The following is a 113,626-nucleotide window of genomic DNA, read 5'->3' on the forward strand; positions in this document are numbered from 1 at the left end:
GCTGCACAGAGCTCTGCAGATTTGGAAATCCGTCTCTCTGAAGAGAACACACCAAAAAAACTTCTCCCATTTGACCATCCACGTGTCACCTGGCAGGAGGAGGTCACACAGTCCCACAGAAGCAGGCATTGTGCAAGGGTGTGTGAGTGTTGTACAGGTGGTGTGCTATGGCCACACAGAGTATTTGCTTTTACTCCAGTCAAGAAGCAGCAGCAAGATCACAACTGCTCAGAGTAATGGTTTGGTTGTTGAAGGATTATCCTCAGTTTAAAGAAAGCAGATAATTCCTGGCTTTGCTTTTGTATTTTCCATAGACATGAAGAATTGCTGTAAAGTACCCAAGGTATCAGAACTGGAAAATGCACTAGGTTGAAGGTATCTCTGTGAAGAAATGGCAATGGAACCAATATATTACCCATGCAAGTATCAAGTCTAGTTAGTTATCTTTAAAACCCACATTTACAAAAGCTGCACCCATTCTCTAGTCTGTAAAAACAGAAAGGGTCTCCAGGATAACAGGTTCTGTCTATTTTAGATAACGCTTTTTCAGACTAGATTGTGGCTGCATCCTCATAGGATATCCCCTGATCTCTCCCAATCTAACCTCTCCAGAAGAATTCTGACACCCAGTAGTGAAAAACATGCTTCCAGATTGGTTGAACTCAGTCGTCCAGAGGCCACACTCTGGTAAACGCCTTGAAGAAAAAGAAAAATGCTTCTGCAGACCAGAGAGACTACAGGCAGAGAATAGAGATCACAAATTCAGGGGCATCAGTGGGGATGCAAGAGGTAATTCTGTGCTTCTGCCTCATTCCACTGCAAATTCTTTTCATCAACTAAATTCAGAGTGAAAGGGTAGCAGGCAGATGATGAGAGAGAAGTCAGGGTGGAAAGCAGATGAACCACAGAGAAACAATGTCATGCTGTTTCCAAGCCTGAGTTTCCTTTATTGTGCAGATAAACTGTCTACTTTCCCCGCCTGTATGACTGTGAAGGGATGGAAAATATTGAATGCATCACTGTAATTAGAGAGCACATGATGGAGTTATCTTCACCATGACTGATCTGTGGAGACACACAAAGTAGACCTTCAACACAGACTGGCTATTCTACTTAGAGAAGGCATACAAGCAGGGAAACACATACTCAATTCCTTCCTTTCATGCCAGAAAGGCTCAGCAGAAGTCTTATCAACATAACACAACAAGATGCAAACCAAATCAACTGCATTAATCTATTCATTTCCTTCCCCACTCTCAGGATTCAAATTTTTTTTTATTTAGGAAAAGTAATTGTAATTAATGGTAGCAGACACTTAGATACCCCAAGGCTCTAAACACAGTTACACCATCAGCCATTTGGAGAATTAAGGCATGCAAATATATAAAGTATGAACTCCCAAAATCCCTGCAAGAATCTCTGATTGCAAGCAACCAGATGCACAGCATCTAAATAATTTGTATAAATCCTCAGTCACTGTGTGAACAAATCCAGCTATCTGAGTTTCATCCATGTGCTCTCCTTGGCTATAGAGCAGCAGTGTTTCTGTATTCAGGATGCCTGAATTATAAAGAAGAATTAATCAGCCTTGAAACAAAGTCTGTTTCTTTCATCAGTTTCTCATTAATGGCTATAGATAAAACAAATGAAGAGCAGCTTTTATCCTCATGCTGTGTTGGTCCTCCTCTGGTGAAAGCAACATTAAAAGTTTACTTTGATAAGCCAACTGAACAGGGTACTGGGAGCTAGATCCAGAGATCTTCCAGCTGGATTAGAAGGACCAAGCACTACCAAAGCAGACCAGAACACCATCAACCTAACATAGATAATACACATCCACATGTTGTTTCAGCAGTTACGCTGGCTTCAGATGTCTCTAAACAGACATTTGGTAATAATCTGGGAAAGTGGAAGCTCTTTTAAATAGGCTTTATGTTAAGTCACTTGACTGATGTCTCAAATTTTCAATTTAGTGGAGGTAGCAGAGGTTGTCCTTTGCTGCACCATTCTGACCACAGAGGCATCACTAAATAGATGTCACATTCTTTAACATCTTTCCATCTCATGTTTAGGCAGGTTTTCACTTTCATCTGAAAAGAGTCTGTATGAAACCTGATGCACCAAGAAAACCAGGTGATGCCCATCCCCTCAATCTAGGAAAAATCTGTGTGACTGAAATGCTGTCAATTAACACATTTAGCAAGTCTACCATCTAAAGATCAAGACAAGTCTTCAAGACATGGATTTTTTTTTCTAAGACAGGCCAAATTCTGACTCCTGCATGACTCATTTTGCCGCTTTCCAGTAGATCTGATTAGACCACAATATGCAGCATCATTGTAACACACCAAACTCTAGTCCTTAAATCCAGATGGTTTTAACATCTTTGTTAAGCTTTTATCATTCAGGCTGATGCCTTTGCAGAACCTCCCAGCCTCCTTTGATATTCAGCTTCCTCTGAGAATCAACAGCATCCTGCAGCCTACCAGGTCCAGAGAGCAGCATGGATTAATCATTCTCTGCATTGTGAGAAACGTCATTCAGAGGAACCCAAGACAATGCCTTGAATGTGAGATTTTAAAGTATCAACACCTGTGACACACCTTGTCGTAATTTCATTATTACAAACCTGTCATCTGCAGGCATAAACAGTGGCATTCTGGCCATCTACAGAAGTGACTACTAAATAGGAGCTTTTATGAGTAGCTGTGTGACAGTTTACTCAAACTCTCTGCTTTTAGCTTCTTCTTATAACTTTCTCATAACCCTAAGTGTTATGTAATAACACTCTTGATCATGCATTTTTCCCTGAGAATTTCAGTACATTGCATCTTTGTGCTGTAATCAAAGTGTTGTCCACCACAGGTAAAGCAAAATGTTGTCTGTGAGGAGGATTTATTATTTCATCGTTTTTGAACAGCAGAAGCAGGGCTATTTTAGGAAGGGAAGAAAAAAAAACAAAAAAACCTAAAACAAAGCAAAACCACAACACCCAAAAGCCCAGCCAACCAGAGTTACAGGCTGTACCACTGGCCAAGACAGTTTCTCAGATTTCAAGAAAGTCCCTTCTCATCCTATGGTTCTTATTTTTCAGATGCTGCCCTGGTTGTTCAAACCAACCCCACAGAGAGCCCACCTGCCAAGTACTAAGCACTCAACCCTTCCTAAAAACCTGATACCTTTCCTGGTACACTGGACTACAGAAACAATCAAAAAGTATCACTTGTCAAAACGCTGCACTCCACAGCCCTACACATCCACAAAGTCCAGTACATTTCCTGTTTTCTTTGATGTGGCACCATTTGCTTCCACACTTGTACTATCTCTGTTTACAACTCACAGTGACTCTTGTTAGATTGCATTACTCTTTCTACAAGACAAAATTTGACAGATTAAAATGATTTGTATCTCATTTCTGTCTCCTTGAGGGATGGTATGCTTGCCAGTTCACCACAACAGTGTTAATAATTCATCTCACAGTATAATCCTGTACTGTTAAGGTTAGAAAGCAAGAGAAAGACTTGTGTTTTCCAGAACTGATCTCTATGAACAGAACATATATAGCTGTGCCAAACCTTCTCCACAGCCACCTTTTACCTTTTAAAACAGCCACACTTCACATTTGCTTGCCAAATTGAAAAAGAAGGTATGGGATGACAGGGGAAAAAAAGCCTACAAAAATCTTTTAGTGAATCAGTAAACCCACAACACATTTTTAGGACATCTGAAATCCTATGTCAGGACTTCTAAAGGCAAAATTATTTAAGCCATTATTGGAGGGGAGAAAAAAAATAGAAGGGAAAAACCCCCACTAACTTAGAGTGAACTATTTGTCTATCCCTGAACATTCATAGTACAAGGGTACTGACTATTTTGGCATGCTATCTCCCAAGAGGAAAAGCAATGGGAGGAAAATTGATTTGCTCTGTCATGCACGATGAAGCAACTGCTCATCTCAGGCAGTCACATTTTATTATGCTCTATCACAGTGTAACGCAGCATTTTCAGCATGAAGAAAACCTTTGTGCTCTACTTTAAAGAGACCGGAGATTCAATCTTCAGCAGTCATATGTTTAAATGTTCAATTTACACCAGAAAAGGACAACATGGAAGGCAATTAAAGCATTTTTGAAATCAAAAAGCATCTCCTCTCTGATGTAAGGCAGATTAAAGTAATGTTTCAGGGTCAGAGTATGATGTCTAACACTGTCTGCATCTGAAGGCAAAGGAAAGATAATGCAGTCCTCAGAGGGAATTCTCTTCTGTGATTATGTACAAGAACAAGACCTGGGATAACAATGCTCCACAAAAGCATCTTAGTAGCAAACCCACTTCAGGATGCACCACTCCCTTTAAAGTCCATTAGAATCAGGTGCCTAAAGCTTCCTCCCTCTCTCCCCATGTTATTCATTCTCTGGTAGAGTGTCTGTTGTTTATTCTTTTTACACTGACCTCAATGCTTTACCATAGGCAGCAGACATGCATCATAGGCCCTCTCCTGGGCAATGCAAAGCTCAGTAAGGGTGTAATTCAGTGTATAATGTCAGCCATTGCAAAGCAGAGCAGGGGCAACACCAGGTATCACTTCTGCATGAGGATCAGGGAATTGCCTCATGCCTTCCTAATGTGCAATACCCACCAATACAGGAAAGTACCAGTATCAGACACACAGGATGAAGTCCACCAAGACCTTAAAGGTGACTGAACCTTAAGTTACAATTTTCTCTCATAAGTTTATGGAGGATGCAGACAATCAAGTTTACACTATGAAGCACCATAGAATAATACTGATTTCTAGTTTTGGTTAACTTAATTTTCCAAGCAATTTGCCAGTTGAAAGAACAGCAGCATTATTCCATGAACAGATACCTAAGAGACAGAATTTCTTTGCACTGCTTTTAGAATTTACCTATTCAAGGCAAAATTTGTACAAAAAGGAGGGAAAAAAAGACAGTTTCTCAGATACAGTGGAGGTTCAACTCTAAAAAATTAGTATAATGGCAATAATATGATGCTAGAGAAATTTCTTTTTTTTTCCCCTCTCCAAATAGGACCTTAAAAATTCTTCTTAAGAAATAATCTTATTGAAAGTTTCCTAGCTTAGTCACCTGGAAAAGAGAAGTGGTTCCCAATTTGCAAGGTCTCTGTTTCTTGCATCTCTCATCTTGCTTGCAAATGGGAGGGCTAGAGGGGTCCAGCCTAACACCTACCTCTCTGCAAGCTATGATTGTCTCAATACTAATTAAGGAGATGCAAATGTATTGCCAAATGCATTTACTGTTGATTTAGTCTGTGGCTTCCCTGCTCCTTCCAGGACATATTCCCATCCAGTCCAATGGGAGCTGACACATTTCCCAAAACTACAGGGGCAGGGCTCAAGCTCCAGCGCCTAAAGCTTTTGCAGCCACTGAAAAGCCATACAAAGATAATTTCCACAAGCTGCAGAGTCACCTCACAGCTGCAGCCGAGTGCCAGAGCAGATACATTCACCTCTATCACAGCCACGCACATGCCCTGCTTCCACAAACCTCTGACCAGCAGAGCAGCATTTCCCTTCATTTTAGGCAAAGTGAACAACACAAAGGCATGCCATTTTTAAAAATACCTCTTTCCTTCAGCAAAGCCTGGGGAAAATACTTAGGTTCTCGCTTGCACAAATACACAGTGCGTGCAGCTCTAGCAGTGGCATAAGTGGCCCCAGGAGAGCACAGAAAAGCAGGAAAATATGCAGAAGCCCCCTCAAACCCAACCATTAGGAAAGGTTTGCTGACACAGGCACATGCAACTCTACACGCTCAGCTCAACGACAGACCTCCTGCAGAACTCTGAATATGCCACAGGCACATGTGTGTGAAAAGGCCCAGAGTTTGCCAACTGCTGGGAAGAGCTCTGGGGGATGAAGACAGACAGGAGAGGATGGTGAGCTGGCACTGGTCCCTGACACACTCGGGGGGTTGAGAAGAAAGCACTTATTCCCCTGCAATATGGGGTACCCTCAAAAATTTAAGCCTTGAAATGACTGGCAATGCTACCCCATTGCAGGACCTGGTTATCTGCAAAGGAAAACACGAGCCAAGAGCTGCCCTGGGGAACAGCAGAGCCCTGCTGAGGTGAGCTGGGGTGAGCCACCACTGCAGCAGCCTGGCAGGGGGAGCTGGGGCCCAACTACACCCAGAAGCAGCTCCAGGCCATTGGATCCATCCATCCATCCATTCTGTAAGTCCAGACAAGTAAGGAGTCCTAAGAATATAGAGAGATTATAGCCCAAAGCACAGCTGACTGGGCCCTGCTGCTGATGCCAAGTGCTAAGGCAAGGAGTACTCTGCCATCCTTTACCTATTTTCACATTTTGGGACTATCACCAGGTCTCTACTCTGACTAAATTCTCTCTCTTCAAGCTCTCAGTATCCTAAAGTGAAGCAACCCACCTGGAGTTAACAAATCCTTTGACCGGCTTAGAGACAGTCTTGGCTGTTACATCTCCCCATTCCAGAATATTTCCATGACATGATTCAGTTATTTCTGTTCCTAACCATGAAAATAAATATGGAGCTGAACTCATTAAAATCTCCCAGAGCCTTTGATGTAATTTTAAAATATATATTACCTCACTTTTGTTCTTACAGTTCTCCTGGGCTGAAGTGACACAGTTTTCCAACTGCTCTGTCACACAGGTTGGCGTGAGTCAGCTTCTCCCTCTGCACAGGCAATCTTTTTTTCATCTTGTAATTCTCAACACAGTCTTCTCTACTTAATGGTCACTATGTCCTCTATTGGGGAATAAGAGCTGCCAGTGCTTTACCCAGTATGTGGCTGTGCAGGAGTTAAACCACTGCTGCTGAACTGCTCTTTGCCAGCTTCTTACAGCGCCCCTCTTCTGGTCACCTTCTCACACCCCCTGTAACTCTCTCAAGTATCACAGTCACTCCCTTCCCTTAGAGGGGAAACCTGGGACCAGAGCAAAGTAAGATTAATCATGCTATTGCCCATTCAAAGGCAACTCTTTAGGGACTAACACTCTCCACTCACTTTGGCTGGAGTCAAATAGACACCACTGCCCCTGGACATCTTTATTCAGTCACCTTTTGCATTCCACTTTGAATGCTCCAAAACACAATGTGGCAATAATTCCGCAGCTGTTTCTTAAAAAAACAAGCAAACAAAATCCAAACCAAACCAACAAACAAAACCCACAAAACAAAAACCCAAACAACCAAACAAAAAAATTCTGCCAAAATAAAACAATTAAAAACACCACTGGGATTTACCTACTCTGAAAATGCAGTTCTCACTTGTCTCTTGCAAAATAACTACGTTAAAAATATGATCTTTTTTAAAAGGACATCCTAGAGAGTATACCTAGATCATCCCATATCCCAATTGGACTTTAAGGTGAAAATACACCCAAGGATAACACCCAAAATACAGGTTATGGATATCAAAGACTAATAAAGGGAAAAAATAGCTTTAGGGAAACAACACTGAGGGCGGGGGGGAAGGGAAGCAAAACACACAATAAGAAACAGATTTTCAGGCTAGTCAGCAAAGTCATCCATTGCAGTGCTACCCAGAAAGTGTGAGGTTGGGGGCGGGAGAGGAAGCACATTTAGAGAACTAGTTTGTTTGACAGGTTGAAAACATTAAAATGCATGTTTTCAACTGCAAGGACGCAAGCGAGAAACGCTATGCATGTTCACTTCACTGGATGTCACATCTTCCCCGTCAGTTTAGCGGTTGTTACCAAAGGACATCACATCCCTTAATTCCATTCTGTGGCATGGCAGTGGTCTGTTCTCTAGCTAAGCTGCAGCACCGAGACTCTGCAGTTACAAGGCATTACCTCAATTTTCTCTTCCACAAGGAAAGCAATCAATATTTAATGATGAAAATTCCTGGCTCCCATTCCTATAGCTCTGTACAGTTAGTCTTTGCAGCAGTTCACATACTGATGCTGTTTCTCATCCCCTGCCCACATGAAGGGCAGCTAAGTGTTATCTAGTCCACATTTTTCAAAGATTTTGGGATTAGTTACTTGCACTCCCATTCTGTAATAGGAAGCCATAAAACCTCCATATTGCCCAGACAGAAAACAACTCTAACCCTGAGGAACAGTTAACAACACCCTCCTTTTGGAGGTTCTGAGAACAAATACTCAGCAAAATCTTGTGTTTAGGTAGAAGAGTTGCACAGATGAGAGTCCTCCAAGCAAAATCCCAACTCTGCCATAAGCATTACAGGACATGAAGTGGGAAGCCAATGTCCTGGGAACGACTACAGAAAGGGGTCACAAGCACAATCCCCAATAGCCACAAGACCACATCCTCCACACATGAGCATTTTCCATTCTGACCTGAACAGCTTCTTGCTCTACTGATTGACTGTCACAGCTAAAGTACCTGTGGGTGAGGAGAGAAGAAGAGCCAACTACACACGTATGTGGAAGAGTGATCCTTTAGCCAACAGATCCTTACATATCTGTTAAATATCCCTGAGCCTTGTTCATGCTACCAAGGTCACAGCAGTGTAGCACTGTACCTGCCATACTCTAAGCACAGTCAAGGATGTTTTCATCCTCAACTATCCCTAGACTAATACTTTCCTATTATTGTTTTAAGGCATTGCTTCAGTTTAAGTCACCTGCGGGTTCTGTACACGTCAGACATACCTAGGGCTCCCAAGGGAACATGCACTTTGTATCAGTAAGATCAACTCTTTTGGCTGGCTAAGCTCAATCCAGATCCCTAAATGGAGGAAACTGAAACATTAGGTCTTTGCCCATCTAACTGCATTTATACCAGCACAGACAACTATCACCCCTGACTAACTTCCCATCCCGACATGAAACATTAGCAAGTGTCTAACCTCAACCAAGCTTAAAAGGTCACCAGCTATTTTCCTCAGCATTTAAAAGGATCTCAAATTTTTCAAAGAATATTGCTACGTCTTCTCCATACAGACCAGTATTGCAGCAAATTTAGCCCTGACACAAGATTTCAGGAGCTTTTTTGTTGTTATTGCTCTTGCTTTTAAACAAAGGGTTCTCCAAGCAGAGATCATGCAACCTGAAGAAAACTATCAGCCAACACAGGGTCTTTTCAAACTCAAAGCACTGTTTGCTCTCACTTCTCAATTAAGACCTTTGGCTAAATTTCCAGGCCATAACAAAGGGTATTAGAATCGTGACAGAGTGTTTTCCTCACTTTTATTAATTAAAAAATTATGGAAAAGCAATTTGTGCAAACGGTATGAATTAAACACAGCAATGCTTACAGTTCTCAGCATTTTCAGCCAGCTCAAAAAGGTTCAGCAGGCTTTCCGTGGAGCCATGCTACCAAAGCTTCCTCAGCATTTAGCTTCCTTTCCTGCCATGCCCTCCACCTTACCCCTCTGCCGCTTTTCTGCTCAGAAAAATACTCACAAAAATAACCAATGAAACCTCTGCATGTTGCAAGCTGGGACATGAAGTCGTGGAGAGGAATCTGGTCATGTCAGGCATCTGTTTTCAGAAAAGGAACTGTACTCTTACATTTTTATGCAAGACCAAACCGTCTGTCTTCTATCACTGCCCACCACCCCAAATGCTCCTACAAAGCAGGTCAAGCAGGACTGTACATAAAACTGTAACCAAGAAGTTTTCCTCAGCAGCACCACGGCGAAAGTGTTGCAAACAAGTCACATTTTGCAAGCCTGGGCTCCCTGCTCTTGATAAGGAGGTAAACACCTACAGACCAATGGAAATGGGCCACAGAAGCTAAAGTGTGAAGTTAAGCAGAGTTAGGCTGAACCCTAGGATTGGAGGGCAAGAGCTCATTAACAACGGGAACAACTTCGGAACAACTCATTACTTCCTACCTGCCTTATTCCAAATCTCCCACACCCAAGGAACTGATTAACTCTCATTTGGAAAGGCAAAAATCCCCGCAAGGCAGCAAATGTGCTGGGGGAGGCACAAGCGAAGGTAAAAGAAAAAAAAGGAAAAAAAAAAAACGGATGGTTGGAGCCTAGTGGCCTACATGCAGCTGAGATGAAGGTAGACCTTTTAATTTTCCTTCCACGGATTTTAACAGCAGCAAGAGCCAGGGCTTACTCAATTCGGATTCCTAAAAATAGCACTTGCCTGAGTAACCACACAGGACCACATGGGGCTCTATTTTCCTTAACTAGCTTTTGATCTAATGGAATTCTTCAGTTAAGTAAAAGAAGAAACGGGGTCTTTGTGGTGAAAGCACATGACCAGGAGTTAGGAGAACTGGCTTCTCCTCCACACTGCTATGGATTTGTTGTTTAGTCTTTCGTGCAAAACAATGTAGCTTTTAAAATACGCTTCTACCTCAGACCAAAACCTGTGACTGCATTTAAAAGCTGAAACATCCGTGCCAGCTGGCATCCTTCCAGCATGCCAGCCAGCCATGCAGCCAGAGCTCAGTGCTCTGTCCATGAGCCAGACAAGGATCCAAACAATCAGCCTGGTGCACTCCACACCTCATAGCTACACTGGCTGCAACAGAGCTGATGTTAAGAAAAGTTCTGGTACTTCTCTGTGCACTGGATTTATCTTTCTGCACTGAATTGTAGTACTGTCCTTTGCACTTCTCTTGCCCTGTATTGGAATTGAAAATAAACCTTCTTAGAGATGCAAGCGCAGTTCATTAAGCACTCGTAAGGTGTTTGTTTAACACCCAAAGATGCTCAGATACCACAGCAAACCCACGCAGTTGAAGCACCCAACGCAAGGAGGCAGAGCAGCAGCTCAGCGAGGCTGGGAAGCGTGAGAGCAGAGCGGAAGCGACACATGCTGGTATTTCAAACAGTCAACAAGCAGCAAGTAACCTGGTAAGACCTCTGAGACCTTGACCAGGATAGACAAGCTCTGCCCTGCCAGAACCGGCTGCTTTCCTAAGTTTGCAGGACCCTACCTGCTTCCCACACCCAGGAGAGGGTTGCAAATGACTCCGGATTGAGATGCTTCCTCCCACTCTGTAACCTGCCAGCAGAGATTAACTCTCTCCTCAAATGCTTCCTTCCACCCTCTCCAGCCACTGCATGAGCTGCTACAGCTGAGGGGTCAGGAGATGGGATTCCCCACCAGAGCAGGCTTAGGCAGAAGTCACTGGACAGCAAAAGACAAGCTGACTGTAACAGCAAATTAACCCCTTCTCTGGCTGACGGGAAAGTGAGCCAAGCCTAGCACGAAAGGAGGAGACATTTCAGCAGCCACACTGCACAGAAAGGACATAACACACCTGACAACACATTTAAACAATGCGAAACATCCTTCCCGATGCCTGCAGCAAGTCAGCCCCTATCCTAAAGATCTAACACACTTGGGCCCAGAAACGCTTGCCAAGTTGTCAACATGGCCTTTGATATCAGAAAGCTTTGAAACCCCTGCCTTAAAGGCCAACACTTGCTTCTCCACCCTTATTTGAAATGCAAGATGCCTGAAAGCTATAGAACTATTTAACACTGAACATGCAGGAGTCTACACTGCAGAGCGGACACGTTTGCTGGGAACTGCAGTTGGAAAACTAACAAGTCCCCTACTGCTACAATAACCGTAGCTGCGTAACGGAAGACATGCCAGGGATCGCAGGAAGCTCAAGCCTTCCAGCGCTTTCTGCAATCTCCATGGAGAGATCAGGCCAAGGAGCACCTTGTTTAAACCCATGCTAAATGCCAGGATAGCAAGGGATGTGGGACAGGGCACAAAAATTGCCACCTTTTTCCTTAAAAAAAACCCAAACAAACAACCAAACAAAAACCTAACAAACAAGTTTAAATCAAGTTTTGAACCAAATTGAGGCCTTAAGAGTGTTTGTTTTCATTTGGGAGAGGGGGAAGTCAGTAAAATGTTATTTCCCCACACGTCAACAGAAAATGCGTGCATCCCACCCTGCAACTCAAACATTACAGCTTCATGCTTTTTTACCTAGATGTAATCCATTCTCTATTTTACTTCTATTTCTTTTCCAGGGGGTAATATTGATGTAGTTGTGATTTTCTAAAGTCAGAGGACATCCTCTTTGACCCCATGCTTTCTGAGTTTTCCCCCCTTGACTTCACAGCTGAACGCACAGTATCCACAACCATTCTTCCGACCCAGAAGGACTCCACAGCACGTGAGATGCTAAGACCACATCATGTGCCACAATCCATTCACTCCGACCATCATGGAACCCCAAGGGCCCAGCACTCAAATTTATAGCCACTCTGATCTCGTGATTTCACTCCATACACAGCAGAACCATCCACCGACTCCTTAAAGCGCCCTTCTCCACAGACACATACAGAACAGGGCAGCACATGTTTCAGTAGGAGTCTGGTCTTCACACTTTGGAACAGTAATTTAGGAGCTGTAAGACAAGCACTAAAGCTGGTTTGATCCAGCCTTTTACAAGCTTTACATTTCACACTGATGTTATCAGCCAGTAAATCATACACATTGCAAGCAAAAGAATTTTTATGTTTTTCCTATATGCGTTCCTCACAACTGAGTGTTCCGGATACATTAATGGTTTTCTGTCAGTCATCTTTCCAATTAAGATCCGCTCCTTCCTTCCTTCCTAGTTTGCCAGTATGTTACACAAAATTAGTTGCTGACATGTTCCAACAGGGACAAGAGGAATGATCAGTAGAGATTAAAGCATGCCATGCATCAGCCAACTTCTCAAACAAAACATCTTGAAAGGAGAGGTTTAGAGGGATGGCAGGTCTCTTGTGATGGTTGGCCCCAAGATCATCACCATTCCTGTCAGTTGTCAAAAGTGCTTTATGGCTTCATTTAAAAGACTGGCAATTGATCCCCAAACCTACACAAAAGAAGAGCCCACAAATGCTATATTTACATTTTATTAATTCAAATCAAAGCAAGACTAATTACTTCTTACAGGGTCATCTTAAATGTCTACTAAATATCACTACAGGAGCTCTATTCTAGGTTACACAGGGGCAGGATCATCAATAAAACTAACATGAAGACAAAGTTGATCGTGCCCTTATGGATCACTTCCATTAACACGAACATCTGAGCTGTTTTGCAGTCCCTAGGCATTTGTCAAGGCCTCCAAACAAAGAGCTTTTCTGGTCATAAACATCTTGGTATAGAGTGTGCTATTTTAAGAGACCAGCACCTATCACACGACTGCAGATGAACAGTAAACAAACCATCTGCTCAATCCACAGTCTAGCTGGTGGTAAGTTTTGTTTTTAAATAAAGATGCTACTGACTGTACATCAGCAAGAAGTCAAGTCGCAAGGCATTAACTAGTGTGCTCTCATCCCATTTTCCCACCAGCAAAAGGATTCTCAGATCCAAGTTTTATTGCTCAATAGCCACAGCTTCTGCCAAAAATCACAAGGGAGCCAGGGGGAGGGGATGGCAAATATGAAATGGGACAACAGCTGTCAAGGTAATTTGATAGCAGCGATGGCTTCTTGAACCAGTGGACACTCTTGAGAATGTGAGCCAAGGCCTCCAGGCATCCACAGAAAAGCCAAGTAAGATAAAGAGCTCGGTGAGAGAGCTGATACAGATGTCTGAGACAGAGGAAAGAACAAAGAAAGCCAAGGCCATCTAACTTCTAAGAACTTCAGTTTTCCAAACAAAAAAAAAAAAAAAAATTCAGAGCAAGTGTCCAAATGAACCCTCCCAGCCATGAAGACAAATCATCTTTTGTTTGAAAAATGTTTGCAAGTTTTCCCAGTACTCTTTCCAAAAACATCTCAATACTACAACATCCAAACAGAAAAGAGGAGTGAAGAATGAGCTGACAGATTAAAACATCAAGTCAGTAACCTTCTATAGATTCATATCTATCTCAACTTCCACTACTGAGCAGTCACCTGCATTATGAGGCTCACATAAATTAAACTTAACAAGTCAATTCCTAATAGACCAGTGTCCACAGTCAGAAGCTTTCTTGTATCCATAACACAGAAAATATCCAAAGGAAAGACTTATCACTGGAAACCCTGAAAACTTCCATACTTCTGGTTAAGTTGCTCCACTAAATGAACCATCCCTTCAGCAACGAGTCATGTCCTTTGGCGGAACAGTAAGAAGAAAACTCCTTTGCTTGTGTCTATGTGGCACCTGTTTTAATAATATAAAAGGGATTACTGAGACATGCCAAAAACACAAGCAAGGACAAATTGCAAGTCGGGAGCATGTTAGCTGTGACAGGAGCAGCAGAGGGAGGTCAAATACTTTAATGATTATTTCCATCAGCAGGTTTTAGTCTTTTTTAGGATAGTTTTCATCTTTTTATTTTATGCTTTAAACTTCTCCCATGCACTGAACAAGCAGAGTTCTTTCACTTTCCCTCTCTTTCCATGGCTTCTGGATTCTGCTCAACCACCCCCATTACCCAGGCTTGTCTCAGCAACCTCACAGGAGTTTGTAACAGGAGGAAGGAAAAAGAGAAGCAAACAGAAATGCTCATAGCTTTGTTTGGCATTATTGTCACCTGCTACAGATGTGTGATGCACTTCTAAGAAACATGATCACTGCCAAAAATGCATTTAGGGGTACATGGTGCAGATTAACTGTTTCTTCAAGCTGAAGTCAGCATTTTGACAGACACCAATGCAGTCAGTCATTTATGTTAAAAACAGCTTATTCTGATGGGGAAAGTAAGAAACACACGACAACTGGCTTTCAGAATTTAGTATCAAAATTAAAATCAGACCTAGTTAATGTTCAATTTTCTCTAATAAGATCTTCAAACATCATACTCAAGCAGAGCAATCACTGGCTTATTCAATTGTGGCTGCAGATTTCTCCACAAGCATTGCAGCTCCCTTAACTGGCCCTGGAGGGACAGTCTACTATTATTTTTGTAAGCACTTAATAAAATCCCCTCATCCAACACAGGAGTTTTTGCCTTAATTGCTGGTCCTGCAGAGCAGACATGAGACATGGGAAGAGGAGGGTGGCTTCTGCAGGCCTCCTGACCTCACAGTACAGATAAAGAGAATCCACAGAATGACTGCCTTGAAGCCAAACAGGTTTAACGGCCCTTCACCATCTCTGAGGCAAAAGGCAATTTGCTTGGTATGTCACAGATAAAACTGTGCCTGTGTTGAGGCCAGGGTAATGAGACATCTACCCCATGCCACTTCAAAAGATTACAACTCAAAGGTTGCAACACTCCCGTCTCATTGCAGCCTGCAAAGGCTGCCCTGCCTAGTCCTACCATCACTCCCTTTGGCTCCTTGTTCCAACACAAAGGGATTAAAAATTAAGGAAAACCAGTTTTATCTAAAAGTAGAAATCTACTTCTATCCCTTATGGTAGCAACTTTTCCAATGAGACTTCTGAATTGACACTTTACTGGAGAATACCATTCATTCACCTTTTCGTTCAGTCAGTCAGGGGAAGAAGAATGAACTAGTCCCTTGTCCACCCCTTCCCTGCACAAGCTTAACCCCTGGGAGAGGGATGAGAAAACACATCATGCCTTCGCTGTCCCAGTCACATCCATTTTCTGAATGGGACAAGCAGGAAAATTCTCAGCTTCTCCATCCTGTTTCTATCTCCTATGTCAAAGAAAACAATAAAGAGCCAGGATGGAGCTGTACAGGTCATTATGACCACAACAGCACAACTCTTCATGTTAGCGGAAGTTGTGCCCTGGATTAAGAGTCAGTGCCAAAATTCTGCAGTAACAGACACTTTAATCAGACATCAGTGAATAACAGAAGCATCAAGAGACATAGTGATAATGATATCTTCAGGACACAAATCCTGTGACAATTCTGTGTGTCACAGATGCAAGTCCAGCCTAGAACCTGATGTGCACAGGCATCAAAGCAGTGGCAGAACCCAGTCTCTGCCAATACACTCAAAAAAAACCGCAGGACAGACTGAGTGGCATACAGAGGAGGTTGCCTGCACCACCCTAGAGCAGAGCTGGACTATCACGAGGACAAACCTTGCAAACCCCCTTAACTGCTGATAAATAGCTCAGGTGGGCTGAGCTTTCCCCATATCACATCACCCCACATGGAATAAGGGGACGAGCCCAACTAAGCCATTCTTCTCATCTGAAATGAATGGGATTCACCGATAGTGAGAACAGACTTGATTTGTGTCGCTACATTCCTCTTAGCCAGCTTGCCCAAGGCTCCTTGGAATGGACTGCAATGAAGAACACTGAAGTGTTACCCTCTGGTGTAATGACCTGTCCATGATGCAAGAGCAACTTTCCAATGGCACCAGGAAAAAGAGCTCGGGACCTTCTGGTTCAAGAGGGAGCCAAGGTATTTAATTATACTTTGGTTACCAGCTTGTCACTGACAAGAAAAAAGAACAGCTACTTGCATATCCCTCGAGATTGGGAATTTAAGCACTAACAGCTATGCCACTTACAGACTGACTTACTAGATTTTCAGCCCAGAAAAACAGAAAAATATTTAGTACATAATTACTCCTAAAATGAACATTACCTTAAAACCAACTGAAAACAAATGCTAACCAGCACAGGATAAAAGGGCAAATGGCATATCTGGCACCATAAGGAAAAAACAACAGATTAAAACCCTCTGTGTCAGCAGGAGGTTAGAAAGCACCCAACTATGAACTTTACAGCAGCAATTTTAGTAGCCATAAAGCTTCACAGAACAGAGCATTAACCATGTGCCATTCACCTCAACTGTGTCTCCACACACTTGTCTAATGGAATGGCCTCATCTTATCTGTTCCAATGTCTCCTAGACTTTCTCTGGTTTTCCCCACCTTCTGCCAACAAACAGTGCCAGGAGAACTACACATTGATCTGAAAAAGGAGAGTGAAAATGCTAAATAAAGACAAGAAACTCAGGGCAAGAGAAACAAAATCTGAGTCACTGGAAAGATTGTCAGTTTAAAGAACGTTGCAATAAACATGCAAGGAAGCTGTTAGATGAACATTAAACCAAATTCCTATTACAGAACCTAAACTACAGTAGAAAAGCTGAAATATACCAGTTCCCACAAAACCATTCAGTTGATACCAGGAAAGGGACAAACACAAGTCCACATTATAGAGCAAAGTAATTGAAGCACAAGGAGAAGGAATCACAGTCAACTGCAACACTGGACAGCTCTAGGAAATCCAAAAGATAAAACCCAACACTTTATCCTTGCCCAGCTCTCAACTCACATGAAGCAGTTATGCCCTGGATTTCCTTGGGTCATTTTTCCATAAAAAAATAACAGGAACAGAAAAATTAAGTCTCCTATATGCTTTAAACTCAGTTTTATAAGATTAAAAAGAAAATCTATTCCTATCTGCAAGGATATTTTCATCTAGTCATATCTTCATGGTTTTTTTATGTCCCAATTGTCCTCAAAGCCACAGAAAACACAGAGAGATGAGAATTCTTTTTGTTAGAATTATTCACAAGCATTACCACAGCAAGAGTTCTTGCTCCCAGAAACGGCATAACCCCTCTAACTATGGGAGTACATGTTTAATCACAGTACACACTCATTCCTTGTCACAACTACTAACTGCAGCTCTGGACAGGATGGTTAAGATAACCTAATTTGCTGAAAGAAGTTTAAAGCACTTCATTCCCTCCTAAACATTCACTCTAAAAACTGGCAGGACAGTGCTGTTCTAATGTTTTTCAAAGGAAATAGATGTAGACCCAGGCACCACCCAAATCCCTAAACCTCCCAGCATCCTCATGGTAGCTCTTTGCCCAGCATCCTCCTTTAAAGCTTTCAAGCACTGCTCAAGGCACTCAGCTCTTTCTTCTGATCAGGAGGTAGATGTAAGCAGAAAGCAGGGTACCTGGAACCAACCTCCAATACTTCCAAGCATGTTTTCATCGAGGGATTAATTGGATAGTGGGAACAACAGCAAACTACAGAGCATCATCAATATAAACTGGGGAGGTAAGAGATATTTTCTTAATTTCTCTACCCTATGTTTGGATTAAAATAGTCCATATAGTTCCAGCATGGCTCCATGTCTATCTGAATAAAAGAGTGCACTGATTTCTCTGCAAAGCCAAATAGTTTAAACGAAAAACCATCAGGGAGACAGCTAGACAACTTCCCCTTTTCTGAATATTTTCCTTGGAACTTTTTGGTTGGAGCCTGTGCATTGCATAGGGTTGAGAGGGCTATTACTCTTGGAAGCTATACTCTCAAATTCTTTCCTTTACTGGAAGATGTGAGGTTGATGATTTGCAAAGAAGAAATGCATTAAAGCCTCTTACCACTGGACCATGTTCAAACAGCAGGCAAGCAGCAAGTTTAAACACAGTTTTCAGGCCAGTAATCAGAAATGAAAATGACCCCGACACTCAAATGTATGCGTGTCTTCACTCCACCCCACACGCTTCCGCGGTGTCTCTCTCTTAATAAAATAAAGCTTGTTCAAAGATTACAGCAAAAACTGGAAAATTCAAAACAGCTGCTCTGGAAAGAAAAAAAAAAAAAAAACAAAAACAAAACAAACCAAAACACTAACAGAATAGAGCCATTGACATCACAGTTCTCCTGGAAGACCTCTCATCCTATGCACAGCAAGCGTGCCCATGCAGAGAGAAGAGATTGGGATTCCCGTCTGTGGTGCATCACGCAGTACAGGGAAACCTTCATCCCTTCCCTTAACCCCAGAGGCATTGAAGAAAGCAGGAAAAAAAAAAAAGCTACTCTATTTGCTTGCATGTTGGCTCTACAACTGCACTCAGAGGTTCAACCCTATGATTGGCATCAAGCAACAGATTGCTGTAGTTCTTGGAGACTGCATAGAGTAGGTAATTAAGTTTTTTCACTGCCCCAGCTGCCTTCCTCAAGCTCTAACCTCAGGGGATTCCCACGCTGGGAGCTTCACCCCCCACCAAGACTGCCTACAGGGTGAACTGTGCAACTTCTCCATTTCCAGGATCTCCTTGGGAGCCTTCAGATAACACAAGCTGAATTAAACCAGTAAGATGCTAAATTAAACTAGTAAGCTACTGGTAAAGAGTTTCACATTAGTGGTTGTAAATCCCCTCTGGGGCTTTCTCAAATGAACAGAAGGACCTACAAAACTGTCAGTTCTTCTTACGATGGAGAGGCTGGCTTCATCATATGGAAAGGGAATAGAGCATTAAGCATGCTGTGATCTCTGCAATGGTCACAGGAAAACACAAAAACACTACTACAGAAGGAAAAAAAATGGCTTTCCTTTACATACAATACTAGTAAGTCTCCCAGTTTTCTTGCACTGATTCTGAAGTACACTGTACAGTGTATTTATTATGAGAGAAACAGAGAGTGATTTTGATTTCTCTGGGAGATATCCCATGCACATAGCACAAGCAATTCTTCAACACGAAGAAAAAAAAAAATACTCCCGTGAACAGTGTGAAGTTCTTGAAATTTGTGGTTTTGAAATTAGTGTTTTCAAGTCTAACCATTCCAAAAGGCTACAGGCAAGAATACAAAAAACTACTCCCCATGAGGGTAAGGAACCAGCACACAACAAGACCAGATTGCTCCCATACCTCTACAACCATGTAATTCACAGTAAGCTGCTCACAGACTCACTGCCCCAGCTTCCAGTGAGGCATCCCTTGTTCCTCTCTTCTGCTGGAGGAAGAGGAAGACCTAGGCAGCAAGTCTTTAGGTATCTTGAGAGATGCTTCTTCCCTCACTCCCCACACAGTGTCAAGACAGTAAAGTAAAAGCTGAAAGTCAAAAAGCTTTATCTGTACACACACCTCAGTTATACAGCAAGGGGGAAAAAATTCACACAGCAAAACATATCATCTAATTTATCCATCTTGAACCAGAAACTTTGTGATGTCCCTTGGAGTTCAAGTTAAGAGTTACTGAATAACTCTAATTCATAATTTCAGCCTACATTAAACAGTACAAAATTTAACTGAAGCCTCTTTACTAGATGCCCCATAATATCAACTGAAGGTCCATGTCTGCACTTGTTGTGTACGGGAATTGTAACTGTGAGAGCTGTGCTTGCTTCCAATGGAAAGATGTCCCAGGCAAGATAGGAAGAACTAAGCTTGTAACTTGCCAGAAACCCACAGACACACCTACTTTCAATGCCAGATTGTAAATTTTTATCAAGAACAAGTTCACACCGGCAGATTTTCTTCCTTTTGGTAGGAATCTAGAAATAGCTGACAAGCAATTCACAAGCTGTAAAACCAGGCAACTGATCGTCCTTGTCCTCACATAACTGCTGCATGGAAAGAGGTCCTACAGGCTCACTTTCAGCCAAGGGCTGCCCTTTGAACACCACAGTGCAAAGGGTAGGCAGGACAGTCTTCTGAAATCCAGAGGTGGAGTCCTGGAAGGAAACTAGAAATGGTAAGATCCTTCTTAAAATTGTTTGCTGGCAGCAGAGTATCCAAATAAGGCAGAATCAGCACTTTTGTTCCCTAATTTCCCCCAACAAATTATGAAAATAAAGCCTTGTCCACCTCCATGAAGAACAACTGTCACAAACGGTTCTATCATATCAGTATAAGAGATTATATCACTATAAAAAAGAACTATTAAAAAACCCCAACTTTTATTCACACTTGCTATGGGAAAGAACCTCAAAGAAGCAGGAGCCTGGTCGTGATGGCACAGTTCACCCTGCAGAGAGCAATGTTACAACACCAGCCTCATCTGAAGAGCAGACCCTTTTAGGGCTGACAGCAAGGGAATGGTGCAATCCCAACAGAAAGCACTACAGAAAACATAACTCTACAGACCTTTTGCACTAAAAGTATGTGCTCATCTCATCTTCCGGCCCCTGCACCTTTGGCTGGAGCAAAGCTCTTGTTTGGTTAATTAATAACTGCAGCAGAGTTGTGTTAACTTGTAAAGTGTTACAGCCTCCACAATTGTGAGGTTTCAGCTCCCAGATTGACAGGCATCACACTGTCCTCCTAAGTATTCCTTGATGAAAAGGGCTGTTGCACCATAAACACTGAAATTATTATACCAAGCAATTTTCAAGCAAAATGTTTCAATATAAAGAGACAGAATTAAGTCTCAACCACACAAGCTTTCTTAGCTTTGAGGTTTCTGTTTAATCTGAGGCTTGGATATTTTAAGACAAGTTGTTTACAAGACAAGTTACTTTTCTAGTATTCTTTCACTAGTCCTCTCAAGAAGATATTATCACCAGTAGGTGAAGAGCAAGTCTGACTCATATCTTTAAATCACAAAAATAACCACAAACAGCCATGTAAGAAACCCAATTTCCAACATGCCAGCCAACCCAGACAATGAAACACCTCTGGCATTACAGGTTGTGTACTACAGCAACAGAGTCCTCAAAGGTAGACAGCCCATATGGTGTCCCATAGGTGCATGGAAGTGTGGAAAATCCTGAAAGTTAATTTTCTCTTCAGTGAAAACTGTCTGCCTACCAAAGCTCTAGAAGACATCCTGGTAATTTTAACAGGAAACACAAGAACATAGGCTCAAAGGTCCCCAAGGGCCCCTACTTTAAACTCTCCTAAGTGTAAAGCTACTACAGACAAAGCCACAAATAGGGAAGAGAGCCCTTTTGAGTAAAGGAGGACAAAAAAGAAAGAGTTAATAGAGACAATTTTTAAGGAATCAAAGCCTCTTTGTTATTGGGAAGCAGGGATGGAAAGATAAGCTGAACTGACCACTATGTTGAGCACATCTGGTACATGCAACTCCAGTGGCAAGTCAAAGGAATATTCAGTTCCTCTCCAAGCATGATGGATCTCACTGCCATCTCTTCTTCTGATATTGCAACTTTGTGTTTCAAAGTTGGAGTGTCAAACAGGGACTTGATTCTTCAAAATCCACTTTGTGAAATACACTGTATGGCTGCATGTCCTGGAATCATAACATTAGCAGGTTTTTTGGTTGGGGTTTGGTTTTGGTTTCTTTAAGAAACTATAGGAAATCCTTCTGTAGACTTCAGGTCCTCTGCCTCAACTCAACAATAAGTGTTGCAGAATGAGAACTGCATTACTCCACAGCTATTTAAAACACCAAAGGAACACATCACCTGTTCCAGGTCATCCATTTCTCTCCCCTACAGCTACCTCTTTTGAAGACCACTTACACTGAGATGACTAGGTCATCTCTTCCCCTCTTAGCTCTTTAATCAGCTTTACTTTTCATGTCCTTCTCATAGATGCTTTGTATACCACCATACTTAGCCCTAATTTATCCCCAGCATAGCTTCTTCTACCAGCAACTATTGGGCCATGCTGCTTTCTTGGCAAAGGGAGAAGGTGGATTCCACCAGAAGGTGGTTAATGACAGATTTATTGTTCTCACTTATATGATTATACACCGGTGAAAAGTGAAAAAAATCTCACCACTTGATAGTCCTGAAATGACTCAGTGACCTTGGCAGGAACCAGGATGGATCAACCACCTGATCCGGACTGTTAACCGTGTGCTGTGGGCTCTAGCTCATTAGCACCAAGTATTTACACTCCTCTTTGAAGTAGTAGGCTGTATTTCAGCACCTCATCAAATCAACAAGAACGCCAGGTCACACTCATCAGGGTATGGTTCAGGGCACTGGAGTACCCTGTGTTGTTACAAGCTCCATTAGTGAAATCGGAAGGGACTCAATACTAGAAGTGCAATTGGTCTACCTAGACTGGCAACTGTACCACAGCTCTGTAGAGCCATATAAGCTAATGAAAAAGTGAGTTCTTGTTAAGTGTTACTGAAAAAAAGCACAGCTGGATGGTGTATAGACTCATTCAACACACTGCTTGGCCACTGCTTTCATTCTCTGCTACTTGATGGTGACCAGCAGCTGTAAGACTGACTTACCACTCTTACTGTAAAGCACCCATTCCTAAGTGTTTAGAAGAGGTGAAGTAGTGAAACTTCGAATTCTCCAGGTCTTCATTCCTGTGCACTAGAATGTCTGCCAGCCAAGTGAGCAAGACAAAATCTGACACCAATCAAAACCAGGAGTAGATCTCGTCAGTCTAGTGGCACTGATGCTGCAAGTTAAGTGGCTTAGTAACCCCCACAATACTCCCACTCACTGTAATGATTCCTTCAATAAAAAAGGGAGGGGTCTCAAGCTCACAACATGTATGAAGTGTGAGGTGGCTCATTCCCTCCTTTCCTAAATTACCAGCTAGAGTGATACTACAGCCTGACAAAACAAAACCTACCTTTGGATGACTTCATACAGAAGTGACAATCAGAAATGTGCCTTTAGATCCACCTCTCTCTGCCACCAGCACTACACAGCTACTGACAGGAGATACCCACTATTGGTGTTTGTCTATGTGCAAGAGCTGACAAAGGTACAGCGTTGATTACATAACGTTCACAGAGAGAAATAAGCATCTAGGGCTATCTAATAAAGACAGTATCTTTAGTTCCATAACTTCCTGAATCCCAATCTGATGAGATCAGTAAGCTTCCGTGGGGGACAAAATGAATTGGCTCTTTTCTAATACTTTCTCTAAGCAGCCACAGGCATTGTCAGACTCAAACTGCTGCTGAGGATTCGCTGTCATTGTCCTTACACCCTCAGAGGCAACTGAAGTTCACTGAGAAAGTGTTCTGCTCCTCAGAACCTCATGTTGGCCGAGAAAAAATTTTTAAAAAAAGTTCAGGATTTTGGAAGAATACTGCAACAGTTAAACTACCTGATCATTTTCCTGTGCTACTGACTTTGCTCAGAAGTTGACATTCTGCCTCTTAAATCTATTCTACTCCAAAACTGGCTGTTGGCTGCACAGCCTGACCTGAAGTTTACGTTGGTGCCTATTATAGATAACCTTTACAGACACAGAGAAAGCAGATAGGAGCATGGGTCACTTGTGGGGGAATTCACCCCCATCAGCTTCAGTGTAGGCAAGCATTTGCTAACTTAGCATACAAGGGAGGAAAAAGCAACTTCTTATGCTTGTTGACAAGAGTTGCAAACAATCAGTTGAAAAGCAACCAACGAATTGTATCCACCACAGGGGTCAGGCGCAAACCTCTACTGCCCAAGACATTTAATTCACTTACTCCTCACCCTGCCAGCCACCCAAACCACACATTTCTATTCCTAGAAGCAGAGCCTCCAGCTGGGCTCCCCACCCAGGTGAGGGTGAAGGAGCGCTGCCGCTCTCCAAGTGGCATCTCTTCTCCAGGTTCCCAAAAGAGGTTCACAGCAGGGAGCCCAGGAAGAACTGGAGCTGCTCCCTGAAGCATTCCCCGTGGTGCCTCTCCCTCAGCATACCAGCAGGAGGGCTGCCTGCAGTAACCCACATCCGCTCCTCTCCGGTGGAACGAGCACGCATCCCCCAGGAGCTCTGCAAGGCCAGCAAAGCTCTTGGCAGCGCAGTACCTGCGGGTGCTGCGCTGTCACACAGCCAAGAAACAGTTTGTCACGAGGCAACCCCCAACCCCCACATGCAATTTTTGTTCAGGGAATAAATCTGCAGGCATAGCATGCTAAGACTTCTGTTTCTTGGTGGCAAATTCCTTCCCACCTACCACTCCCCCACTCTCTTCTCACAGAAAAAGGTTCCACACTGGACCTCCTCAACACCCTCCCCTTCATATAAATTTACCCAAAAGGATCATAGGAGGTGCCTTTTATTAGCCAAGCAGCATGGAAAATGACATTGTTTTCCAAGAAGAAGTTTTATGTGCCTTTCATAAGCCAGAAAGGATTTATGTAGTTTCATCCAGTTTCTCGTAATGCTGCAGTAACAGGATTACATGGGAAAAAAAAGGCCCAGGAGACAGACAACCTCTGAGATAAACTAGAAAGTGAGCATTCAGATCTATTAAATAAAAGGTATTCAGGGAAGATTGGACTCAGATTCAGCAGGATGAGAAGTCATAAATATTGAAAGGAACCAGGAAAGAAGCCACCTACAAACCTGGATTAAAGCTGCACCAGAAAGATAAGTGACCTAATAACAAACCCCCCCCCTCAGACCAAGTGACCTAATAACAGAAAAAAAAACCTCAGACCAACAATAGTAATGCAGAACTTTGGATCCCTGGGATATCAATTACTTACTGTCCTACCTGCTTCCAAAAAGAGGCTCTATATGCTCAAAAGAGGAGTAAGTAGGTCTAGGTATTCTTCTCTGCACTCTCAAATGTAAGAAGTTTACGTTTCAGGCTGCTGGAGCTTGGTTTTCTTTGGAGGGAGAAGAGCAACTAGAAAAGAAATGGACATTTTTCTCCTGTGTCCACACTAAATATAGCCACCCAACACGCACATTAGTAAAAGCAGACAATACAAGACCAACAGAACCCAAAGAGAATTTCACCAAGCTAAATCTGATAATGTTTTTAGGAAAGAAAAATCTTTCAAGGTCCAGTTGGCAATGATTTTAGTAAGAAATATAGGAATTCTCTCAAGGCTGCCATGTGATTCAGAAAACAAGAGCTCAGAACTGCTGCACACAGTTATTGTGATTTCCTTGCAACAGGTTCTTAAGCTCTGATCTGCAGAATAAAATAACAGTGGAGACAGATATAAATAAGATCAAAACATATGACTCAAAGTCCCCAGATAAAGAGGACTCCAATTGAGAAACTGCCGTCCTCCAAAGCCACCCAGGCCACCAGGAACACAGATGTACAAAGGCTTGCAGAAAGTGGGCCAATCTCGAAATATTAGTATTACAGCTTTAGGTTTTTCAAGCTGAATTTCTGTAGCTCCAGCAGGCAGGAAGACAGAAATAGAATGCTTTGGATTGAGGATCACACCTGCAGATATCTGCCTGTGAAAAACACCAAGAGCAAGTGCCAGAGAGCATTTGAGCAGAGACCTAGGAAAACTGTCAAAAAGGAATAGAAAAAAAACAAAACAACTGCACACACTTGTAAATAAGAAAAAAAGAGATCACTGGAGACAATTTTCTAGCTTCTTTCCAAAGATGACTTTGTGGCTCTTTCGCTCCCTGCTACAGATTAGGAGCCAGGACACAAATCAATCCTGGAACAAGTAACTCTTTGCTTCCCTTTACAGCCATGTCCAACATCAGATTAACTGGGAGTAAACTTCTTTCAAATGAGATACCTCTGCACTGAGCAAAGTCAGGCAGGTAACTTCTTAAGCCAGTGTAAAGAGCACCTTACACTTCCTTGCACTAAATTTGAATGATTGAATTCAAGTAAGTTAAGCACTTGGTCTACTCAACTTGCAGGCAAGTGGATTTGACAGCACTGATAGAGATTTAATGTCTGTTATTAGAATAGAAAGTTGCACCTATTTCCAAAGCTGTTTATTTATTTGCAAGTAACCCATGCATTTTAGAAGAGAAGCTTGTTTGTAGACTGCTTCAGAAATCATGTTTATTCACACTTAGAGATTAGAGCAGCAAGGGAGTGAGAAAGTGCTGCAGCTCTCAAAATTAAGTTTCTGGCTTGGCAGCATAGAAGTGAAACAGATACCTATTTTGCAATTGTGGTCAAAGAACTTTAATAACAGGCCCACCACAAATCCTCCAGCTGTTCAGCCTATGCACCAAAACAAGTACAGAACTACCCATCTCCTCTTCCACACCAGCATAACAATATATGTCCTGCCATGCTCGGCTTTTAATCTTCTCCTTGTAAACCTCCATTCCGTATTTAGGTTAAAAATGTTTTGCTTCTGCCCAAAAAAGTGAGTTTCAAAATCCCCACCTAGCCAGCTAACTACAAAACTTCTTAAAAAAAAAAAAAAAAAGTCATCCTCTTCCCTTAAACCAATTCAACTAAACAGCACTATCACAAGAGCTGCCCAAAAAAGACATACACGTAAGTTTTGAAGCAGGCCAGCTGCGGTGGGAGGTCAATGTGGTGGGAAGGGAATGACTGAAAACTGTAACCTTATTTAATTTCAACACCCTACCGGAGAGTAACGTGCAATTTGATTCTCACCCTTAATTTGTACATTCTCATGGGAATTTGGCAAGGTTGCTCTGAAGAAGAAAGTTGGAAGAGCTCTTGCAAAAGACACTGTGCTATGCCAGATCAAGAGAACTATCAGTTATTTACATTCATTTCAAAGGACACAAAGGAAGCCATTTATTTCCACTATCTCTGTACTTCTTAAAGAGAAACCGGTTAGGACAGAGCTGGTCCTAACACAGGGCTTGCCCATACAGACCAACCGGCATAGCGATTCTGGAGTAAACACTCAAGTATGCTCAAACTAACCCAACTTAATTCACAACTACAGAGACTATTCCAGGGCTCAGCAATATCAGGAGGGAACACACACATTAGAAAGTCACCCTAAACTTGTGCTACTGGGATGTTTCCGAGTGCAGGCAAGAAAAGCTCTCTGCCTACACGGGAAATTGATCTCTGGTCTGCACCTCCCAAGCCACCCAGAATTTTTAAGAAGCCTATTTTAAGCACCAGTTTCAGGAACTGTAAGGAAGCATATTTGGCTTAGCCACACTTGCAGGATTTAAATGCACACCTAATTCTCCCAGCTGGTAAATAAAAGGACTGCTAGGCTAACACATAGCAGTGCACTCCACCCCTTTCAAACAGGGGAAACAAACTGATCAACGTAACATTTGTTTCTTCAGACACACTGATGCAAATAGAACTAGAAAAAAACACAAGTCTCACTACGGGTTAAGAATCCCATCGTGCTATCTGGAGTCTGAACAGCGGGAGCTGGGGGGGAAGAACCACCCTTTGCCTGCACATGCAGCAAAATCCATCCTAACCAGCCAGCAGTTAAGTGACATCACTGAGTTTCCCATGTCCCAGCTGCAGATCCTGCAGTGCAGAAACCACAGCTGAGGGAGGCTCAACCTCACCTCTTCTTCAACAGCTCCAAAACCAAGTAAGATTTCCCCATCGCTACACAGAGGCTGAAAGACAAGGATAACCACTGCTGCACCGGGCAATAAAAAGCAAGAGTATGTTCACTTTCTACCCATGAAGATGAAATAAAGATGAGGCAACCCCCCAAATCCCACAAATTGAGTTAAGCAGGAAAAAGAGATAAATACCCTGGTATCATAGTTTAGAGTGTGGACAAAAACAGTACCCGAAATTTAAGTGGTAATTTAAACTTATTATCTAGAAAGATCACCAAGCTAACTTTTGCAGTTGATAAAAGCTGAACTCAAATATTCCTCCTTAGATCTCCCCTCTCAGGCAAATCATCCCCCAGGGACTGAGCTGCTCCTGGTACTTTGAGCAGATCTCCCCAGGTGTGAACAGTCCAGCGGCACTCCAAATGTCCTCCAGTTCTCCAGCACAAGACTCCACACATCCAAACTTGAAATTTCATTTAACCACTACTTTGAAAGCTCTTTCCTTCACAGACCATACACCATTATTATTTCGCTTGCAAAGAGGAACAGATTTAAAAAGGAAAACAAAAAACCCTTTCCCTTTGTCATAAACAAGAGCTTCTACAAGAATTAAGATACATTTGTCAAACCAAAACCTCCCACAATTAAGATAAGGCCAGAAAGCCTCAGTCCCGTTCCGGTGTAATTAATAAACAAGCTACACCAAAGAGGCAGAAAGGGTCACATCTCTGCTGAGCCTGTGGTTCCGAGGCAGAGGGAAACCTGGGAAAAAAAGCACTGTATCTCTGAAGTGCAGCACCAACAATGCTTTGGAATAAATTTTAAGACCCTGAAACAACTTCTGAGTTACAAGATCAAAGCGTCAATCAAAATAACTGGAACACAAGCAGAGAGGCGAGGTCGGCCGGCTGAGCCTATGAATGGCGCTAAAACGCCTTGTTTATCTCAGCACGTGTGCGCGCACTGAGCCTGGGAGACACCCGAGCAGCCCACCCGCTCCTCCCCGTCAGACCAGCTGAAAAAGCACAGAGAAGACACAGCCAAGTAACGAGAGCGGATTCCCGGCAGCGGTTCTCACTGTAACGGACAGAGGAGTGGAGAAAGCAAGAAAGAAAACAACCTTGCTTGGCACCGTGCCCACACACACATCCCAGTGCAGTGGGGGAAAAGCGGCCGGGGGCACATACCAGCCGTGTATCAGCTTCCTGGCCCAGGGGACCAGCAGATCTGGCAGATGCCAAAATACCGGCCACTCGCTGTCCTGAATGCACCTTCCCACACCCCTCCACGAGCAGGAACCCCTAGAGGCCCCTTTGCAGAGCTCCCTCGCTGCAAAAAGGTAGATGCTGACAGCCACCAAGCAGCAACTCCCCCACGGCGTCCCCGCCACAGGCATGAGCCCACCTTTCTTGAACTCCTCCAGCATGGCATCGAGCTTGGTGTCATTGAACACAAAGTGCAGAGGATGGTTGTAGAAGCGGGTGATGGTCTTGAGTGGCGTGCAGTCATCGGGGTCCACAAAAGCCAGGTCCTTAACAAAGAGCAAGTCCACGATGTTGGAGCGGTCACCCTCAAAAACGGGGATGCGGGTGTAACCGCTCTCCATGATCTCAGACATGGTGTTGAAGTCGAGCACAGCCTCGGCAGCGATCATAAAGCAGTCTCGGAGGGGGGTCATCACATCCTCCACAGTCTTAGTGCGCAGTTCCAGGGCTCCTTGGATAATGTTGAGCTCCTCCTTGACTAGATCGTTATAAGGGTCGGTGACCCGCAGCATCTCCAGCAACTTCTCACGGTTATAGACCGTGCCGATCTCCTGGCCCAGGACACAGTCCAGCAACTTGCTGACGGGGTAGGAGGCCGGGAAGGTCATCATCATGAAAAACTTGGTGAGGAAGATGGTGTTGGCGCCCACGGCCAGGCCGTGCCGAGAACAAATTGCCTGCGGCACGATCTCGCCGAAGATGACGATACCGATGGTGGAGACCACCACGGCCACCAGCCCAGAGCCGGCAATGTCGTCCAGCAGGATGGTAAGCGTGGTATTGACCAGGACATTGCCGAGCAGGAGGGAGCACAGCAGGTAGTTGCCCTGACGCCGCACAGGCTCGATGCGCTTGGCATAGTTCTTTTCTTTGTCCGTGCCACAATTCTGCACGATGCGTAGCTCCATAGGGTCCAGAGCCATCAGGCCCAGGTTGAGACCACTGAACATGCCCGAGAGGCACAGGAGGAGGGAGATGAAGATGACCTGCAGCCAGAAGGGCAGCAGGAACTTCTTCTCCTCACCCACGATCATCTTGGTGTCCTCGCCGTCGTGGTAGATCCAGGTGGTCTCGCCCCAGGGCGGGGGTCCCGCCGGCCCCTCGGCGCCAGCCAGCCCCCCGGGAGCGCCGGGCCCCAGGGCGGCGGCGGCGGGGGCCGAGACGGAGGTGCACAGGTAGTAGGACTTGCTCTTCTCCGTCTTGCGCAGGGGCTTGATCTCGATCTCGATGATGCCCGAGGTGCGGCGGTTGAGCACGATGTGCGGCAGGATGATGATGTCCGAGGTGCGGATGCCGCAGCGCTGCGGGGCTCCGCCGCCGCTCGCCGCCACGCCGCCGGCCCCGCCGGCGCCGCGCCCCGCCGGCCCCGCCGCCGTCCGCCCGCCCCGCCGCCGCTCGTGCTCCGTGAAGGCGATGCGCGACCACGTCTCGTTGTTGATGTTCTGCCCGTAGACCCGCAGCTTCACCCGCGTCCGCTCGCTCACCCGCAGCGCGCCCCCCTCCATGAAGGAGACGTCGTCCGTGTCCTCCAGCCGCAGGCCGATGATCACCGTCTCCTCCGCCGCCGGCGGGGGCACGACGGCGGCGGGCGGCGCGGCGGCGGCGGCGACCGGGGGCCGCCGGCCCAGGCAGCCGCCGAGCAGCAGCAGCAGCAGCAGCACCCGCGCCCCCCGGCCGCCCCCCGCCATGTTCCCACCGGGCAGCGCGGCCATCTTTAGTCAGGGCTCGGCGCCGCCGCGGCCCCGCATCGCCGCGCGGTGCCTGCGGCGTGCCCCGGTTCTCCCGGCGGCGGCGGTGGCGGCGGGCAAGGCGGCGGCGGGCAAGGCGCGGGCTCTGCTGCCCGCGGGACCCGACGGGCGGCGACTGCCGGGCCGGGCCGACCAGCGCCGCCTCTACCCGCGCCCGCCCCGCCCCGGCCCGCCCGCCGCGCGGGGGCGGGGCCTCGCCAGCACGGCCGCCAATCAGCGCCCGCCGCCCCGCCAATCACCGCCCGGCCCCGCCCCCAACGCGCACCGCCCCCTCCCCGGCCCCGGGGGCGCGTGACTCCCGTGTGTACGCCGCGCGCGCGGGGGCGGGGTCGGGCGCGCGGCAGCGGCCAATGGCGGCGGGGCCCGGGGCAGGAGGGGGCGGGGCCCCGCGAGGGGCGCGACCAATGGGGGCGCGGTGCGGCCGGCGCGCGGGGCGCTCGGCGGGAGCGGCCCTGGGAGCGCCAGCGCGGGGGGACGGGGTGAGAACGGGCCACAGGGACCTGCTCCCGCCTCTCTCCCGGCTCCCACCGCTCCCACCGCTCCCCCGCCCGGCTCGCCGCGGCCGCCGCTGCCCACGGACCCGCAGCGCCGCTCGTTCCTCTCGGAGGCCCGGAGCGCCGCCTCCCGTGCCTGCGCCGCGCCGGTCGGCGGTCTCGCAGCGCCCCCTGGCGGACCCGCCTCGCCCCGCAGAGCGGCCCGACCGGGCTCATCCCGGGATCTGCTGGCGCCGGGATCGGCTCTCCTCGACGTGCCCCTTTCCAGTTCGATTCGGTACCGTGCGACGGTCAGAGATCGAGCCGTCTCGCTGTGCCCCGCCGGGCTCCCCGCCTCGGCATCTCCTCGGCTGTGTCGCGCCTGAGAGCGAAATTAACCACTGTGTATTAAATTTAAGCCGCGCTCCTCCCTCACTTCACCTCTGCTCAGCCACCCCGTGCCGAGGTTCGGAGCGAGCGGGGCCGAGGTTTGGAGTTCCCACCGAGGATGTTCGAAGCCCCTCCAGTTGCCGCCCTCCACTCAGTGCATGGATTCACGGAGCGCTGGCAGATCCGATTCAGGAAAATACTTGTAAATTAGTGTGCTCTCGTGTCCCACCACCCTGAGAGCCTGGCTGTTCCCGAGGCCTCGGCTGCTGTGCAGTGATCTCAGATGGGACAAGAGACACCCTATGCCTGGCCATCATCGCTCCATGCCCCTCAGTTATGAGGGATACGGAATGCAGGACACAGTTCAGCATCCCTGAGACACAGCCAGAGTGGAACACTGGGAGCTGTCGGTGGTGGCTGTGACCCTTTAGAAGAGGTAAAACAGCCTCCCCTTCATTTAAGTGCTTGGAAAATGGAAGAGTAAAGAATTGCGCAGGACAACCCAAAACGGCAGGGAGCACAGCAGAGGGGTCTGGGAGCTGTAGCCACAAAAGTTTCCTGGTCACAAATCTCATTCAGCTCATCCTGAGGGAGTTCTGCACCCCCCGAGAGGTGACGGGTGTCCCTGAGCCACAGTGACTTCCTGCTAAACAGACTGAACACGAACTCATGAATCCCTTCCCTTTCACCCCAACTTTGGGCTGCTGCCCTCACAACACTTTCCCTGCCTGCCACGGGGAGGACAACAATGCTGCAGATCTCACACTGGGAGAACAGGATTTGGGGCACCTCTACCATCACCAAAACACCCAGACCAGGGTGTTGGACAGATTGTTTTGGGGTTCCTCATGTGGGATGAGGCTGCAGGACCTCCTCTTTTCATGGCTTGAGGGCTAAAATCGCCAAGGCTGCACAGGCACAAGCAAAGCCAAGCAGACAGGACATCCCCACATCCACAGTCTGGTGAAGATCTCTAATGCTCCAGATCAAAGTCAAGTCCTCTTACCTGCTTCCTCCCAGACATGCTGAGAATTTGGAAAAACAAAAAAAAATAGTGCTGTGCAAATGCAGTGGCATTTAAGCTGTGGCCTTTTTCTGTATGCACAAAGAGGGGGGACTTCACTGGGGGTGCATCTCTTCCCAGGCAAGTTGAAAGGACTCAGCAGGGATTTATGTCTTTTTAATGAAGGACTTTGCAGGTAGGACCCCCACCCCATCTGCTCTTCCATTACCACTGGGAAGGCTGTCTTTGATAGCAGGAGCTAATTGCTGCAAACCTCCAGGGATGAGCTGTTTGGGGATTTTGAGGAAGCCTTTGTAAGTAATAGAGGAAGAGAGCTATACAGGGGGGCATTAAACAGCCTCTTGATGGTATTTTCAGCAGGTCCCATCACTGAGGTCACTCCACACAGTTTCAGAGCTCCTCTTGCCTACTAATCACAGCCACCCCCAAGGCTGCTCTGCAAGGGACCCCTACCTCAAACCAGCTAATACATACCCTGATGATCCAGATAACACCAAAGATTCTTTTTTTAAACTATGGCATTGCTCTAAACCCAACAACTTATGAGTTTTTGTACACCCAATAGGTCAGGCTCATAGTCTAGTCCAAAGCCAAAGGGACAGGCTGGCAAGAAGACTTTCCAGGAAACCATATTCAAGGGCATCACTTATATATTTAATCTCTAAAATATTACTTAATTGCTGCCCTAGCCAGGCCAAGCATTCTAGGCTGATACACCTGTTTCTGGACTTCCCATCACTGTGTGACAGTCAGGTACTACCTGTTCACTCATGCTTTTCATTCTAGGTGTGCTGGAAATGCCTCCTGAACACCTGGACCCTCCTCATCCACTGCTACTGCTACTGCAGAGCATCCTTGGCACCGGGCCACATTTATTTGTTAACCCAAATTTTATCGTTTGCTTTCTGTCTTCCCCAATGCCACACCAAGATGACATTTAAGTAGCATAGAGAGGAAATTTGGCCCCTCCTGGAAAATCAGTGTGAGGGTGGTTGGAAATGGTCCCTCATTTCAAAGCACAGCTGCTCACCCAAGGGCTCTTCAGCCCCCAGCCTTTCCCAAACAGCAGCCCATCACCTCCCACCGCAGCCTCAAAGCCCTCTCTCTTTGCCCCCTACGAGATGGGGCCAGACGCGATTCTGCTTTTCCAGAAGCGCCGCATTTCCCTGCGAAACTCCGCAGATGCAATGCCTGCAGGGGACTCGAGGCTTTCCCACTAGATGGAGTCTGGGGGAAAACAGAAACCTCAGCGGTGCTGCACAGGGAAGGAGAGAGCAATTCCCATCTCCTGGAATGAGCTGCAAAGCATGGGGAGCTGTGCCTGGGACACCCCCGCCCTGAATGCAAACAAGGGGGACATCCCTCTGCACCCTGTGTGCCACGTTGAGTTCTTCACGGAAAAGCAGGGCTGGCCAAGCTCCCAGGAGCTGACCAATCCTTCTTGTCCACCACCCTGGGGAGATGCTCACCCCACGGGCAGCTGGCATGGACTCTGCCTGGAGGATGCTTGCATATGGAGGGTTAGCACGGGGAGATCAAAAGAAGGAAAAGAGCAACTGGGCTGCTTATTGCTGTGCCTTTCACTTCTCAGAAGCATTTAGATCTCAGCTGCGGGCCCCCCAGGACCAAAAACTGGAGCCAGGCTGACACAGGAGGGTAATGCTGCAGGGTCAGGTCCCCTCAGGCTCAGCACACGGCTGTTCAGCACACCAGCACACGGCTGCTGCCAAGCACACATGCAACCTTTCATCTCACGTACAGGGACCCACAACCCCTTTCCCACAGAGACTGTCCCTGCCTGTGTGCCCAAGCCATGTAACCACTGCCAGCCCCACAGCCCCACAGGACAGCTGTCTGTCCTTACTGCACCCAGGCACAACCTGCCCCACCAGCCCTGACATGGAAGCACAGCACCCCACAGGTCCTGTGGGCCCAGCCACGAGCACACAGCCTCTGAGCTCAGACATTTATTTGCTCTCTGGTGGAAGACACCGCTGGGGCCGTGTTCTCCTGCCTCGCTGGCATCTGCTGGTGTGTGGGCACTCAGCAGCACCCTGGGGAACCATAGGTGCCACGAGGACAGCAGGCAGGACCTGGGGCTGCCAACTGCTCCAGCAGCTGGAAGGGATTGCAGATCCTCTCCTGGAGGGCAGAGAAAAACCCAGGGCAGGATCAGGCCAGAGAGAAGCAAAAGGTAACCTGAGAGTGACATTTCCCCCTGGCTCAAAACCTGCCAGCACAGACCCCCCTGAGCTCCTGGCTCACTCTAGCTGCTTTTCTCTGCTACAAGAAGGAAGCCAAGAGCTTCTCTGGGACTTTGGTTCTACTTTTATCTGAGAAATGCCTCCTGCTTGGACGGAGACCCAAGAGCATCTGCCCTCTCCAAGTACAAGGCTGAGTTTCAGGGATACGCAGCTGCAGGGCGTTATCTCCCTTGCCTGTCCTGGCCCATCTACAGGCTGGAGAGACCACCAAGGAGAAGAGAGAGGTTTCCAGCAGATAGAGTGCTTTGTGATGCAAGGTCAGGGTTGGCAGACAGGGACAATCTGCTCTCCCATCAGCAGCTGGGAGAACAATGGGCAGGAAGGAGCTGCAGGGATGGGCCATCACCTCCTAGGGCAGGCCCTACACAGCCATTCCGCTCAGGGGAAGGATGTCTCCCCTTGGGAGACCTCAGAAAAGTCCGGCTGTCAGCCTCACCAGTCCCTACGGACATGCTGGGGGGGAGCAAGGGGTTCTCACACCTGGTGGTTAGAGCAGACCCCCCTTTGGAAGGCTCTGACGTGGGCTGGGGTACAGTTTGTCCACACTTAGCACCAGGCACCAACCTTAATGCCCCATGGGCTCCTGCCTGGCCCAGAAGGACTCACGTGTCTTGGTATCATGCCATAGCCCCTCAGATACCCCAGGGCAACTCTGACGGCATGGAACACCCACGTCCCCATCCCTGAACCCAGCCAACGGAGCCGCCTGCTACCAACCTTCACCCCCTTGCAGCAGTTGCCCTGTGGTGCTGTGGCACTGGCCCCGGCTCGGATCAGGAACTCCTCTGCAAACCTGGAGCTTCGCAAGATCGCAGCCATCTCAGCATCCACGTCCACCACCTCTCCTTCCTGAGGACAGAGGAACAGTCACAGGGCTGGGGTCCTACATATGTGTCCCAAGGGACTCCAACCACCCATGCTGATGATGGGGGGAGCAAAAGCAGGGGCAGATCTTGGTGCAGAACTGTAGAGAAACACCTATAGTAACCAAGCAGCACACTTCAAACCCTCTTAGGAAGCCACCATGGATGTCCTGCTTCTACTTTTACTGCAATACAGTGCATGGATCTGTATCCCTTTCCTACCTGTTTGCACTCCTCTGGGTTTATACAGCCCCTCTGCTCCCACTCATCACCCCTTTTACCAAAGCTTGCCCCCCAAATCACAGAGGACACTCCTGAGTAGCACTGCTTCATCCGCTTTAACTCATCCCTACAGACCAGGACTGCTTGCAGGACTCCCTGCACCTTGAAAGTGAAGTTGGCATCAAACACCAGCTCTCGCTCGTGCCCCACGATCCCGCCGTTGTAGATGACCTGTGCTGGCCCAGCCCGGCTGCCACCTGGCACCTTGAACAGGCGGAAAGTCGCAGAAACAAAGCGGCAGTCTCCTGCAAGGGGGAGTTTGGTGGGCTGGGCACCGAACTCCCAGGTTGGGATCCAGCAGGGCCTGGGATCCCAGCACAATTCCCCACAGCCCCCCAGAGCTGACACTCCCTGGTTGGACCCTCACCAATGATGCCCTCCAGCTCCTTGTTTCCAATGGTGATGGGGCTGGCAGTGACCAGGCACGGGGGGCTGAACCCCACCTCCTCAGCGATGCTGTACAGGTCTCTCCAGTACAGGGCTCCCGCCAGGCACTCCCCTGGCACGAGACCACAAACAAAGGTTGGATGGAGGCAAAGGTCCAGCCCCCATCCCATTCCCCCATCCCGGAGCCCTACACACCCCACAGCACCCTGTGCTTCCGGACGGTCTCGCTCAGGCGCTGGCTGGCATAGACATCGCTGAAGTACATCTCTCCCCCGGGCTGGAAGGCAATGAGGAGTGAAGGGAGACTCCCAAGAAGGAAAGGGACAAAAAAGGCAGGGGAAATTGGGAACTCCCTAATGCTACCCTGCTTGGGACCCTCTGCAGAGGTACGCTCCCGTGGCCCCATCCCACGTCTCCACCTTGCTGCATCCCATTGGCTGCTTCCCAGTGGCACCCCAACAGCGGGGCCACCCCAAGCCTGCTCTGCTGCCCTGGGCACAGGCCCAGCATCACCTTCAGCACGCGGAAGGCCTCCTGCAGCACAGCCCTCTTGTCAGGGGCAAGGTTGATCACGCAGTTCGAGCTGGAAAGGAGGAGACAGAGGCGTATTTGCACCCTTTTGCCCACTTAGCACCACCAGCTGCACCACATCCACCAGCTGCTGCGTGTCCCATCGCTTCACACGGGGTTTGGAAACACTGATTTGACCATGAAAAGGGCAGTGTGCATATTCCCAGACTCTAGCCCAGGATCTGCCTTGGGATTTCCCTTTTGCTAACACGTGCTTCTGAAGCAGGTAACCCAGTGGGATGTGGAGCCAGACCCCAACCCACAGCCCCGGGGAGCAGCAGGACTGGGGGGTGACAGTGCCCTGCATGTTACCTACATAACAATATCGTAGCTCTCATCAGCCAGCCCAGCATCACCCAGCCTCTCCATGTAGCCATGGAGGAACTCCACATTCGGCTTTTGGTAGCCAAACTTATCCATGTGGTAGGCAATGTGCTTCTTTGCCACCTCAACCTGGCAGGAGGACAGGAAAAATGGTGGGGGGCTGCTGAGAGGATGAGGGAGAGCCCCAGCTCTGCACTGTACCTGGCCCTCGGTCATATCTATGCCAGTGACGTGGCCCTGCTCCCCGACCAGCTGGCTCAGCAGGTAGCAGTCTCTGCCGCTGCCGCTGCCCAGGTCCAGGATCCGGCATGACGACAGGCACTCCGGGATCACCAGCCCACAGCCGTAGTACCTGGGCAGATGCTGAGCTGAGCTGGGCAGAGATGCCCCCACAGCATGGCTGTCCAGGGGGCTGCAGCCCATGGGGACACAGCAGCAGGGAGAGATCCCAGGGTTTACCTGGCCACCACCTCCTCGTGGACATGCTCCAAAGCATCTCTCACCACCTTGGGAAGGGGCCTGGCTGAGGTGACACACGCGTTGGTTTTGAGGTCTTCTGACTTCTGCAGCTCTTTGCCATAGTAATCCTGAGATGGGAAGGACAGGGACCAGTAAACTATGGCAAGCTGTGCCTGGGAACTTCCCATGCTCCAAAATATGGGGGCCATGCCTGTGCTCAGCCTGTAAATTCCCTGATGTCCTCCTGCACTGGCATTCTCATTTCCACTCAGCTAAAAATTAGACTAACATCACGTATTCCCTTGCCCCCATCCCCCCTAGCTCCCCTTGCTCACATGCACAGATGTGTTTGTGCAGGAGAGAATTTAATTCCCATTCGCAATAACTTTGCAGGCTGCAGTCACCACTTCTCTGGCTGAGGAGGGTGTGGGGAACAAGGGCAGGGAAATACCAGGTTGCTCAGCGCCCCCATCCCTGTGGGCAACAGGAGAAAATAAGCTGACTGCACCTGGGCAGTTTCCCTCTGGGCCCCAAACAAACTTTATCCTCTGATGGCAGCAGGGACCCCCAGCACAGCCCAGGCTCACATCCCCTGTCCAGCCACCCCAGCCCTGCCACCAGCTCCTGTAGCGCCTCTCACCTGCACCTCCTGGTGGATCTGCTCTCTGCAGGGAGTTGCCACTGCAAGGGGAATGTAGGGCTGGTGCCTGACACAGAGATGGGCACCACACCAGGCCCTCCTCAAGGCTCTGAACCCCCCCCTCTTCTCCCAGATACCGGAGCACTTTTTGCTCTCCCCCAGCAGAACCTAGAGACACCCCAAAACTTGAAGTATAGTAGGATAGTCCTGGGGGCATCTAATAACATTCCCCCTCTCCACCCAGAAACACCATCCCAGTTGCCCTGGAGGGACTACCCTCCAAAACAACCCTGTAGGGGTTGTCAGAGGTGTAAACCCCCTCTCCCTGCTTTGCAGAGCCCTCTGGCCCGAGGGTGCCCCCAGGGCAGTCCCAGCACCCGCAGCAGAGGCCCCTTGCTGCCGTACTGTCTCCAGCTGCAGCGCCTGGGATGGACTCTGCCCAGCCTGGGCCATGCTCCGCCCCGACATCCCATGACACCCCGGGCCTGGCTTCCATCCCACACCAGCTCCTGCCTCGCCCAGACCCCAGGCACCTGGCACTGCAGGGACACAGGCACGGCGAGGGGAGCTGGCCCCAGTCCCTCGGTGGGCACGACCCCATCATTCAGTTTGTGCCTGCATCCACACCCCCAAAACTCACCCTGCTGCCTGACCCCCAACAGCTCTGCACCTCCAAGGTGCAGCCCTGTCCCTGCTTGCCCCAAATGCAGGGAGACTCAAGTTTAATGCCACAGGGCTGCTCCAGCCTCTGCAGAGGACAGGACCTTGGACGGGATGAGCCATCTGCAACAAGGACACACTGCCTCTGTGAAGACTCCTGAGCTGAAGCCCAATGGGGGACACTGGGGTGCAGAGACCCACCATCCCAAACAGTCTCCCTGCCACACAGGAACCGCCACCGCTAGCATCCAACACAGACTCCACTGCGATTTGGTGGTGTTCAGGACAGCTTTTATTCCCAGCAAGAATATTGCAGCTTCTCCAGCAGCTCAGGGAAAACCCTCAATTCCATTGCAAAGCTGGGGATCAGGACCCCACCCAAGGCAAAAATACCTACCACGGCCGCTGGACTAACAGTGACACCTTCGTGGGGATGCAGGAGCTGTGGTGCCATCATGTAAAGCCCAAACAGGCAGGCCCTGGCAGGAATGGTGAAATCCAGCCCAGGAGAAGGCTCTGCAGCACAGGAGCCAAACCCCAGCAGTGCTCCAACAGGAATGTGACAGGCCAATGCCCACGCTCAGCTTGACTGCTCCTATCAGCTGGTGAAAAGCACACTCAGGGAAACAAGTGCTTCCCGTGCACTCCAAGTGCTCCAGATAAGTGACATATCAAAAACAAGACACTGTGTTTATAGCCTGGGCCTGGTGTCACTCCCCAGGATGTGAACAGTCCTCAACAGAGCGGTGCAGAACTGGGCACACCAGCTCACGATGCTCTCCTGCCTACTTCCCAGCCGGGCCTTTGGATACCTTCCCAACCAGATACAAACACACATCACAGCCAAGGCTGCTTCATCGATAGCTGGAGCAGCAGCCCAGGGAAAGGAATGCAGTTGAAGGCTGAATGCAGCACAGATGGGCTGGCAAGGGGCTGATGTTCCAAACTCTGGCAGAGTGGAAAATAAGATAACCTCCGAGCAGGATGCTGGCCAAACAACATCCAGCTAGACCACTGGCAGAGGTGTGTGCCCAGATTCCTGGTTTCGAAGTTCTGGGCTGGGACTGGCACCTCAGCCAACAGTGACGCACCTCTTACCCACCCAGGCACTTGCAGCTCCCACTGATTACCGTGCCCTAAATAAACTGCACTCTGTGCCACCTCTGTGGCTAAATAAAGACCAGTGGCAAGCTGCAGGTACCCGCATTTAAACCCCACAGCTCAATACTACGCATTTCTTTCCAAGGTTGCTGGTGTGAGCAGAGCACCTCACCCTACATGGGAAGTAAGCGGACACAGGAATTGCTGGGGGAGCAAAGCTGCAGGAGAGTTAGTTTCAGCTGGGCACAGCTGAGCATTCCAGAGCAGAGCTATGGATGGAGGCACGTGAAAGGAGACCACATGCCCAGAAACACAGACTCTACATATCCCAGCTGACATCCAGCATGATTCAGACATAGTTCTGAACCCCAAGAGCTGGATGGTAAGAGGATGCTTTGCTTCCCTCAGTGCCAGTTGAGACATCCTCGTGCCTTCAGCTCCCCTTCACTTCAGCAAGTGATTCAGCTGGTCCTGAAGGTTGGATGACCGTTCAACACTGGGGACCAAGAGGAGATTCAGAGTGAGATCTGCTCCCCAGACTGTGCTGTGCTACCTGTGCCCAAGGGACCAGAGTGGCTCAAGAGCTGACACTACAGCAAAGAGAAACCCTGGGGCTCCCCAACCCACCTCCATGCCCCACAAGGCAAGCCTCACTTTGTGTACCCTGCTCTACACAGCTCTGCTCCACACCATCCCCATCTCCTGTCACAATCAACCTCACAGTTTATTCACGTCAATGAATAAACTGATGATATAAATCATATCTCTTCACTCAAATTCCCATCTCTTCACAACACTGAAATGCTATCCCGCTGGGCCAGCACCTGCTTCAAAGGCAGCTGCAAACACCTTTCCACTCTACTTTCTGCCATCCTACTCCATCACTTTCCCCTTTCCACACCCACACGTGTCCCCCAGAGTGGTACTCACTTCTTCTGAATTGCTTCTTGCCTAGATGAGAAAAGGAAAGACAAAAAGAACATTACAAAAACAAAATCTCAGTCCTGGTGTTATGTCAAAGAAAAGGTACTTGAACAACAGCTCAGGAGACACACAGAAATACCCTGTTTCTGGATTAAGTCCTGAGGGACAGCAGTGGCACTGGCTTCTTCCCCTTAGCCCCAAATGTGTCACACACGCTCATGGGAGACAGGGTGTATGGCAAACAGGAGGCAAAAATCAGCTCCCACTCTAAAACAGCCTGAGCTGTACCAGTGGAGCTGAAGAGGGCTGGAAAATTCCAGCTCTGGGGTCTGCTCAGCTTTGAAGAACTGGAAAAGAGGGATCGGTCTGAGTGGGCTTCATGCAAAGTCTTTAAGGAGAACAGAAAAGGACTGAGGGATCCACTCAGCCCCCAAGAGAGAACATGGTGTTCCCTACTTACTGGTACTGTAGATGAGTGGTTATTATGGCCATTTTTCTTAAACTCTGTGGAGAACAAAACAAAGAATGAATGCCTGCAGAATCACAGTGTAAGCTGTCCCAGTACCCTGGTGAGTCACATCCACCACTGTATCACTGTCCTGCCCACAAAATAACCCCGCCACTGTCCCTCAGCAGTGGCACATTCTCCTCTTATTTCCCAATGACAGGCACACATACAAGTGTTTTGTTTCAGCCCACAGTCCCTCCAGCTTCCCATGAGAGAGGTCACAGCTTGAGAGCTGTCTGGGCTGCAGGGCACTGGGGGGTCAGTGGCACACCTGGGTTTGAGGAAGCACTAAACTATTTTGGCCACCAGCCCTGCTCTTAATGCATGTATTTCACTTCAGGGCTCCGGAAGCACATCTGCAAACTCTTCTTACCACCCTCCCCTGCTCCTGCCCCTGGAATCACTGTTGCTCGAGCAGAATAACACAGCTTACATCTTCTGAGTGCAGGATGGCATCTTCTTGCATCACCATATTTCTCGCAGCTTGACCCAGGAGCTAAAAGACAAACGGACAGACCAGGCTGTGAGGCAGCAGCTCTACATTTCCCCAGGCCCCTGCGACGGCTCGCGGGTGACACTCGGGGTGACACCCCGGGGAGCACCGCCGTGCCCTGGGCACAACATCCATCGGGAGAGTATGAGACGCCGCTCCCGCCTGACATCCGAGAGACGGCGGGAGGCAGGGGCAGCCTCCCGCCTTCCAGCGCTGCCGAAGGCACCGAGAGCCCCTCGGCGCTGCCCAGCCGTGCCCGCATCCCGGTCCCTGCCCGACACGGGGATGTGTCCCCGCCGTGGACTACAGCTCCCAGTGTGCCCCGCGCCGCCGTTCCCGGTGCCCCGCTCCGCACCGGCGGGGCTCGCCCGGGCCCTGTAACCGGCTGTCCGCCGGCACCCGCCGCTCACCTCGGCGCTTCGGGAGCCCTTCAGCACCTGCTTGGTGAGGGCGATCACATCAGTGCCACAGCTCGTCACCTTCTCGGTCAGGAGCCCCTTCACCGAGTGCCCGAAACGCGCCTGGGCGTCCGCCGCGCCCCCCGCCGCCATCTTGCCCCGCCCCGACCGCCCCGGAGCCGCTACGGCGAGCGCCGGGAGCCAGAAGGCTCGCGAAGGCGAAGGCCCCGCGGTGGGTGGAGGCGGTGCTGGGAGGGGCTCCTGTTCCCAAGGGACTCCCGACAGGGCACCTCAGTCTCGGACATCACCGCGGGCACGGGCACCCCGAGGCTGCCCAGGGCTGCCCAGCACTGACCAGCACGGACTAGCACTGACCAACGCTGACCAGAGTTTCTCAGAACTGACCAGTGCTTCCCCTGTACTGCCCAGGGCTGACCAGTGCTCAGCAGCACTGGTGGAGGCTGCCCAGCACTGTCAAGTGCTGCCCGTTGCTCCCCATCACTGACCAGGGCTGACAGCCAGGGATGCTCAGAGCTCCTCAGCATTCCCAGCCCTGACCAGTGTTGTCCAGGGCTTCTCAGCACTCCCACTACTTGCCCAGCGCTGCCCAGCCCTCCACCCCCGTGCTGCCCATTGTCTCCCGGGCACATCGAGGCGCTCCCAGGGTGGCGACAGACCCCAGTGCCCCGCCAGCACCCACAAGCTGTGCCCATGGCATCCAGGACAGACCTCGAGGGCTCGGCTGTCCCCTCACCCCCCACAGGGCCCTGGGGATGGAACCCCAAGGACAGACACAACCCTGGGCATCCCCTGGCCCCCAGCCCGCTGGATGCAGCTCCCCCATGGCCACCCAGCGCGGCCGTGGCCCCGCTGCCCTCGCCCCCCGCCATGTGCCCACAGCTGCAGAGCTGGCCACGGGCCCAGGCCCGGCTCCCCCCTCCCCGTCCCCCCGATAAGGAGCCGGGCCCGCCTCAGGGTCAAGGCGCAGCCCCCGCCGGCGCTATAAGGGCCCCCCGCGCTGCCGCAGCCCCTCAGCCGGCCCCGCCATGGCGCTGCTGGGCGCCCTGCTGCTGGCCCTGGCCCTGCTCTGCACATGGGGGCTGGCGCGACGGCGGGACCCCTCGGGAGCAGGGACGGGGACAGGGACGGGGCTGGGGCGGCCGCGGAGCCTGCCGGCGCTGCCGATCGTGGGGAGCCTGCTGCAGCTGGCCGGGCACCCCCAGCTCCACCTGCGGCTCTGGCGCCTGCAGGGACACTACGGCAGCCTCTACGCCCTCTGGATGGGCTCCCACTACGTGGTGGTGGTGAACAGCTACCGGCACGCCAGGGAGGTGCTGCTGAAGAAGGGAAAAGACTTCGCCGGACGGCCCCGCACCGTGAGTCGGCGGCAGGTTTTGGGGGGACCCTTCCCACGGTGGTGTGGGATGAGGCGGGGGCTGCTACCAAGAAAGGCACCAGCACCCAGCAGGATCCATCTCCTTTCCCCATCCTGCCCTCAGCAAGCCAGTGGCGGGGCAGCCCCTCAATGCCCCGTTCCCCAGAGCAAACCCTGGGCATCCTCCATCCCGAGGGTGCCTGTTTTTTCCCGCAGCTGGCTACATCTCGGGACATGGGGACATGGGTTCAGGTATCATCAGGTTCCCCACACCTCCTAAGTTCCCTGGTCACCCTAGAGCCCCAGACCCTGGCACCTGATCCCAAACGCCCCTATCAGTCCTTGGCAGGGAGGACAGAAAAACTCATGGCCCCGGCTTTCATCTGCCTGTGCTAACCCCCAGCCCCTCAGACCATCCCTGGGATGAGGTTGAGATGATCATCCATCCCCACAAGTGTCACCCTCGCAGAGCTGCCCTGCAGCAGGGTGACCCTGGGACTGCCTGTCCCCCAGGTGACCACAGACCTGCTGTCCCGGGGGGGCAAGGACATCGCCTTTGCCAGCTACGGGCCCCTCTGGAAGTTCCAGCGCAAGCTGGTGCACACTGCTCTCTCCATGTTCGGGGAGGGCTCGCTCGCCCTCGAGAGGATCAGTAAGTGCCTCCCACCAGTCCCCAGATTCCCTCCCAGCTCTGGCTCCCTCCTGCACTTAATCCAGGCTGGACTTCTCCTTCCTCTGATTCCCTGGGAACCAAGGGGAGACTCTAGCTCAACTCAAGCCCCCTGGCATCCCCTTGCCGAGCAGGCACTCACTCGGTCCCTCTCCTTCCTTCCCGCTGCTTTACCAGCACCTCTCTCCATGAATTTTTTGCCCCCCAGCTTTAGTTCCCCTCACTCACAGATGGGGAAACTGAGGCATACTATTCCCTGCTCCACCTAGGAATAGCATCGAGCCACACGTAGAGATTTCCCTGCATGTCTCCATCCTCCTTCCTCCTCCCAGCACCCAGCATTGTCCCTCCTGCCCATCCCAGGCCCTTCAGGCTCAGCTCTGGCAGGGGGGTGCCCCGCAGGAAGCACACCCTGAATAAGCAGCCCCCAGCTGCCCCCTTCACCCCTTGGCTTCACCATCACCCCCTCAGCACCCCCTCGCCTGCCTCTCCCCCTCCCCAGTCTGCCGGGAGGCTGCATCCCTGTGCGAGACGCTCAGCGCTGCGCAGGATACGGCCCTGGACATGGCCCCTGAGCTCACACGGGCTGTCACCAACGTGGTGTGCTCCCTCTGCTTCAACTCCTCATACCGGCGCGGGGACCCCGAGTTCGAGGCCATGCTGGAGTACAGCCAGGGTATCGTGGACACCGTGGCCAAGGAGAGCTTGGTGGACATCTTCCCCTGGCTCCAGGTGAGCAGGGACACGGGGACTGCCTGTTCCTCTCACCTTGGACAAGAGGAAGGAGCGGGGATGTGTCCTGTAGGAGCCCCCCAGAGTTAGGAGGATCCCTGCCCTGGTGTCCCAGTATCCTGGTTGGCATAGAGAGACTGCCTGGGGACCTGCAGGGGCTGGGCTGGGCTGAGTTTGAGCCCCTTGCTGTAATGTGTCTTCTCTCCCCTAGATCTTCCCCAACAAGGACCTGGCCCTGCTGAAAAAATGCCTCCAGGTCCGAGACCAGCTGCTCCAGCAGAAATTCACTGAACACAAGGTGCCAGTGGGGCCAGGACAGGGAGATGCTTAGGAACTGCAGGGTGCTGGAGCTGGGATATGCCCAAGACAGCCTGGCTCACACATGTCCCCTGGCAGGAAGCCTTTTCTGGAGACACTGTGAAGGACCTCATGGATGCCCTGCTGCAAGTGAGGCTCAGTGCTGAGAACAGCAGCTCCCCAGTGCCAGGGCTGGAGCTGACAGACGACCACCTCCTCATGACAGTGGGGGACATCTTTGGGGCTGGCGTGGAGACCACCACTACTGTTCTCAAATGGGCTGTGCTCTACCTGCTCCACTACCCTGAGGTAAGGTCTGCACCCCATGGCAGGGGGCCTGGGCTCCCTCCAGCACCAGTGACATCGTGGGGGGCTTTGGGGGAGGGCAGGTGCCAAAAGAGATGTCAGGACCTGCAAATAGGCAGGATCAGGCTGTGGCCATTTTACTTCTGCGCTGCACAACCTGACAGGACATGGTGGTGATGCTCAGGTATACCCCACTGTGCACAGGGCAACCCCTCCCTGGGCTCCCACCCCAGTACTTGCTCTCCTTCCCAGGTCCAGAGGAAGATTCAGGAGGAAATGGACCAGAAGATTGGCCTGGTTCGACACCCCCACCTCAGCGACCGCCCACTGCTGCCCTACCTGGAGGCCACCATCAGTGAAGTGCTGCGCATCCGGCCCGTGTCTCCCCTGCTCATCCCACATGTGTCCCTTGCTGACACCAGGTGAGACCCCCCTGGGGAGCAGCCAGGTCATGGGCAAGTGACTGTGGGGAGGGAGCAACTGTCTCACTCTATGTTTGCCTTCCAGCATCGGGGAATTCTCCATCCCCAAAGGTGCCAGGGTCATCATCAACCTCTGGTCTGTGCACCACGATGAAAAGGAGTGGGACAAGCCCGAGGAGTTCAATCCTGGTGGGTTGGGGGTATCCCCATCCTCCCCAGAATCAGGGGATGGCGGGGTGGGTGCAGCAGGAGAGGCTGTGCCCTGGGGGAGGCTTGGTGGTAGAAGGTCAGATCCTGCTCCCACCCATCAGGGGCATTTGCACCATCTCTGCTTCTGCAGCTCATGGCAGGGACACACATGTGATGAACTCAGGCAGGTCTCAGGAAGAAGGGATCGATCCCTGCTGATGGCAAATGCCCCTTCCCCTTGCAGGCCGCTTCCTGGATGAGCAGGGCCAGCACATCCACTCTCCCTCACCCAGCTACCTCCCCTTTGGGGCTGGGATCCGTGTCTGCCTGGGAAAAGTCCTGGCCAAGATGGAGCTCTTCCTTTTCCTGGCCTGGGTGCTACAGAGGTTCACACTCGAGTGCCCTGAGGACCAGCCCCTGCCCTCTCTGGAGGGCAAGTTTGGTGTCGTGCTGCAGGTGCAGAAGTTTCAGGTGAAGGCCCGCCTGCGGGACGCCTGGCGAGTGGCCTCGTGATGGGGATGAGCCCCGGATCCCAGGTAGTGGTGGGGTGGGCTGGGATGGGCACACAGAGGCCATACCCTGCCTGCTCCATAGATGTGGGGTTGTCCGAATAAAGATGTTCCCAACACAGCATGGCTCCAGCTATTTCTGGGCAGGAGATGGAGAGCAGGGGAGGTGTGGGATGTATGGTGGCCCCACAATTTGCTGTGAGCACTGGGCTGAGCTGGGAGGCCATGGTGCCTCTTTGGGGCTGCTACCATAAACAGCCCCTTTGCCCCCCAGGACTGTGGGGTGGGGGCCTGTGCAGAGACAACCACGAGCCATGGAAACAAGCCACTCCCACAGCTAACCTGGGGAGAAGGGCCCACCCCAGCCAGGAAAGGGGGAAAGTGACCAGTGGGTAGCTTGGCAGTCAGGGATGCCCAGGCTGTGCCCAGTGGCTGTGACCCTGGGGTGGGTTACCTTGGCTGGTCCCTGTCCTGGGAGCCGGGAGAATGAACGCAGTGAGGTGGGAGCTCAGCCTGCCATGGGGCAGGGAAGAGCTCCCCCAGCCCTGCCTTTCTCTGCCCCATCCCAGGACAGTGTGTCCCAACCATCCCCGGTGTGGGGTCCCATTGCTCAGGGACATGGAGGAACAACCAGAGGTGCCTGTACCCCACAGGCTGAGCTCAACTGCAGGCCCCCAGACCCAGTGTGTGGGCACCACGGAGCCAGGGGCTGCCAAAATTCCCTTTGCAGCAGTGCGACATCTCCCACCTGCAAGGTGTCCAGAGCACTCGCTGTCTGGCTGGATTTTGGCCATCACTCCAGCAGCAGCACAACATTCCCGTAACACAAGGGGACGCATTTGCTCTGCTTTCACCAAAAACCACTGTGCCACGGAGGGCAGCGTGTAATTAGGTTTCTGGTTCCCTGTTACTTGACCTCTTAATATTTAACTAAATAGCTATACAGTTACGGCTCAGGGCCCTCGAGGGAAAGCAGCGGGGGTGGAGGGGAAAACCCCACAGAGACCCAGCACAGTGTGACACCCCCAGCCCCGCAAACTCCCGTATTTTCCCCCTTTTCTATTTCCCTCGGCCCCTCTCTTTCTAGCAGGCAGGAAAACTGACCTAAAACCTCGCCCATCACTAAACTTTCTACTCAGTGTGCCTATGTGTAGGTGTTCTTTCCAACCCCAGCACTTGGCTTTCATGCAGCCCCATCTGATGCCAAATGGGTCCTGTGGCATGAGGATGATGAAGAGAACGTGTTTTCAGCCTGGCATAGCACTGGGGGCATCCCGCCTCCTCCTAGTCATTCTCCCTGGGGACTCAGGGTGGTAAGGAGGAGCTAGAGGAAGAACTGCCATGCACACACCTGCCCCAGTGGCAATCCTCAGGGTGATTTGTGCAGATAACCCACCAGGCAGAGGAAATACAGCAGGAGCCCAGCCCCATTGCTGCTGCAAAGAGTCTCTGCTGAGCCCACGCTCCTTCCCGCTCCCGTGGCTGTTTCCATCACAGCAGGGGTGTCACTGGCTTTCCAATCCCTCCACCTCTGCTAGCACAGACTGAAGCTGGGTGGGTGAAGAGGGATTGGACTCAGAACAGGATAAACATGATGCTCTGGGCTTTCCTGGGGACTGGCACCTCCATGCCAGCCTGGACCTTCCCCTGCCTCAGATCCCGTCCCCGGCAGCACATGTTGGCAGGGAGGCTCCCCTCCAATCTCCTGCAGTCATCAGTAACTGCAGCAACCTGATGCCTCCAGAAGCATCAGCAGGACCTCCAACACCTTTGCGCCCCTTTGCCAAGGCATTTGAGTTTGCTCTTGGTAAGGGAAGGGATTTTCTCCTTGCCAAGAATCAACCCAGGGCCAACACCACTGTTTGCCAAGGCGCTCTCTCGCACATTTGCACTCAAACAAGCGCTCAAGGCCAGCAGGTGCCTTGGGGCAGAAATGGGGACCTCTGAACCAGGGATGTTTCTAGACTGGAGAACGCCTCCAGCTGCAGCCACTTGCACTCCACCTGTGTTTCCCCCTTTGCCAGGGCTGGCACATGCTGCAAACTCATCACCCCAAGCCCGGTCCCGCTTCAGGGCATCTTGCCCCCTGCCCAGCTAGTCTTCTCTCAGCTGGGAGAAGATGCTGCCACAGGGGGTTCAGTGCCCAGCACCAGCTGCCCGGCACCTTGTGAGCTGAGAAACTGCCACTGGAATGGCTGCTCACTGCTCTGGGAATGGGCAGAGACACTGCTGATTCACATGGTTGGTATTTATGTCCTGAGAGCTGCTCTAGGGCCCTGCTGCTGTGCCCAAACCTCCAATCCCACCAGAAAACTTCACCTGGGTTGCTGGCACTAGGGCAGTGCTGGATTTGTCCCGCGGTGGGCCCCAACATCCTCCCACTCCCAAGGCCCCTATAGAAGCTGGGGTCCCCTGAGACTCAAGACACACAAATCCACCACCTTGGACAAGGCTTTGTTCAGACCTGGCACTGGGCAGCTCAGTGACCCAAAAGCTGGGGGGGATGAGGCAGCCATGCCCACGGGAGAGCTGGGAAGAACCTCAGCATCCGCCACCAGGTCTCAGCTGACTGAGCACGGGCAGCCACTGGGAGCGCTGAGGCTTTTGCTGCTGAAGTAATCCTGCTGCTGTAACAGCTTGGGTTCTGTTGGGTCCCTGCCCTCCCTGGGGGGCCGCTAGGGGTCTTTGCATGGGTGGAACCAGGACAGGAGGGAGAGGTGCTGAAGGGTTTGGAAGGGTCAGGAACTAGCAGCTCCATCTCCCTGATGCAAAGGAGTCTTGCAAGGGAGGAATTGGTGATGGTGGAAAGGATGAAGCTTTTTCATTCATGGCTGTTCCCACACTGTTCCCTGGGTACACCAGGAAGCAGATGTGCAGCTTGCTAAGGCAGGGGTCAGACGGCACTGGGCAGAGCAAGCCTGAGCCTTTCCATCACACAAACTCATTTTGGGGGTGCAGCCACTCCCACAGCACTCGGCTGACCCGGCTGTGCTACTGCACCCAGCTCAGCAGCCCTTCAAGTTTGAGAGCCTTCACATAGCACCAGGCACTGGATGACCCTGGACTGTGACAGAGCGACGGCCAGTGCAGGAGGAGCAGGAGACGCTCGGAATACCTGCAGGCTCTGCGGCAGGCATGGTGCCAGGAGAGCTGAGTAAGCACAGACCTCAGGACACAGCTGTTCATCGGACGAAAACAAATCGAGAAACAGCCCGGCAGCCTGTGACCCCCCCCGGCACAGAGACTGCAGCGCTTGCACCGCCGTCGCGACAGCCCCGGTGCAGGCACCCGTCCCATCTGATAAAAACAGATCCTTGTGCTGCAAGGATGGGGGAAACCAGCTCTGACAAAGAGCTGTGGGATGCTGCAGGGCTTGCCTGAGCCAGAGAGCTGCGGATCTGCCTCCCCTCCTGACCTGGTCCAGGCTTTTCCTATATAAACAAAGGAAGCAAAAAGAAAAGAGAGGGTAAAAGCCTCCCTGGGATGTGTTGCACGGGAGGGTGAGCGAGCGCTGGGAGGCAGCAGCCGTTGGGGAGAACCAGTCATCTGAGACAGCAAAGGGAGTTTATTCACTGGTGCTGGACCCTGCTCCCCGTCAAACTCTGCCAGGAACGAGTCACAGTGGGACAAAACCAGCTGGGGCATGCAGAGAACAAGAAGATTTGGCTGTGGGAGCCCGGGCTGCATGGGGTAGGAAGGGAGCACGGCCCAGGCTCACTGCTGATGCGTGTCCCCAGGTGGTGAGGGGTGCTTGGGGAGCCCGAAGCTCCCATTGCCCGGTGGAACAGACTCATGCTGTCAGTGGAACCGCTGATTTTGCTTCTCCCCAGGCTTCCTGCCCCAGAAAGCTTTCGATGACTGTGTAATGCAGAGGCTTAACTGCACCTCGGCTTTTCTTAGCCTCAAGTTAGTCAGGTAAAGCTCTGAGAGCAGGCTGCCAGCAAGCACCAAGACACAACTACCTTCTCCTCTATTTTCAGCCAACACCCATCCACAGGGTTGTACAAACATGCAACGATATGCATCAGGAAAATCACACCAGTGTTCTCAGAGGAGGTTGCATCAGAGCTGAAGAGTCCCTTGGGAACATTGAGGCAATAGTGCAGTATCCACGGGTCCCAGGAGCCTTTGTTGTGCCCAGGGGACACTCCTGCTGAGCCACCACCCTGTGCTCTTCCCTTGTCCCCAGGTAACACCCCCAAGCCCGCCAGGACACCTGCCAGGTCCTTGCCCTCAGAAACAATTTTGGTGGCCGAGAACATGCAGATCCACACTGCCAGGGACTCCAGCAAAAACAGACTTCAAGGAGTATCAGCAACACCACTTAAAGCATGTTGTAAAGCAAAACATCAAGCAGTGGATTGATACTAATTTGCTGTCAAACCTGCTGCACTGTTGCAACTCAGTTTTGAAACTCCATATTCACATCTCCCATAAAACCCTTACCCCCTTTTATAGCTGGGAACGGGTGGGGTTACAGATGCACACCTGCCCATGTCCTCACAGCTCCAGCATTTTTACACCCACAGTGTACATTTGGAGAAGAGCTCTGTTTGCGCCGTGCAGGCTTTCTACATAAGGATCAAGTGCCTTTCTAAAGCTCCAAAGGTGGTTTGGGAGTCCTCTGACTGCCTGAAGAGGATGTATCTGAGGAGCTCACTTGCCTGTTGTCCTGCCCCTCATCACTCCTCCCCATACCAGCTGCCCAGGTTGTAGGTCTAAAAGCCTAAAGCACTGAGAGCCACTGACAGTCCTGCTCCTCCTCAGGCACTTGTGACCTGAAGACACATGGTTTGTGCCCCATTTGTTTCTTTATGGTCTTTAAAAGCCTGAAAAACCTCCAGGAGTCATAAAACAGGCACATCACTGCTTCTTCCTGGTTTTTGAAAACTAAGAACATCATCTGAGCTTACTGGTACTCACCTCTATGTCCAGAGAAGCAGTAGCGTGTTCCCCTGCCCTTAGCAGGATGTGAGGAAAGCAAACATGGAGATTTTTGTCTTAGGCCAACAAAAATGTTGGCAAAGGGTCTCCCATTGGCACAGGGCTGTCTTCAGGATTTACAGCGGTAAACACCACTCACTACGGACTAATGTGCTTTTTTAGCTTCCTCCGTGGTGTGAGAAACAAAGCCAGAGGCAAATAGGTACCAAATTCCTGGGGGTGGCACTGGGGGTCTTTAATTCTCTTCTCAAAAGATACACATGGTCAGTGCATAGAGCTGGAAGTGCCCAGCCCCCAGGCACCTGGCTTCGGGGCACGCACAGCCTCTCTGTTACCACTCATGCTCCAGAAATGAGGTCCCTGAATCCAAATCTAAGTCCTTCATTCTTAAGAGCACCCTAAGACACAAACTGAAGAGCTGTTCTGATGGAAGAGAAAGGCTGTGATGGGCAAAGGAGCGAGATTCTCCCAAACCTTGTAAGGGAAGAGCATTACCCTCAAAGGTGCAGGTACAGTGCTGGAATAAGCACCACGTCCCTTGCTCTGTAGCCAGCACAGCACCACATACCTCCACTTAGAACAACAAAACAAAACCACAAACTAAAGACAAATCTTGTTCTTAGCTCACAAAATGATACACATACACACGGGCAAGTTATCAGAAAAGGCATTATATTTTGGTTTCCACCTTATTTAAAACTGATTTTGGTTTTCAATCAATCAAATCTGAGTATGTCCGAGTTCGGTTTTCAATGGTTTTCCTCCCCATAACAGTAATGATCTGGACGACCACAATTACAAAAGGGACGGGGAGAAATCCCGAGAACAAGACACATAGTCTGAACTGTGCTCTCTTCCACATGAGCACTCTTGGGAATGTTAGTTTCAGCTCTTCCTTTTTTTTTTTTTTTTCCTTTTTTTCCCTTCAGGTTGTTACTATCAAAATCTCTACTGTTTATTAAAGCAAAGCTACAGTAAATTTTCTTGCAGTCTTACAGCAGGTTTTCATATTACCAGTAGGACTCGCATGCATGGATTGCAGTCACACACACACGCTCACAGACATTATACAGTAGCCAGTTGCCACCATAATTAAAAAAAAAAAAAAAAAAAGGAAAGAAAGAGAAAGAAAACAAACATTCATTTCTTTAAGTGGTCATTATTAGAATCGCACCAAACTTTTGGATTACAAAAAAAAAAAAAAAATACTGCACAGGTCTTCCACATGAACATGGTAAGTCATCCCTTCGCAATGGACGGAGCTCTCGTCTCCATTTGTTCAACATGCATCGCTGAAGCTTGAAGGCACTCTGGCCAAGGAGAGCCCTGTTCTTTTTTTGTCATCTTAACTCAAGTGTGCTGCTGTCGGGTGCAAAAAAAGGAAAAAAATAAAGCCAAGCCCTTTTGCAGCACACCGGGAAAAGGTCATTCGGAGACCACAGTACTTGGAAGGCAGCCCAGCTGCCTGGATTCTAACTGCTAACTGTGCTCTTGGAGGCATTGAAGGAACACACTTGTATTTAAAAATTACATATAAAGGCAAATTTCTGCAAACCCTTTTTCTTCCAACTGCTTACGGTAGACTAACACTCCTTCTAGAAGAAACTGGTCCTTCAGTCACCAGCTTCAAGTGGGAAATTTCCTACCTGCTGTCTTAAACACTGAAGCACTCGAGATTATAGTGCTGATGTGTTCGGGCATTCATCAGCTTCAGGAAAACTTTATATTGGAAGGGGGAAAAAAAAAAAAAAAAAAAGGAAAAAAGATGAAAAGAAATCCCCAATGCCTCAAGAGCACTATTTCAAACCAGAACTCTTGGGCTACTGACTGCCGGCACTGTCAGAAGCTGCTCGCTTCTGGGAAGACACCTGGAGGTTGAAGCCTTATGGTGATTTGGTATCCTCCCAGGGTGAGATCTGCTGAGTTTTACTGATTGCGAGATAAAGCAGTGTTTCAGAAAACTAAAACCAACAAACACATAATAACCATCACCAAAATCACCATTGGAAAAATTCCATTTGTTAGAAGGTCTCATTGAGAAACATCAGTCCCTGCTCCAAGGAGCAGGACAGGTATGATTAACAAAACCCAGAGTAACCCGTCCCCCGCAAGCCGGGCCTTCGAGGACTAGTCCCCACATTATACTGGAGGGGGAGAAATGAAAATAAACTAAAAAAGAAGGTTGTATCACCTTTTCCTCCTGTTAAAGTTTTAATCCTCTTATTCCACTTTTACTTCTTTGTATTTTTTTTTTCCCCCGATTCTCCCTTCCGCTTCGCCGCCTTAGCTGGGGGAGTTATTGGTACAAGAGTTTGGAGAGTCCTGCTCATTTATTGTGTTCAAGAGTACACACACCGGCTGCCGGGGCAGGTGGTGGTGGCTGTGTTCGCGGTGCTGCTCCTCGGCGGCACTGAAAAGCCCTTCCTCCTCGTCCCCGTGGGGACGGCCACTGCAGCTGTCGCAGAAGTCCAAGGGCCCGTCCAAAGCATCATCGATGAGCCCGTCAAACTCCTTGAGGTCATCGTCATGATGACCCCGGTTGCATACGCAGACTTCTATGCCCGAGTCGCCGGTGAAACGGCGCTGCCTGCCCGGCGTCTTGTCCTTGGCGTCAGGAATGGCGCTGCTCTGCTCTAAGCTTTCAGAGCTGTAACCTTTCAGCAGTTCCTCCTTGCACTCCGTATCCTTATCGGGACCGGCCCTCTCCATGAGCTCGGCTCCCGTGCTGGTACCGCTGGGCTCCACGCTTTGCATTTTGGCAACTGCTCGCTCGACCAGCAGGGTGGTGGAGGGCTCGGGGTCCCCGAGGCCGGGGGTCCCGGTGCTGTCAGTACTGCTGTTATTGCTGATGGGGGCTGCAGAGCTGCTCTGTGCTGGCTGCAGGCTCCTTGGCGTGTCTGGGATTGTGCTACTGCTGCCTGCTGGGATGCACTGCTGATGTAAGGCACTGTATGGTGGTGGTGGGGTCGGCGGGCGGTTCACCACTTCCTCATAGGGAGGTAGTAAATAGTTTGGCAAAAACCCTAGAAGCGGGAGGCAAGGAGGAGAAGTTATTTCAGGACTAGCTTATCTCAGGAAACAAGTCACTAATACAAGTTGGTATGGCATTTGTCACCTACCAGCACCTTCCCACTGAAAGCTCAACAGGCTCTACAAGGGGTGCCAAAACCTGTCCCAAGTGAGGCATGTCATGTTTTAGAGAAGCAGTAAATGAGGCACAGGACGGGCACCATTACCGGAAGAGAGGGACACAGTTGGGAACAGCAGCCTGATCTCCTGGCTCTCAAGCCTATACTTACAGCTACCAGGCAAACCTTCCTGGACCACGTACCCAATACAGACCCATAAACTGCACGGGGGGATGGCCTGTGTTGGCTTGAGGGAACAACTACACAGCCTTTTCCAACACTGGCTTCTCAGCCGAGTTTCCATTTTCAAGAGCAAAGATTTCATCTCACAAAGCCTTGCACAAATATGAAGAGACATGAGCGGTTACAAGGAACTTGGGATCCTGGCTTTTGGTTGCTGTTTTAGTGCTGGATTCAATTCTTCTGATGCAGTCAGAATAAATTGGCAGTACTGGCAAAGGAGTTTGATTTATTGTACTTACAGCTCCTCAAATACAAGAAATATTTTGTTTACTTCTTAAGAGGGAACAAAATAAGTCTATACAGACAGAATGGACCTAAATACTGGAAACATTTAAGGACAGAACTGTAATTTTCCATGTGCAATTGCATATCCCTGGGGCTGGAGAGGAAAAGGCTGCTGGGGATGATTTCCGAGGTGGCTGCCAGAGTTTAACGGAAAAAGCAAGTTCATACATACATGCAATTCAACAGTCTATTACACGTATCTCCAGCCAGAAGGCCAAGACTTGCTGTTCTAGCACAGCGTATCAGGGCACAAGGAGAGCACAAAGTGATTCTACTTTCCCTGTGCTGTGGGCAACAGCTCCTTCATGCAGAGCCCTAGGGCTGCTCACCAGCAGTGTGGTCCGGGGACCACAGCACAGGGTGGGAGCCAGCACGGTCCCTGCTGAGGCTTCCGGTCACCACCTCCACCCAGTCTGTGTGACCAAATTTCATGAGGCCACTTTCCACATCTCAGTCCCACCAGCAGCAAGTGCAGGCTGGAAAGGAGAAACCTTTGCAGAGAAACACCCAGGGAATCATTGCACTCCCAGGGCCAGGTGTGAAGGTGCTGTAGCTGGTGTGGTTCAACTCCAGAGTCAAGGGGCTTCAAATACATCCAGCATCTTGGAATATACCACCTCCTGCCTGCAAGCCATGGTTAGCAGCATGGTTAAGTGCCCACTGTCTCCTGCTGAGTCCAACTGCTTCTCCCCTCCTTCCACCCAAGACAGGAAACTCGCTGCCACCCTGCTCCCCATGATCTCCAGGGAAAACAGTGTGGGATACATACGGAAATAAAACGGCAGGGCCGAGTAGTTATGGGCTTCCCGGTAGGCGATGAGGTTGATCTCGTGTTGCCGCTGCTGGGCCTGGAGACGGTGCTTGGTGCGTCGGTGATGGCAAACACAACAGCAGCTGAGGATGATGATGATGGTCCACACCAGCCAAAACCCTGCAGCGGGGGAGAGCGAGTGTTAGCCATAGTGCGAGAGCCACATCCAAACCCAGGAAACCCCAAGAAGCCAATGGAGGAGACCATCACAGAGCCTGGATCTGAACCCCACACTGCCCTAAAGGTAGAAATATGCGTTTTGCCAGGAGGCTTCGACATAGACCTCCCTGCCTGTGTGGGACATGCCTGTTTGGGAAGCCTTGCCAGAACTGGGTAACTGAACATACTTTGGTAAAATATGGATCATATTCAATAGGTACAACTCTGTACAAGAACTAAGCTCCCCACTCCATCGCTCCTACCCCTTGGATACCATTTCTTCTAGCCAAAAATATGAGCAGAGCTGTGAATAGCATTGAACTGGCCTCCCACAGCCATTTTGGTTTGAAAATAACAATCAAGACACAAAAGACACTCTGCAGATTGACCACAAAAGAAGAGAAAAACCCTAAGCACTATGTTTTGCTTTTGTTTGCACTGCTCTTTAATTTCCAGTCCAAATCCTTCATTGTTATGTTTAACAAAAACATACTCTTTTTGCATAAATGTCTCAAAATATTTTTAAAACTTATTTTTGTATTCAATGTCTTAAATTATCCAAAATTAAATTAAACTAGCCCCCCACTAAGAATCCTCAAGAAACCTAACTCGTGCTCCTTTTGTGGTCACGGTTGGTTTCTGTGCACTGTCGTACTGTACGTACATTGCTCCTTAAAAGGGAATTTTAAAACAACACTTCCTGATTTTTCCCCTCTCCCTCCAACATGTGGAATAACATTCCCTTTCCACAAATTCCCCTTCACTCTTACATGCACTAGAAAACATTTCCAAGACACACTGCAAAGAGCTACAGTATTCAGTCCAGATTAGGCTTTTATGTCCTGCAGCTGCAGCCTACAGCTCTACCTGCCTTCAGAGGTTCTGTAATCTCCATCTTCTCTAAACTCAGTTTTCGCAGCTAAGGATATCGGGTGAGCTCCCCCTTAGAAACATACAGGCTTGGCAGCCACTGCTCAGTGGAGATCAGACTTTTTCTTTCCCTAAGACCTCCACCACTCTTCACTACTCAAACTGTCAAAATGAAGATTCCTAGCGCAAAAGCCTGTTTTCACGATGGTCAGTCCTACGGGATCAAACTGCTTTTCTCTCACCACTAAAAACCTCTAGTCCTGCCTTTACAATACCTGGATGTTTTCAGCATCCCCTGCTGAGTTCCCAATGTTTTCTCCGCTAAGAGCTGGGTGGGGAAAGGTGAACAGTTTAGGAATTTGAAGAATGAGTGGAGTATTGCTTTGGCTCAGGACAAAGTGCATTCGATCCCTATCACCCATCTCAGAGACCTGCACTTACTGTTTGTAAGTGAACTGGATATGCCATATCGTGCCTCTGAGCATTTTGAGCGGGGACTTTCACCTCCCTGTGTCGTAATCCAAATTCCTCATGTATTTTGGCACTGCAAACTGATATCTTTCTCTTGCCTTGCGCAATCTATTTCCCTAATCAACTGGAAACTGCCTTACACACAAACTTATCAAAACCTGCTATCAAATGAAGGTGTTACATGCTCCATTTTATTTTTTTTTTGGCTTGGCTGGAAATGAAGGTTCCTGGGTAGTTTCTCTAGCCAGCCTGCTGAGCTGTACCATGAAGGGCAGAGAAAAGACTGTGATCTTCACTCCAGAGAAGCAAAGGATGAAGAATTCAAGATGCCTTCTGCACTTCTCAGACCAAGCTGAGGAAGTGTCCACTGCCCTCCCAATACTCTCCTGCTTCTGTAAAAAAACCTTTTTATATAAACTAAAAGGATTGGTCTAATCCACCCTCCCCTCCTGACTCAGGCATTTGCCACTACCCAAACCTTGCTACACAAACCCACGACTTCAACTGTCTCAAACTTTGAAGATTCTCACCAATACACTTTATTTCTTACTAAGAAAAGGTCCCTTGGCTCTTGCTTGCTGAGGAAGCAAGAATACACTCATCAAAACCAGGTCACAGCATGCCACCATGCACTGAGGCAGGCCTGCAGTTCATCTTCTAAGTACTCCTTATTTTCGAAGAGCAGTCCGTGATCATGAGTTCAAAAACAATGGAAAATTACACCCAGCTATCCAGGGATTTTTGCTACAGTTATGAAAACAGATGCTTTTTAACACATTTGATCACGTTCTTTCCCAAGATTCTCTAGATGGTAGCAAGCAGCATTTAGTTAGTTAAGATGTCCTGGAGAACTGCCACTGTTAAGCAATCTCAGCTGTAGCAGCCAAATATTTCTGCAGGGAATCGGAATAACTGCTCCCACCCAAGCCTGCATCCAGAAGATTAAAAAAGTATTTCTTTAGAAAACTTCTCTACCCTTTCCAAAAAAAAGCCCCAAAGTGCTTTGCAGATAAACCAATGCACAAGCTCAGAGTAGGGGTCAAAGTAAGCTCAGCCATTCCTGGGAAGAGGTGCGGCAACTCTGTTAACAACAGGCAGTAACAATGTACAACAGCTTAGATAATAAATTAATGTTGGATCCTACTGAAACTGCAGGTGGCATTTTAAGTAAACAGTCCATAATTTAGTGGACTGCAATCTGGCCACAGTGCCAGGAACAACACCTCCATTCCCATGCAAAGGGTCTGTGCACACTCTCAAACACCAGTGGATGAGATCTGCTGTTTTTCATGAGAACTTTCAGAAAAAGAACCCACTAATACCACATTATTGCCTGGTTTCCTTAACCACTGACACTTCCTAGAGCTTCGAGGAATTACTCAACGCCTGACTCAGCATGAGCCCGAGGACTTGCCTGGCTGATCGCAGCGGATCAGCAGCATGTGCCCACCACAGCCATTTGCTGGCCTGGCTTCTGGAGTCCCCTTTAATGTCTTTGTTCCCACCTTGTGCCCCAACAGCACATCTGTACTGCAGACTGGAAGGCCCCCCAGTGCATCAGAAGCAATAGACTGGACACTGTGGGTGCTGAGGCACACAACAGGCTTCTTGGTTATTGCTTGGGCAGGAGTCCCAGCGCTGAGAGTCCAGGGCCTCCATAAAAGGCTCTAGAACACCCCCTTGCCACAAGTTTGGGCACAGCTGCAATTCTGGCTGCAGAACAGAAAAACTGTAAAAGCCTAGCAAAAATATAGTATGGTCATTTATCTGGAATAAAGCTACGTGTGCAAGGCCAAGTGCAATTGTAAATATTATGTCTAAGAGTATGGAGTGAACAGTGAGGACATCCATGGCTGAGCTATGCATTTGTACACCTGGTGAGGCTTGGCTTCAAACCAGGAGCAGGGAGCTGAGCCAAGCAGACCACTGGCCCGTGCAGGCAGCGGCTCGCTCATTTGGCAGGAGGGGAATTTCAAATTCACCCAAAGACAACACTACACAAGCAGGAAACACGAAGGCCAAGCGCAGCTGCAGTACACGCTAACACCTCCTTCCTTCATGGCAAAAGCAGGTACCAGCTCTGCCTCGTGCTAGAAATGGGAGAAATGCACAGAGGCAACTGAAGTTTGGCATTGAAAATACTCTAAAAGCCAAGTAAAACGGAGCTTCCAGTTGTCTTCAGTATCTGCAAAAGTATTCCCTGCTTCCAAAAGCCTTCCTGCTGCAGGCACTGGAAAAGCAGAAAAGGGCGGGAGACACTGGGCATCCTGAGCCAAGTCTGCCATTAAACGTCTGAGTTGAGAATATTTCCCACAGCCAATCTGGCCGTAATCACTGGGAACAAAAGCTCGTGGTAACCTGAGAACAACATGGCACATAGAGAGCAAACAGGGTCTTTGGATAAACAGCTCCTAATGGACAGCTGGGGCAGAAGGAAGGTACCAGTCTGCAGTGAAACTGGCACCAGGGAACCATCCAACTTAAAATTTCACGCTCGCTCTTGGTTCATGGAAGAGTCAGAAGTTGGAACACTCTCCAGCCCAAAAAAGGCCGAGTCCTGAGAAACGCTGCTATATTCTTTGTCAAATTCACTGGTGATGCCAATGGATGGATAATGATGCAACCAAAGGTGAAAGAGAGCCAAGGAGCTGATTTTTGCCAAGAGATTTCCCTGCCAGAGCATCAAACCTTCCATAAAAATAAAAAAAAGAAGTACCAATTGCTTACTTAGCATCACACAGGCTTAGAGCTATAAGCTTGACACGAGTGGTCAAGCTCAGGGAGTCAGAAAGGGAGCTGCAGAAACACCTGGGAACAGAATTAGCTCCCACAAAAGCCATCTCTCGCAAACTGAGGCAATACTGAAGAAAGAGAAGGATGCTACATTTACAGTATCCTTGGGAAAGGGAGCCCCATCACGTGGTCATGCACCAGAGATGTTTTCTACCAGCTGTGAAAGAACATGCCAGGCCTAAGGCTTGAAGAAAAACCTTTCTACGACACAAATCATAGTTTTGCTCAAAAGTAATTAAGAACAAAGCAATATAAGAATTAAAAATCAGGGCATTCGTTCCTTGTGAAAAGGGAGGGAGCAATGTTTGGTCTGATGCTGTACTGTATTTGATGCCTGGGATGCTGCCATCAGCATTGCTGTTGAGAGAAGCTCCTTTTATCCTGTGCAAAATGGAAAATGTTTTCTGGAGCATTCCAAGGGTAGGAACAGAGAAATCTGCCCTCAAGTTCATGGTAAACTTGGGCGAATGCCATGGCTCTGTTGGCAGGAAGTCCCCTAAAAGCAAGCCAAAACATACTGTAAAGTGCCTTTGTGTCTGCCCGACAAGCATCTGGGTAATAGCTTTGGTTCCATGAGAGCTGGTTCTGAACAGACGGAGAACGGGGACAATTTCATTGACTAAGAAGTTCCAAATGGGGGCCTCACAGTCAGCCATGGCTGGAAAAAATTATCTTTCTCAGGGCCAACGCTGTCATCAAAAGTAGAAGAGAGATTTACTTGGTACGACAACCTGGATGCACTGGGGTTTATCGTGTCTTTTGGCAGAGAGACCCCACTGTCTCTTGCCACTGCAGACATGAGTGTGTATGAGTAAATGCTGCTGCTCAGGAAATCCAGATGGAGGATCTAGGCCATAGGCCTATGAACATTTTAAGAATTAAAAAAGAAGCTGCTGAATAACATGGTCCTCTCCTGCCTGTCTCATCCATACCTCCTGCTGCTTCCTCCACCTCTTCCTGTGCCGGCACAAAGTTGTGCGTAACTGTGGTTTGAACGGGTTTGAGGGAAGCAGAGCAGGTTGAAACTCATTTGCCAAACATAACAGCAGCAAGAGAAAGACTGACTTTCAGTGACAGCTTTATGTCAGTTTAAGTAACTGGAACTGCAGTCCCAGCTTGACCACACTGCAGGAAAAAGTTACTGAATATTTGCAGAGTACAATGGGAAAAGAAAAAAGCTGAAGACATCTCCAGCTCCTGCTTGCTTGCTCCCAGACTGGTAATACGGACAAAAGGAGATGGATGTTCACTGCAGTTGGTTTCTGGTTTTCAGAATAGTGTCCACTGTACCCAGGCACACCTACTGCCACGAGAAAAGGTGGAAAAAGACAGGTTTCAGAAAAGTCCTTTGCTTATCTTGTAATGAGAGTGAACTTGACATACAGGACAGTGGGTGAAACAGCACCAGCCTTTCCATGCTGTTTAACACAGCCCAGGTGGAAGTGGCCACACGGGGCAAAAGTCAGCATCTGCACGGCCAGGCTGTGCCAGACAGTTTGCCTTCTGCTTTGGATCTGGGAATTTTACTGAGCCAGACCAGAACACACTTAAGGTGATTTAACTGTCTGGATTAGGATACAAGAAGTCCCAGGAAATCAGGAAATAACTCCCTCAGTGACCCTATTTATCATGAGTTTCTGTACAGCCGAGACATCTGTTGTTTGCCCCATATTGTCAGTGAGGCTTTGTCCTGAGGGGGCTATCACTGAAGCACAGCTGAAGAGTAACAATGGCCAAAGGGGAAGTTTGATACACCTAGGAAAGAGAGAGCAAGTACAGCCACGTAGGAGGCCAGGTCAAAGGCAAGGAAGACCACAAATCCCTCTCTGAAAAAGGATGTGGTTATACTGAGGGATAAAACAACATGGGGTAAGGAAGAAAACGTGGGACTGATGCAGTGTTTGACTGAGGGTTTTGGAGACCGCAGCAAAGTCTTGGAAATAAACTCTTATTCTAAAGCTGACCTGGAATACGTATGTGGTACAGCAGTTTTTTTAGTTTTAGCAACTAACCAGATCCTTGCCAAAATTTTCTGGCAGCATGCTTTTTGGGGAAAAGAGCTGTCTAGCGATTCCAAGGGGAAACGTGCCGAGATGAGCAAAATGTTCAAAATCAGCAAAAACATTGACTGTGCTGCTTGCAAACTGAATGGTTTTTTCCAGTACAACTCTTCCACTAGGACCTAAACAGTCAGAATTTTTTTTCTTTTCTTTCTTTTAGAAACAGAGGGCCTCAGAATCAATGCTCAAACAGATGAAAGGAAGCAAAGTAGGCACATGCAGCATCTGAATATTCACTCATCACCAGTGCTGGTTTGTTATGCAGCGCCTGAATGCCTCAAGACCCTCTGACTCTGAAATCCTACAACTTTTTGCGTCCAGTGACCGGTTGCCTGTTTCCACGCTCCTCAATTCCTGAAACATAGTGTACTATTTTTCCAACCACACCATGAAAATTACTTTCTACAGCTTTGCTTGCTGTGTTCAGAGCCTCTGGAATCATTTAATTTCAAGCTGGTCCTCAAAATAGGCAAGGAGAGAGACAAGGATGGACATCAGGAGATCTGGATTTCGTTTTCAGTCCACATTATACACCTAAACTTCGGAAAATCCAGAACATCTGAGCCTTACGTCTTAACCTGCAAAATGCGGGAACGGCATTCCTCGATAACCTTCTCTCCTGTATTTTGAAAAGTGGTATTTTGGAACATTTAAGCAATAAGACACCTGCCAGGCCTGGACAAAGGCCAATACCGGAAAACTCCAGCAAATCACAATCAGACCATACAGACCTGAATAAAAACTGCTAGTAAACAAAACCCACTGGTTGCTGCCATTCTCCCAAGACCACAACCTCACCCGTGGGGACTGTGAGCTCTCTGGGGAGCCCAAAGAAATTCTTAGACTAAAACACTGACCCAGCTCATCCACCACCCAAACAAACACCTTTCCCTAAATGAGGAAATGTAAAAGTAAAACCACTTCTTCCATTTTACTTTTTATGATAATGTTCCAAAAAAGTTAAATATATAATGCACCTTTTTCCCCAATATTACCAGCTACCAAGCTTGAGCTAAGAATTAATTAGACCTTTACATGTAATGGCCAGTCTCTTCGCGAATGAAGAACCGGGGAAGGTCTTTCCACCTTCCAGCCTGCGCATTGGATTTTTTAGGTGAGACACAGTGTGCGCGGAACTGAAGACCTTTACATAGCTATTAGACCTATATATAAAAATCTGAATATAGTTTTATTATTGGCAACATGGGTCTTTTTTTTTTTTTTTTTTTTTTTTAATAAGAGATGGGTGGGGAATCTGAACCGGGCTGTTATCTAATTTTAAACACAGGCTGTCCACCTGCTTGGCATATCATATTCTCCATTCCTCCACTCCACCCCTTAACAAAATAATACCTTGATTTTACATCCTATTCCACTACCCTCAACGAGTGGTTTATAATTACTGCAATCTTACTTGCTGGCTAGAAATGTTGACATCAGCCATTTTCAAAGAAAAACTTCCCTCAAATTCCTAAACAGGGAAAAAACGTCCTTTTTACAGGAAACATTTCAAGTGGCCACAAAACAGGATCATGTTTCATAAGCCATGTCCAGCTAAGACAGACTAGTTTTCCATTTCAAATGCCACCCTCCTCTGCTTCTTCTTCCCACAAAGCTGTGGTGGTAAATAAATCCAGGATTTAATTCAACAGGACTAGCAAAAAGGTCTGTTTTTAGGCACACAAAAACACTGGTGGTCTGAGAAGGTTGAGAGAAGCAAAAACTTCTCAAAAGCTACCTCAGCACACACATACATTGGTTAAAATCAAAACAGAGAAAACCATGAAGCCCTACTTAAATGGTGCTGCCAAGTTAACTGTTCATTAACCAGAAGTTATTATTAACTTTTAAAAAGCTAATCTGTTCCCAAGCATGTCTGCTGCTCTCCACTCCATCAATTCACTGCTCATATTAAGGCTATTTACATACACTATCACTGCTATTCACCTTGAAGGTCTTGAGTGCCTCACATCATGTACCTACCAAAGGTACTCAACAACTGGAGCAGCAGCTAAACTCACAAGCTTTTAATACGAGTTTTCATTTAAAGGACATGCTCCCTGTGTGACTCCTCCCCTCCGTCCTAGACACTTTATTTTCCAACACTCATAATGGCAAAGCAAGCTTTGAAAACATTAACTGATTTTAAATTGATGTCAGATGTTTGCCTGAATTTGCAGAAAGCCTAGAAAACAGGTGTCATGTTTGCATTATTCCCTTCACCTCAGCGTGGTACATGATGCTCTTTGCAATGCAGAGGGAATGTGAATCTCCACAGAGAAACCTATTCCTCCTGAGGAACCATCCAGCAGCGTGTGCCACCACCGTGTTTATTCCATGAGCTCAGCGTGACCTGTGTGCCTGCTCTAGAAAGAAGCCTGGAATATTCTGCCTCCTTCTAACAAAATCTGGTTTTATCTTCCAATAATTTTTATGATGCAGCCAGGCACTGCCAAGTATAAAAGCCTGTGCCATACTGAGAGCACAAAGACAGCTAAACCATCCCATTAAAATGGCAGGGGGCTATTGTTCACACTGTACTGTTTGTATGCAACACAATTAAGCCTCTCTCTCAGGATGTCCTTGGGAGAAACGTGGTGACCGTGCAACAAGCTCCAGTGTGCAGCTGTACTCCACGCTGTTGCTCGATTTAGATCCTGCTTGCCACAGAGTCTGTAAACCCTTGCACACATGCATCTTCCTCTGTATTCCCACCCACACAAATCCAAAACTGAGTTTGACCTTCCCTACTCTGCTTTGTCCATACATCCCCATCAAGTCTGAACAAACTCCTGCCATCTGTCCTGACTGTGCTGCCGACTGCTACAATCTGATCCAGGCAGTTCAAGGCAGCCATGTATACAGGCCTGTTTCTTAGCCTGCTAGAGTCTCTGGAGCCAACCCCCTCCCCCCCCATCCAGAATTGCTTCTTGAGTTGTTTGGACACTGTGGAAAATATGCTGCTGTACAAGGTCTGCAGTACATTAAAATCCTGCCATTAGTATGGACACAGCCAGCCACTGGAGTCTGATGCACAGTGTGTCTTGAAGATGTCTATTAGAGTCCTGTTTAGTTTACAACCACATCCTCCACGCTTCGCTGGCTAATTTGAAAAGTAAAAGCATGTTTCCAGGCTAAAAGATGAAGTGTCAGCTATTCCTGTCCTTGAGTCCAGTTTAAGTGACAGTCTTTGTATATGTAACACAGGCACGCTACTTTGGCAGAGTGAAACTGTGGGCACAACAGAGGGATTAACTAGAAAGCGCAGTTGCATAAAAGCTAGAAGTTACCAGTGGGCATGGTAAGAAAGTATCTCCATTCTCTAATGTACAATGTCCAGAGTTTCACATTTCCAAATTCCAGGAGCACAGATGCCCTACCAGCCTAGGCTCCTGGCAGTACAACTGCATGTCAACATCAACGTTCAACCCTTTGTGCTCCTCCTGGAGAAAGGAAGACACCATCAGACTGGAACAACTAGAAGTTTTCCTTTAAAATTCGGCATACTTTCCTTTCAACTTCCCATTTTTCCATATATCTTTATCAGTTTTGTTGACCTGCTTTGACCTACCTGCTGCCATCTAAAGGGACTTAGCAGGTATGGTCACTCGACCACTTACTGGAAGCTGGTAGTTTTAAATGCCACATTTTGGGAAAGAGGAGATAAGAGGGGTTGCAATGGGCAATGTGTGTTGCATTCAGCATTCAGCCACTGCAAGCCCACAGGATTTGCCCAAGACTCTCTCCCACCCAAAAACTCCAAACACAATGAGTCCTGAAGAGAATAAGCACCCTGGCCCTCCTCCTTGAAAAAACAGCTTTAAAAAGATAAATCAGATTTCAACTGCTGTGCTTGCAAAGAACTAAAACAATAAGATGAAAGATACTGAATGAATTCCCTGTTTGAGTGTGTCAAACTCCAGTGTTGTGTCTGCATTTCTCCCCCAAGCCGGTTTCCTCATACAATGTTATCTTGAGTACCCTCAGTATTGCCCAAATCAGTGAGAAAACCAAACAACAGTGGCAAGACGACCCATTACTCCTCAGAAAGCACCCACTGTAACAATCCTATTTCCTTGTCACATCAGGTCAGCTCCGGATTGTGCTGCAGTGAAATGGCAATGCATAACAATGCCTGAATACAAAACGGCACAGGACACCAGCCAGACCTGCAGTATGGTATGAGAGCCATGCAGATTAGGAAGGGAAGCCATACAAAATGGAAGGACTTACACCAGAGTTCATAGTAGTAGTTGCAACACTGGGATTGTCCACAACAGTGGCCCGTTTCACATATGTAACTTTGATTGTTGACACCCATGCAGGTTTCCTTGTCCTAAAATTAAACAGACACACTTTTAAGATGCTTTGTCAGTATATTCTGTAAATGTTTTACACAATGATCTGCAAGCATTTTAAAAGTACAGGTTATGGCCTTGGGAAACTCTAAAATACATAAAGAAGTTAAAAAACATCTAAGGGTCACCAAAAAACATAAAGGACTGATCAGAAGAAAACCCCGTACCTCCAAACCCATGAGTTACATTGTTTAGCACCCAGTCAGCGTTGCCTTCTCATCATCCCATTTTTTTTTCCATTAAAAGTTACCATATTTTAGGAGCCAGGCATTATCTTATGGTGTTTGTTCCACATTGTACACAATATGGATGCATTAATGGGGCTGAATGCCAAGCAGAAAAAATAAAAGGAACATTATAGTTTGAGAAAAGACTGCTTCAATTCGTTTAGATCTAAATGATAATTACAATATGCTCCTGCAAGATTCCAATCTGATTCCTTCACAATTAGCCATGTGCTTTGTGTAAGATCAGTGTTCCTGTAAAACTTCTTCCTGCAACAGCAAAGTAGGCCAAGAGCAGAGCCAAATCAGCTGTAGTGTATCACCCAGCAGGTCCTCAAGACCTCAAGAACTATGGTGTGAGGTCTCAGTTCCCCACATGGTGCACCACTTCATAGAAGTCTGTGTTTTCCTGCTAGTCTGAAAACATTGGTGCAAAAAAGTACAAAACACAAGAAAACAGAAGCATTTTACAGGTTGTGGTTCATACATCCTCTAACAGGTTTTGGGGCAACCTGGATGTTAGAAGAACAATACACAGTTTAAGAAACAAACAAACCTTAATAAAAACCACTGATGTTGGAAACAAACCTGTAACAGAATTTTAAAATTTTCCCTTTCTTTCACTTAAAATTTATTATAAGGAAAAGAAAATGCTGGGATGTTTATACAGAAAGATGTGTTGAAATAATTAATTTCTTAAGTACCACCTTTCAAATAAAAAAAAACAAAAAAAAACAAAAAAAACCAAAACAAAAACAAAACAAACAAACAAACAAACAAACAAACAAACAAACAAAAAAAAACAACAAAAAAAAAAACCAATACACCACCCTGCAAAAGCCCAACAAAACCCAACAAGCTGTAAGAGCAGCAAGCCCAACCAGAAGGATACAGGGATGCACAACTGTAGATGGCAACACTTGTTGAGCTGCACTGTTCCTCTCTTTTATGGGAGTGCACCATGGTCACATTTCTCACAAGCCTCTCACAAGCCACCAGACATGCAAGGGGATGTTTCCACCTCTAATTGCAGAGGCTGGTAGCCTCTTCTAAGAGACACTGCTGAGCTGGCATGGCATTTTCTACTTCAGGCATGCTATTAATTCCAAAAATTGTCACTTTAGTCAGCAAAAGAACTAGAAATAGGGCACATCTGTTCTCTTATCTGTTCTTACTAGTTTATTTACACTTTTCATCATTTTTGTTGGTATTGCAGAGTTAATGTAACTGATAAACAACATAGATTTTGGCTCTCATATCAACAGAATTGAGAAATTAAGATGCCATTGCAAAATTGCAATCCTGTTGATAATGCACAAGCCAGAAAGCGACTGAGGTCTGTGGTTGTGACACATGAAGATCAGTGTGACCTGCTGAACCAGCCATTGAATCATGTGGAGCTGGTGAAAGAAAAGTCCCACAGTGCCATTTCAAAATCTCCTCTGCATCACCACACTGAACCATCCCTGACCACCTCTGGTTTACTCCCCAAAAATTTGATCCATTCAGTGTTGTCTGCTTCAAAAAGCAGCAATAAGGAACACATCAGTGTCATTTGGCAGCAGCACCTTATAACAGCTTCAGCATCACTGTATTTTTTCCCACTTAAGAACTTGCAGCAGTCCTGATTTCAAAGACTTTCATCACACTGTCCTTTCATTTGAACTTCCCAGCACCCTCTTGCCAACGTTATTATATGTGAAAAGACCTTTCCACGCTGCCACATGCTTATGTGCCTCTTATTAGTCCAGCTGGCTAACATGTGTGTCAGTGTACATGCTGAACAGAAGATCCTCAGCAGCTAGGTTGGTATCCTGCAGGTTGTTCCTGGAGATCAAGTCTCAAGCAAAATCCTGCTTCCCATCTAGTTTAAATCTTGTTGTCCAGAGCTTTTTTTACACACCGACCAAGACAAATCATCTTCCTTGCTAATGTGTGAGAACTTGTACCTTCAAATAGTCTCATGGTTCTCTTTCAGCTCCCACAGTTCAGAAGAGTCAGGGTTTTAAAGTCCTTGCAGTGCCAACCACCAGCCATGCCCCACGAAGCCCAAGCAGCTCCTTTTGGAGCCCTTTTGCAGCCCTCTGCCAGCCCAGCCACCAATGGGTTTTTGGGAACTATCAGACTTGGTGCAACATGTCAGACCCAGAACTGTCACTCATGTTTCTAAACAGTTTCACAGAATCAAGGAATAATTTAGTTTGGAAAGGATCCCAGTAGGTCACAAAGTCTGACTACTGCTCAGAGCATGGCTACCCCTGACAGTAGGTTATGCTGCCTGGCACAGGGAAAGAGATAAAATGTAAACGCAACAGATCTTCAGAAATAAAAGTCGACTAGGGAAAGATTCCAGCACAAGGAGAGCATTGTTTGGGATATGTTACAGGTGTCTCCTTTGCATCCAGTATTTCAGTCTATTTTCCTCTCCTCACTTATGTCAAACGTCATTTCTGTGAAAAGCTGAGCCCCTGTACAGTTTCCTGCACCTTTTCTGCAAGTCGAGAAAGAGATTATGCATGGCCACCATGGCCATGACAGAGACCATGACATTTTTTTGTTAGGAAACTTCCACCTATTGCCAAGCTCTTTGATCTGGCTTCAATTTCTATTTAAATTCCAAGCTGCATTCTTCATACCAGCAGTGTTGTACTATTTCTACTTCCTTCTACTGTGCATTCTTTGTGCATGGTGCCAAACTGTAACTACTTAAGACATATCAGCAATATAGTTATCTGTAGTCTAAATGTCTCCTGGAAACAATATCCCAAGTGCTTGTGCTATGAAAGCACATTGTTTCCTCTTTCACACTAAGAGGCATGGACAAGGCACAAGGGCTGAAAGAGTAGTTTTATAGAGAAGAAAAATATATGTGGAGGAGAAAAAAAAAATCTCATAGAAGCAAAGTTGGGGCACTCACATTTTACTGACCTGCCTTTGTTTTTAATCTCCATTGCAAGCAGCACTTGTAATGATAATTTTTAATTATTCTTAGCAAAATTGAGTTTTTATTGAACTATCACAGAGGTTTTGGGGGGAGTTTTTAGGTAATCTTATGAAAACAGGGAAGGGGGAGGGTTTCTTTCCAAAAGCTCTTTCTTCCCCAATAGCCCGGTGCTTATCACATTCCAGAGTAAACTTCCCTACAGTCTTGTTTTCTTGTTGTCCAAGCACATCCCTCCCCACCATCCTTTGTTCAGCTAACTGCAGATGCCTCCAGGCAGGATTACTAAGCAGGATCTATGTGGGTCTGTTCTCCAAGAGCATTCACCTCCATTAGCGCAGAATATTCTTGTTTCCTGACTAAGAAGCCAGAACATGCCATCCTTTATCTCCCACCTGCAAAGCCTATAAGATTCCCAGCTAATTTCAAGGGATTTGCTTCGTCCAATAAGTCAGCACGTACTCTAGGCCCCACGGACATCACTGCTTCCCTGGCATCATCCTAAGAGCTGGTCTGAGAACTTGAAATCACGGGATCCCTGACACACATTCCAAGGGCGGGAGTTTTCAGGAGAAGGTTCTGCAGTCCTGGAGCCTGTGTTCCCTCCCAGTCCAGTCCAACAGAAACCATTTGTGAAATATGATACAGGCTCTTTCTCATGGAACTGGTTGAGTAGGGAAGACCTCATCTTGGTGCATTTTGAGAAAATACAGTTCTTTGTATTTTAGATGTGGCATCTTGGATTAGTTTTCACAAGTCAAACTTTATAAAGCAATTCTGAATAAAAACAAGACTTTTTTTTTTTAAACTTATTTTCTTGTTAATATTTGGCATTTGTGGTAAACCCACAATCACACTGGCAATTCTGCCAGTACTGCGCTTTTGCTGTCAAGTGCTTTTAAAAATAATCCTTAAAATATCCAGCAGTGGCAGGTATAAGAGAACTTAAGGCAGCGCCGTATGTTGTCACATCTGAAGCAACAGCAAACAGTAATGTCAGTGCCAAAGAAAAAAGCCAATTATTTTCTTTACCTTCCAGTTTAGTATTAGACCTTTGCTGGAGGTCTACACGACAAATTAAAGGTCAAAATCTGGGGCACGATCAAGACAAGAGGTATCCACAGAGGTCTGCAGGTTGACTAACTGCTCCTCTCTGCAAAGAAGGATGGAAGAAACCTCTTTATCCTACTTCTGTAAAGGTTTTCAGTACTAAATGGTTGGGTTTCATACCCATAAATCTGACAGGATTTACTGCGTCTGAAGCCAATGCAGGAAATGAAGGGAAATAAGAACTTGATTGACAGTGGAGTATCATCAAAATAAAAGGATCAAGGCACTTCACACTCTTCTACTCTCCAAAGTCAGCATTTAACCTAGGAACATTGTTGCTACGTTAGAAGGGAGAAAGGTGAAGATGAGCAAATTCCAGGCTAGTGTGGCTATTTTCCAAGATGAAAATTAATATGTGCAACTGCAGCAACAAACACTACAGCCCACGCTGAGAAGTGCATAGTTGGCAGTGAACCACCCACAAAAGATGACTCCTCAGTTGGCATTAACCAGGTAACCAAAACCAGCAGTGGCCAGTATCATGAAATCTAATAACCACTTTAGCTTTTTGCTCTGTCTCTTCTTTCCACAGAAATCCGGCCTCCTTTACCCTAAATATGAGCACCTTGCATTTATTTGTCCTCCACGTGTCATTCAACCTGGCAGAGTATCTGTTCATCCTAACCTTGTCAGGATACACTGACACCCTGGGAAACAGCTGGAAATGTGACTTGCATTTACTGACAGCAGCTTATAGGCCATTCCTGTCTAGTAGGACAGACAGTTTTTTAGATTTAATTTCCTATTTTTTCCAAACTTCAGTACAGCATTTGTCAAGGTGCTACACAGCAAATTACTATCTGAACTGGAAGAGATAGAGAATAATAACAGAATGACAGGAGGAGTAAGGCGTACAAACAGTGGGACACAGAGAAAAGCCCAGCAGCAGGTTGCAGGGAGACTGCCAAAATGGCATCTCCTGAAGGGCAAGATGCGACTCGTTTTAACAGGACTCGGGCTCAACCTGTGACCACTCCAGACCTTCTGGTTTCACGGCTCTTATAGGGACTTTGGTAATAAGCATGCATTTAATAATAAATAAAAATCCTGACCTAGTTATTTCACTAATCTCATTACTGGCAGGCAGTAGTCCCTTGCTCTCGGTACCCAGACACACCCATAACAACAAGCAGGATGGATTCAAGCAAGTGATACTATCTTCAGAAAAATGTATTAGAATTTTGAGTATTAATATTTTGAGTAACTCACAATCAGTATTTAAACCATATATATTTTTTGAAGCATCCTGAGTAACAGAATGGAAATGACTGTCAGTATATTAAATGTGTCAGAAACAACTATTTGATATCCACTATTTATTAGTTCCCACTTGGCTGTTACTCAATCTCACATATCAGACTATCACTAGTGCTGGTGATCATTAGCCAAGTGCACCAGCAGCAGCTCATGAGAATGCAAACACAAACCAAAGATGGGCATCTCTGTCAGATAAGGCACTCAAGCGTTAGCAGGTTAAAATTGCTACGGAAAATACTAGGCTGGAATGCCGAATCCTGCCATAGGTTTACTGCAGTTGCTGGTTTGCTAGCAGCCCCCTGGTTCCTATTCAAAGTAATCCTAAATAAAAAACTCACTAGATCCTTTCAGAGAAGGATCCTAGGTGGGACCACAGCAAGGACAGGCAGAACTGCTGGGGAACTCTGGATCAGTCCTGACACACAGCTCAGGACTGAGACACCTGGTTGAGCCTGCACTGAAGCCTCCAGACATATCCTGTCTTCACAAACACTACACTTGTTAGTCCTTTGGAACACGAAATCAAAAATCCACCATCTGAGCAAGTGTCATGCCTTTGGTGGGTTCAATTTAACTAAAGCACATAAGATTGCCAAAGATGAAAGCGGCTTTGACTGCTGGGAGTTACTGGAACCTCGGGTGCCAGGCCCTGCCAGCACGACAGGGGATAGATTCCTGTAAGCCTGCCTTATGACAGACAGCTGAGGCCAGGAAATAAATCAAGTCTGGACATTTCTTCATAAGTTACCCACCAGACATTTTGTTTTGCTGAACATGGAAAAAAAACTGTAATAAGTGCAAATATCCAAACACTTAAAAGCATAATAAGTGGGGGAAGAAAGATGCCTCTGAGCTGTCTCATGCACAGTAAAGATCTCCAAACTGGGAATTCTAATCCACAACATTTATTGCTTCACTAATGCCAGCATCAGGAGAATTATATTTAGATCAGCATGATTAATCAGCCACAGCAGACCAGTCTTCACCCCCAGCGGATGCAGAACCTCCAAGGTTTTATTAACCTTTATCTGAGGAACAAATTGGTTTGTTGCATCCATTTATCCTGAAGAAATACTCCAATCACCTTTAAAGGAACACTGTCCTTTCACGAATCATGGACACGTTAAATATATTTCAATAAAAGCTGGTTTCGTTTTTGTTTATCACAAGTTTCACTTTCAGACTCCAAGGACTACACTCGGGTTTAAAGCACCATGTGAGACTGTTTACTTCCTCACGCCTTGCTATAAGCTTCCCAGCTGCAATACCCAGCCCTCTCACATTAAAAATACTCACTTCTAGGAAATTACAGCTTTGAGGAGGCTGCTTTGCGTTTCGTTGTTTTAAATTACCAAACAGCAGACCATGCTGAAAGCCTCGAGCAGTTAAAACTAAAACTGAAAAGGTTAAGGAATCCAACATCTTAACCTTTTTTCGTCCTTTTACATTTATGTAGTAAACTAGACAAATGTGTTCAAGCTTCCACCTGAAAACCTAAGAGGAAATGCTCGCTTGAAACTGCAAGCTGAGATCCTACACAATCAAGTTTCCTGGGATGGGAGCTTTAAACACCCACATTGCACTCATGTCAGATAGTGCTGACCTAGCTTTTATGTATTTAAATACCAACCCCACTGCAACAATAAAAAAAACAAATCAAAACCTGGCAAACACCCTAATTTTACCATGTGTTCGGCAGTCCATGTGCTACAATGCTGCTGGGTCCCAAAGAAGAAGGGGAAGGCAGATGCAGGGGAAGGCAGATGTTCAGTGGGGTGCAGAGCGAGGGGTCCTGGTCCCGGAGAGCTGAAGCTCTCACCGTGACCCTTCTGTCCTGGTCACGCAGCTCCCGGGAGGGAACCCCACCCAGCACCCATTCCCTGAGCTTACAAGCCCAGGGATCAGCACCCTTGTGTTGAGTGAGAACAACAAAGGACATCCCAGACAGCCAAGTGTTTACAGTCCAAGTGTAAACCAAGAGACAATAGAGGTGATGAGATGTTCCTGAATTTCTCCTACAGTTTAAATTAAATAGCACTGTTCGCTAACAACACTTCTTCTCTTTTACAAGTGGAAAAAAGAAACTTCTGAATGGTATCTGCATGCAGGAAACAATCACAAATACTTCAGCTTTGATTTTTTAAAGACTAAATATAATTTAAAATCAGTATGATTAAAACTAAGAAAAGTTCAAGCAGCTGTTTCCCACTATATCCTTCATCAGTGGATAAAAACAGTCAAGAGCTTTGCTCTGTTTTTGAGGCAACACCTTTTTTCCTCCTTCCTGTAAATGCCTCTATCGACGCTGAAAAGTTTAGCAGCAGAGAAAAAAGTACCATCCATCCACTGAGATAACCAGATGTTCGAGCAGATGAAGCCAAATTACACCTAACTTCCACTTTTACACCTTATGCAGCACCTCAATTGCCTGAACACATCTCTAAAACAAAAAGATTAATTTAAAAGTAGGAACTTGGAGCAAATCTCAACATTTGAGGCAGCGATGTCTCAGAGCGATTCGAGAGTTACCTCAAGCCATTCAGCCTTTGTGCCCGAATTTCCCTCTTTAGTTCAGCTCCGAGGTTTTTAGGGAAAGTCTCTTTGCCCTGAGAGCTAACAAGTGAACTATTATTATAGCTATTGCATCAATCACAGGAGGTCATTGTGCTAGAGGTAGTTTCTTATGTAAAACTGTTTTCGGTTCAGCAAAGTGGGAGGAGCTGCATTTCACCAAAACTGATCTGATAAGAAAAAAGAGGCAGCACTGTTTACTCAGCAGTGTGCTTAAGGCCTTTTGCCTTCGTTTCTAAACAACTGAAAGCAGGCAGTTTAAACCATGCTAATGGTCCAATCTTGACTTTTTAATTTTAAATTAGAAACTGTAAGCAGCACTCTGATATAATGCAATATGTATTCATTGTGGACTACAGAACACAGCAGTGCTGGAAAGAGTTTACAGTTAAGACTCCCCTACAGACGTGCCTCCCAGACCAAAAAAAGGGTTTGCTCTCCCCGAGCCTAGGAACGCATAGTTGGCACCTTCTCCAGCAGGGAGCAGCTGGGCAGTTGCTACCGTTTCTCATTCCACTCGACACTACCAGCTATTAAATTATCCCAAGTTTCTTGTTCAAGCGCAGACTCTCTCAGAACAATTAAAAAGTCACCAAGCTGGGGGTCGCAGCATGTTGCCATTTTCCGTCCAGTGACCTTTGTCAAAGATGAGACACACACACACACACATATATATACAAATGCCTCAAATGCTTCTCTTTTTTCTCCTTTTTTTTTTCCTTTTTAAACCTGCAGTTTAACACTCAAAATACTGCTCGCACAAGAAAACGATTCATTCGGCATGTTTGCAAGCAATGCAAACACAATCGAGGACTGTGGAAAATACCCTAAAACGCAACCAAACAAAAACTGCACAGGAGCACGACACAAAGAGCCGCCCTGCCGCAAAGCCTACAATAACAACAAGGGAGTTTCTATCCTTGGCTCACAGTTTTGCTCCTTCCTTGCTAATAAAAAGCGTCTCTCACACAACTACGCTCCCCGATCACACGCCACGGGTGGGGAAGTGCTGTTGGTACAGTTCCGTTTCAGGGAAGTCAGAAATCATTTCCTTAGAGATGAGGGGAATAAAACTAAAATCAATCAGTCACATCCTCCACTTGAGCGAGCAGCTCCCCCCCGCACCGAAGCTGGTTACCTGTCTGAGACCCAGGAGGAAAGGCATTCTGCAGGCTCATCCTCCACACCGGCACATGGGAAGGCAGGAATTTAAAGCCCCACAGCGACCATTTCCTCATCAGCTGTGGGCAGCCCGCTCCTCCGATCCTATTTAAACCAGGGCTTCCTCGGCTGGGAATGCTAAGTAAACAGGGTCCTGGGACACTGCACGCACTCGCTGGCTCCCCCTCCTCCTCCTCCCACTCCCTGTGACATATCTCAGACTCAGCCCAGCCGGGGTGTTTGCAAGAGGGAAATGACATCAGGTCGGGCAGTTCTGAAAAAAATAACAAAAAAAAAAAAAAAAAAAAAAGGGGAGCCAAAGCAGCCCTGAACCTTTAGACAGCTGCTGGGTGACACCAGCCTGCACTGCAATCGGGCCCCTGTCAGGGGACCCCGGCAGAGCAGGAGCGCTCTGCTCCTGCTAACGGGATGCTGCGATGGAGGGGGAGTCTGTTAACGCTGGCAGGAGCAGACAACTCCTCAGTGATGATTAAATCTCACTAAGCAAAAATAGACATTTCCTCTGTTTCTGAGGAGAAAGCTAGGTTTGATCTGCTCGCTGAACAGCACTGCAGTACTAGGAGCCACCACCGTGGTTTCCTGGGGGACTTGGGTAAAGCCTTCACAGATCCAAAGCACTCCCATGCCACCTTCTGCCTGCCACCACTGACTCCACTTTTTCTGAGCAACAGCTACAGCACTGTTCAACTCTACGCCCCTCCTGATAACAGCTGTTCCTTTAAAGAAATAGCAACAACTCCCCTGATTTCAGAAGGATCGGGATTGGGCCTCTCCGAGATCAAATAGGTGATGGGAAGAGATTTGAATAACCCAAGGAAAATGTGAGAAGCCCTTTGGAAAGGTTTCTCATTCTACTTGAGCTCATTTTACATTTTCATGCCAAGGGGCAATTAAGCCTTATAAACAAATTTATCATCTGGTGCTGAGGATGGCATGTCTTGTTTGTCCTCCCCCAAGCAAGGAGTACAGCAAGTTCCATAGCGGTGTAGAAGATGACACTGCAGAAGGTAATCTAAATTTAACTCCCTTTTCTATGCCCACTTTGGAAGTTCAGCAACCTCTTTTTTTTGTGCTTCTCTGTAATCAGCACCTGTCCTCGTCTGTCCAGGCCGGGGTGGGGACGGGACTAGGACACCATCACCACTTATGCCCCAGCTCCAGCTCCACGGATATTTGAAAGAGGAGCAACTTCCCTGGCTTTTGGCCTTCTTGGCTTTGGAGCTCAACACATTAAAAAATATGACAAGGAAAGGAATATACATTTTTTCCATAGTGAGTTCACTGAATGCCTTTTTTAGTAGCAGTTTTAACAGTAATTTCAGTACTACAGAAGAGAGAAATCACATACAATTCTTACAAATGCTACTTTGCAACAGGAGAAAGAAAAAAAAACAAAGAGAATAATAAAAAAAAAAGGCAGGACAGATACCCACTCCCCACCCCAACAGTCAGAGAGCTTGCACCAGTGTCAGAAAAAGAAACCCATTTTGCACAAGCCAAAACTACTCAGTGACCACTGCTGCTGCCTCCTCCCAGCCCAGCCCAGGGTGGTTTCCAAGGAGAGAACCCCACTGTGGGTGTCCTCTACACAATTAGGCTGTGAGACTATACACAAGCACCACTTATTTTTAAACCAACTCAAAGGCACCATCTAAACCTGCTGCTTAAAGTAAGCACATCTCTCATTTTCCTAAGAGAAAACAGGCACATAAGTAATTTCCTGGAGGATACAAAACATCGGTGTTAACAAGCATCAACCAGGCAACGGGATTTTCCAGCTTTTGTGCTCTTGGATCTAACAAACTCTCAACCTTTGCTTTTCCAATTCTATGGACAAACACCAGTGATATATAAGGGCAGCTTTCTGTTTTAGAAATCTGTTCTGTGGCCTCACGCTGGCCTTTGAAACATCCGATTTTGGCTGTTGCTATCCAGAGCCCTGGACAAGGCAGATCCCAGGGCTGAGCCATTGCAGCAGTTTCTAAATCCCTACTGTCAAAAGGAATCTAACTTTAACCACCCGCCTCTCCCCCAGCACATACTCAAAAGGCAAAGCATCATTCCAGATCTAAGACAAGTTGTGAAGAACTATCAAAGGCAGTAACTTAGCGGAAAAGCAAAACCATCCTAAATTATGTGCGAATTTAGAAATCCTGGAAAGACTGACACAAAAAAGGTGGTTTCCAAGCAGGCATTACCACATTTGACTGCAGCAGGAGCAGCCACCCTCTCTTGCAGTCCCTGAGTGACAGTGGCCAGTAACATGCTCCACAACTCTGCTATAGGCGACTACGGAAAAATTCCTGTAGAGGGACAGAAAAAAAAAAAAAAAAAAAGCTGGACAAAGTAGCTCATGCCCTTATAAAACCCTAATCATCCCATAACCTTTCCAAAATACATAGGTTGTCTTAATTGTTGCAATTGCTTTGTATATTCCAACTGATATCCTTTTACCTTCTTCTCTCTCTTTTTTTTTTTTTTTTTTTTTTAAGTTCATAAGTTCTTGCCCCAAAGCTTTGTCTGGCAGCAACAAGTTTTATAGACAGTGGTTGTGAACAAATAGTTTCTTTCATCAGGAATGAATTCACCACCTTCTAATCTGACTTTCTTATTATTAGCAGGTGGGAAGAAAAGTCCCCATCCATCCTCTCACCCATTCATTACTCTGTACCTGTTAGCTATCTTCTTATAAAAGATATCAATCTCCTCTATCCTCTTAATGCAAAATCTTTTCCTGAAGCCTTCAGATGCTCATTGTCCATTTCCAAAACCTTTCTAATTTTCTATTGCTTGGAGGAAACCAGAGCTGAAATAATCTTTATTTTAATGAAAGCAAGAGCAGCTCCAAGGCAGACTTAGCATGGGTTTGATTCCTTTATACAAACCTGGAGTGTAAGATCCGCAAAGGCCACACAAGAGTGTATCTATCCAATATATAATGAACAGAGAAAACAGAAGTTTTCACAGTTTCTTAGTAGATGACTCTTGAGGGCTCTGAAAAGTCATGACTAATGTCAGGACAGATTATGGGATATACATTGCTTTGAAAATTTGCTTGTTTAGGAAGCCACCAACCATCCCTTTTAGGCATGTCAGCATGGATCCCACTATACAAAAAAGAGGGAATAGAGGCCTATAGATGCTTTTCTTTTGAAAAAGAAGGAATAGGGGCCTCTAAGCATTACCAGTCTGTATTACTGTTCTCCCAAACATGATGTCAAGCAAAGGAAATTGCTCAATACCTTCACAAGCTCAACACACACTGACTTGTCACCTCAGATATAAGCACAAAACTTAAACAGATGATAGAAGTTGTCTGGTCCATTTTAGAATCACTTTCCATGTTGGGAGATGCTTGCAAGCAGGTTTAGTAACCCAGCAAGGTATAGTATTAATTTTGATACCCCCAGATGAGACAGCCTGATCTTTGGGTGATCCAGTTATGATAACATGACTGTAACAAAAATTGAAGTTGTGCATCTCAGCTCTCTCACACTTGAAGCACAAGGCTGCTTTCAGATGCTCCGCTATTACAGTCCTAGGCAGGGAGAGGTTCTGAACAGTAAATATTGGTGCTGTTTAATACCCCCTCAATTAAACTTTAATACCATGGTTCTGCAGCTATCTACATACACAGGCTGACCATAAAATTGGAACAATTTTACCTAATTATTCTTCTGTTATTCTTCCAAATTTGCCCCAGTGTACCCTGTTATTTTCATGTTGGTAAGAGGAACATCCCTGAAGCACCAGCTATCCAGTTTTGTTAGCCCACATCCTTGGGTGCCAGGACTGAGACTACACAAATCTGGCAGGCACTTGAAATTAAGGTGAAAGAAGCAACTTCAGTGAGAGTAACTTTTTTTCCCAATCCCGGAGATGCCTCTGGGAATAAAGGGGAAAAAAAAAAAAAAAGGAAAGAAATATACAGAAAGGCATAAAAGCAGATCTCTGTTTCTCTAGATTAAGACAATATCCAGTAACAACAAACTATATCTGCCTTGATAGCAAGTATTCTAAGGGGCTTGCTAGCAAAACTAGCCTGAGACACAGGGAGATCACCAGTGCTGGAGCAGCAATGCAATGCTAGATGTGCCAAGAAACCATTTCTGTCTGGCCACCTGCTCACTTGTCCTTGATCCCTGAAGAGTGAAGGGTGACTTCCCCACCCTAACGACACTATTACAATAACACGATGACTTTCCAATATGAGGACCAGGTGTTGTGGGTTCATATAACATATGGTATTGGCACTGCCTATCAGGAATGGCATCAACAAATTCCAGAGGACCAGCAGCAACAGGTCAGCCTGATAACTTCCCAGTACCTACAGGACCTAGATTATCTACTCTACTGCTTAGGGGGCAAGTGGTCCAAAGCAAACCTTTCAGACCTCTTGTGCCTTGTACTACTGTATTGTTTAGGGAGTGCAGTAAGCGGGTCCCCCAATTTGTGTGCAGTTCAGCTACAAAACAAGGGCACTGAAGTCACTTGCATTTACTATTTGTCAGGCCAAACTGACTTAATCGCTGTTAGACAGAGCAAAGAATAATTACGGGAAAAGACACCATACATGTTTGGAACCGGCTTGTGAGCCAGCACTACAACCAGTCTGATGGATCAATAAATTTTAATGTTCAATAAAGCACAAGGGCTTACAGTTGTTAGAATTTGTCTGTGGGCAGGTCCCTCTTCCCCACAGGCTGTCACTTCTGTCAGCTCAGTGGTTTAGAAGTGCAAAAAACTTTTGCAGCTTAGTAAGTTAAGCAAAGAGGGACAGTGCATTTCAACCTCACTACTGTCACCTGTCCTTGCCTCTGAGTAACTGGTTAACCAGGGAGGATGAGACTGTGCACTTCAAAACGCGCTCAGTGTTGCAGAGAGCCCCAACAACAGCTCATGCTTGATTCCAATCAACTCTCAGTTCCAGCTGAATCCCAAACAGCAAATATCAGCCAAGCAGACAAGTGCAAATATGTGCCACATCTCCACCTGAAAGCCACGTGTGAGCCCTGAACCCAGGCAGGGCGCATTGCACAGGAAGCCACTACCCACTCTGTCGTCTTGTATTTCAGCCTGTCTTTCTCTTCACTGCTCCTATGTGATTGAAGAAATGCCAACAGTAAAGCACTTCTTTTTGCACTTTTGTAGAGCAAGCAATCCCTTCTCTGAAGCTGCCTTCTCTATTAAGCTATCCAAAAAAGGGCACTTGAGAAAGGGCAGGGAGCAGACAAGGGGTGGTTGTGGAGGACATACCCAAGAGGAGTTCTCTCCAACACTCATCTGATAGAGGAGAAAAAAGCAGCCACATCCAGGTTGTTCCAGACACTCCTACCCACTCTGCTGTTTAGCTGATGGGAGAGCGGTGGCAGTGAAAAGTCCAGGCTCTTCTGAGACCAGAATAGTTTTTTCTAAGTGTAGCTTAAAACTTTCAGCCCTCAGTGACATTGTTCCATTGCTGTTTCCTCATGGAGGAGGAAATGATATCCACAGGTCCAAGCACACTTTTCTTCACAGCCACGGAGTTGTGGCCAACCCAGTGCAACTGAGAAAAGACTACGTGAATTATCTACTTTTACATGACCACTGTTTGGATACCCAGGCCTTCTGGTCTAGCCCAGAGGTCTTAAAAAGCTTCAAAGGTCTTCACCACTGAGTCTGGGGAACACTGAAGGGTTGAAAATGCCCTACTGAGAAGTGATGCTATCTGCTTCAGTGGAGATAGGGTCAATTCTTCCCCTTTACCATTCCCAGGTTTTTGGGCACCTGAGATGCCCAAATGAAGATGTCAGGCTTCACTTTTAGTCTGGAGTGGGTAATGAAGTCACTGGAAGGCCTACTCAGCTTTCTCTAAGCCTGCAGGGAGGGTGAGAAGGAGGAGGAGTGGGGAGTTCAGCTGTTACATGACGAGACTGTCTCCAGGAGGACTAGTGTATCCGGGGTGGTACAGGGACACCAGCTTGGCTCCTTGCTTTTTGGCACTACAGCTCTTGTCTTCCCAATGCCCATGTATGCAAACAGGACTTGGGTAACAGCTCAAGAGGAGATGATCTGCTCCAGACAGGGCAGAAGGCAGAGTCTGCAGACAGTAACAGGATCCCCCAAATGTGGAATCAAGACGGTAAGCGTCTGTTCTAGTTTTAGAGTCTGGCACCATGTGGGTACCAAAAATACAGCCTGTGTGTGTCCTTTGGTCACATCATCGTAGGAGACAGCACTGTCCCGAAGCTGCTTACCGGCACAACCTTGATGGAGATCTTGGATGCCCTACTCTTAGACGTGCTATTTGATTTCTCTACAAATGACAGCAACTCACTATTTTTAGTGCTCATCTCATGTCTGCTTGGCATTTCCCTTGGGCCTTACCCTTGTTTCACAGCACTGGTGCCAGCTCCCACGAAGCAGTTTTTTTATGCCAGAGGGGCTGATGCCAAGTCTGTCTGTGTTGATGCCAAAATGGCAGCTGGCTTTATTGTTGAGACAGGATTTGCCAAAGCTAACAACACTAGTGCTGGGGTGCCTAGGACTGACTTTAAGGCTTTCATCTTCCTTATTCTTCTGCTGCCTCTAGATTCCATGGGCTAACACTGCTGTAAATGATCTTCTGGGGTCCTAGGAGACGGATTTTTTTCATCAACAGGCAAGTACACAGCAGACAGTCTTAACTTACACGTCCTTAAAGAGAAAGATACCTTATACATGGAGCAATTATCTGGCACTACCCAACTACATAGGGCAAGGCCTGCTGCAGATCAGGCAGGGTTTGAACGCTGTCTCTTGAGCCTGAAAATGTGTTTATAAAGAACCTATCACAAAGCCAGAGAATCTATTGAAGATAAGGACGGTTACGTGGTATTTCTTCACCAAGATATACCTAAGACAGAAGTCTGAAGCACAAGAGGGTGAGGGATCAGCCAAATTGCATCACAGTACCACAAGGAAGAAGACAAAATCCAAGAAAAGTCATGGCCTTTTGCCCCCTTCTCACTCTTGCAAGTGCCACCATGTGAAAAGACACTTTCAGATAAAATCCAGTCTCACACATGAGGCACAGCCATGTTGATCATTGGAAACACCCAGAGAGATATTAATAGATAGCACATAATCACACATGTGCAGTTGCATGTAATTTGAAGTGATGGTGTCCCTCTAAATTAGGAAGCAATTTGATGTTAACCTCTGCTACTTTTCTTATAAACCTAAAAACCACACCTTCAAATGAGCCCCTGATTGCTCAAAGATGCTCAGCTCTTGCTTCAGGAACAGTGCAGTTGGTTAATCTGACAGGAGGTAACAACTTAAAAGGTCTTCTCATCACGTAAGACTTTGCTGGGAGCATCTGTTGTGTGTACAGCCTGGTCAGCTCCTTCTGAAGTTTGTTGGTCTTTCCTGAGCTTAAGTTTACATTGTGAAGAAGTTTAGGAAAGCCCCCAAAATCCCAGCAGTCTTGTTTTCTACAGCTCATTTTACAAGAAAGAGGTTCTTTTATTAGGTTCTGAGAATTAAGTTTTTGTTTCTAGCAGAACAGCACTTCTATATGGTCCTTACCCTTCTTGAAAGGAACAGATTTTGTGGGAAATCCTTTAGGGGAAAAAAAAAAGACATCAGCAGGCTACCTCATTCTGAGCACACTGCCGGATATTATGGTTTGGTAATGTTACACAGCAGAGCAATATGACATAAATTATACTGAGGCAAACGTCCTCAAACTGCCCTATGTACACTCTCAAGCACTTTCCTACTATTACCCCTGGACTCTTCACTCCAGGCCCTGCTGTGGCACCTACCTCCCCATCAATAAGAAGGTTCTGGGTTGCACAAATGACTGGGATTGTGGTACTCAAACCACAAACAACTGGTTTAACCCAATCTTCTTCTTCTTCTTCTTCTTAGAAAATACATGTGGATCACAATATGGTATTCCCAAAACTAAAACTCTGTCCATTAACCCAGTGGGCTGTGCAGTACCTAGAGTTTTACAGGATTTCTCTTTATCTAGCAGAAACATAAACTCACCTGTACTGCTACAGGTAGGGTGAGGCTTGGAGTTTGTGGCACAAGCACGAGGAAAGCCCCTCCACATGGCATGGCCTAAGTAGCAAAAAGACAGGAAGACTTCTCTTCCAAAACAAAGGGCACTGAAGATCTCATACACACAGACATATATTTATATACACGCACACACATACTTTCATACAACAAAAACAAAGAATGAAAGGAAACCACAAGTTTAACCATTAAGAAAGCTCAATACCAGAAGCATTTAAATCCCATCACACCAGCTCCACCATCCCGCTGCATTTTCACTCTCAGCAGCCATTTTCCCTAACCATAAGACGTGGATACCTTGCCTGAAGGTTGTTTGAGATATTACAACCATTGGACTCTGAATACAACTAACTGTTATTCCTTCCATGCCTTGCAGCACTGCCACCAGTTGGGCTGATCTGGAGGCTGCCCTGGGAGAGCCCACGGTTATGTAAGGAGCAGGGAGGAAGCGATGTCCCAGTGTCATATTTCAGGATCAGCTCTGGCATTATGCAGTTTGCACTTGGCTTAAGCATTAAAAGCATTGGTGGCACCTCGAATCACAGCCAGTTTCTAAGTTTCAGGGACATACAGGCCAGGCGGCTTTGCCCTTTCAAGGGCAGATACGTCCAACACCCCGTGGTCTCGCTCCCCTACCTTCCTGGTATCTGTAGGATTTTTCCCTTAAGTATATGCATAACGTGCGCTCCCCTTGCATGCATAAGCATGCTTATTTCATACAGTCCAGTCATTAAAAACTTGATTCAGTTTTATTTTGGGAAGAAACGCTGATAACCGTAGCCTGCCTTTATGGGTATTATCTTATCCCAACTGCTGTAATTTCCCTCAGTGCTTATTATTCTACTGGCAGATAAAGCAAACACTCTCCTGGCTGTGCAGGGCTGAAGGAGGACGCGGTGACCCACACGGCTTTACCTTTTTCACACATTTCTCTGCAGCAAGGTTGCAGGCTGCAGCAAAGAGAGAAGGCCAAGCACTCGCCTTCTCCTTGCTCAGGTCTGGCTCCCAGACGGGCACTTGCTCTAGATCACAAAACCAGTGACCTCTTACTTCTGGCAATTCTTTCCTTGGAATTCTCCTATACCATAAACCAAACAGATCATATGCATCTGTATAAACAAATCAAAACAAATCAAAACCTCATTGACATCCTACCTTTTTACAGGAAAGTAATTGGTGCTAATTAGCATGACTATAGTAAAACAATAAATTTAAAGGAAAAAAAAAAACAAACACAACAAACAAAACAAAAAACAGAAAATCACCCCAAACCCCCAAACTGTCAAAAGCCAGTATACTTTCTTCTTCAAAAGGTGAACTATATACATGTCATCCTCAGCACTCAGAAAGCTCAAAGACCTGTGGGTGACTGTTGAATGAAGAAATTCTAAAGTAAGGAAATATTTTCTATTTTTAGAAATACTCACTTCTGACACATTGTAGGCTCCTACAGTAGTATTTTTCCCCTGAAGGATGTAGTCTGGGGAGTAGGAATTCTGAACGTCTCCTTTGGAAAACGAGGACCAACCCCCCTTTCTTGGAAACAGGTGAGAAAACTGCTCACCAATTTCATTTCAGAGACCCAACCCGCACCTTGTAAAGTCATCAGACCATTGAAAGAGACATCTTCCAGGTAAAAATACATGAGGAACTTAGGGACAGACAGCAACATTTGTTGAGCAGGATTTAATTACGGATTTAATTATAGGCTGGCCATCAGACTGTCCTCCTTTCAGCACTTGTTCCTTAACACAGGCTTCAAAAGTCAGGGCTGTTTGAAAATGAAAGATGCAAGCCCAGAAGCACCAGGCTGTCAAACTGCTCTGGGAATGATTCACTGCACCCAAAGCATCCACATTTCTCTAACCTATTCTGAAGATAACTTAAATCACTGATGTCCCCACTGCCTCAACAGGCAGTGTGCTCCTGTGCTCGATGCCCTTTAAAAATTAGGATTTTTTTTCCCATTAATATTACCTCAGGCCTTAGTGCAAGATAAGGCAGTAATTTCTTCTTCTCCACTGAAACAAGACAACTGATCATAGTGATCTTCTTAACTTAGCTCACCTGGAAAACTGTTCCATTCTCCTATAAGCTGCTTTCAGAAGACAAGAGAAGTCTTTTTTTCTTAGACTACAGGGATTAAATCATGGTTTTACTGGTGTTCACAGTCTGAAACTTAAACCCATCTTAAAATGTGAGATCCAAAATGGTGCACATCACTTACTAGCATGGACTATTACAAAATACCTGTATAGGACACTTCTGTTACTATACCATTAGAGATTTGGTGTTTTTTTTCTGAAAGAACTGCACTCAATTTCTGACCCAAATTCCCAGGCTGTTTGGCATTTTTCATCCACTAAGTACTCTGCATTTTTCCTTCAGGAAAAGTAAAATAGGCTTCGGGCTATTTCTTCAAGTTGTTCTGTCTTAAAAAACATAGACAACTCTCCATCTGCAACTCAAGTGCTTTCTCTTTGTCTCCCAAGCTGTTGGCACAGAGGCAAAACAAACCCCTCCAGGATCCCAGTCACCACCACAGACAACTCCTTAGCATATATTCATGACTTAAGGGACCCACCCTATTACTATTTAATCCTGAACACAGATCCCTATTCAGCATCCCATAACCAAGGTACTGCCTCACTCAGGTGGGGCTGTAAAACATTCACTGAATTAAACCAAATTAAATTCATCAGCCCACCCCTCTCACCACCACCACCACCCTGAGGTTGTTCCTGATAAATCCACACTGCTCATTTCCTGTTGCCTTAGAAATGCTTATAAAACTTTCAGGGATTTATTCTAGAGAATAAATCTTTAAATACTAATAAATACTTTACTAGAGACTGAAGCACTTGACTATTTTCTAACTTTTTCTTATTATTTTTCCTTTACCCTGACCCCTTTACATTTAGAATTTATTTTAATGTGTGTAGATTTATAACCAGGAGTTTGTGCACTTTCTGTTTATTTTTTTTTCCTCCAGAAGCAAAAGAACAGCAAACCCTTTCAGTCTATATCGGTTACTGAGTTACTGCTCGCTTACTTCTCCCCTTAATTTTTTCTTTCTTTTTTTTACATCTAACACTGTTTTGCAGAGCCTTTTCCTGAGCCTTTGTGTGTTCCTTGCTATCTGCAATACAATTTTTACACCAAAGGTGGATTATACAAACAGTAAAATCTTTACTGTCCTTTTGGCTTTAGATAACTGAATTTAGTAGATGGTTTTAAGATCAGCAAAAAAATGATGAGGATGGTAATAAATTTCAGAATCCCTTTAAAATGTTAAGAATTTTTAACACATATACCCCTTTTGTGGAAAAGATTTGGCATAAACTGACAGCATGGCTTTATCTTTTAGTGTCAGCACACAGTGGACTATTTACTGCAGTCTGAGCTCATACTGAGTTGAAGTCGCCATAAGGAAAAACAAGTGACTGTCAAAAAATGTCCTAAAATTGTCAGCTAAAGCAATCTTTTGCAAATGTAAAAACTTATTACAGAACCAGTGGCATTCATTGTGTCCACCACGCACCAAGAGAGATCCTCAGAGATGCTTCAAGGATTCAAGTCAGAACCAGATCCGTAACAAAGACTAATCAAGCAGCTTTGCTGCCAGAAAAAGCACGCTGGACAAGGTTTAATTCTCTAACATGCAACTAGTGTATGCCTGAGCTGTGCAGTTAGAGAAAAGTCTTTGAGCTATTATTACGCTCTGTAGCCGTGTAGCTCTGCACAGCTGAGCCTCTGTAATTCTCCTTTCAAGGCAGGCTGGAGGAAGCGCAACCCCGCTGCTTCCTCATTAGTGTGAGGCACTGCTGTCAAATTGTCTGCAGCAGCTTTCGAGCTACCCCAGGGACAGCCAGACCTCCAAAACCTCAACACACTCATGGAAAATGCTCCTTCCTAAACTCCCCAAGAGCAGAAAGATGCACCAGTGGCTCCTACAGTGACTCCTACAGTCTATAAACTGCAACTGGCTTGCAAGCGTCTGCCACTCACAGCAGCTCTCAACAATTCCCGTTCAGGTCCTCCACTTCTTGCCTCTCATTTAGACGACCTGGAAGAAATTTTGATGCACAAAGATGCCAAGGATGTCCCCTGTGAGTTGCATCCTTAGGTATGAGAAATGCCACTTAAATCAGAGGTTTGACTGAGAGCCCAGAACTTCCCGTAGTGCGGTAGCTCTGCCACAGTCATCCTGCCAGGTCTATAAATCCCAATATTTCACAAAGGCACAGTGGAATCTGAAATAAGATTAGTTTCTGAAGGACAAGCTGGTGGTCTGGAGGTTTTATTTCAGAGCGTTGCCCTAGGTCAGTTGACCACACAAGCACGGAGCACAGGCACACAGGCTGCTGCTGTACCACTGCAGATGCCAAGCATTCAGTATCGGCAGTAAATGCTAATGCCGGAACAAAAGACAAGAGCGTTTTCCCAAGCACAACAGAGCCCCCCACCCCCAGACCCAGTTTTACTTGGATTGTGTCTAGGACTAAACAGCCACTTTTTCACAGTAGACAGTTTTATTCTTGGCAAAAAGAAACGCATGGTGGGGCATCTTCAAGAAAGGTCAAGAACTCCCCTCTATATTCCCCTAAGACTTACTAAGAATTAACAGAAATGAAAGAGCTCCTCTCTCTATTCAACAGCACAGATTCAGACATTCTGTCAAGATCTGAACACTTATACCATGTTTTTTTCCCAACACAGCCTGGGACTCAAAAGCATTCTTGAACACGAAGGTTCATATAAACTTACCAAACTAGAGTTAGAAAGATTTTCAAATGTAATCTACAACCGAGCCAGTCAGCAAAAATATGAAAATCCAACAACCAAAAGAAAGGGCACTACCACGTATATTCCTCCCCCCCCATATAAACACTCTGAGAACAGCATCAAAATTTGTTTAGCAATAATTTCTTCATGAGACAGTTGATCTTTAGTGATCTAGGAAGCTGTGGATAAACCTCAAGACTGAGAATGTTTTTGCTGCATATTCTCATTTCTCCCCAGGGAATCTTGATCTTCAGAGGAATATTAACATGAAGTATGTAAAACATTTTGTGGACTGTTTATAACCTAATGACTCCAAATGTAACCTTAGATGCCATTCTGCAGAGACTTAGTCATATTCAGCAATTTGAGCAGAGGGAGAATGCTAGAGCCTCTTGGGCAGATCACTTTTATTGCTCTTTTAGCTTTGTTCAAGCAATTTCACATAATATAGTTATCTTAGACTGGTATCAGCAAAACACTGCCCAGAATCAAGCTGGCATAAAACTCATGGTTGCATTATTAAGTAGTAAAATCATTCCAAGGACTTGTGTTTGGGAATGCCTGTTCACATATACAGCCAAATCTGAAAATCCAGTTTCAGTTCTTACTTAAACAATACTTAATGGTAATGTTAAAAACGGTGTTCTTCTGGAAAAGAGATTTTGAAATAAATGTTCTAATCCTCCAATAAAAGACAAACATGAAAAGCATATGGTTCCCACTGGGCACACTTATTACAAATAGAGTTACCTTTCTGGAAACTCAATATATATATATAGTTGCTAAATGAAAACAAAACATCTCTTATGGCTTCACAATTAGAATTTAAAAAGCCAGATGCTGTGTAGGAATTGTTGTTTTCTTCAAAACGTTAGTTTACCCAGTTATACATCCCGAAGGCTAAAAAGGAGTATTTAAGGAGGAAAGAGTGTTACAATCTGTGAAGTTAATATTTGTGTTAAAAATACTAATGGAAAAATCTAGCTGTTTGCTTTCCAGAAGCCACTATTTGGTCTCTTCTATTTTTCAAATTAGAAGTGGCCTTTGCAGAATTATAAATAAAACACTGAAAGCTCCATGTGACTTTCCCATATGTAGTTTTTCAACAGCCAAGTAATTTCCCCTATCCCATCCCCACTGTTTGCATACCAAGGCTATGTTTGCCAAGTTTGAAGCAGAGAATTTTTAAGCCAAATTTGTAAAGCCAAGAAGATAAAGATTTTGTTAATATGCTTTGATCAGAGATAAACCTCCTAAAAAGAGTTAAACTGTGGAGAAAAGCATAGAAAAAAGATTGTGTGTTTTGCCATCAATTTACAAGGACTATCACTGTGTCAGTATAGAATATGTACAAAATGCTAAGCATGCCAACATTAGCTTCTCTGAGTTTTTGAGAGCCATATATGTAGCCATCCCATTTCTGCACATGTTCTGAGACAGAAAATATTCTTCACTCAATGAACAAACAAACAGACCTAACCCAAAAAGTGGAAGACTTAAGAGAACATCTCAGTTTTATTCCTCCAGGGCTACTGGCAGATTGCAGCAGACAGAAGGATTTTCATGTCTGCTGCTTGCCTGGTTGCCTTCATTCCCACTACAGTATCCAAATACCTGAAAGCCCAACATCCAAATGGCTCCCTGTGCTATGCATCACATCCGAAGAGCTTGTGGAGGTGACTTAAAACCAGGCCCCCAGTATTCTGAAGGGTGGGACCCATGGCCACATCTACAGTGAGCAACACAGCAGGGAATTCTGAGCAAAAAGGATTCAAGCAGGCAAGGCTGAAGCACGTGTACCAGGACAACAGAAAGGACTGCCTGCCAGAGGAAAAAGCAGAGAACAAAGAGAGCTGGCCATCACCTGAACAAGTAGTGTAGCCCAACAGGGAAGACAAGAAAGTCACCTGCCACACAGCATTAAGACTGCCATGTTAGATTGAATGCCATAAAGCCGAAGTCAGAGACTTATTCTCCCCAGAACACTTAAAAGTATCTCTTTTCCAGTCTAAGCTGCAGCACAACATTCATTCCTACTGACCTCACTTTTCTTTTCCCCTTGGATGAGGAACACACCCAGGGTATTATCTTGATCAATGCAATCACAAAAGGTTGTTCCTTATGAGTAACAGTTCTGTAAAGCACATCTGGCAGCACAACAAAAAATCTGCACAGGGAAACCTTGAAATTTGATTTGACCTACATCAAATCCTACTAGTATCTAAATACTCCTTTGTCACCAGGAGTGGAGGAGCTGTGGCTGTGGGCTGGTGACAACCTGCAGCTTCACTCCATGCTGTGTCACGAGAGCCAACAGCCAAGACTGACATGAGGACACAGCACACACACCAAAGGGGATGGAAGAGCCTGCTCCACCCTCATGAAAGAAGGTGTTCTCTGGTCCTACTTACAGCCTGAAAAGCGAGGGGAAAGAGGTTCTGTCTTTATTCTTTGCAGTCTTGTTCAGCCGTGCTCGACGCCTGCACTCCTCCTAAGTTTATGGTTACCTCCTGTTGACAAATATGTTCTTCTGTAATCTATTTCATCTATTTTCAAAAAGACAGATAACACATTTTTTAACATTAGCCAGGTTTTGTTTTGGGTTTTTTTTGCAAGACAAGTTATGGCCTCTATACAACACAGAACTGGGACTCCAAACAACTAGTGGTCCATTCTCAAACTATACCAGGCTTCATGTTTCTCAAAGTCACTGTTTTCTAGTCCTTCCTTTTCCACCAGAAGAATAAGGGAATTTACTATAACCAAAATATAGTAAGTCATTCATGTTTATAGATAACACCTCTTACTTCACACTATGCAAAAGATTTAACATGTTTAATTTTTCATTTGACATTTTTCATGCCAGTTCAGTGTATTAACGTTTGTATGTGTATTGAAAACTATCAGAACTCTTAAAAGATCACAGGTTTCAGAAATGGACATACCATGATTTAGTTATTTGCATGTAATAAGGGAAAACCAATACAAGGTGAAAACTAGTAATTGTTGATGATGACCATATTTTTAGGGCAAATCTCTGGAGAACTTTCAGTAAAAAGAAGCACTTTCCTTTTATTTACTCTGACCCACATCAAATATCTATAGTAAAAATAAATTTAAAAAAATCAAGACAACTGTGTTTTCTTTTACTCTTCCACAATAACAAGGGGACTGAAAGCAAAAGTCACTCTAATAATTTTCTGTAAAGGAAGATTTCATTGTTAACTATAGTAAGTAAACACCAGATTTAAATTTTCCCCTGCAACTTGCCAATCTTTACATGAGTCAGCTTACAAAAAAAAGGTTTCCATTCCACTTCAGTAACTTTCCTCTTTTAGTCTACAGCAAAAAGAAGAATGATAATTTAGAAAGATTCCTAGCCATGCACCAATTCTGGCTGAAATCAGTTACAAACCCAAAAGCAATCAAACAAAATACAGGCAGAAATTGTTTAGTGGTTGGTATTCCTTTGCCAAGCTAGAACTTCAATATTGCCTTTATAAAGTAAATCAGCATCAAAAGACAGGCAAAAATATGTGCTCAATACTTCTGACATACTTGATTGTAACAGAATATTCTAAGTAGGAAGTCATAAATATATTGCCAAGAGTCTCTGAGATAACTGGCAAATAAATGGCATCAAGATTGAAACTGAATAATCTCATAATGTCTCCCAAAGGGCCAAAAACTCAGACCTCCACATGACTGAAGACTCTGTAGAGAGTATATAAATATGAAAACATACTTTTTAAGACCCACAGGACTGGAATCCTCATCACAAAGTGCCACAGTGATAACACAAGTTCTATGGGCAATATTTTTTTTCATGACATTGAATATCTAATTTCCCTGTCTCCACACCTCACAACCCCCTTTTTGTCCCTCGAGATACTGACAAAGTCACCAGTGATTTCCCACAGCATGAGATGCATGGGAAGCTCTACAACAGCCTCTGGGCTAGGGAAGCCAACTCAGATCCTAATTTCTCAACTCAGGAGCACAAAGAAAAGAACACTTGTACCGGCTTTCACATCTCTTTTCTTCACATCTTGACGGGTCTGCTAACAGATTCTAACAACCAGGACACCAGAATTCATACTTCAGCATCTTCAACTTCTTTCCTGAAGGACTCCAGCTATTGACTCCTGATAACGCTGCCAAGCTGGTCCCTGAAACAAGCCAGAGAGCGCTCAGGAAACATTCAGGAAAAGGTTGAAAGCAAGAGGCGGTTGCAGACAGATCCCAGCACGCAAGAGGTCAGCCCCTGACTGCAGGGACTTGCAAGGCTTTCCATATCCCAACAGATCTCAAAGAGATTGCAAGGATTTCCCAACTTTAGAATAAAAAAAATTCACCAAGGAGGAACTGTGAAGGTGCAAAAGCCCATGAGGCTGAGCTGAACCATTTTCAGCTCTGTGCAGACTGGAGAATGTACAGTCCAAAGCGTTATTGCAAGTACTAGATGACAACTACTACACTGAAGTCCACATTTCTTGACCAGAAACCTGAGTTTTAAGGTCAGATTTAGCAGTAAAGCTTTATACAAAGATTCTGATGTGAATGTTAGAAGAAACAAGAAAGAAAGAGAAAAAAAAAACAACAAAAAAACCCCAACCAGTCAACCAACCATCGTTATTTAGAAGAGCAGCTGCCTGGAAGGATTTCAGAAGTACTTGGTCCGAAAGTGTTTCAGCTGCCATTCAAAACACTCTCCCGTTGCATTTCCAATTTCATAATCTGTTTGCCTTCAAAGTCTGTGTCCTCCTATACTTTCTTCAAAGGTTCTTGCAATTTAAAAGTCATAGGAAAGAACACTAAAAATACCAGACTTGACTAAATGCATCAACTCCTCTGCAACCTTGACTCCTTCTAAAGCACCAAGTGTGCTGACAAGCATGTAAAGATACTAACACAAGTGAAACAGGATTTTCTGCTATAGTGAGTACTGCTTCTAGTCTTTTATTTTCCACTTGAACCATAATTCTGAATAGGAAATGCTCCAACTTTAGTTTAAGCAACTAAACATAAATCCTGATGAAAGGTGTTAGGCGTATAAAAATGCCCATTACCACTTTGGACTAGATTTGAACTGGTGACCTAATGATGTGACGCTCAGTAGCCCTTTAACTATCTGTGATCACAGAGATTTGCATCACCAAATACTTAAATCCCAGGAGATGATACTTCCTTGGGAAGAAAACAATGTTAGACAAATGAAATCTCCAGAAATAAAAGATTCTAGATTTGTGCAGTTTTAACAAGCAAGAAAATACAGATAACAGACACCTGATTCCTGTGAGCTTCTGTTGTGTACTTATATTACAAGTACACAGAACACAAATTTGTACCAAAAGCCAGTACCTGCAAGGCTCAGCATTCACTACTAGACAGGGGTAAACACAGAAAGCCCCAACAGTCTCCCTCACAGCTTTAGAAATTTACTAAAAACCAAGACACATTTTGGATAGAAATGTGCAAATAGTTCCACTTTCACTCAATGTATTAAAAACTAAGATTTTTGCGATCTGTTCAACTGCATCATACCAAATATGCAGAACCTGGCATCATAACATCTACCCTTCCAGAACTATTCAGGCTCTTTGCAATCCCAGAGCCTTCCATCAGTATCCCGGTGCTGTGGCTGTGGAGGTAGGTGCAGATCCCAGTGAGGCAAGCACATATTTTTTACCTGGTTTCAGATCGGCATCAGCTGAAAGCAGCTATCAAATTTCCTCTTGAAGTGAAGCATCCTCTAATATTTTATTTGGCTGTAAAAATTTCACAGTGGTACATCTGCCAGCGAGGCAGAGAGAGCCAAAAGCACAGTTAACAATTCCCAGCGGAGGGCAGATCCTGTTTAACACATTTCAAGAAGTACTGCACATATGCAGGTGCTCCATTTCATTGGAGAGTCTCCACACAAAGAAATCTCCTGATCAATAGCAATACCTATAATTTCCCTGATGAAAAATAATAATACTCCCCTGAATAGCCATCAGCCCCTCTCCCCATCATACAAGCAAACTCAACCACAAGTGTGACCAATGCTACAAAAAGGCTCTTGAGAAGAAGCATCTGTACAAACAGCTATGGGGGATGGAAGTCCTTTTGCTGGGTTTGTTTTGGAACTACAGATGTACTTCAGCTGCCCTACACTCAATTCAACCACCCCAAACATACCAGCCAAAAATGTTATGCCATCCACATGAAGACAGTCACGTTCTCCAGTTGGCATCTAAGAGGAGTGCAACTTAGGACTTGCCAAGAATTGCTTATCGTAGTTAATTTTTACAATATCACACATAGCATTAAAATAGCTTCATGAAAGGGAAGAAAAATGTAATATAAATTACAAAGGCAGGTGATAAATCTTCTGCCTCTAAGGGTAAGCAACCTGGTTTCATAAACATGCTTCCGATTAACCCTTCTGCAGCTTCAAAAAGATAGGATCTCTGTTGTTCCTAAGCACATCTGCCAGAGCTTGCCAAGGAAAGCATGAGCAACCAGCTTCAAAGGCAGGATGACGTACCTACAGCAGTAAACCCTAATCCTTGCTGGGGAAACCACGCAACTCAACTTAGTCATAGAAAATGGGATTAGAAACTTTAAAACAAAACAAGGAGTTGAAAGAATTAGCAGTCATACCAAGATCATGTTGAAAATATTGAGCAACATTTAAATAACAACTTTCGTCAGGGCTGATAAAGAGGAGAGTAAGACTAACAACTTGCACAGGAAGCCTTTAGCGGATGGGAGTAGGAACAGGATATCTGTGTCAGCCTAAAACCTTACACGCTGTCACTGGATGGTGGCTTGGCGAAGAGCAGAGGTGCCAGAGAACGTCACAGCCAACCCTAGAAATTCAAGGACATGGACCCCTAGAAAAAAGTTTCTGTGGTTTGACCATAAGAAACACGGCATGGATTGAAGCAGATAGTGCTTTGACGATCAAAGTGACTGCTCATGTGCAGGGGCAGAGGGAGAGTCTGTGGGAAGTGATTTGGGAAGCACAGCATTATTCTTTCCACAGTTCATAATGTCATGCAAACACACATATACAAGAATGTTGCAACTGCTCAAGTGACCGTCTCCGCTAGCGTCATGCACATGGCAGAAATGCAGAGGTCAGGATATCTGAGGCACTTCCCCAAGGAGACAGTTAATGTGACTTTCTGAAGTTCCCCACGTTTCTTGCACTGTAATTTCCTGGACAACAGTATCGCATATTTTCCAATGCCCGGACCTAACCCAAATTACATGTTTACACAACCCACATGAAATTCAGGTTTTGATCGATGTGTGTTTTCATTTTTAGACAAGAGCTGATTTTCTAACTTAAGACAATCTTTCTAAAATAAACCATGTCTGCATGTAAGGTCAGGGTGCCTAGAGAGATCCTAAAACAACAAATAGTTTAAGTGAGCTTCCCTGACCTTCTCACTGCCAAGCAAGCTTCATTAGCAAGTACCGAGTATTTAAGTCTTGATCACGTCAACAGATAAAATAAAGACAACACAAAGACTTGAATCAGGAAAAGGAAGGCAGTGGCAGGAACAAAGTAGACAAGCAATGAGAGGAAAGAATACCTTGAGAAAAAAAAGGCAGACAGTCATGATCTAAGTGCTGATTAAATCTCCTCCTGAACATATGAAACCAATGTGACCATAAGGCACAAATCCAGTCTAGTACAGAATGCATATTTCCCCTTTGATCATTCTTTGGTGTGGATGGAAACCCACTGGGGCTTGAAGAGATATCAAATCTTTGAGAGATGAATATCTAACATGGCACACAGAGGGTGAATGGAAGTAAAAGTAAGTTTCCACCCCTTCTACTGGGGCCCAGGACTATCACTTCCATTTAATGAAGTCAGAGTGCTCAGGTTTCAGTCACCTCTCTCTGCTTTCTCTTTCCCAGCCAACAGTCTCTTCTTTCCTAGATTTCAGGCTCTTCTTTCCTTTCAGAAAGGCCTCCATGCCTCCCTCTCCCCAAAGTGAAAAGAAAACAGGGCAAGAGAGATACCAGGCACCACAGCTTACATGCAGTTCTTCATGCCAAGCAGTACAGTGCAGGCCTGTCCAAAATCACGGCAAGAGCAGAAGGGCTGCACTGTCTTTCATTTACCACTGACACTGCCATGTGAGTTTTTTCTCCCTTGCAGTCTCACAGATCCCAGCAGAGCCCTGCAGAAGAGTGACCTCGCAGCAACAACCAACCGTACAATAGTATGAACAATTCGGAACCAGGCAGTTCCCAAACCAAAGGTTGCCATAGGTTTGAGTGGAGAAGTCTGGAAACTGCTTATCTAGAGTCTCTGCAGGGAAAGCATAACAACACTCAAGGATCATCCTGTAGAGCCCCTTTGAAACCTCAAAGGTAACCAGACCTGCACATGAACACAGAAAAACTATGCAAAAATTCAGCTTCCACCAGCAGCAGTATCCTGAACAATAGCAGAGCCTCTTTGCTATGTCTGGACAAAAAAAATAAAAGAAAGAGAAGATAGGACATTTCACAGTCTGCTCAGTCTTTTGAAAGACGAAAGGAAAAAGGGGATTTTTTTTTTTTTTAAGTCCTTGCTTGGAAGTTATGGGGGTAAACAACAACTCCTAGCTTTCCCTTCCATATTTAGGCTGAGACTTTTTCAGTATTTCCAGTGTTGCAAAACAGAACACAGAAGAAAGCAAATCTACTTTGACTACACAGAAGTGCCAAACAGAAAAAAATAAGCCACAAAAGTTTGTATAAATACATGCACATCCCTAAAAACAGATGTACCTATCAAAGAATTGTTTAAAGTTTCTCTGAGAGTCTAACTGAACTCTCTGTACTTGCTGTTAAGAACAATTTTACTCAAAATAATAACCAGGATTCAAACCAAGCAAGAAATAATGAACTTGGGTTTAATTGGTTTGCAAGAAACCCAATTTGCAAATGCAACCCTTAGCCAGCTATTGAATATACAAGTTGACTGAGCCCAGAAGGCACTGTGATGAGTGGCTTAAGTGGAGGCACCCTACACCCACCAACATTCCTGCTGAATGAATGTGAAATCGGCAAGAATTGCTTTTATTTATCTTACTAAAAGCGTTTCTTGGAAGGGCTGGAAAAATTTATTTCAGATGGATTTTTCAGCTGAGAACAAAGTTGTATTTATTATAATTATGCACTCTCCAGTGTGGCCTGCCTTGCTGAGAAAGAACATTAAATTCAGCTGTGCACGAACTCACGGAAGTGACCTTTTGAATGAAACTGCTACAGCAAGAAACTTGTGGAGCATTCTCACTAAATAATAACCTACTGTCTGCAGCTTGCAGATTAGCGCTCAGACCACTGATTTCAGCTGCTACTTACACAGGCACAAGTCCACATGAGGTCAATCAGCTGAGAATAAATCATGTGTGCTGCAGAATACAATATGGAGAACTGTACTTGGGAAACTTCATAGTCTCCAGCCCAGTATGGTTTTATGAACTTTTACTAACCATCATTTAGCAGCATAACATTGCAAGGCATTTTAAAGAGGTATTTTCTGCAGGACACCCAGTATTCATTTACATAAGAGGATCAAAGGTGTTACTGACACAAACTGAACAAGCTCTCACTTTAATGAGAGCAACAAATGCAAGGATGAACACCCACCACTCACACAGAAATACCCTGCTCCCTCTTTGCAGAAGGGCCATGAGGATTATCTGAAAGGCTTTGCTCCATGGAAAGACAAAACCCTTGGGGAGAAGACAGGTTAGCACTAAAGAACGAGAGAAGTCAAACTAGAAGGTTCATTCCATCACCTAAATGAAAGTTGAAATGTAAACTAGCAAAATACGTAAAATAGTAAAAATGTAGAGTAGTAAAATGCTTGTTTGGAAATGAAGGCTGTCTTTTCAGTATGCAAATGTAAAATATCCTTCATAGATACATCAGATGATCTTACTCATTGCAGAAAGGTTGGGTATCTCATCCTGTAAGGAACTTGAAACAGATGTCTGAGCATTCCCAGCAGCTGGGTTGCTGGGCAGTCAAATTCCCTGCTGCCAAAGAAAGCAAGGCAAGCTCGTGTGCTGACGTCCACATCTCAGGGGCAATTGGAAGTCACTCGCTCTGCTGCCCAGACCAACAGCATCCCGCGATGGACAGGACCTGCTGGCAACCTGCTCCAAGCTCCCTCTCCCTTTTACCCTCCTAGGCATGCACAGCAGGCTCTCAAGGTTCATGGCCATCTGAAGATTTTGGTATGCAGTTCAAAGGTTCTGAAAAGAGACTACCCTGTATTAAGCATCAAGAAGCCAAAATGCAGCTATAAAAACAGTTTGCGCTGCCAGTTTGGGTTCTGCACTCCCTTTTCAGACTCTTGTGTTTGCATTTCAGCCAGCTTGTTCTCCTCCCACTGCTCTGCTCACTGAACTCTGCTGATTTGGTCCCAAGTCTGCATCTCTGTGTGCTGCCGTCTCCAAGGGGAAATAATATACAAGAAATTCAGTGTCTTGACTTTGCTACAGAACCAATTAATTGAGGTGCAAAGAAGGAAAACTTTTCACTTGAAGTAATCATTTTTTATGCAGTAAACACAGCACATGTAAATTTGTGAGGGGCACAAAAGCTTGATCCTCCAGTGTCTTCAGATGTCGATTATTGACACTAATGCTTTCCAGACAAATAGAAGAATAGTCTCCACTCAAGTTCAGAAGAAGCCAAGAACAATAAAACAATTAGGTAAAGTTTGACCAGTACTTGAGGGCATTGAAAACCTTTGGACCAAAACCTTGCAGAAGAAAACCAGGCATTTCTTGGTTAACAATTAATAATATAGCCCTGAATTCTCTCATTCTGACATCCAGCTGAAGAGGAAAATTACACAGTATTTATACATCTCATACCACACAATCCCCCAGTATTTTGATACAAAACCCCACAGTTCATATTCACCATTTTAATGTCCCCATTTTAGATAAGAAATGTGAAATTACTTTCTTAATATCATGTGTTAAGCCAGGATCACAACTGAAGAGTTCTTGTAAAAAGTACATGAGCATCAAAGAAAGGACTTGGGAGTACACTATAAGTTTAAAAAAAAATTTTTAATAATATTTATAAATTCACCCTAAAAAATCCCAACAACAGTTAAACCCAAGAAATTCCTTTTGAAAACTATTTTTGCCATTGTTTATCTTTGCACTAATCCCTTGGTTTAAGTAAACTATCAAGACACTTCACCCCCAAGAGCCCTCACCACTGTAGCATTTTCAAGTTGCCTGCTGCCAGGATAGGGAAAAAGCCGACAAACACAGAAGCAGTGCAAGACCCGTAAATGAACATGTTAGTGGGTTGAACCAGATAAAAGAAGTATTTCTAAAGACTATATTTCTCTAATTAGAGACACTAGTTAAAAGCATAAGCAAGTTTTACCTTTCACCCTGTCCTGAAGGAAAGTGTTGGCAGGCAGGCAGGCAGGCAGTGCCTGTGTGAGAGAAGAGCTGATAGTAAGCGTTCTCAGAGCAAGGATACAAATAAACAAAAAATTAACTTTTTCTGTTTAATAGCTTCATCAACAGCAGCAGCTCATCCAGCCTTCAGATTACACTCATGCAAGGTACCGTTTCATGGACACAAATGAACCTCCATTTCTTTGATTCCAGAAGATCAAGATGCAAGGGGTACACACCACCCAGACAGGGTGAACACCTTGTCTAGTGCTGTTTTCCTCCCCTGCAGACCTCTACATTCTCAAGCCAAAGCCAAAATGTTCACTGCTTGCATATGCAGATTTAGTCCTCTTTTATTAGGACACACCGAATGTATTTAATCCTTTGACTGCACTTCTGAAGTCTTTTAGAGTAGGATCATAGCAAGAAGAGTTTTGGTTACACACTGCTAGATAATACGACACAAACAAGAAATCATCAGTGTCACTCATTCTGTTCCCCAAAGTTTATCTGCTCTGTTAAAGGCTGTGAAAAAAGGAGATTAGTCTGAGACTCGTCCACACAAGGAATTCAGCAAGCCCTTACGTTTCATATCAGTCTGACGTTACATGCTATCAAAGGTGAAACGAGACAACAACAGATTTGTCTGGCCCTTAATCTAAAGTTTTCCTGGCACAATGCTTCTCAATAACTATATATCATGCTGAAAATACAGGAGGACTACTTTTTCAGCTGGTCCATCTACAGAAAGCAGACTGCAAGTTTCAGAACAGAAAACAATCGCTCCAGACTTCCTGAAGTCATTTTTGGAAGGACGATCCTTGGATTTTTGCAGTCAAAGGATGGGCCTAAGAGCACAAAATGTGCCTGGGGAGAAAAAAACTCCCGACTCTTGTTCCCACAGCCTAACCACTGGTTTAGTATGATCCCAGACTCCGAGAAGTAGAGATACAAGGACAGAGCAGGAAAGCAAAAAACTCAGTAAAAACAACGAGCCACAAGCATGAGAGTGATATTAATAACCAAGTATGTGAGATGCAAAACTTCCCTAGGAAGATGAGTAGGAAAAAGGGGCAAAACAATGAGACAAAGAGAAAACAATGTAGCTAGGAAAAGGAGAGGAAAAAAACGTAAGAGCTCTTATTTTTGACAGAGCGATTTAAGAGGGCTCTGTTGGAGTCCAGGTGATAAGTACCAGTAAATGGAGACAATCAGCGGTGACAGATGCCTGAAAGCCTGTTTTATCTAAGTTCAGATCACAGGAGACTGGAGAGTCAAAGGCAAGCCTTTGTGAAGTTTGCATCTTCTAAAAAGACAGAAGACAAAACGACAAGGTAATTTGAAGACAATACAGTACGGGCATAACCCTCCTCCTCTTCAGCATTCACTGTGAAAAGCAGTCTGCAGACGAACAAATGAGACAACCAGTAAGAAAAGGAGGAATTCATCACACAGGAGACCTAGACATGAGTCATGACCTTCACATGCATTCAGGTAGCTTCCTCACATGCTTTCCAAGCAGAGTAAAGGTCTTTCAGGTCGTATCTCAAGAAAAGTATTTCCTACCCCCCCCCAGGAAGAGGGGGGAGTTTGGTAATTTTAGTTACAATTGATGAGCAGGATGTGATGAAGTCAGTCCAGTGTCGTGGCCTTGAAGACACTGCTTTCTTCAAAGGTTTTTTTCAGTCTTTGCAACATCCCTGTACTGTGCCCACCACCTCCTCCAGCCCTTCCCCTACCTCCTGGCTCAGTCTGACCTCAGCCACCATTTTACCCTTTCATTCCACACCAGTCACTCCCAGTTTCTTGTTTAGCTCAGCTCTAAAAGGTGCATTTACAGGAGGTTCCGTGGGACGGATTTTCTGCCCACAATCAGTGGGATGGCTGTCACAGGGGATAATTTATGCAACAGAATGGCCTCATCTTCTGGATGGAGAAGACATGCAGTTCCTGTGGCTTCCTGTTGGCAATCATCCACCACCTGGGATTTAAAGAGGATCCCACATAGAGAAAGAGGTTTTAAAAAATCAAGCAACCACTGATACAGTATAAACAAATAAAAATCTTATTACAAAGGGTGAGGAATACAGAACTTGTCAAGGGAGAGGACTTCTGCGTATTTTGCACTCCTTCCATATCAGGACTCTGGTGTGGCTGCCACGATTATGAGCTCTGGTTTCATAAAAAGTTTAAAAAAAAAAAAAAAGTCTCCTGTGGACAACAGTACCTGGACCTGCTGGTCATATCTTTGTGCTGGGAAACAAAAGAAAAGAGTCATTCACTTTTGCTAATTAAAAAACACACTTCTTATAGCTGTTTCTACAGCTTATCAAGCCTTTTCCCCTTCAATTTACTTTTCAGACATTGGGAGTCAAGAAGAAAAACAAAAGTAGCTCTGTAACTACTGGAGCTCCAAAAGCTGACCTCCCATCAGTTTGTTCCACCAGGCTGACTGACTTTGCAGGCTCAGAAACTGTGAGCTCCACCTGAGGCTTTGGAAGAGGCATGTATCAAGTCAATCCAACTCACGAATTTTCCAGTGCTAATGAGCTTTCAAATGTAGCTTCTCACTCAGGGATGAGTCCCTGTTTGTTTGGGTTTTTTCAAGTGTCTCTACTCCTACCTCTTTCCAGGAATTATGGTGAAATTTTAGGCATCTTTGAGGTCTCTTCCTATCAAATTTGGTTTAAGTTAGCCAGAAGCTTCAAGATTAATGAGGAGATAGACATTGATAACTGCATAAAGCTCACCTCCTTCTGTGAACTATCTTCTTTCATTGATAAAATCCTTTTCCTGCTCAAGTCACTCTCTGTCCCACTCCGGGATATTTAGCAAATATCAAGCTCCCTCAGCCTGAATTAGAGCCAGGATAGGGTTAGTTTTTGCTTTGACCATATTCCTTCCCAGATCTCAAAAATAAACCCTCACAAAAAACAAAACAAACAAAAAAACCCCAAACCAAAACACAAAACCCCAAACCCAAACAAAAAACAAACCCTGAAGTTGCCGTTGAAATTTCTATTACTGCTTTGCACACACCAAAACCAGAGATGACATAAAACCACATCACCACTAGAAGTAACAAACTTCCACCTCATAATAGTGGAGAAGATTAAAGAAGGAAGGAAGGGAGAATCCTTTTCTTCACTGCTAGATCTTTCCTTTCTTGAGGTTCACTCTTTCCTCTGCTAAACCTAATGACTGCAGACAGGATCTAAAGGACTTGATCCTCTATGAGAAAAGAAAAACTCCTTGTTATCCCTTATTTTCCAAACCCAGCACCCTGCAGCTTGTCAGTCCTGGTAGCTGCTCGCCACACCCACACCTCTGCAACCCACTGTCAGCAAGAGGCCAGCAGCATTTTAAATGTCAAAAGCTCTGTCCCCTGATGCACTGGGGATTTCTTCCTAGCTCAATCCATCACTTAGATAGCAAGCCTCCCGTGCACTGTCAGTGGTTGGATTTGGTTTAAAATATGCTGGCATTAAAGTGCTTGTGAAGAAGGAACAGTCAGAAAACTGCATCTGAATCTCCTACACACCCCAGTTCTCACATCCTTTTCTTTGGATCAGCCTCGGGCGATTCCAGGTGGATGCAGACTGGCTCTGCAAAGAAGGCCTGCAGACCAGCAGCACCACAAGATGCCTCCACACAAAATAAAGTCTCTCCTTTCTATTTGCAGGTGTTGTTTGGGGCACAGCGTTGGCCTCACTGGCACTGAATGGTTTGGCCTGTTGTCTCAGCCTGCCAGCATCACCTCACTTTGCACCCAGCAAGCCCCTGCATGCAAACTGCTCTGCTATAGTTTCACAAGCCATTGCAGAGACCACAGCCATCATCTAAAAATAATACTGGGGGCAGTGATCCCACTGATAATCACATCATTAGAGGAGAATCAAATTCCTCCCTGTCCAAGCAGATAAACAGCAGGTCCCTGCAGCACCTTGAGCCTTCCTTTGCAGTCAAACGGTATCTGCAAAATCACACAAAAAAATTCATTTGTGACTGCCATACCAACACGCTTCTTGTAACAGAGGTAAGGGCATGCAATTCCTGCTTGGCAAGCCTGTTCTCTCCAGCCAGTTGTTATTTCAGGCATGTTTATTATGTGCATTGTTCACAGGCTCAGCCACACAGAGCTCCATTGCCACAGGTGCTGGCATCTCAAAACCTCTCTTCTTAGCTGTGGGCTTTCTAATCACATAAGACAGTAGGGAGAGGGAGGGACCCAACTTCCCTGTCAGCATCTCTCCATGAACTCTTACAGGAGTACCATCCCTCCCCCTGTGCTCACTTTCTTCTGATTTAGAAGCACAGACCAAAACCTGGTGCAGTCAAGTTGTCCCGTAACATGCAATGAGTATCTCTGCCCTGCCATGACTAATGGCCCTCTGAGATTGACACCAGCCCTGCCCCAGAGACATCTCCGACGTGCTGAGTTCTCCCACGCTGCAAAAACAGCAGTGCAGCTTGCCAGGCTGTCTTGGATTCATGAACCCCCCTCAAACAAATGCAAGACAGGAGTGTGTAGAGCCACAAAGTCACAGGTTAAATGCATTAATAAGCTGAGAAGATCCCTATGCAGCTAACCGGAAAGGGCAAATTCTTACCCTGTCCCCTGTAAAACAGAGCAGCTCAGCTCAGAGGAGCATCCCCAAATCCGGTACCAAATACATGCGTTGTCAGGAGAGAGAACAAAAGGCCACGTGCAGCTCTGCATTACTGAAACTGAAGGACATGCCTGACAAGGAGACATTTGTGTAGGCACAGCCACAACCACAGGGCACATCAGAGACAACACTGAATGGAGAACTAGGCCAGAGGATCACTAGCCCAACAATAGCTTTTTGCCACAAGCTAATGTCTGTTCAATCATGCCAATCCTCACAATATGACTTAAGGGGGGGGGGGGGAAAGCAAAAAGAATAGGTAGGCTGTTTGCATTTACTGAATATATTGCCCATTACCTCAGAAGATGGCCATATGTTTTCAGATTATAAAGAAACACAAATTATTACAGACATTAATGCTTTTCTAATACCATAGAAAGACAAAGGTGAACTTCAGCATAACCCTGGGTTAATAGAGGCTGACAGAGTCATATAAAAGAGCACGGTTTCCACTTTTGCCTGCAGAAAAGCAACTGCTGAAGATGCTTAGAGGAGTGGCACCTTTAGGAATCAAAGTGAGGGTTCAGTGGGTGTTTGAGCCAGGGTTGAGTAACTGCTGTTGAAATGTGGCCAAACACAGAGCACATCCATTCCTCTGCCTCACTAGAGGGGCTGAAGGCAGGATTGCCACTTTGGGCAGGATCCCTACTGCCCAGCAGCACTGCACACAGCAGAGTCACTGCTCAGGGATGCTCCCACCAGCCAGATGAGGCTGACCTGGCTCAACAGGCTGGGAGGGTGGAAAAAATCCCCAACCACATCGAAACAACTCTGGCAGATGAAACTTTCCTAGGTCCCTTCCAGCACAGCACAACTCCACAACAGCTGCCCAAGTTTATTCTTGAAGAGGTGTTATATTTTTGCTAACTAGTATTTGCAGGGTGGCAGGGAAATTCTCAGAAAGGCAATGACAGGTCCCAGCCACAGAGCTGCCTTGACTCTGTTGAAGAAAACTGCCACACTCCTCCCCAGCATTCACTGGACGTTTTCAGACCAGGCTTTCATCTGCTGCCCAGCTACAGAGATGCAAGGAGAAATTCTGACAGCATTGTGTGTAATTGTGAGGGCAACTCACAAACAAAATGTAATCATTGGGAAGGTATGCTATACAGATGAGACACTGGAGTTCATGGTGGTAAAATAATCACAGAACGAGCAGTCCTTAATCCAGCCCTGCACAGTTATTTAGAGGTTCCTGTTATGAGCAAGTACACTACGTACTTTGATCTCTGCTGCCTCCTGCCAAAACTGTGGAAATTAGCAAGCCAAAAACCAAGAGTCAGACAGATACCATGGCAGACAAAACAGATACTATGGTTATATAAGCACCTCTCCTCCTGAAGGACCCTGGTGCACTTTGGGAGAGACTGAAGGGCAATTATAACTAATTACCTTTACCTTAATCAAAAAAGCTGCCTTAAATTTACAGATGAGGAGCCTCTGTTCCATGAGAGTAATTGAAACTTTGCTGTTCAGTTCACAAACTACCTGAAGTGATGCTCTGAAAGGGCCTGAATCCTGCCACACTATTGTATGAAGCATAGCAACTCCACATTGGTGCAATCAGAGCTGTGGTCACAGCCTTGGACAGAAACTCTGTGTTACAGGGGTGTTAGCCACAGTGACAGTCATGCTGAGTTCTTCCTTAAAGCAAGGATCTTTGTCACATACGATGAATCATGCCTCAAGTCACAGCACTGCAAGCAAACTCTTTAATTTGGGATGAAATTGGTCTTTAAGAGCATGCTTCTGCCAGATTTTGGCTCAAAACCACCTTATTAGAGAAAGACATATTCCGGGGACTTGTCACATAGTTAACATTCACTTAAATCTCTTGTTTTTAAAGAAAACAAAAGTTGAGAAAACTATGTGATAATTAAGCTGCAGGCGTGGGAAGCAGACAGATAGTTCAGGCGGTCAAATAACCTTTATTCTGCCCTGTAGAGGCAAACTACAATAGAAAAATGACTAATGACTGAGATTTTTCATTAAAATTTTGATCCAGTTAATTTAAAAATGTATTAATTTCTTACTTCCTTTTCCTTCAAACCAGAGGGGAACAACCAGCTAAGGTGTGCTGCTAAGGCTATACTTCTATGGCTAGATAAAACTGAGCATGGCTAGATTTCTTCTTCCTTGACATTTATCCTGATTTTATTACATAACTGCATTATTCTGCTTGTAATCTACTGATAAATGCTTCAGCTCCAGTTAACAGAGCTTTGTGCTCGTAATATCAAATGAAAGTGCAATGAATAGTCATGGAGGCAGATAAACAACTTGGTTTCAGGATAGTGATGAGCTAAACATCTCCTTTCTCCTTTATCCACCTTAGTCTTAAGAAAGGTCTTTGATGATCCTGGGCAGCCTGGACTTATTTTAACCTGAAAAGTCAGACTCTTCTGCAGAGCACAGTGTGTTCTCGGGAATGTTTGTTCAGTGCAGCTAGGCAGTACAGCTCCACCTCCTGAATTATTTAGAGGACACATTTCCTGCAGCACCTCCAAGCCTTAGACCACCAAGTCCATGGGGCAGTTCTTCCAGGTGAGGAGGGACAGGCCCTGAACAAGAAGCAGAAGTTTCCCCAAAAGCAGAAGCAAGCAGAGCATAGGAGATGTCTGCAAGATGGACAGAAGTAGACAGCAGTCACCAGAGGCAGCAAGGGCAACAACACCGGAGAGGACAAGAGGCAAATGTTGTCAGGGTTTCAGCTAGAAACATGGGAACTCCTGGTGCAGAGATCTTTCAAATCCAGTGCTCTCCCTTTGGAGGGCTTCTCTACAAACCCATCAGCTCTGAGGAAACTGGGCTCTAAGGCAACACCAAAGCAGATGAAGTTTTGTTACATGCTCATTTTCAAGATCCTATATTACCACTCTTGGTTTTGAGTGGGCAGCTGTCAATGTCTATGCAGTGAGATAATACCAGTCTTTTGACAGATAGAGTCTACATTTAAGACCTAAAATAAACTGTGAGAGTTTTATATAGACAAACTATGGAAAGGAAATGAGTAAAAGATGCATCTGTATCCAAGTGCTCTTAAAGAAAACGTAGGCAGCCAAAGCTCTTCTCTCCCACACTCATGTATTATACCACTCAAGACTTATTATTTTAGGATTATTTCCGGTGCACTGACTGGAGAGGATATCCACAAGTCACATATGCAACTACTCCACAAGCAACCTAGCTGTAAGATTGCTTCCACGCCCTTCTCCTTTTCCTTTCCTCCTTTTCTGCTTCCTATTCCTTTGATTGATGTATAAGCTGTGTGAGGCAGGGAGCATCTTGCACTGTCTTCAGAGTATGTATGGCATTTTTATTAGCACATGTAGGGTTGAAGACATTCACAGCTTCCATACAGATAATCCCACCACCTGACCATTGCTCACAGTTGGAACGCCACAAGAACCAGGGAGCAAAACGGATCCGAGAGGTACCTTTGGTTTATGTGCCTCAGCCTGCAGACGAAACAGAGCAAGCACCAGGACATCCATCTGTTAAAGGCAGTTGAGACAATATGGAAAACACACAGTTCAACACAATCCTGCACCAGGCCCGCTAGGGAAGCTACAGCCAAGCCTTAGCCACAGTGTGGCTGAAGGGGATTTGGGATGGCACTACCAACAGGGAATTACACAGCTCTCAGCATCTTAAAAAGAAGAAAATTCAAGAGGGAGATAACATCTGTAGTCATGGACAAACTCCTCACCTCCTCCTCCTGCAGAAGGATTGGGAAGTATTTCAATGGACCCCTTCCAGAAGGACACTGTCCGTCTGCACCCCTGTGACATTAAGCACAATGCACCCCACAGCATGTGTGACCTACATCATCTCACCGTCTCTGACGTTCAACAAATGCAAACCGCAATTTTTACCTTACACAGAATACACCACATCAAACCAGAAGTCATCATATTCCATCTATGTTCTACATGGGGGGAAAAAGTCAAATGAGAAGATCCAGGTTGTGCACAGGTTGCTTGGCCCAGTGCAGTGCTCTCCGAGTGTCACTGAGCACATAGCAAGGTGGGAGGGGTTTACAGGCGTCTACACTGCTGGACTCAAGACCGTCACTGGAGATCCCAACAGCACCAACATTGCAGCACAGACAGGAAACAGAGTAAAGAGATGAAAAAGAGAGAATCAACTTCATTAAAACCCTTTCCAGGCATAATGAAGGCAGTAAGCAGGTGGTCAGAGACTACTAAGACAAGGCCTAGTTCCCCTCATCCCAGTTGAAACACGATTCCTCTTCCTTCCCCCTGCCCACAGGAGGTTTGCACGGAATCTCCTCTCTGCTGTTCCTGGCACGGGAAGACCAGCTCACCTGTCCTGGGCAGCACCACTCACGTCCCACTTCCCTGCTGACCCGGGTCCTCTGGCCAGCTGCCCCTCTGCCACCCTACATCACCTTCAGCACTGTCCCCTCACAGGTCACCTTGTTCCCTGTCACCACCCCCAAAAGTCACCTGCACCTCCACCCGCAGGCCCGCGCCAGCTCCAGCCTCTTGTCCTCACTACGGACACCTTTCCCACGGGCTCCAGTCAAACACCTTTCTCCCTCGTCCTGCAGCCACCCTGCCGCACAAAGCCCTCCGAGCGGCACTGCCAGCCGCTCCTGGAGCCCCACACCCCCTCTCCGTCCCCACGGCACGCAGGGACCCCCGAACTCAGAGCTCTGCATCTCCTACAGCTTCACTCAAGCCACGGCGCTGCCCAAACCTCAGGCGGGACCCCAAAAGCCTCTTCCCCCAGGCACCCCCCGCACCCCCTGCCAGCCCCGCCGGGCCCGCTGTCCCAAGGGCCGGCGCAGCCCCCCGCGTCCACAGCCGCCCCCCGCCCCAGGGACGTAGCCCCTAGACACGGCGCGACCCCAGAGCCCCCCGGGCGACCCCCTCCCCTACCTGGGCGGGCTCCACGCCGGCGGGCAGCCCCTCGGGCAGGGCCTGGAGCAGCAGCAGGGCCATGGCGGCGTGGAGCCTCCTCGCCATCCCCCCCACCCCCCGCTCCCGCCTGCCCGGCCCGACTGCGGCCCGGGACGGGAGCCGAGGGGCACCCCGCGCCCGGGCCCGCCCCCGCAGCACGCCTATTGGGCGGGCGGCACGCCGCTTGGCACGCTATTGGCTCAGCACGCTGTCACTTAGGGCTAAACCGTGGGGGGCGGGGTCTGTGCACTGGGGGCTGCCATCTTGAGTGTGGCGCAGCCGGGAGGGACCCTGGGGTGGGATCCGGGCCGCCATGTTGTGAGTGGCGGAACTGGCTGGAAAGGGGTGCGAGGGCCGCACCTCCCTCCAGTTGAACCCCGGGAGCAGAGCTGGACACTGTGGAAAGGGGGGCTACTGGCATCCTCTGGCTGCCACAGCCTCCCTGACACCTCAGTGGCAGCCAGGCACTCATCCTCCATTCACCTGGTCATTCCTGGTTACCATGATCCCGGCTCAGCCTCCTCCCACATTGTCCCAAATCCCAACAGCCCGCCCGGTCCTGAGGCATGGAGAGGGTGCTGGCATGGCTGCAGCAGCATGATGACACTCGAGGTGTCCGGTGAGCAGTTTTGTGTTTGTGCCAGTCCCACTGGGAGACAGGATGAGCATGGAGAAGATCTCCCACTGCAGCTGGATCCCAGAGTTTCCCCACATGGCGATCCCTCGCACTCCCAGGAAAAGTAGGGGCACCGGCACTCAGGATTAATTCACAGCTCCGGGGAGACAGCCAGTGTTTCTGGAGCAGTCTCAGAGGGTTTCCACACTGCCACTCCCAGTGTGTCAGGCAGCCTCTGTGCAGGATTGGCATGACAAGGTTTATAAGATGCTCAGATAAGATGTTAAGAAAAGCCAGAAAAAAAATAACTGACTTAGCAGCTTATCTCCTGCCGTGGCATTTTTCTATCAGGGCAGTACTCAGGCACACCTAGCCCGGCCGGATCAGCTCAGCTGCCTGCCCTGCCGTGGGCGTTCACCCACTGCACATGGACCCTGCTCCCTCCTCGCTTCGTGGCAGCCGGTTCCCCAGTCTCCACCAGCCTTTGGGCTTGGAGCCGCGAGCCAAGCCTTCCTGCTGGGACTGCTGGTGCCTCAGGGAGTCCACCAGCCCCCCATGCCTCCCTAGCCCCTACTCAGGTTCTGCTGCAGACCAACGTGACATCTTTGGTGCAGTTACCATTTGAAGGGAGGTTGTAAACGTGCTGGAGCACTGACATTTCAGTCACAAACAGTTATTGAAGAAGCTTTAGTCCTGTTCCCAGGTAGCCCTGAAATTAGAGGCACAGCAGGGAGATGGGCAGCGAGTTCACCGGAGCACAGGACAAGCCCAGATCAAGTGGAGAGCAATTAATGCTTGCTGCTCTTCCCAAGCGGGAATGAGTCTGGCTCTGACTCCTGGCAATGAGGTTTCCTTTTCTGTTGCGATGGGAAATGGAGACAAGGCTGGCCTTGCATGGGGACTTGCTGGCCACAGCTTGGCAGTGACCCCTCTGCTCCCCAGTGAGACCAAGGCAGGCCGGGGAGTTACTGTGTTTTTGGGGAGACCTGGGAGGCACAGGCGGCAACAACCATCTTCAGAGTGATATGAGCTGCTGAGATGACTTGAAACATTCCGGGGAGACTCCAGCTACAACCTACAAACCTAGAAACCCTGCTGAGCTAAACTGTCAGCTGGCATAAATCCATGTCGATCTGAAGAGAGAATCCACTGCCGTAAGCTCGAAGCGGGGGGAAGGTCTATCTTAAAGATCGTTTGACAATTCTGAGCCCAGAGCAACCCTTTTCCTCTTGCCCATGAGCAATGCACTGCACCACACTATGCCCCACTCCCCAGGGCTGGGGGAGAGCTGATGCAAGATGGCAATAGCTCTTCAGAGGGTCTCCCTGCTCCATTACCCCTCCAGTATGGCTGTGGACAGGATAAAAGGAGCGGCAAAACAGCTGAGACTTTGCCACCGTGGTACCAGCCTTTGCCTCTTGTGGCTGCTGCCCCAGCATCGCTGGCTGCAGAACCCTCTGCCCTGCTGGGACTTCCCCAAACTGCCAAAGCAGGAAGGATCAACACCAAGAGCTTGGCTGTGATGCACAGGGGAAGGGCAGTTTTAGGGTGCTGCAGCACATTGTTTTACAAGCATTGCCGTGCTCCCAAGCATGCCAGAGGCACCTTGGACCCAAACACAGCCCAGGCTGCTAGAGGTACCTTTCTGAAAGTCCCCAAAGCTGTTTTGGGTGTAGGATGAGAGCAGCTTGAGTTAAGGAGCTTAAGAAAAGTAGAGAGCGGAGGTGGCTCCTTGTGGCTTCTCCCCACTCCCACCAGGAGTGACATCTGTTTCACTTCATGTGCTTATCTGTTATTTTAATTGCACTTTAACAAGAGATATAATAATGCCCAGGGAACAGAAACACAAGTTTGAACATGTTTTCCTACTTTCTGCTGGCCTATTAATTATTTCAGGGCTCTTTTACAGCTTTCTAGCTGTATCTACGTGTGGTTGGAGACATTATGCTCTGCCTCTTGCAGCTTGGGCAGAAGCAAACCTGCTGTGGATACAGCTTGGCCCTTTGAGAAGTACCTTTTGGGTTTGTCTGCTCTCTCTGTAGGAGCAGAGTGGTTAATGTGTCTCTACTCAGGCACGTAACTGATGTGAGAATCCCCGGGGGATCTGGCATATATCCCTGGCTGGAGAGAGGCCATGGGGCCCTGGGAGCAGCCACATCATATGGCTTGTTAGAAGCATGCTTGTCCCACTGAGGGATGTTCATCAGCAAGCAGAGAGCCTGGGTGCAGCTGATTAAAAGCAAGGGTTTTAGCCCAGGACTTGGACTCCTTCCTCCTCCAAAAATAGGCTACAGCAAACTCAAGCTGCTCTTCTTCAGGGTGGGAGAGGCCTCATGGCAGACCCAAGATATCATCATGCAAACTCTGCCAGACCAAGAAGATAAACAGCACCCATGGGTGTAGGAAGGGTCACCCAGTGTCACCCCCCCAGTTCCCACAATGGGATAAGTGTCACAATGCACTATCACCTTTTGTAACTTTCCTTAGGCCTGTTTGCAGCCCCAAGAACCATTTGAGGAATTCTGCACTGGATGCCCAAAGATTTCAGAATTCATGCCAGCCCCTACACTCTTCCTCCTTCTCCTGGCTCCTGTGCTGACCCTCACCCTGGTGCCTGGTCAGTCACAAAACCTGCACCTTTTCCCTTTCAAGGCAAGCATGAGACCCACATACCAACCCAGCCCAGCCCAGAGAACCAGACACGCAGAGACCAGCCAGCAGCAGAACCCACAGCTGGTTTTTAAAA

The 113,626-nt window shown here is 46.8% G+C and overlaps 5 protein-coding genes across 13 annotated transcripts; 1 reads left to right on the plus strand and 4 right to left on the minus strand.

Moving 5' to 3' along the window:
* Nucleotides 1-12,805: 12,805 nt before the first annotated feature.
* Nucleotides 12,806-30,775, minus strand: LOC114070161 (metal transporter CNNM2-like). The gene is made up of 2 exons (XM_027907412.1): nt 29,134-30,775; nt 12,806-14,405 (listed from the first exon to the last, which is right to left on the minus strand). Exons 1-2 carry the CDS (start codon nt 30,704-30,706, stop codon nt 14,350-14,352), a joined length of 1,629 nt encoding a protein of 542 aa, XP_027763213.1. The 5' UTR covers nt 30,707-30,775; the 3' UTR covers nt 12,806-14,349.
* A 3,808-nt stretch (nt 30,776-34,583) lies between these two features.
* AS3MT (arsenite methyltransferase) lies at nt 34,584-38,853 on the minus strand. Of its 3 annotated transcripts, XM_027907420.1 has the most exons (11): nt 38,824-38,853; nt 38,419-38,459; nt 37,779-37,906; nt 37,521-37,671; nt 37,312-37,448; nt 36,939-37,008; nt 36,621-36,702; nt 36,406-36,537; nt 36,141-36,283; nt 35,611-35,742; nt 34,584-34,771 (listed from the first exon to the last, which is right to left on the minus strand). In XM_027907420.1, coding segments are annotated over exons 1-11 (1,116 nt in total). In that variant the 5' UTR covers nt 38,825-38,853; the 3' UTR covers nt 34,584-34,672. The 3 variants fall into 3 exon arrangements, with proteins under 3 accessions (XP_027763221.1, XP_027763225.1, XP_027763229.1); XM_027907424.1 differs by lacking the exon at nt 38,824-38,853 and having other exon boundaries at nt 37,521-37,687; nt 37,779-37,838; nt 38,419-38,686; XM_027907428.1 differs by lacking the exons at nt 38,419-38,459; nt 38,824-38,853 and having other exon boundaries at nt 37,521-37,687; nt 37,779-37,902.
* Nucleotides 38,854-39,347: 494 nt separating this feature from the next.
* On the minus strand, nt 39,348-42,669 carry BORCS7 (BLOC-1 related complex subunit 7). Its single transcript, XM_027907441.1, has 5 exons — nt 42,515-42,669; nt 42,045-42,107; nt 41,564-41,607; nt 41,110-41,130; nt 39,348-40,675 (listed from the first exon to the last, which is right to left on the minus strand). The coding sequence occupies exons 1-5, from the start codon at nt 42,653-42,655 to the stop codon at nt 40,624-40,626; spliced, it is 321 nt and encodes a 106-aa protein (XP_027763242.1). The 5' UTR covers nt 42,656-42,669; the 3' UTR covers nt 39,348-40,623.
* An 877-nt stretch (nt 42,670-43,546) lies between these two features.
* On the plus strand, nt 43,547-47,123 carry LOC114071768 (steroid 17-alpha-hydroxylase/17,20 lyase). The gene is made up of 8 exons (XM_027909627.1): nt 43,547-43,878; nt 44,391-44,529; nt 45,050-45,279; nt 45,491-45,577; nt 45,676-45,885; nt 46,135-46,304; nt 46,390-46,493; nt 46,738-47,123. The coding sequence occupies exons 1-8, from the start codon at nt 43,549-43,551 to the stop codon at nt 47,004-47,006; spliced, it is 1,539 nt and encodes a 512-aa protein (XP_027765428.1). The 5' UTR covers nt 43,547-43,548; the 3' UTR covers nt 47,007-47,123.
* A 5,474-nt stretch (nt 47,124-52,597) lies between these two features.
* WBP1L (WW domain binding protein 1 like) lies at nt 52,598-110,343 on the minus strand. Of its 7 annotated transcripts, XM_027907476.1 has the most exons (6): nt 110,244-110,325; nt 93,265-93,412; nt 91,655-91,789; nt 67,000-67,102; nt 56,372-56,533; nt 52,598-54,969 (listed from the first exon to the last, which is right to left on the minus strand). In XM_027907476.1, exons 4-6 carry the CDS (start codon nt 67,085-67,087, stop codon nt 54,230-54,232), a joined length of 990 nt encoding a protein of 329 aa, XP_027763277.1. In that variant the 5' UTR covers nt 67,088-67,102; nt 91,655-91,789; nt 93,265-93,412; nt 110,244-110,325; the 3' UTR covers nt 52,598-54,229. The 7 variants fall into 7 exon arrangements, with proteins under 7 accessions (XP_027763277.1, XP_027763292.1, XP_027763286.1 ...); XM_027907491.1 differs by lacking the exon at nt 91,655-91,789 and having other exon boundaries at nt 110,244-110,326; XM_027907485.1 differs by lacking the exon at nt 93,265-93,412 and having other exon boundaries at nt 110,244-110,318.
* Between the last annotated feature and the right edge of the window lie 3,283 nt (nt 110,344-113,626).

Source organism: Empidonax traillii, unplaced genomic scaffold, assembly GCF_003031625.1.
Source record: "Empidonax traillii isolate 1590-97213 ecotype Southwest subspecies unplaced genomic scaffold, ASM303162v1 scaffold27:size3997909, whole genome shotgun sequence".
Taxonomy (NCBI): domain Eukaryota; kingdom Metazoa; phylum Chordata; class Aves; order Passeriformes; family Tyrannidae; genus Empidonax; species Empidonax traillii.

Excerpts from the sequence above, each read along its gene's own strand:
- LOC114070161 (XM_027907412.1), bottom strand. The coding sequence starts at position 30,706 with ATGGCCGCGCTGCCCGGTGGGAACATGGCGGGGGGCGGCCGGGGGGCG. Across the intron at positions 14,406-29,133 it reads GCTGGAGGAGTTCAAGAAAG|CTGTTACAAACTCCTGTGAG; the intron begins GTGGGCTCATGC and ends TTTTCCTTCCTC.
- AS3MT (XM_027907420.1), bottom strand. Across the intron at positions 36,703-36,938 it reads AGGCCTTCCGCGTGCTGAAG|CCCGGGGGAGAGATGTACTT; the intron begins GTGATGCTGGGC and ends ATTGCCTTCCAG. Across the intron at positions 35,743-36,140 it reads ATGCCAACTTCACTTTCAAG|GAAGGAGAGGTGGTGGACGT; the intron begins GTGCAGGGAGTC and ends CTCTGTCCTCAG.
- BORCS7 (XM_027907441.1), bottom strand. The coding sequence starts at position 42,655 with ATGGCGGCGGGGGGCGCGGCGGACGCCCAGGCGCGTTTCGGGCACTCG. Across the intron at positions 42,108-42,514 it reads AGGGCTCCCGAAGCGCCGAG|CTCCTGGGTCAAGCTGCGAG; the intron begins GTGAGCGGCGGG and ends TTTGTCTTTTAG. Across the intron at positions 40,676-41,109 it reads CAAGAAGCAATTCAGAAGAA|TGTTGAACGGTCATCCAACC; the intron begins GTGAGTACCACT and ends CTTGGTCCCCAG.
- LOC114071768 (XM_027909627.1), top strand. The coding sequence starts at position 43,549 with ATGGCGCTGCTGGGCGCCCTGCTGCTGGCCCTGGCCCTGCTCTGCACA. Across the intron at positions 43,879-44,390 it reads TCGCCGGACGGCCCCGCACC|GTGACCACAGACCTGCTGTC; the intron begins GTGAGTCGGCGG and ends CCTGTCCCCCAG. Across the intron at positions 45,280-45,490 it reads ACATCTTCCCCTGGCTCCAG|ATCTTCCCCAACAAGGACCT; the intron begins GTGAGCAGGGAC and ends TCTCTCCCCTAG.
- WBP1L (XM_027907450.1), bottom strand. The coding sequence starts at position 110,330 with ATGGCGAGGAGGCTCCACGCCGCCATGGCCCTGCTGCTGCTCCAGGCC. Across the intron at positions 67,103-110,243 it reads CCGGCGTGGAGCCCGCCCAG|GACAAGGAAACCTGCATGGG; the intron begins GTAGGGGAGGGG and ends GTTTAATTTTAG. Across the intron at positions 54,970-56,371 it reads GGCCCTGCCGTTTTATTTCC|GGTTTTTGCCAAACTATTTA; the intron begins GTATGTATCCCA and ends TCCCGCTTCTAG.